Source organism: Megascapheus bottae, chromosome 2, assembly GCF_031878675.1.
Source record: "Megascapheus bottae isolate mThoBot1 chromosome 2, mThoBot2.hap1, whole genome shotgun sequence".
In the NCBI taxonomy this organism is placed as follows: Eukaryota; Metazoa; Chordata; class Mammalia; order Rodentia; family Geomyidae; genus Megascapheus; species Megascapheus bottae.
In genome coordinates this window covers 51,066,180-51,207,057 of record NC_143510.1, presented here as the reverse complement: position 1 = coordinate 51,207,057, position 140,878 = coordinate 51,066,180, and the positions used below count along the sequence as shown (strand labels likewise).

At 48.7% G+C, this 140,878-nt stretch overlaps 4 protein-coding genes, 1 non-coding gene and 2 pseudogenes across 11 annotated transcripts; 6 read left to right on the top strand and 1 right to left on the bottom strand.

Annotated features, from left to right (window-relative positions):
• The first annotated feature begins 4,795 nt into the window (after positions 1–4,795).
• Positions 4,796–8,863, top strand: LOC150066945 (E3 ubiquitin-protein ligase RNF146 pseudogene; annotated as a pseudogene).
• A 16,835-nt stretch (positions 8,864–25,698) lies between these two features.
• Positions 25,699–25,806, top strand: LOC150066944 (U6 spliceosomal RNA). The gene has a single exon (XR_016534692.1). It is a non-coding gene; the product is annotated as a U6 spliceosomal RNA (small nuclear RNA).
• Positions 25,807–33,371: 7,565 nt separating this feature from the next.
• Positions 33,372–60,252, top strand: Itga5 (integrin subunit alpha 5). The gene is made up of 30 exons (XM_090326840.1): positions 33,372–33,739; positions 40,322–40,452; positions 41,994–42,106; positions 42,214–42,334; positions 42,429–42,490; positions 42,583–42,628; positions 42,861–42,986; positions 43,738–43,782; positions 43,928–43,971; positions 47,830–47,886; positions 48,077–48,129; positions 48,442–48,650; positions 48,807–48,998; positions 50,950–50,995; positions 51,165–51,266; positions 51,434–51,489; positions 51,623–51,777; positions 52,033–52,170; positions 52,307–52,374; positions 53,139–53,289; positions 53,387–53,479; positions 53,631–53,710; positions 53,852–53,932; positions 54,014–54,119; positions 54,440–54,592; positions 55,936–56,019; positions 56,136–56,249; positions 57,314–57,415; positions 57,842–57,964; positions 59,140–60,252. Exons 1-30 carry the CDS (start codon positions 33,372–33,374, stop codon positions 59,221–59,223), a joined length of 3,303 nt encoding a protein of 1,100 aa, XP_090182966.1. The 3' UTR covers positions 59,224–60,252.
• Positions 60,253–64,641: 4,389 nt separating this feature from the next.
• Znf385a (zinc finger protein 385A) lies at positions 64,642–91,690 on the top strand. 5 transcript variants are annotated; one of them, XM_090326794.1, is made up of 8 exons: positions 64,642–64,705; positions 71,795–71,931; positions 84,085–84,195; positions 85,849–86,011; positions 88,696–88,938; positions 89,735–89,904; positions 90,091–90,186; positions 90,315–91,690. In XM_090326794.1, exons 1-8 carry the CDS (start codon positions 64,696–64,698, stop codon positions 90,543–90,545), a joined length of 1,161 nt encoding a protein of 386 aa, XP_090182920.1. In that variant the 5' UTR covers positions 64,642–64,695; the 3' UTR covers positions 90,546–91,690. The 5 variants fall into 5 exon arrangements, with proteins under 5 accessions (XP_090182920.1, XP_090182943.1, XP_090182929.1 ...); XM_090326817.1 differs by lacking the exon at positions 64,642–64,705 and adding an exon at positions 65,627–65,656; XM_090326803.1 differs by lacking the exon at positions 64,642–64,705 and adding an exon at positions 70,719–70,807.
• A 3,625-nt stretch (positions 91,691–95,315) lies between these two features.
• Gpr84 (G protein-coupled receptor 84) lies at positions 95,316–97,756 on the top strand. The gene is made up of 2 exons (XM_090356461.1): positions 95,316–95,371; positions 96,435–97,756. Exons 1-2 carry the CDS (start codon positions 95,359–95,361, stop codon positions 97,637–97,639), a joined length of 1,218 nt encoding a protein of 405 aa, XP_090212587.1. The 5' UTR covers positions 95,316–95,358; the 3' UTR covers positions 97,640–97,756.
• An 11,471-nt stretch (positions 97,757–109,227) lies between these two features.
• Positions 109,228–140,069, bottom strand: Copz1 (coat protein complex I subunit zeta 1). Of its 3 annotated transcripts, XR_016533878.1 has the most exons (11): positions 140,006–140,069; positions 124,650–124,718; positions 122,230–122,311; positions 121,491–121,582; positions 115,123–115,178; positions 112,973–113,050; positions 112,784–112,835; positions 111,170–111,208; positions 110,893–111,071; positions 110,484–110,629; positions 109,228–110,385 (listed from the first exon to the last, which is right to left on the bottom strand). XR_016533878.1 is itself a non-coding variant. In XM_090326781.1 (9 exons), exons 1-9 carry the CDS (start codon positions 140,021–140,023, stop codon positions 110,338–110,340), a joined length of 534 nt encoding a protein of 177 aa, XP_090182907.1. In that variant the 5' UTR covers positions 140,024–140,069; the 3' UTR covers positions 109,228–110,337. The 3 variants fall into 3 exon arrangements, 1 of the variants encoding a protein (XP_090182907.1); XR_016533879.1 differs by lacking the exon at positions 110,893–111,071; XM_090326781.1 differs by lacking the exons at positions 110,484–110,629; positions 110,893–111,071.
• LOC150066940 (small nucleolar RNA U13) lies at positions 119,802–119,892 on the top strand (annotated as a pseudogene).
• Positions 140,070–140,878: the final 809 nt, after the last annotated feature.

Sequence of the window (140,878 nt, the reverse complement as noted above, 5' to 3'; positions counted from 1 at the left end):
AGAAAGAATGGGAGAAGAAAGTAACCCAGAAAGCAGAGAGGCTTTTTTGCCCTCATGATATTGAATCAAACACAGCTTTCAGTACACACTGCATTTTAGGTGTTCTCTTACTTTCCAGTTTGGGATTTTGATCCATCTAGTCCCAGGAGTTAAGAGGGAAAAACATTCTTCAAAGAACCATCCGTGATTTTGATTCAGCCGGGAGGGCTCGTCACAGCCTTAAAAGCCAAGTCTGTCATAAAGAGTGCACTGAAAGCAGCCTGCAGGGTATGTGAGCTAGGCCAGAAATTAAATGGAGTTTTCCACTAGGTCCCTGCAACCACCTTTGGGCTATTTTAAGGTGCTTGCTACATTTTTTTGTGTGTGTGGCCTAATTTTTGTGTATGTGAAGAACTGTCTCTCATTCTTTTGCTTCCATGATGTAAGCTGCTTGACAGAGCACCATTTCCTGAGAAACCTTCAGATGTTTGCCAACGGTCAGTTTGCCAATGCTGTGTTTTTGTTGTTATTTTCCTCAAAATAGGAGACACCCAGGCAGCTACCGGTGCTACTGAGACTGTCATGCCCCCAGAGCTTTGTGCAGCCCTCCAATTCTTCCCTGATTTGTGATTTCGCCTCAAAGCTTGTTTATCAACTCTGGCTCAGTCTCTGACTCTCTTCCCTTCACCCCGCCCCCAGCACTGTGCATTTCAAATGGTGGAGAACATGACAGATTCTCCTCAGCCCTCACCAGTGAAAACTGCAGGATCACCAGGGCCAACATGTCAAATTACACAACCTTCACCAAACCTTTGCAGAGATGTTTCAGGTTTTTTGGTTAGGGGGGTTGGTTTGTTTGTTTAAGGCATTTAACAGCTAACACTATTTCTTCTTTTGTAAGGGTTTCTAACGGACAGGCCCAGGGCAGCTTTTTCTTACTGCAGGAAAAAAAAAAAATGACTGAATGAGAGTTTAGGGCTCAGCCAAAGATGATATAAATCCCAATGTTATATCTACAGCCACAAGAAGCCAAATTGAATGTGATGTACACATGAAGATTTGTTTTAGTTACGGCTCTACCTCCAGCCCATGTATAGTCAAAGGCAGTCTTTCTCAAAGCATAGTCCAACTAACCACCACCCACAACGGAATTATTTCACTTGCTTATTTAAAATACAGATTCCTGGGTTTTGCTCTACATTTCCTCAGTCAGAATATGTCGAAGCAACACATCTCAGAATCTGATTTGCACCTTACTCCTCATGCTAATTTGCATGAGCAACTGTTTGCAATACCACACATTACTTAATAAAGGTTTTTCCTAAATTTACAAGGCCAATCATTATACTGCCTAAGGACACAGGTCTTTAAAAAAAAAAAAAAAAAAAAACGGCTAGGTGCTGGTGGCTCACACCTATAATCTTATCTGCTCAGGAGGCTGAGATGTGAGGATCACGGTTTGAAGCCAACCAGGGCAAAAAAAAAGTCCCCAAATGGCTCTTAACTCTGATTAACCACTCAAAAACCATAAGTGTCGGGCTGGGAGTTTGGCCTAGTGGTAGAGTGCTTGCCTGGCATGCATGAAGACCCAGGTTCGATTCCTCAGTACCACATACATAGAAAAAAAAAAAACACACCAGAAAAGGTGCTGAGGCTCAAGTGGTAGAGCTCTAGCCTTGAGAAAGTCCAAGGACAGTGCTCAGGCCCTAAGCTCAAGCCCAGGACTGGCAAAAAAATAAATAAATAAATAAACCCATAAGTGGCACTGTGGCTCAGAGTGGTAGAGGGCTAACCTTGAGCAAAAGAGCTCTAGACAGTGCCCATGTCCATGCTTCATGACTGGCAATACATAGATAGATAAATAGATATCCATACAACAATTGTCTAGCATGTTCAGAGTTCTGGGTTCAATTCTTGTGGGTAGATAGAAGGTAGTTGGGTAGGCAGTGTACATATGGGAATCCACCAATTAATCATAAAACATATAGCAACCCAAGCACAGTGGTGCATACCTGTAATACCCTAAAACCCAGCATTCAGTACCTAGGCTATCCAGTGAGACACTTGGGAGAGGGAGCACAGCAGAGCTTAACATATGACAATAATAAAGGCATAGTCATTATGTCGTAAGTCCTTTAAATGTAAAATGAGACAAATGCATCAAAGTTGGAGGGGGGAGCTTGTTAGGGAAAGTGCTTGTCAGGAAGTATTAAGGATTAAATTTAGGATCTCCTGTTTGCCAAACAAGCACACTGCCACTTGAGCCACATGTAGTAGCTATAGTGTGTGTGTGTGTGTGTGTGTGTGTGTGTGTGTGTGTGTGTGTGTTGTAAACTTGAACTCAGGGCCTGGGAGCTGTCCCCAAGCTCTTTTTGCTCAAGGCTAGCTCTCAGTCACTTTGAGCCACAGCCCCACTGCTGGTATTCTAGTGGTTAATTGGAGACAAGAGTCTCATCAACTTTCCTGCTTTGGCTGGCTTTGACCACAGTCCTCAGATCTGTCTCCTGAGTAGCTAAGTTTACAGGGATGAGCCACCAGTGCCCAGAGGCTATAATTTTGTTGTTGTTCTATGTTATTTTTCAGATAGAGTCCTTTACCTACTTCAGACTGAGATATTGCTACTTTCATGTCCTGAGTAGCTAAGATTACAAATGTGAGCCACCAGACTTGGCTCAAACACTTAAGAATATTATTACCAGTAAGCACTTAAAACATTTTAAGGATGAACTGGAAACACTTAATATAGAAATACACTTAATATAGAAATTGTGTGAGTATATCTAGCATAAGATCATCCCCCGCATTGCCTTAATTCCTTCTTGATTCTTTTCTTTAAAAACAATTTATAGCCACTTAAATGAGTATACTATAAATCAAAATGCTAGGTTTTCAGAAAAAACAAATTAAATGGTTTTTTTTTTATCCCAGGTAAATCACAATGTCAGTTGGGAAAGGAGAATATTCTCTATAAGAGAACAGATCCATTAGAGGGTATATATTAACACCAACCCAAAAAGGACTATGTTCATTCACCAATAAAGAATTCATTTGAGAGCTGTCACAACTTATAAATTACCTTCATGTCTGAATACACAGTCCAGGGATTTTAGGAAATAGCTGGCCTGTGGGTTCAACATAGACCAGAATGCGTATGGTTCACCGGTTCTATCTTTGCTAATAGGCAAGAGATATGAAAAGGGTAGACGAGGGCACCCTTTGTTTCCCATCTTTGAGTCAGGTAAAGGACAGAAAGACAAGTAGAGACAATTCATTTTCTAAGATTTCCTTCTCCCTGCCCCAAAGCTAACAAGGATCCTACTTACCTCACCTGACTGGCTGTTCTCCATCTAGAGGCATGGGGTATGATATACTTGTTTTGGATTTGGGGGTTGTTTGAGGTTATGGGATTTGAACTCAGGGTGTGGGCACCGTCCCTGAGTGCTTTGTTGAGCCACAACCCCACTTCCTGTTTTCTAGTGGTTATCGGAAAAATAAAAGTCTCGTGGAGACTTTTCTGCCCAGGCTGGACTCCAACTGTGATTCTCAGATCTCAATAACTCCTGAGTAGCTAGGATTACAGGCATGAGCCACCAGCACTGGACTTGTTCTGGTTTTCATTCATAACTCTCTCCCAAGATTAGCCATAAGAACTAGAATGTCTTTTTCCTAAGACAGGTCATAGAAACTCAAATCTTCATCTGCCTTTCTGTCATGAAATAGAGCATCAAGAAATTCTCTGTCCTACCCTTGTCCTAAGACCCTTCATTCTAGAGAGGCTCTCATGTCATGGAAGGAAGAATGCCACAGAGAGACCTAGGAGATGGCTGAAGTAGAAAGGCTTTGCTGGATTTCCTCCCCCAGTCCATTAGCATGATATATTCAATGACATCTCCCCCCAGAAAATCCTTAGCAGGAAGAGGTTTCTGGAGGGTGGCCTCTAGAAAGGGCACAGAAATTACAAAAATTGTACCCAGCCCCATCCTGTGCATCTCTTCTGTATCTTTTGTGGTATCCTTTAGGATAACATAAATTGTTTCCCTGAGTTCAGTGAGCCATTCATGCACAATAAGCAAATTGCTCCATGTGTAGCAATCCAAAGCACAAACAGGACAACCCAAGCTTCCAGAAGCCTATCTGATGTGAGGGCAGTGTTGGAAACTGAGCCCTCAACCTGTAGGATCTGACACTATTTCCAGGTAGATGGTATCAGAATAGATGTCAAATAAATGATAGCCAGCCAGTGTCCTCTGAAGAAAGGATTGGTTACAAGGTAAATGAAAAAAACAACAACAACAGCAACAACAGACCAAAATGGTCTGTGTTTTGTGAATATAGTAGAAGAAACTTAGTTTGAAACCGAGAGGATTTGCGAGGGAGTTGCCCCAAAACAAAGTAGTAGAAGTTCAGAAACCTAAGCATCTGGAAGTTTAAGGGAGGGAGTTGGTTTTGGTTTGGTTTTGGTGTTGGTTTGTGCCAGTCCTAGGGCTTGAACTCAGGGCCTGAGCACTGAGGTTTTTTTGTTCAAGGATAGCCCTGGAGCCACACCTCCACTTCTGGTGTTTTGGTGGTTAAATTGAGATAAGAGTATCATTTTCCTACCTTGGCTGGCTTTGAACCACAATTCTCGGATCTCAGCCTCCTGTGTAGCTAGAATTAAAGGTGTGAGCCACCGGCACCTGCAGTTTGTTTGTTATAATAGGCAAAGAACTTCAAATAGGATAAATTGCACCCAGCTTCCTTGAAAAATTGGCCAGTCTTTTCTCAAGAGCAAAATCTGTTTCCTCAACACATTCTGGGAGGAAAACTTAGCCCTGAGATGAAAGTGGCGGGGGTCGGGGAAGTTTTAGTCTCCAAGCTAGTTCTAGAGAAAACTGCAGCAGAGCTGTGGATCCCCTTGGCAACCAGCAGGGGGAGTGACACTCTACGGCTGCCTGAGACGGAGGTCTCTCCCAGCCAGTCTTCGGAAGCCTATGGGAGAAGTAAGCAGGATGCTTTCATTGCTTCCCGGTCCACTCATCCTAACCCACACACGTCTCTTTTCTCTTCCTTTCCTTTCTTAGAAACTTTGGCCTGAGACCAAGATATGAGTCACCCAAGCTGACACAAGATCTGTCCAGCTTCCGGTTATACAATTATGCAGAAGTGACACAAAGAATTCTCCGGTGAGGGAAATCTGGGGAAGAGAAGGATTACAAACACTTGAAAGACTTTTCCTGAAGCTCAGGTCCTGGTCTGTTCAACACCAATTCTGGGTTGACAATGCCCTCTTTCCTAGGGGTCTGGAAAAGGCCAGTATCTGAGAGCTGTGAAAGAACCACCCTGCTGAAATTCACAAACACATCCAAGCCTAAAAGTGACACAAGCCAGAAACAATGTGGGCAAGACACAAGACAGGTATCCAGCTGGCTGGCTGGCACCCACAGCGATTGGGCATCAAACTAATACATGGGCGGGCACTTCACCTGCCAATGGGCACGGAGCCATGCCCATCACTTGAGCTCCATCAGCCTGGCAAGGCAGAGGGCTTCCCTGACACCGACTGAATGGAGCCAGAACTTCTTAGAGTCCTCCTGCCTAGAGAGACAAAGACTCCATTTCTCGCTGAAAGTAACAGAGGAAAGAGAGGCTAAGAAAACGGTGATGTTCTAAGCAACAGAAGCAAGGCCTTCGTTTTATCTTTGGAGACATATGGGGCCCAGAATTAGAAGTGGGAGTCAGCCAGGTGCTGGTGGCTCAGACCTGTAATCCTAGCTATTCAGGAGGCTGAGATTTGAGGATTGTGGTTGGAAGCCTGCTCAGGCAGGAAAGTCCATGAGACTCTTTATCTCCAATTAACCAGCAAAAGGCTGAAAGTGAAGGGACAACCAGTTTCTGAATCTGTCTATTCACTCCCCTTTGTGGCCATTACTGTAGCACAAATGGTAGAATACTAACCTTGAGTAGAAAAGTTCAAAAAATATTGCTTAACGGTAGCCTTGAGCTGAAGAGCTCAGGGACAGTGCCCAGACCAAGTTCAAGCCTCATGACCGCCCCCCCCCCAAAAAAGTGTTCAGGCTCTGAGTTCAAACTCAGGACTAATGTGCAAACACACACACACACACACACACACACACACATCAGAAATCCAGATCTCTTACTCTGTATACTGAAAAGACCAGAGGCAACATGAGAAAGGATATCAAGATGTGAGAAGTAATGTACCTACTATCTGGAGAATATCATTGTAACCCCTCTACACATTGCAATTAAAAAAAAAAAAAGACCAGGGGCTTTGTAACTAAAAGAATCTACTTCTTTAAGTAGATAGTGATGGTCATCTGAATAATATCCACTATAATTAATTTATAATAGTTTGCATATGGCTGAGAGTTTGGCCTAGTGGTAGAGTGCTTGCCTAGCATGCATGAAGACCCAGGTTCAGTTCCTCAGTACCACATACATAGAAAAAGCCGGAAGTGATGCTGAGGCTCAAGTGGTAGAGCTCTAGCCTTGAGAAAGTCCAAGGACAGTGCTCAGGCCCTGAGCTCAAGCCCAGGACTAGCAAAAAAAAAAAAATAGTTTGCATACAATGTAAGTCTGTCTCTGATCTCTGCTCCACCATCCTCCAGAGCCTCCCTCCCTCATAGAAGTGTTTTCTGCCCTTCCTAATCAAAGCAGGCCGACTGTTCATTCCAGTTCCCCAGTATTGTTCAACTGGTCCCTGAGAAAGAACCTGTGCCTCAGTTTATACTTCAAAAAGAAACTTCCTTTACTACTTCTCCAGGTGGCGTGTCCCTCCCTTCCTTTTGGGTGAGGAGACTGGAAACTTTCCTTCTACCAGAGCTTCCCTATGTGCCCAGGCTTAATTTATGAATATATCCTATTGAACTGTTGAGAACATAGTTTGGGGGACCAGAAGTTTGGGCTAGTGGTAGAATGCTTGCCTAGCATGCAAGAAGACCCGGGTTCTATTCCTCAGTACCACATACGTAGAAAAAGCCAGAAATGATGCTGTGGCTCAAGTGGTAGAGCTCTAGCCTTGAGAAAGCTCAAGGACAGTACTCAAGACCTGAGTTCAAGCCCCAGAACTGGCAAAAGAGAGGGGGTACAAAGGGGGAGGGCCAGAAGAGAACACCGTTTTGGGAAAATTTAACATGACAAGTAGCAAGCCTCACCTAAGTTTTGTTGTCTTCAATACCCTGGGGGGAGAAAAAAATGATCAGATTAGACAGAGTGAGTAATAACTTTCTCATCGATTACTTTACGGTGAATTTCAACATAAATGTCATGTCACCTCTCTTCTTTCACCAGATAAGCCCCATGCGTTTAATCTCAGAGGTGAGAGACAGAAGGGGAGTTGGTGTAAGAACATGAGGGAAAATAAGTGTAGGATATGAATTTACTTTCAAGGAATTTACCATGTATCCTATAGCGTTATACCTAAGTTTAGTTACTTAAAACAACAGACATTTGGCTGTGGGCTCCAAAGCTGAAGAGAAAAGACTGCGAGCTGCCTGTGGCTGTGGCTTAGAGAGCACAGAGAATGAACCAGCAGCTGAAGAAAAACCACTGCAAGTTGGCTGACTGCTGGTAAAGAAGACACTTTATTTTTGTGGCAAGCCATCTGTGGAATCTGTAATAGAAATGTGCTTGCTCTGTTGAGTTAAAAATCTTACATTTACAAAAAGAGATTTCCAAAAGCCTTTTCATAAACTATCGCAAGTAAACTGAAGATGGAGGAATGTGTTCATACGGCTAATGACAACATAAAGGGATAGCGGGTTGTGGTGAGATTGATCATTCAATGAGCATGCTTCCTACAAACAGGAAAGCAAATAAGTCGTGTTCTAATAGGACACTATCTCTACCTGTTCCTGAATGTGCCATTTGTCTGCAAACTTGTATTTACCCAGTCAGTTTGCCCTGTAAGCATGTTTTCTGCTGTGTGTAAAAGGAGCTTCATGGCTAGGTAAGAGATGTGCCCTTTGTCGATGAGAAATTTCAGAGGATTTCCTTGACATGCCAACTTTGTTGTCACCAGAAGAACTCAAGGTGGCGAGTAGAGGAAATGGTGAATACGCATGGCGTTACGAAAGAAAAAAATGGGTTGTGGCAGTATGAAGCATACTAGTAGAGAGCTGGAAAATGCTTTCTCCAAAGGTCAAAAGAACACTGAGATGTTAATTGCTGGATTTCTCTATGTTGCCAATCTTGAAAATATGGTTCAGTGTGAGAAGAATGCACCCACTACCTGATGAATGTAACTGTAACCCCTCTATACATTACCCCGAAAATAAAATACAATTAAAAAAAAGAAGAAGAAAATATGGTTCAATATAGAAGCGATGAACGTGGACGTCACAGGAAGATTAAGAGATATAATAGATATACCAGAGAAGGGTGTAGCTGGACTTAGACTGGATTGTGACACTAATACTGTAAACTTAGCAAGAGAGAGTTCTGCAGATGGAGCGGACAGCATATCAGCACAGAGTGGAGCTTCTGCTCAGCCTCCAGTGCCATCTTCTGTAAGGCCCTTAACATCAATAGATGGGCAGTTAACCAGTCCTGCAACACCCTCCCCTGAGGCAGGCACTTCTTTGGAAGACTCTTTTGCTCATTTACAACATGGTGGAGACAGTATAGTTGAAAGGAGTCATGGGGGGAAGAAGAAGATCATGAATCACCATCTTCAGGCAGGGTACCAGACACTTCCAATGAAGAAACTGAATCCGATGCCAGTAGCGAGAGTGAAGATGTTTCTGCAGTTGTTACACAACACTCTTTGACCCAACAGAGACTTTTGGTTTCTAATACAAACCTGACAGTAGCTGATTGGTCAGATAGATCAGGAGCTGATCGTTCGGTAGCAGGGAGAGGAACAGAGTGTCAGTGTCAGCTCTAGAACGCCTGATGGACTGAAGTTTAAATAAACATCTCCAGTTTCACGCTCAAGGCTGAAATGGTGATCTGGACATTTCTGCCCACATAACATTATGCTCATCCCTAATGGAGCTGGGGTTGGGAAGGGATCTAGGAAAGATAGGCCGGAAATTGAAATGTCTAACATGTCTCTGTGGAGAAATGTATTTAATGTAAGAAATTTGGGTGTTAATAGTTAAGAGCTGTTTAGTAGTAACCCAGTTTTCTTGACATGTTAACTTTAAATTTTTTAAAGGATTTCCTTAGTTCTTTTGGAGTGTGTATTTTATCTGTACATTAATGGTCCACATCTGACTCTTGCACTGTTTTATTTTTTTGCATGGGTTAACATAAAATCAATACCAAACTTTTGCACCTCTAAGATGTTTGATGTCGTTATATGCAGGGAGCTTAATTTAATGTGGAAGTGGACGTGGATCTGGAACTGTGAAGCAGATAAATGACAACTATTTTATAGTGCAATGAAATGGAAATGTAAAGACACAGCTAGTAACTTATGTTTCGCGTCTTTGGAACACTTCATGGTGTGCTGTGCTGTCGAGTCCTTGTACTTTCAGGTTTCTCTTGATCCGCGTTTTTCTTTTTTACTAAAAAGTTTATAATTTAATAAATACTAGAGTGTATCAAAAAAATAAATAAAGATATTAAACAATAGACATTCACTCTGTCTGTATCTTACGGTTCAAGAATTCACAAAAAGGGCGAGGCACTAGTGAAATACCCCTGTAATCCCACATCCTCCAGAGGCTGAGACATGGGGGGGTCATGGTTCATTCCCATGCAGAAAAGTCTGTCAAGATGCCATCTCCAATTAGCCAGCAAGATGCTGGACTGGAGGCATGACTGCTGTGGAGATGACCAAGAAAACCAAACAAGATTCACACACACACACACACACACACACACACTCAAGAGCTGCTTAGCTAGGAAGTTCTGGGTCGACATCCCTCACAAGGCTGCTGTAAGATGTCAGGCAGGGCTGCAGGTACTGCCCTGGGCTGCAATGAATCACTCGTTACAACGGACAGTTCTGGCTTCCGATGGAAGGTGCTTTTCCCCTCCTCACTGGCTCTCCATAAGGCTGTTTCAATGGGTTTGGTTCAGTTTGGGTTTTGCAGTACTGGGTTTGAACTCAGGACCTCCCCCTGGCTAGGCAGGCACCTCTTATCACTTGAGCCATTGCCACAGTCCTTGAGTATTTTCAGGATATGCTGGCAAGCTTCCCTCAGAGTCAGTGATCCAAGAGAGAGACCAAGTTAGAAACTGCTCTGTCTCTTATGAATTAGCCTGGGTAGTGAAACAGGGCATAAATAGCAAGAGATACAGGTCACTGAGCCCTCGCAGAGGCGGACTACATGATCATCTAGGGTTTCAACATTCTCAAAAATAGTAAATAACGTCAAGTTGCAGTGACACATACCTGAAATCTTAACACTGGCAAGACTGAGGGGAGCAACATCTCCAATGCAAGGCTAGCCCGGCCTGTGTGCAGAGAGCCTGTCTCAAAAACCAAAAAGAAGGAAGTGGGACTGTGGCTCAAGTGGTAGAATCATAGCCTTGAGCTGGAGAGCTCAGGAACAGAGCCCAGGCCCAGAGTTCAAGCCGCATGATTGATGAAAAGAAAGAGAGAGAGAGAGAGAGAGAGAGAGAGAGAGAGAGAGAGAGAGAGAGAGAGAGAGAAGAAAATCATGCCAAATAGAAGATCCCATGTGCTTAAAAACTGACAAAAATAATGTTGAGTGTGCTCATGCTAAAACACATTTCAATTTTTCACATGTCATTAAATAAAACAGATCCAGATGCTGGTAGCTCACACCTGTAATCCTAGCTACTGCTCATGAGGCTGAGATCTGAGGATAGCGTTTCAAAGCCAGCCTGGCCAGGAAAGTATGAACCTCTTGTCTCCAATAAAACACCAGAAAATTGGAAGCCTAAAGTGGTAGAGCACTAGCTCTGAGCAAAAGCGCTCACAGACAGCACCCAGGCCCTGAGTTCAAGTCCCATGACTGGTAAAAATAAATAATACACACACACACACACACACACACACACACACTATCGAAACTTACTTATTGGGCCTCCACCTACCGAAAAGGGGATGAGGCAACACAGTAGAAAGCTAGCAGCCCTGCACCCTGCCACAACCCCAGGACTCGGGTGACAGCATGGAAAGGCAATATTCCCAGGAGAAGGAACAGGATAAGAAGATTGGTGCTGGGTCTGTGGTCTCAGCCAAACTTAACAAAATAAAAGGGAGGGAGTGGAAGAGAATGAGTGAACAGATGACACTATGTGAAACAAAGAAAATGTACTTATTACCAAACACATGTAAAGATAACCTCACTGCGTATCTAAACTACAAAAAAAAAATAGGAAAAAATCAATTTCTGTGGGGATGGGTTGAATGATTCATCTCCAGATCTATATCAAGAACTGCATGTGACCAGGCATAAGTGGCTCACATCTTGAGCAAAAGAGCCATACGAGAGCGCAAGGCCCTGTGTTTAAGCCCCACTTCCAGCAAAAACAAAACAAACAACAACAAAACATCTGATTTTGCATTGGCCTGGCATGATGGTACATACCTATAATACAACACTCAGGAGGCTGAGGCAAGAAGCATATGAGTTTGAGTCCAGCCTGGACTACACAGGAATTGAAAACAGGATATTACCTTCCTGACTGGCTCTAGGCAAAATCACATGGAACTATTTAAACAATAGAGCAAAAAGGGCCAGAAGCTGGGTGCCGAAGGCTCACACCTGTAATCATAGCTACTCAGGAGGCTGAGATCTGAGAATAGCAGTTCAATGCCAGATCAGGCAGGAATGCCTGTGAGACTCTAACCATCAAAAAGCCCTTCACAGCCCTGGCTGAAGTGGAAGAACACTAAGCTTTGGGCAGCATCCAGGAACCAAGTTCAAACCCCAGAACCAGCACACACACACACACACACACACACACACACACACACACACACACACGGAAGAAAGAAAGAAAGAAAGAAAGGAAGGAAGGAAGAAAGAAAGAAAAGGTGGTGTGAGGGGAGAAGTGACAAAGTGGTAGAAACAGAAAGGTGCCCGGACATGCATCTATTATGTGAGGTAGGCAGAATTCAAACCCAAAATGTTCTTTCCATGATCACAGACCTGTTTCCTGTGCACAACAGGACTATTTTTCCCACAAAATATTTAGAGTTGCCTCTATCATATGGATGTCCAAATGCACTCAGTTTCCACAGGAACTTCCTAAACGCCCTGGATAATTAAGTGCTAGACTGTGTAGTCCAGACTATGAGTGCAGGACTTCAGACCAGTTGGACCTTGGTGGGGGTTAGAACAAGCTGGGGCGGCCAGGCAGGAATGAGGAGCCTCGATGCCAGGACAGTACTATGCCCTCCAGATCCAAAGCACAGGAGCAGAGCTGAAGCTAAACTGAGTGACTAGAGTAGAGGATGTGATGGAAAGAGGGGGAGCAGGGGCAGACAGCAGTGATAATTTGTATAGTTAACTGGCGTGCTTCCTTCACTTTCTAGGAACACACATATTCCAGTATTCCCACACCTCCTCACCATTCCACTTGTTCTGTCACCTTGCATAACAACAGGAACAAGTTATTATCCTACTGTAGATCTAGAGGGTTTATCAACTGACAGACACACAACACTTACTCTTACTGAAGATTTAATTCCAATGGGATTCCAGGACACAATTCAGCAAAACAGAATGAAGCCAGGTACCAGTGGCTTACATCTGTTAGCTACTCAAGAGGCTGAGAGGGCTGGGAATGTGGCTTAGTGGTAGAGTGCTTGCCTAGCATGCATGAAGCTCTGTTTTTTTGTTTGTGTGTGTGTGTGTGTGTGTGTGTGTGTGTGTGTGTGCGTGCGACGAGGCTTGAACTTGGCCTGGGTGCTGTCCCTGAGCCCTTCAGCTCAAGGCTACCACTCTACCCTTGAACCAAGCCCCACTTCCCATTTTCTAGAGGTAAATTGGAGATAAGAGTCTCAGGTTCTTTTGTGCCCGAGCTGGCTTTGAACCTTGATCCTCAGATCCCCAGCCTCCTAACTAGCTAGGACTACAGGTGAGAGCCACCATGCCCAGCCTAAACCCTGGGTTTGATTCCTCAGTACCACATAAGCAGAAAAAGCTGGAAATGATGTTCTGGTTCAAATGGTAAAGTGGTAGCCTTGAGCAAAAGAAGTTCAGTACCAGTGCCCTGAGTTCCAGCCCCAGGACTGGGAGAAAAAGGGGGAGGGCTGAGATCTGGGCTGAATAAGGTCTGGAAGATCAAAAGTTGAAGCCAACCCAAAGAGACAAATGCACAAGATTCCATCTCCAGGCTGGATGAGTGGTTCAGGTGGTAGAGCACCAACCAAAGTGTCTGAGCAAAAGTTTGAGTCCTGGTCTTGGACAAAAGAAAAAGAGGAAGAAGAAGAAGAAGAGAAGGAAAAGGAGAAAGAGAAGGAGAAGGAGAAGGAGAAGAAGAAGAAGAAGAAGAAGAAGAAGAAGAAGAAGAAGAAGAGGAGGAAGAGGAAGAGGAGGAGGAGGAGGAGGAGGAGGAGGAGGAGGAGGAGGAGGAGGAGGAGGGTGGTCCCATCTCCAATTAACTGGTTAAAAAAAAAAAAAGCTTGCCTGGACATTTGACTTAAGTGTTAGAGCACCATCAGTGAGCAACCAAGCTGAATGAGACAGCAAGGCACTGAATTCAAGCTCAGGCACACACACACACACACACACACACACACACACACACACACACCAGAATGGGACAGACTGAACAGAACCTTAAAAGATTAAATGTATCATATTTGCCCTAAAGGTCAAAGTACTTGCAACTCTACCATGAAGGGGGCCATGGTCAAGCTGTAAACTCCATAGGAGAGGAGGCTGGGCCCTGGATGGAGAAGTCCTAGGAAAAGGGGCAGTGGAGCAGAGCCTCCTCTAGAGGAATCCCAATCCTACCTCCAAATGAGCAATGCATAGAAAGCTAATCAAAGGGAGAGATAGGAGGTGCTGTTAGGGTCAGACAGATCCAGCAGCCTGAACCCATGCCAGAGGAAATGGTCATTGTCTGAGTTACTTTCTGGACTTCCTGCCCTCACATGCATACCACTCCCATCCTAGGCCTCCTCCTCTACCCCTTATCCTACCACCGTGGTAGAATGAGCAGCTCCTAAAGTGACAGAATTATCAGCCAGACCCGTCCACAGCAGGGAGGCCTTTAGACCACCAGAGAGGCTGATTCCTGGTCTTAGCAAAGATCTAAAGATCTAGCCCTAGTCATTTCTTCTTTTTTTTTCCCCCTAGTCCTGGGCCTTGAACTCAGGGCCTGAGCATTGTCCCTGAGTTTTAGCATTCTACCACTTTGAGCCACAGGGTCACTTCCAGTTTCCTGGGGGTTCATTGAAGATAGGAGTCCCAGGAACTTCCCTGCCCAGGCTAGCTTTGAACCGTAATCCTCAGATCTCAGCCTCCGGAGTAGCTAGAATTCTAGGCATGAGCCACCAGCATCCACCCAGCACTTCTACTTCTCCTCATTTAAAATCTAGAGTCTGGGGGCACGAGTGAGCCAGAGCTGGATAGGGAGAGTTATGTCTATGAGGGGTCTGTGCGCCTTGCCTGTGTCTGGGCTTGTAAGCCTGGGGGAAAAGAGAATTCAAGCATCAGAGGAGGCCTAACTAGCCCTGGCCCTGGCCCTGCTGAGCCCAGCCTCCCACTCCTCTTCCCTGTCACCCACCTCCAGCTCCCCAGCCCTCCCCAGCCCACATGATCAGGCCTCTGGCAGGATAGCTGGGCTTCTGGCTGGGAACCCAGCTCAGAGCGGAAATGGGCAGTTGGGAGGTGTGATTTATGTTTCTGACTTCACCCAGGCTGGAGCCCAAAAACACTGACCTTCCTCCAAGTGCCCTGTTGGCAAATATCCCCCACTCCCTCAAAAACCTCGGGCTCTTTGAGTTTGTGAGAGATCATCATAGCCCAACCATCTCAACCTCTCTTGCAGCCCATCAGCACCTGCCTCTCCTCCTGCCCACTACAAACGTGAAGAATATATTTGCTTTACAATCATTTGCTGAGGTCAGAGCCTCCCCAGTGCCAAACAATAGGGAAGTCCCTCTCTATGTCTAATTTCCTTCTCTGAACCAAGTGTTTGGGTGAAAACAAAAAGGAGCTAGAGCTTACTCAAAATTTGGCTTCTGGTCTCTCAAGATCTCTTTGCAAAAACAAATTTCTGAATCCACCAAGGTGTATATAGGTGTTTGAGCTCAGAAGCTTCACACTTGCTAGGCAGGTACCCTACCGTCTGATTTGTTTCTTCATCTCTCTTGGCAAATTTAGATTAATTTCCACTCCTAAAATCCTATCTGTCTCTAAAGATTTCTCAGAAGACAGTGGTAAAGGCCTATAATCCCAGTCCTTGGGAGACTAAAGCAGGAGGACTGAGGGTTCACGCTAGCTTAGGCTATATAGTAAGACCTTGTCTTTAAAAACAAACAAAAAAAACTTCTCAGAAATATTCTCAAAGATACCAGAGTTGCCTTTTTGTCACTTTAATCAATAAGATGTAATATAGAGGTATCTTTAGCTCCCATTTGTCAAGGGCTGAACAACATACCCCAATGTACCCCAACTTGGAAACCATGGGACAGGAAAAAATTAAACAGGGCCGGGAGTTTGGCCTAGTGATAGAGTATTTGCCTAGCATGCACAAAGACCCAGATTCTGCTTCCTCAGTACCACATACATAGAGAAAGTCAGAAGCGGTGCTGTGGCTCAAGTGGTGGAGCTCTAGCCTTGAGAAAGCCCAAGGACAGTGCTCAGGCCCTGAGTTCAAGCCCAGGACTGGCAAAAAAAAAATCTTTGAAGTGGTGCTGTGGCTCAAGGGGTAGGGTGGTAGCCTTGAGCAGAAGAGCTCAGGGACAGGCCCAGAATTCAAGTCCCATGATTGATTAAAAAAAATTATATATATATATATATATGCGCACATGTGTGTGTGTGTGTGTGTGTGTGTGTGTGTGTGTGTATTTGACAGTGCTAGGTTGAAATCAGGGCCTTGTCCTTGCTACCTCTATCCCTTCATCCACACCATAAACTCCAGAAAAGATCTTACAAGGATATGAGAGACCCTAACCCAAGTCCTTCCAAGGACTTCTACCTTTACCAGATAGAAAGTCCTACTGGGAATTCACCTTTGCCGGCTTTAAAAGATTCCTCATCAGCTGACATTGGTAGCGATTAAGGGGCTGAGATCCAATGATGGTGGTTCAAAGGCAGGCAGGAATATCTGTGAAACTCTTCTCCCTGATTAACCACCAGAGAACTGGAAGCTGTGACACAAGTGATAACATAGTAGCTTTGAGGGGAACACAAGCTCAAGGACGCACCCAAGTCTTGAGTTTAAGCCCCAGGACTGGCATAAAAAGAGAAGACAGAGGGGCCGGGAGTTTGGCCTAGTGGTAGAGTGCTTGCCTAGCATGCACGAAGACCCGGGTTCGATTCCTTGGTACCACATACATAGAAAAAAGCCGGAAATGGTGCTGAGGCTCAAGTGGTAGAGCTCTAACCTTGAGAAAGTTCAAGGACAGTGCCCAGGCCCTGAGCTCAAGCCCAGGAGAGCAAAATGAGAGAGAGAGAGAGAGAGAGAGAGAGAGAGAGAGAGAGAGAGAGAGAGAGAGAGAGCACGAGCAACTCACCATGCTGAGTGCCTGTAATCCTTAAGGCCAGCTCAGCAGAAAAGTTTGTGAGACCCTCTCTCAATCTATAGCTGGGTAGAGTGGCCCCACCCGTCACCCTAACTTCCTGGAAGTTTGAGATCAGTTCTTCCTGGCCAACCTACACAGAAAAGGCCATGAGAAGCCAGGTGCTGGTGGCTTGCACCTAGAATCCTAGCCACTCAGGAGGCTGAGATCTGAGGATCACAGTTCAAAGCCAGATTGGGCAGGAAAGTCCATGAGATTCTTATCTCCAATAAACTACTCAGAAAAAGCCACAAGTGGTGCTGTGGCTCAAGTGACTGAGCACTAGCCTTGAGCAAAAGAAGCTCAAGGACAGCATCCAGGCTCTGAGTTCAAGCCCCAGGACAAGCACCAAAAAGGAGGAGGAGGAGGAGGAGGAGAAGGAGGAGGAAGAAGAAAAGAAAGAAAGAAAAAGGAAAGCCCACAAGACTCCTTCTCAACAGAAACTTGGTGTGATGACACATGCCCATCATCCCAGCTACAACAGGAAGCCTAAAATAACTGAAATTGAAAGATATAAAAGCTGCTTCAGAAGATGATTTTTGAGGTTAAGTGAGGTTATACATGTAAATGCTTAGTTTCCTAACTGGTATTTGATAACTAAAATTGGCTTATATTTTCCCCCTAAAAATTCCCCTAACTACAGAAGGACCTGAAGATCTGCCCTTGCTGGGTATCTAAGAGTTCATGGTCTCATTACAGCATCCTTCAAATGACACACTCAGATTCCTAGTCTTTCTTCTCTGGAGATAGATGGTTGATGAATGAATGAATGATCACTTTCCTGGAGCCTAGCCTTGCCCAGCCAGGCTTCTGTCATACCACCTCCTACAGAGCCTTTTCCCAGAGCCCTGAGATCATCCTGGTTACCACTGATTTGTTTATTACTAACCCCCACACAAGGACTCCAGCCCCAAGCCTGGTTTTCCCCTGAGTTTCTATATAAGAATCTGAACATGCTGAAGGGAGTAAGATGGAAGCTCGAGGGTCATCTAATCCTTAGATCCTTTCCTTAAACAGCAAGACAAACTTGACAGACAAAGAAGAGCAGTCTTGCCTAAGTGGGAACTTGGAAGACAAATACCTGGATCTATTCCAGTTGGGTGTCCATCTACTTTCAGGGCTGGGAGAATTCTCATCCCTTTCTCCCTTCTCCACTTCTCCCTCCCAGGGATCACTATTTTTAACTGCCTGGAACCAAAGCAAGGACTGGAGAGGGGATGGGGAGACCATCCACGCAGTCCCTTCTCCTTCACCTAGCTTTTGTCTCTACTGCTCCCTCTTCTGTTCTCCCCTTCTCACCCCCTACCCCTAGTCACACTTATTTGGCTTCTGTGCTAATCTGCGTATCACTTGCTTGTCAGCCAACAATACATTTTTTTGTTGTTTGGTTGATTGGTTTTGTTTGTTGCTTCTTTTCTTTAAGCCAGAATTTTGCTAAGCAATCCAAGCTGGCTTCAGACTTACAATTCTCCTATCTCTGCCCAGAGTACTAGGATTACAGTTACATATCACTACACATTGCTCTATAGTGTGTGTGTGTGTGTGTGTGTGTGTGTGTGTGTGTGAGAGAGAGAGAGAGAGAGAGAGAGAGAGAGAGAGAGAGAGAGAGAGAGAGAGAGAGAGAGAGAGAGAGAGCAAGCGAACTGGGCTTGAATTTAGGGCCTTGCATTCTTGTTTGGCTTTATTTGCTCAAGGCTAATGCTCTACCACTTGAGCCACACCTCCACTTCTGTGTTTTACTGCTAAGTTTGGAGCTAAGTCTCTTGGATTTGTTTGCTGCAGCTGGCTTAGTACCTGAATCCTGAGTAACTAAGATTATAGTGGCATGGAGCTAAGGAAGAAAGGAAAAAAGAGAGGGAGGGAGGGAGGGAGGGCCCCATGGCTCTCTGATGGAGTTTTTTAATCTGAATCCATCCAAACATCCAAGGGACTGAGGTCTGAGTCCTAGCCAAGTGGAGCACGCTTGACTGGTTCTGTGAGCACCACCACGCTATAGGCCCATACAGACTCTCTATAGGCCTGCCTGCCAGTGGGGCACAAACATTCCAAAGACAATCTGAGTGGGCCAGTGTCTCCTGAAGAATAGTCCAAGTGCTTGAGTTTGAATCTCAGGTTATCACTTACTCAGGCAAGTTAACTAACCTTCATCTCATGAGGATAGGTCAGTAATACCTCCCTCATAGCCAGGCAGTGGGATAAAATTATCTCATCCATGTCAAGCTCTCTGAAAATACACTCAGTCTCATAAAGTATGAGTTCCAGAGCATCCCCATCCTCACCCCTGACAATCCCGGCCAGGTGGCCCCCATCCTCCCTCTGCTCAGGATCTCATTACCCTTCTCCTAGGCTGCACATTTGGCCACGGTCTAACAGTCTCATCCTTACCCAGCCCCTTTCTCTCCCCCTGGGCCCCAAACCTGGGTGTGGGGGAGGCAAGGAGGAAGAGAGGGGAAAACGTGGCCATTTTAGGGCAGAGGAGCTGTTGGAGGGGAGAGAGTGGGGGCAGCAGAGAAGTGGACCCAGAGTTGAGAGGCTCCTTATTGGGAAAGGCCCCTGTCTGATTCTGAGAGACAGAGGCCAGACCCGGGCACTGGGCCAAGCCCCTAGTCCTAGATAGACCTGAAGCCAGCACCGGTGAAGGGAAGGTACACAGTTATTTTGAACCCTTCTCCAGACAAGGCCCTGCTGCTCCAACTCCAATCCTGTTGATCAAACCCCCAAAGCCTTTATAGTAGCTAGAAGCAGGAGTTCAGGCTCTCTGGGTACAGGTCTGTGTTGAGGGGAAGGAAAAACTCCTGCTTCTGGGCCCTAAGATCAAGCCACTGTTCCAAAAGAGGCCTTCTTTAGGACAATGCCCACTGGCCTCTCTACCCTCCCTGCCCCCCCCACCATGGACAATGGCTGACTGGGAGCTGCTCCTGTAGGAATCCAGCCCATTCTAGGGAAACTGCCTGGTGAAGGGGGGGGAAGGGAGGAGTAAGGGTGAGTAACGGTCCCCGTGGGGTGCCCATGACTAATCAATGAGAAAGTGAGAGAGGAAACTTACATTCCTTAACTTGTAGGGCAGTCTATGGAGGTGGGAGGTGGGGCAGGGGCAGACTGAGGCAAGGACAGCCAAGTAGGGACAGCAAGAAGGGAGGCTTAAAGAACTGGGAATTGGTGGCTCACTCCTGTAATCCTAGCTACTCAGGAAGCTGAGATCTGAGGATCACAGTTCAAAGCCAACCCAGGCAGAAAGGTCTAGAAGACTCTCCAATTAACTAGTAAAATAAATAAATAAATGAATTACAGCCAGAAGTGGAGCTGTAGCTCAAGTGATAGGACACTAATTAGCCTTGAGAGGAAAAACCAAGGGAGAATTCAAGGCCCTGTGTTCAAAGCCTCAATACCTACACAATAAAAAGAGGTGGGGGTGGGTTGTCTATCCAGCTCCTCTCTCCACATCTCAGGCCTAACAAGGAGCAACACCAGGTCACCACATACCTGGGTCCCTGCTTCTCATCCCCTGATAAAAGAGCCCCTCCTCCAGTTCAGGCAAGCCAGGGTTACTGACTTGGAATGGGTTGAGGAAAGGACACCCTGACATCACACTGGCATTCCTCAGCCCCTATCCCACCCATCTAGGGGGGTCCCTTTGCCCAGAAAAGCCAGCTTAGAAAAACTTCACTGGGCAAAGTTGAAAGCCACAGTAGGGGCATAAATGGCGGAAATGAGCCAGGAGCCAAGGTGCTTAGCCAAGGAAGGAAACCAGTCTGGGCCACAAAGGAGTCAGGAAAGAGAGGGAACAAACAGCCAAGAGCTTCCTGCTATCCCCCTCCCTGCCTCCCCGACCTCCTCCAGCCGGGTCAGGGCCCTAAGAGGGAAATAAGGATGTTGGGAGCCACACCAGAGACTCTAAAGCTTCCAGCTCAGCTACCTTCAGAGCAGGGGCTGCACCTCCTCTCCCAGCAGCCCCTGCTCCCTCTGCCCAGAGGTCACCCTGCTTCAGCCAGCCCTACCCCATCTCCTCCATCTTCCACAAGAGACCCATTCCTCTGCTTCAGACATCACGCCCTGGAGGGCTCACACATTCCCCAGCTAAGTATACATATCAACACAAGCATGGCGCCAGGGGCTCCATTTATAATTTGAGCTACTCAAGGAGGCTGAGATCTGAGAATGATGGAGGTTCAAAGTCAGCCTAGGCAGAAAAGTCCTAGAGACTCATATCTCCAATTAACCACCAGCAACCCAAGAAGTGGATCTATGACTCACAGCAGAGTAGAGTGCCAGCTTTGAGCAAAAAAGCTCAGGGAAAATGCCCCAAGTCCCAAGTTCAAGCCTCATAACCAGTACACACATGAGAGAGAGAGAGAGAGAGAGAGAGAGAGAGAGAGAGAGAGAGAGAGAGAGAGAGAGAGAGAGAGAGAGGGACTCTGAATTCTCACACACACAGAGTCTCTCTCTCTCTTGGCCTGGACCACCCAGACATAGGAGGTACCCTCGCCAAGCATATATACCACACAAACATGCTCAAGAGTTCAGATCACACACACGCGCACACGCACACACACACACACACACAGAGGTATACACACAGAGGAGCTTTCCTCACATACACATTCACTTCACAGGATCCTTTGCCAGCCTGGCCAGCACAAATAGTGACCATTCATATGGAGACATGAAGAAACTTGGCCAACTTGGGCCTCACTCTCACAGCACGGGTTCTCTCCAGGCCTGTTTCTCCTTTCCTCCTTTCTCTCCAGGGACTGTCCCCTGCCCAAAGCAGCAAAAGTGGAGAGGAGACACTTAGGTACTCCAGGCCTTGGTGCGTTGTGAACTCCATCAGCTGTCTGGTTTCTGGAAGCCAGCCCCACTCCCACCCCACCCCCGAGGTGATCACATGGAAAATGTCCAGCTGTGGTTGCTTGGAGAGATGAACTCAGTCTGAGTGAGGCTGGGGGCCTGAACTCAGCGTCAGACTTTCCACCTCAGACCTTATCCCTCCTCCCACCCCCAAATATCACCCATTGGGATTCAGAAGCAGGAAAGAGGCCAAAGGGACTTCTGATGTAAGCATCTCAGCCTTGCTCTGGATGGGGGGGGAGGGGCACTGAGCAGAGTGGACCCCAGCAGGATGCTTTAGCAGCCTGCTTCCCCCAATCCCTCACTACAGGGGAACAAACCCAGAGATCAGGAAGATCCCCCCACCCACCCCCACCCCCCCTGGTCACATGGGATGAGGGAGGGAGGGAGGGAGGTGGCTTCGGAAATCTCTGCCTAAGAGGTAGGGGTGAGAAGGGCAGGGATTCATGAACCAATGATGTCAACTCTGCACAATACTTCCATAATATTAATATATATATATATTAGAAAAACTTACAAAGGCTATAGAAAACCAAGTCCTAAAGAAAAAGTAAAGGAATTTGGGGGTCAACTCTGCTCTGCCTGATCTAAAGCTGCCTTCCATCGGCCAGTGAAGGAAAGAATTGGCCTTTCCTCTTCATCCAGGCTTCCAAAGGCTGTCTGGCTCCCACAGCCATACTCGATAACTGTCTCCCCTGCCCTCACATCCCCCCATCTGTTCTTCCTTTCCCCTTCCCTTTCTCCATCTCTTCCGCCATCTTTCAGGATGGTCCCTCTTTCCTTCTTTCATGCCTTCTCTTTCATCTACTACTGCCCATCCCTGACTCACTTTTTTGTAGTTGTTAATTATAAAGGTGATATACAGAGAGGTTACAGTTACATGAATCAGGTAAAGAGTTCATTTCTTTTTGGACAGTGTCACCGCTTCCCTCACTCTCTCCCAGTTTTTCTCTCCTATCCCCCACCCACATGTTATATAATTCATTTCCAACATAATGTCTGGTTGGTGCCATTCTTGAATTTGTTTGCTCTTTGTCTCCTATTTCTCTTACTCTCCCAAAGACAGAGAACCAAACAAAGAGAGAAAAGAAAACAAAAATAGCAAGCAAAAACCTCCTTTCGTACTGCCTTTTCTCTGAGTCTGCAAAACCGTATACATACTAAGCAGTCAATGATACATCAACAGCCTCTAATCTGACTCTCACACGGTTTGAGGCCCTTTAGAACAGGCTTACTTTGTGGGGGCCAGGAGTTTGACCTAGTGGTAGAGTGCTTGCCTAGAACAGGCTTACTTTGTTCTGATTCAGAGGGTGGAGTCATGGAAGGTTCGTACGGAGAAATAACCTATCAGACACTTGGTTCAAGAGTGTTCCATGAGTAGGATTCTTGGCTTGGAAAAGGACACCCTCCTTCTCTCCTCCTCTTCTTCTCTTTCTAGATATCCCAAGCTGGCCTTGACCTGAAGATCCTACTCTATCGACCTCTAAATGTCCACCATGAGAACCTCTTTCATTTCCTCTTTGTCTATCCAAGTGTTTCTTTGTCTCTGAGTTCTTCCTCATCTTCACAGGGTTTCCTACCTGAAGATAACCTTCTGTCTCCCTTCTATAAACTGCCCCCCTCCTTCCTATGATTTTCCTTCCCTCTACCCCCTTCCTTTTCTCAATAGCTGCATCCTCCACCCCCGCCTTCCTAAAACATCTGTAAGCAATTCCCTTGGAGGAAGGAGGGCTGAGATCTCCCAGCCAGCTGTGGGGATACGGCCAGCCATGGCAGCATGGGTAGATGGCCGTGTCCTGAAGGGAGATCCAAAAGTAGAAGCATGGGGCTTCCTTCCAGTTTTTCCTTCCTCAGCCACTAGCTCTTCACCCAGCCTTTCCTCTTCCCAGATTAATCTCCTCCCACATCCCTACTTTATCTTAGAGACCCTAGTCCTGGCTTCCAGACCCAGAGTTCTGGCAAGTGAAACCTTCTGGTCAAATATTGAGCAGAAATGGGCCAAAGAGGCCTCTTAATACTTGACCTCTAAGCTTCTAGACTGATCCTGGAAAGAATCAACCAGTGAAGATCTAGAGATTCCAGGAGGAGTTTGCGAGGTCTGACATTGCTAATGAACATGCTGGGAGTGGGCAAGCTTTATGGACAGCAGAATAAATGAAATAAAGCAAAATGAAACACACAGAGAGAGAGAGAGAGAGAGAGAGAGAGAGAGAGAGAGAGAGAGAGAGAGAGAGAGAGAGAGAGAGAGAGAGAGAGATCTAAGCCAAAGAAAGGGTCATGGAACTCCTTCTCTTGGCTTCCCTTAGGAAGCTTTGAAATCCAATTGAGAGTTAAGGCTGGTAGGAATCTTTAACTCCCATTTCTTGCACTGGGAGCAGGAACTCTTTTTATTGTTCCTCTATCTCTACCCACTTTATCCTTACACTAGAATACATTATTGCTAAAAGAAACAAGAAGTAAGGCCTAGTGTAGGAAATGGGGTGCTGTAAGGGTTTAGCACATGTATACTTTGCTGCAGGTAAAGCAGGAAGCCCAAGAGATTTTACAACATCAGACCTAGAAGTAACTCACTGTAGATTACAAATTCATAATGTTACAATGTTACTTTATTATTTTTATTGTTATTATAAAGGTAATATCCAAGGGGGTTCAGTTTCAGAAGTCAGGTCATGAGGACATTTCTTTCTGGGCAATGTCACCCATACTATCTTCTTATTAGTATCTCAAGTTTGTAAGTCAGAGCCTTGGAGTCCAAGCGTTATAAATCACCTGGGGTTGAGGATATAGCTCAGTGGTAGAACACTTGCCTAGCACGCGCAAAGCCTTCAGTTCAACTCCAATACTACAAAACATTCCTCTTCTGGGCATCATAGCACATGCCTATAGTTTCAACTAGGGTAGAATGACTTGACTAGTATGTAAGAGGCTGTGGGCTCATTCCCTGGCATCAGAAAAAAAGAGATAAAGAAAATAAAGTCAATGTGTCAAAGAGACAACTGGACTCCCATGTTTGCAGCAGCACAATTCACAATAGCTGGCCAAAAATGGAATCTACCTAAGTGCTTATCAATGGTTGAAAGGATATAATATGCTATATGTTCCCAATGCAATATAGTAGTCATAAAAAGAAGAAAGGAGGAGGAGGAGGAGGAGGAGGAGGAAGCATTCACAACACGAATGAGCCTGGATGACATTATCCTAAGTAAAATAACAATAACATATCATCTCACTTATATGTGAAATCTAAGTTATTCTGATAGAGGTAAAGAATCAGCCAGGTGCCAGTGGCTCACACCTGTAATCCTAGCTACTCGGGAGGCTGAGATCTGAGGATCCTGGTTCAAAGCCAACCTGGGCAGTAAAGTTCGGAGAGTAAAGTCTAAGAGAGTAAAGACTCTTTTCTCCAGTTAACCATCAGAAAAACAGGAGTGGAGCCATGACACAAAGTGCAGAACACTAACCTTGAGCAGAAAAGCTCAGAGACAATGCTCAGGCCCTGAGTTCAAGCTCTATGACTGACAAAAAAAAAAAAAGAATCATCCTGACACACTACTCAGAAGGTTGACACCTGACAATCTTGATTCAGAGCCAGCCTGGGCCTCCAAATCCATGAAACCTTTATCTCTAATTAACCCCTAAGGGGGCAGAAGTAGAGCAGCAGTGGTGAGCTGCAAAAGTCAAGTAAAAGCACACATAGCTCTGAGTTCAAGTTCCCAATACTAGTGCAAAGGAGGAAGAGGAAGAAGAGGATGAAAGAGAAGGAGGAGGAAGAGAAGGAGAGGGAAGGGAAAGAGGAGGAGGAGGAGGAGGAGGAGGAGGAGGAGGAGGAGGAGGAGGAGGAGGAGGAGAGGGGGAAGAATAGCATGGTGTAGTAGAGGTTGGAATTGTTAGAAAAGTGTAGAGGACGGGGTAGAGGACGGAAGGTGTAGGCCAAAGTATGCCTAATTAGATTTAGTAGAGGAAATATCAAGAGATCTATTGTAACACAAGGTGATTGTAGTTACAAATGATATATCTTGATGAACATAGCAAGCAGAGCTGTTGTGTGCTTTCACCACAAAAAAAAATGGTACCTATATAATCTAATGCATTTCCTGCATTTGTTAGTTACATTTAGCCATTTTCCAGTGTATTTTTATTTTAAAATATCATATCTTACATGATGAAAACATACAATGCAATTAGTGACTCTTATTTTTAAATTTTTCTATAGAGTGCTCGCTTCGGCAGCACATATACTAAAATTGAAACGATACAGAGAAGATTAGCATGGCCCCTGTGCAAGGATGACATGCAAATGTTTCTATAGAAAGATAATCAGTCCAGGAGCATGGCCTCATAATAGAGTGCTTGCCTGGCATGCCTGGCTTCCATTCCTCAGAAAAAGCCGGAAGTGGTGCTGCAGCTCAAGTGGCAGATCCCTAGCCTTGAGAAAAAGTGCTCAAGGACAGTGCCCAGGCCTGAGTTCAAGCCCCAGGGCTGGCAAAAAAAAAAAAAAAAAGGAAAAAAGAAAGAAAAGAAGAGTAAGGGGCTGGGAGTTTGGCCTAGTGGTTAAAGTGCTTGCCTAGCATGCATGAAGACCCGGGTTCGATTCTCGGTACCACATACATAGAAAAAAAAGCCTGAAGTGGTGCTGAGGCTCAAGTGGTAGAGCTCTAGCCTTGAGAAAGTCCAAGGACAGTGTTCAGGCACTGAGCTCAAGCCCATGACTGGCAAAAAAAAGGGAAAAAAAAGAAAGAAAAAAAAAAGAAGAGTAAGAAAGAAAGAATAGATAGATAATCTTTGGTATCTGGCACTAGTGGCTCATTCTTTGTAATCCTAATTACTCAGGAGACTAAGGTCTGGGAATCATGATTTGAAGCCAGCTTGGGCAGGAAAGTCTATAAAACTCTTATCTCCAATTAACCAGCAAAAAGCCATAAGTGAACATATGGTTCAAGTGCCAGCCTTGAGCAAAAAAGCTAAGGGACAGCATTCAGACCCTGAGTTCAACCCCAGAATCAACACACACACACCCACACACACACACACACACACTAAAAAATATTTTAAAATTTAAGAAGAACTAATCTAAGACTTGCTTGTTCCTCCGCTATTGCTCTAGAAGAAAGGGAGGGCCCTCTGTTCCCCGTCATATTACACATCACTGGACTCATGAGGGTCAGTCTCTTGTCTGTCTTACACTTTTGAAATTCTGCTGGGGCCAGGCACTGGTGGCTCACACCTATAATCCTAACTATTCAAAAAGCTGGGATTTGAGCATCCTAGTTAGAATCCAGCCTAGACAGGAAAGTCTATGAGAGTATTATCTCCAGTTAGCCACCAGAAAACTGGAAGTGGTTCCAAGTGGTAAAGCACTAGCCTTGAACTTTTAGCCCAGGGTCAGCGTCCAGGTCCTGAGTTCAAGTCCCACAATCTACGAGGGGAAAAAAATGAAGAGAAGAGAAGAGAAAACAGCAATATTGCTGGGGACACCTGACACCCTTGCAGGGGTCACTGCAAACCCCATTTGCCTCCTAGTTAAGCAGTGCAACAGGTTAGTCCTCTCTGAAGAGAAGGGCAAAGAGATAGACCTTTCCTTAGCCTTGTCCATGATCCTTGGAGCACAAATGTGTTCATTGTGAGGTGATGATGGACTGGGAGGAATTTACTGCCGCTGAAGGACAGCGTGTGTTTGGAGCTAGAGAGGTGAGGAGAGCCAGAGGTCCATGGATTTCAGGAGTCAGGAAGAGAACTTGTTCATGAAAAGCCCAGGGGGGGGGGGTGCTGAGCTCTCTATGTCCTCCAATTTCAAACCATTGTGTTAAAGACAGAGGTTATTCTACACTACACACACACACACACACACACACACACACACACACACACGATTCCTATCTGATCAAAGATGTTGTCTTCCCATAGAGTCCAAAAGAGCTGAGGCAAGTGAAACAGCATGTCTGGGTTTGGGGGTGCAATCCTTGGTCCCCTTATCCTCCTCCAATGTCTGAATGTTCTGTCTGGACTGGTAATCCTTCCCAGGAGAAAGCTGGAAATGGCAGCAGACTTGGGGGAGTAGGAAGGCCCGCCTGGCTCCTCCACAGAACTTCATATCCCCCGTCGGATGTTCATAAGGAATCCTGGTGCTCCAGGTCCCTCCCTGATGGGCTCCAGATGTGCTTACATCTGGGAAGGCCATCCCAGAGAGCTGACACTCCCAACCACAGCTCCCACCCCATGGGTCTCCTCCAGTTTCTATGCCCTTCAGCTGAGAAGCTGCAGGCACCTTTTTTCCTCTCTAGAGATAAGGAGGGAAAGCCAAGCCAGGAACCAGGAAGAAAACTAATGGGGGTGGGGTAGGCAAGCAAATAAAATGAAGCCAATGATTAGGATACCCCTGAGGATCTTATTTTTTTCCTTTAATTTCCTATCTGGCATTGTTATATTTTGCAATAGATTTCTACTACCTCCAAAAAACAAAGGCTGGGGAGCCAGTGGTTCACACCTGTAATCCTAGCTATTCAGGAGACAGAGATCTGAGGATTGCAGTTCAAAGCCAACCCAGGCAAAAAAGTCTTTGAGATTTTTATCTCCAACTAACCACCAAAAGGCTGGAAGTGGAGCTGTGGCTCAAATGATAGAATGCTAGCCTTGAGCAAAAAAGTTAAAGGGCAGTGCCCTTTAACTTTCAAGTCCCAGTACACTCTCTCCTCTCTCTCTCTCTCTCTCTCTCTCTCTCTCTCTCTCTCTCTCTCTCTCTCTCTCTCTCTCACACACACACACACACACACACACACACACACACACTCACACACACACATCGGGGAAAATAGAAAAACCGAAAATAAAAAAAAAAGGAAGAGAAGACACTAACAGAAATGGAACAATTCCTTCCCATTGGTCTGCTTCTTCTTCCTTGTCCTCTCAGCCCTGTCTTTCTCCATCAATATTCTTGGTCTCCTCTCTGGCCCTCTCCAGTCTCACCTAGCCTAGAAAAACTCCCAGAGACTGCAGAGACTCTGATCACAGTTTCAATCTTTGGGTTCAAAGTCCTAGATCTCCAAGAGAACATGAGCATCTTATCTCCCAGGACTGTTGTCCTCACCCTAGCAAACATCTACCTCTGATGCCCTAAGCAAAGTAGAGGCAGGAAGGAGAGGAGAATCTGGGTTTATTTTTAAATATGAGACATGAGGAGGGGTTTCTCACAGGGCAGACGGTTTAGGAATAGTAGATGGTGACTCACAAATGATGGAGACATCAGTTCTCATAAGCAGAGACCTGAGTCAGGGCAGTGACAGAGCTCAGATTCAGAGGGCTTTCTCCTGTACTTTCCAAATTTCCTGTCAGATAATCACACACACCACACACACACACACACACACACGGAGCAATGCCTCAACCTCAACACCCAGGATCCTAATTTATTATTGTTGTTGTCGGGGTAATGTAGAGAGGGGTTAGTTACATTCACCAGGTAGTGGGTGACTTACTTCTCACACATTTATACCCCTTCTCATATTTTTGTCCCCATTTCTCTCCCCATACCCCCTCCCAATCAACTTGTTTTACCCCCTTCCCTTTCCTATTTCAAATAAATAAATGTATATACAATATACCAGGTAACAAAGTCAGATACAGTAATAATATGAGATTAACCAAAGGGCAAAAAAATAAAGAAGAGCAATAACATAGTACATTAAGAACAATAATCACACAAGATAAAGCTCTTGTTTCCATATCCTAGAGATCCTTCCATCTAGTCTCATCCTATTTGACTTTATGTACTTAGGTTTTGAGCTATTGTAATCCTCTGCTAGGAGAGTCCTAGATGTATACTAATTATTACAAATGAGGGAAAGCATTGCAGGCTCCTATTTTTGCAGCTCCCCAGCCCCTGAAGCTCCATAATCTTCAAAAAGGAGCCCCTTCCTTCCTTTCCTCTAGGAGACCTAACTCCTGCTTATGATTCTATCCAGGGGCTGAAAGAACTGAGCCCACAGCCAAATCTGGAAGTCACAAACCAGCAAGCTACCCTGCCCTTTTCTCACTCAATTCTTCAGAGTTTTGCTCTGCTGGAAACAAAGAACATTAAATTTGTACAAGCCCCCAAATAAACCAGAAGGGCTGTTCTGGCCAGAAGACTCCTAGGTCATCTGTAATCTGGGATCATTCCAGGCTTCAGAGGTTGAGTAGATCAATATGCTATCTCCACATCCATTTGTGTTTATGTCAACAACCTAGTTGTTTTTGTTTGTTTAAAACTGCGTTGCTATGTAGACCAACTAGCTCAGGTTGGGCTCAACCTCGTGATCCTCCTCCTCAGTCTCCTGAGTGCTCCGAGTATAGGTATGTACCACCACACCTGATGTAGTTGGCAAGTTTTATTCACTAATCACTTTTATAAATCTAGACTTTTTATAGATCCAATAAAGCCGAAGCCCATTTCCTGAGCTCAGAACCTCCAGGCTCAGTGCTTTCAGGAGTTCCAGGCATTTAGGAATCTGAAGAGAAGACACTAAGTCTCACCCCAGAGAAATGGCAGACATGCACAGAATCCTTCCACTTATTTTTCAGAGGATTAGTGGATTGTATATACAATCTTTCCCTTTCCCTACCCCTAAAGACAACAGATCTAGATTAAGAGCCCTCCTTGCTGGGTGTAGAAATCCAGTCCAGTTTAGAGGGCTAAAAATGGGAAGAGCCACTTCTTTAGAATCCACTGGGATGAGGCTTGGCTTCCCCTTCTGCTGAGTCTTTCTGTTGACATTGTCAGCTATTCCTCTAAACCTCAGTTTCCTGGTAATAAAATGAGGATCGCCATACTGCTGTGTGGAAAGCTAAGAAGACTAAATGAGAGATGCTGGTTAAAGGTCAAGCCTAAAAGGAAAAAAAAAAAAAAAAAACAAAGGCCAGGCCCAGAGCCTGTCCTATAGAATAGGTTAAATATTTCTTTTTTTTCTCTCTTCTTTCCTTCCTTCCTTTCTTTCTTTATTTCTGTCATGGGGCTTCAACTTAGGCCCCAGGTGCTGTCCCTGAAATTCTTTTGCTCAAGGCTAGCACTCTATGACCTGAGCCACAGTACCACTTTCAGCTTTCTCTGAGTAGTTCATTGAAGAGTCTCTTGGACTTTTCCACCCAGGTTGGCTTTGAACCATGAGCCTCAGATCTCAGACTCTAGTAATCCAGGATTACAGGTATGAACCACTGGCATGCAGCTGACTCTGGACTTTAAAAACTGTTCGTGAACTTTTCAAAAATGTCCTCTTCTGGTTGTAAAACTACAGCTTTTTAGGGCCGGCAAGGTGGTGACAGCAGGAGCCTGGTAAGTGTCCTGGCCTTATCCTTTGCCCCCTGTACCACTGCCACCATCATTAATAATCATCATCCGAGCAAATCATTCCTATTGGGCCATGAACAGTCAGAGAAGGCCAAAGAGGTTAGATCCGAGAGACAAACCAGGGACACTTGGAGGAATTTAGGCTAGGCCAGTTACAAGCTGAGAAATATACAAGACAGAGAAGAAAGAAACAAAGAACGATCAAAAGAGAGAAGACTGAGAAGTTTTGAAGTTTTGGTCTAAAGGGAAAGAGAGCATTGGGTTTGGAGTCAAAAATCCTTAGTCCAATAGCCACATACTGGTGGCTCACCCCAGTAATCCTAGCTATTCCGGTGGCTGACAGGCCAATCCAGGCCTGAAAGTCCTTGAAACTCTTATCTCCAATAAACTACTCAAAAAGCCCGAAATGGTACAATGACTCAACTGGTAGAGCACTTGAGCAAAAGAATATCAGGCCTTGAGTTCAAGCCCCAGTATTGTACACACACACACACACACACACACACTTAACTCAAACTGGCTCTCCATTTTCTAGTTCCTTTTCTCTTCTGAAGAGAATTAGATGGACCCTCTCCTAGCTGGCCTTTCTAGGGAGGGCTATGAGAAACCAACTCCAATGAAGAAGGAACTCCAAGTTCAGTCCCAACCCCAAGACAGGAAGGGAAGGCCAGGAAAAATGCAAGCATGGCAAGAGGGAAGACAGGAGGTGTTGAGGCCACTAGGAGAGGACTTATAAGGACAGAAAGAGCCAAGAGGGGAGGGATATTGAGGAGAAAAACTAGCCAAAGAATGACTAAGGGGCTCCCGGGTAAACAGGAGCTGAGAATGGACAGGAGGGGGGGCGGCTGTTTGAGTTGGCCAATGCTAGGGGGGTGTGTGTGTGAGGAGTGAGGAGGAGGCCTAGGGTAGGACATTATGTCCCCTGTCCCCCACCAAGGCTCCTGGGAGGTGCTGAGTCACAGACCTCCCTTCTGCACCCCAACCCAACCCCATCCCAAGCTCCCAAATCCTGGGAAAAACAAAAATTTAAAGAGAGCCTGGCTTAAAGAAAAGAGAAAGCTTGATTCATACACGTGGACTTTGCTGGACTCTACAGCTGTCAAGCCTCTATCTTCCATTCAGACGGAGTTCCCAGCCCCGAGGCTGGTTTCCACTAGAGGATACCTTTGGATACTGCTATTTCAGAGGCTGACCCAAAGATTCCTTAGGCTTCTCGCCTGAGAAAGGGTCAGGACCTGCAGATGTGAGCTTGGGACATGGCCAGCCTCCTCCCTCAAGTCTGCTCAGCTGGCCTCTCCCTAGGGCTTGCAGCTGGCTCTGAAGGGGGCTTTTGAACTTCTTGCAGGGTGCCAGGACAGGAAGTAGAGCACCATGAATGGAAGATTGTGGCAGGGAGAATAACATTGACCCCCCCATACACACACACACTCCCACCCCACCCCAGGGTAGACTATGGTACAGGACAGGAAGAGAACCACAGGGTTTGATTTGGAAGGAGTATTATTCTGGAAGGGGAGGAGCCGTAGAGGAAAAAGGCAGGAAAGGAACTGGAAAGGCAAAGGGGTTAGGGGAAAATTTAGGTCCCCTCCCCCAGACAAAGATAAAGACTAGAATCCTGAAAGGTGACCTCATCACACTATGTCCAGAACTTGGAGGAGGGGGAAAGGCAGGGGGTCGGGGGTCACTGCCTTCTACTTTCACCAGTGGTCTGGGGGAAACGGTGTCTTGGATTCCAGCTCCCAGATCTAACCGCTGCTGAAAGTTAGGGCCCTGTGCAGACACAGCTAGCAAAGCCATCCACTCCTCACAATTCTCCAGGCTTGTAGGTCAACTGATCAAGGTACTGAGGAGCCAATCACTGCCAGGATCCTGACCCACTGTGAGAGCCCAGCAAGGGGCTTCGACCCAGGTCTCCCTGTCCTACAGCCAAGAATTAGGTCACTCTCCGGATGAGTGACACCCTCGACCTAAACTCCTGGGCTTTCCATTCTTGCAGCTTCAAGTGGGGTGGGGGAAGGAAGGAGTAGAGTTGGGGGAAAGGAGGGAACCCCTGTAAGTCCTCTTATCAGGCTGAGAGTGACCACTCCGTACCTCGACGGCACAGCAGGAGTCCCAAACAAATCCAGCTGGCTCGAATCCAGGCACTCAGTGGCCCCCGGAAGGCAAATGGGGGGAAATCCCAATTGGCCAGAGGCCAAAGGAGTCTCTCTCTGAAGAGCCAGAGGAGAACCCCGGACAATATACACCCTCCCCCCACCCCTCCCAGCAGCCCTCCAGAGGTGATTCCTTTCCTCATTAGGAAATTCTCCGCTCCCCTTTTTCCGACTCCTTTTCCGAGCGTTTACGTTTTACATCTGGAAAGGAGGAGGAGGAGGAGAAAGAAGGGGAGGAGGGTTGGAAGAGCCCCAGCCCGCCCAGTCTGACCCAGGCCAGACTACCGGCCTCCGGCTGGGGCTGGGGCTGGGGCTGGAGAGGTGGGAGGGGGTGGGGGGGAGAAGGGGGCTGGAGAGGTGCAGGACCTTTTCGAGGTCCGGGGGCGCCCGCGATCGGCGTTCCGGGGACCCAGGAATGCCCCCCCGCCAGCCCTCTCGGCGGGCGGGGGGAGGGCCCAGCCGGGAGTTTGGCAAACTCCTCCCCGCGTTGAGTCATTCGCCTCTGGGAGGTTTAGGAAGCGGCTCCGGGTCGGTGGCCCCAGGACAGGGAAGAGCGGGCGCTATGGGGAGCAGGGCGCCGCGCTTCGCTCTCCACGCCGGGCCGCTGCGCTGGGGGCGCCGGCGCCGACCCCCGCTGCTGCCTCTGCTGCTGCTGCTGCTGCTGCCGCCCCCATCCAGGGTCGGGGGCTTCAACTTGGAGGCCGAGGCCCCTGCCGTGCTCTCCGGGCCCCCGGGCTCCTTCTTCGGCTTCTCGGTGGAGTTTTATCGGCCGGGCACAGACGGGTGAGTGGCGAGGGTTGGCGGCGGGATGGGTGTGTGCGTGTGCGTGTGCGTGCTGGGAGAGCGCCTGGAGAAGACTTGAGGAAGGGGGGCGCGCGGCTGGGGTCCGGAGGGGACCAGGGCGGAGTCTGGGAGGACGAGAGCAGGCGTTCGCAGGGGGTGGGGGTGGCCCGGCGCGGCGGGGGCCTGCAGCTTCAGCCCATCCGTGGTAGACCTGTGGGGAGAGGACACGAAGCTAAAAGCTGCAGAAGTCTGGGCAGGAGTCTCGGGGCCAAGCGAAGGGAGAGGGCGGCATGCACGCCGAGCTGAGGGTCTCCAGCGGGGCGCGGGGGGAGGCCCCAGGACGCGATCGGAGGCGGGTTGGGGGCGCGGAGGAGGTGTGGGGACTGGGAAGGGCTTTGGTGAGGGAGGGTTCCACTGGAGAACCTCAGGGGCCAGCGGGCCCATTGTGCGGGGAGGAAACGGATCGCGGCTGGAGGGGCTGTGTGTAGCTGAGAGAGGAGACAGACTGAGGGGCTAGGAAGGTTACGAGGGGGCCAGCCTCATCCTCCCCTCCCCCCTCCAGCCCGGACCGGGGACGGGGTGGGGGAAGACCTGGGTAAGAGGCAGAGGACGGCCCCCTCCTCTTTCTCCTCAGCCTCCTGCTCCGCCTTCCACCTCCAATACATTCGAACTAGCGTGTGGGGGGGGGGGTGCAAAACTTTGGGGAGAGCGCCCCAGGACTCTGGCACTGGGGGCGCGGGGGCTGAGGTGGGGGGGCGGGCTCAGGCGAGGGCGGGTACACGGATGTGTCGGGAGGGGTGTGTGTGCGCGGGGGCGAGAAGGGGGGTGGTGGGCGGTTTCCCTCTTCCTCTAACTCTTGGGAGGAAGAGAAAAGCTGATTTCCTGTAGCTTGTCGGCTGCCGCTGAGCTGAGACCCAGATCGTCACTTCTGGGGCAGGGGTGGGAAACTCGGGGGGATATACAACCTCCCTGACCCCACGAATGTCAGAATCAAGGTCTCCCAGGGCCCTGAAAGACGCAAAGGAAGGTTCTGGGTGACCTAAACTCTTGCCTGCAAAGTGGGGTGCCCACAAACCTGGAGGAGATCGGAATTAGAATGGAAGCCACACTAGAGCCGGGGTTTGGTTTAAAGGTGGGAGTGGGTGGGCAGAGAAGGTAACTTGCCTCTGCTCTGGGTGGGGGCCAAGGGCATATGGAGGATTCCTGACCCTTTCACCTTTGACTGTAGTAGTCTTTCTCCTTCACCTCTGTGCTTCCCTTTCCATCCCACCCCACCACCACCGACACTCCGCTCCACCATCTCTAGGTCTGATGGCACTTCTGTCAGATAGGAACCGGGTTTTACACCTGATACACTCACCTGATCGCTGGTGTGCGGGGAGGGGAGTTCATTTGTCTAATTTCCTCGCAGAGGAGAGGGGAAAGGTCTCTCCTTTGTCTGGGGGACCTAGAGAAAAGAAAAGAAAGAAAGAAAGATGGTTAGGCCCCAGCTGTTGGGTCTTGTGCTTTTCAAGGTCCCCACCCTACCCCCCACCCCACCCCCTGGCTTCTTGCCCAAACCCCATTTCATCACCCTGGTCTGGAGCCTCTGCCAGGCCTGGCCTCCCCCAGGCCTCCTTAAACTTCTTACCGCAACTCTGATGGAGTAGAGCAGAGTGTGGGGGGGGGGGGGGTCTCCTCCTACTTCTAGAAGTTGTCTTTTAACCTTCTCCCTTGCTCCTCCCACACACACACTCCACCCCACACAACACTGTCATTTCCCAATTAAAATACCCCAAAACATCTGGACTTTCACACACTCCTGGTTCCCTAGGCGTCCGGCCCCTGGCTTGGTCCCCTAAAGCCCACTTCTAATACAGGACCCAGTTATGCCTTTTCCCTCCCCTCTACTCATCTCCCTTCCCTCCCAAGGGAACCCAGGTGTCCTGCTCAAATTCCTCCCTCTCTGCTTTTCTCAGTGCAGAAAAGCTGGAGGAGTGTCACTCCCAACATTCTTCTTCCTCCCAGCCCAGCTGTGCCTTTCATTCTTCCCCTAGTGTGAGATAACACAACCTGAGAGGGAGGGTCTCTGGGTACCCATCTCTGCTTCCTCACCTCTCGTGGAGAATGCAGGGCAAGCACCACAGAGGTTCCATGGCAGGATGGAGTGAATCCTGAAGCCAGATAACTCAGGGTATGAGCCCTCACCACTTACCAGCAATTCTAGCTACTCAGGAGGCTGAGACCTGAGCATCTTCAGCCTGGGCAGGAAAGTCTGTGAGTCTCTCATTTCCTGTTAACCACCAGAAAGAAAGCCAGAAGTGTTAACTGAGGCTCAAAGTGGTAGAGCACTACATTTCAGTGAAAAAAGCTCAGGGACAGTACCCACACCCTGAGTTCAAGCCCCATGACTAGCAGAAAAGAAAGAAAGAATGAAAGAAAGAAAGAAAGAAAGAAAATGAGGTACTGGGACCTGGAGACAGTTACTGAGACTCTTGGAGCCTGGCCTTTCCGTGAACACCTAACTTACTCTAAAGACTGAATGAGATGATACTAATAGACGTAGATAAGCTTCTGTAACCCAGAAGCTGGTTGGTACTAGAGAGACATGAATTTTACCAAGTTGGCTGTGTACTAGTTCTAGTTTTCTCCTCCCCAGCCACCCCCTCATTCTTTGAGCCATTCCCCATAATGGGCTTGTGATCATGGTCCCTCACATTCCTTTAGCACTTTCTTGTGGATTTCTCCATAGTTACAAAACCCCTGGTGTTGAACCAAGCAAGCGTGGAAATTGAGAGTAGAAGTTAGTTGAGGGACCATTTGTGTGCAACCCATTACTTCATAGGGAGAGAATCTAAGGCTTGAAGAGGGGAAATGACTTGGTCCAGAACACTTGAAAGCTTGGAAGGTGGGCCCGTCTCCTCTCATAGACTCCCTAAGTGCTCAACAGCTGGAGGAAGGTGGCTCTCCCTTCCATGACAACCAGGCATAAACCCTTGTTTGTGCTTTTGGAGTCCAGAAGCCGGTACTACTGTGGGGCCTGCAGGTCTGGGCCCTGGTCCACTTGCTGCTATCCACCCCCGACCTTGTGGGGCCAAAGAAGTCAAACAGTAACTGAGTATTGAACGGGGTACATGGTTAATCAAAAGCCTGGGTGAGGGGAGAGGGGAGGATAAATTGGCCATGAGTAGACCAGTAGACTGGTCTAAAATCCAGGAAACCTGGCTTCTGGCTTTTTTATCTAGGGGAAGATTCTGGCTGACCATAGACATGTTTTTAAATAACTTCTCACAGACTTAGTTTTCCGACCTGCCAAATGAAGACATAGGACTAGTTTAGGGACGTCTGGAGGAATGTGGGGCTAAGCTGCCTTGTGGTCCAGACTGCCTGTGTCCTGTGCCTCTGAGGTATCTGCATCTGTTATACTAATCTGGGGTTTGAACTCAGAACCTGGGTGCTGACCCTGAGCTTTTTTACTCACAACTAGTGCCCTATCACTTGAGCTACAACTCCATTTTTGGCTTTTTGGTGGTTAATTGGAGATTGAGTCTCCCAAAGTTTCCTGCCTGGGCTAGCTTCAAACTGTGGTCCTCAGATCTCAGCCTTGTAAATAGCTAGGATTTCCAGGGGTGAGCCACCAGCATCCAGCTTCCGCATCATCTCTTAGCTAGAGTAGTAGTCTGTGCTGGCAGGGACTAATCTAGAATCTCAGAGTTCTGAGACATCAATATAATAAATTATGGTAATTATTTCTTCCTTGGGTTCTATTTCAGAAGAGTGTGTCTGCCAAACCACATTTAGGATGGAGTAATTAATTACCTTCCCATTTTTTTTTAAGAACCAAAACCTTCCACAGTTGCCAGTCCCGAGCTTCTGACCAGCATGAGATAACCAGGTTCCCCACTGGAGTTGATATCATTCCAACCCAAAGCATTAAATGCCCTGGAAGGTTTAATTAGCCCAAGCTGCCTTATCAGGTAAATACTTTAGGCTTTCTAAAATACTGAAAACAGCCCAAGGACCCCTCCTTTGTCATCTTGAACCTTTGGGAGGACTCAGGCTGAAAGAGGCGTCTTGCTGTATGAGTTGCTTGCTGTATGAGTTGCATTGGCTGGGGCTGCAGGCATTGGCAGCGGTGGGGGGTTGTGTGTCCAGATCTGTGCCCTGTGCCTACATGGGGTTATCGTAAATCTCCTGGAAGCAAAAATAGATATGCCCCATATGTCGCTGTCCCCTGTGTCTGTGGGCTTCACACGTCTTGGAAGGCCTGTCTGTCACCTCCTAATTCTGCTAAGCAGCACACTTCCTCTCCAGACTATCTCCAGGGTTCCAGGCTCCGCTTCTCGAAAGGGCTGGGGTTATTGAGAAAGGACAGGTGGGGACAGGGTCTCGTCATCTCTATGCTCCAGGGGCCTTAGAGAAAGAGAATGGGACTATGTCCTAATGACCTAGGGCTAGAGCCAGAAGGCTGGTTCTCCTGTTGTGTGTGGAGGTAGAGAGCCCTTTCTGCTTTTTTTGGGAGCCTAAAGGCAGCTTCGGAACACACCCCTCCCTCCTCTCCCTTCCCTGGGGCTACGCAACCACCCTCTCAACCAACCACACCCCAGGGATTCTAGCTTCTCGGGTCACAGGTCGTTTGGAGTGGCTGGCTCTTATCTCCTACTGGCTCCCACCCCCGACTGACTGAGTGAAAGGGGTGGAGCCCAGCGGGTGGGGGACAAATGGAGAAGTGAGAGGTTGGAAACCCTCAGGAAGCCACAGGCTGTAAACATTTCCTGTCCCCAGGGTAACAGAAGCTGGTCCCTCCCCTCTCCACCCACCCCCTCCCTTTACTCTGGAACTCTTTCTCCGTCCTCTGATTACTTAGGACCCAGCCTCCTCACCTCTCAGCCTTCTCCATCCTTACCTTTTGGCCCCCACACACCACTTTAGTGCCCTTGGGCCTGTCCTCTGCTGTTCCTAGCCCCTGCTCTATTCTCCTGAATTCCAGGCCTCCCCATTCATTATACTGAGCCTGGTCCTCTGTATGGGGGGGGGGGGGGCGGTCCTTGGACTTGGGTGCTGTTCCTAAATTATTTTTCTCAAGGCTAGCCTTCTGCTACTCTGAGCCACAGCTCCAACTTCTGGCTTTTTAGTGGTTAATTGGAGATTTATCTCACAGGCAGGGACTTTCCTGCCCGGGCTGGCTTTGAACCCTGATCCTCAAATCTCAGCCTCCTGAGTTGCTAGAATTATAGGCATGAGCCCCCAACCAGCACTAGGCCTTATACCTGGTCCTCCTGGAAGACACTTTTCATTGCTGTGCCACCTACCAACATCTCCCTCTGGGCCAGAAAAGGCGTGGTGGAGTGGGCCCTGGGAGGGTTGAAGGCTAAAAGGGGACAGAAATTAACAGAGGTGGAAAAACCTGAGTTCTGAGACTGAGAGAGAACCCATAAGCCTGAAGCCTGAACCAAGAGAGTAAGCAGTCCTGAGGGCTGACAGGGACAGATTAGGAAGCAATGCCAGAGCAGACACAAGGGAACGGAGGCCAAGGCTGGCAGGGACGCTAGTCCAATGGCTGGGGCAAATTGCCCAGGCTGCCAGATGGAATCATCACAGGAGATCCTGGAGGAAAAAATAAAAAACAAAAAAAAAGCTTGAAGGCTGTGTAGAGTGTGTAGAGGCTAAGTTGAAGGCAGGAAGGCTGTCCAGGGCCTTCACTGTGACCACCTCTGGGGAGAACTGATCCATTTGTTCAGGATGAGGACCCAGAAGAGCAGGATTTGAATTCAGTCCTCTAGAACTGATATTGAAGGGGTTCAAAGCCTTGAAGCAGAAACAAGGAGATGAGGTTCACTTGGGAACCCAGAGGTAGGGCAGGCCCAGGGAAACAGTCTGTGTGCATTGTCTTGCAGCTCCTTTCTGCACTACAGATGATTTCCAAGACTCAAATTTTCCTTCTACACACCCGGAGACTGAGCAGCAGACCGCTGGATGCCTGGGTCCCATCCCAGGGAAAAGGGTTTTGGCTTGGGAGGTGCGGGTACGGGGTAGGTGCAAAGACCGGGAAGCTACAGAGGGACAGTGTATCTAAATTATCCAATCTGAGGCCACACATTGCATTTGAGTGTGAGTGTGTGTATGTGTATGTGTGTTCTTTTATTTCTGGTGATGGGGAATCCATCCAGGGCCTTGCACATGCTGACACTCTACCACTGAGCGACACCCCAAGCTGGGCCATGTGTCTAACCTAACCAGGTATCTACGAGATGGAGAAACTGCGCTCCAGCACTCCAGGAATTGGCTCTACTTCCATCTCTCTGTTCACTGGAGTTGGAGAGAAGAGTGTGGCGGGAGGAGAAGGGTTGGGTTAGTGACAGCAGCACATGCCTGACTGCAGCCTGTGCCTCTGGCATCTGCGGCATCTTTTGAGATATAAATACAACCCATGGTGCATTTACCCCCCCCACACACACACAATGTGTGCGTGTGCACACACACACACACACACACACAGCCAGTCCTGGCCCAGGTCTGGATCCTGACCAAGAACTAGGAAGGCCCTTTTCCATACCAGCACCCCCTACCCCTAGTAAACTAACCTCTCTTCTTTCTTTACAGAGTAAGTGTGCTGGTGGGGGCCCCCAAGTCTAATACCAGCCAGCCAGGAGTGCTGCAGGGGGGTGCTGTCTACGCCTGTCCCTGGAGCACCAGGCCTGCACAGTGCACCCCCATCGAATTTGACAGCAAAGGTAGGCTGGGGTGGGGGGTAGAGTGAGGGAGGCCCAGAGGGTGGGTATGACAGTAGTCTGGGGGGTAGGAGTGGCCACAGGTGTGGCTGGCCCGGCCCTCTAACCACACACATACACACATGCACAGGCACATGTATGTGTTCAGACACACATGCACAAGCGCCACGTTCTCTCCCAGCGGCAGTTCTCACAGTAGAAGATTCCTCATGGCACTCACTCTTAAGTTCCAGCCCAGCCCAAAGAGGGCGGGCGTGATTCAGAAACATGTGGCTCTCATTTCCACTGAATCACCCACAACGCAGGAAGGCCAGGGCTGTAACACAGACGAAAAAAGCAGGGAGAGCCTCTGAGAAGAATCTGTTGCTTTAACAAGGCACTGACTAAGTGACTGCACCCGAGGCCGTGTGTGTCCTGTATTTCAGGACTGTAAGATGATTCGCTTACTGCCTTCAGGGAACACAGTTTCCCAGACGAAGAATGACAGCTCACGCTCTGAGCACTTGCTGTGAGCTCTGTTGTGAGCTCCTCACAGACATCAGTGCCTTTAATCCTTCCGACAGCTGGAGGAGATATTATTATTCCCCCTCTTATAAATGAGGAAGCAAAGATTTAGTCACTTGTTGAATGATGAGCGAGGAGATGGAACGGGGCAGTCTGTCTCCAGAGATAAGACTGGGGTGAGAGAGTGAGAAGAGGAAGGCATCAAAAGAGGGAAGCTATGGGGATGAGAACCATCAAAACAGCCCATATAGTTCATAGCTATAATCCTAGCTACTCAGGAGGCTGAGACCTGAGGATTACGGTTCAAAGCCAGCCCTGTGCAGGAAAGTCTGTGAAGCTCTTCTCCAATTAACCACCCCAAAACTGAAAGTGGAGCTGTGGCTCAAAGGGAGAGAGCACTGGCCTTGAGAAAACTCAGGGACAGCGCCCAGACCCTAAGTTGAAACCCCACCAACAGACCAAAGAGAGACAGAGAAAGAGACAGAGAAACAGAACAGAAGAAACCAGGTGGAATTATTTTAATAAGTAGGAAGAAGGGTAAAGGAAAGTGAGTTGATTGGTATACATTGTATCCCTTGTGTAATATATGAATGGAAAAAAAGTCCTGAAACTTAAAAAAAAAAAAAAAGAAAGAAAGAAAAAGAAAAAGGAAGGAAGGGGAAAGTGAAAATGGGGAAAGACTCAGGCATGGCTCAAGTGGTAGTGCACCTGCTTAGCAAGCACAAAGCTTGGTACTACCTAAAAAGGGAGGGAGAGAGGGCAAAGGAAGAAGGAAGGAAGGAAGGGGAGAAACTTGGAGTCACAGGCCCAGGCAGACAGATAATGGCCTCTTGGGAAGCATACTGGAAGCATTGTTGTCCCCTTGGGCAAGTCAGGGAGCCGGGGAGACAATGTGTGTGTGAGAGAGAGAGAGAGAGCATCTAGCCACCAAAGCAGACTGAGGATCCCCTCCTTGATCACAAGGGCTCAGGACTCAGAAGTGATGGACACCCCGGGCTGCCTAGACTGACATCTTCACCCTCTCTTCTCACCTCCCCAAGGCTCCCGGATCCTGGAGTCCTCGCTGTCCAGCACGGAGGGAGAGGAGCCTTTGGAGTATAAGTCCCTGCAGTGGTTCGGAGCGACGGTTCGGGCTCATGGCTCCTCCATCCTGGTGAGGGACATAGAAGGATGTAGTGGTTCAGGGGCTAGGAGATGGCGGCAGGTCTGACGGGGCTCTGGTGGGAGGAAATCTGAAGCCCCTTCTCCTGGGCCTCCCAGGCCTGTGCTCCACTGTACAGCTGGCGCACAGAGAAAGAGCCACTGAGAGACCCCGTGGGCACCTGCTACCTCTCCACAGACAACTTCACCCGAGTCCTCGAGTACTCGCCTTGCCGCTCAGGTAGGGCCCACGGTGGGAGGGAGAGTCCCATGCGCTCAGGGCTGGCTCTCCTCCCCCCTGCCTCCCCTCATGCTCACCCTCCTCTCCCACACAGATTTCAGCTGGGCAGCAGGGCAGGGTTACTGCCAAGGAGGCTTTAGTGCTGAGTTCACCAAGGTGAGAGGGTGAGAGAGGAAGAGGGCAGGGAGCCTAGACACGTGGGGTCCAGGATGGAATATGGATGACACTCACCTTCTTCCCCCCTGCAGACTGGCCGTGTGGTCCTGGGTGGACCAGGCAGCTACTTCTGGCAAGGTAAGTCCTTCCTCCATCCTTCTGGGAGCCACCCTCCCACCCCCCCCACACACCCAGTCTGAAATCATCAGTCCTTTCTATTTCTGCCATTTTTCCCGTGCCCCCCCCCCCGCCCTGTGCCCAGTTCTCCACCTTTCTTCGGCCTCCCTTCCTTGAATGGTGCTTCTTCTAGACACCTCCCCAGCCAGCCCCCGAAGCCCTCTACCCATCCCCTCTGCCTCCCCCTCCCCAGGCCAGATCCTGTCTGCCACTCAGGAACAGATTGCTGAGTCCTATTACCCTGAGTACCTCATCAACCTGGTTCAGGGCCAGCTGCAGACCCGCCAGGCCAGCTCCGTGTACGACGACAGCTACCTGGGTGAGGAGGAAATGGGGAATAGGGAGGAGCAGCGAGAGAATTCAGGGGTCCCCACTCACACCAGCGCTTGCTTCTCCCACAGGGACACCCCCAGCCCTGTTGCCAGTCTGTTTTGTTTGTTCGTTTGTTTTTGGTCAGCTGTGGGACTTGAACTCTGGGCCTGGGCGTTGTCCTGGAGCTCTTCTCAAGGCTACCACCCCATCCCTTGAGCCATAGCACCACTTCTGGCTTTCTGGTGGTTAATTAGAACTAAGAGTCTTATGGACTTTTTAGTGCTCAGATTGGCTTTGAACCTTGATCCTCAGATCTCAGCCTCCTGAGTAGCTAGGATTACAGGCGTGAGCCACAGCACCCAGTTGCCACACTGTTCTCTGGTTTGCAGTTTTGTTTTGTTGGGTTGGGTTGTACCAGTACTGGGGCTTGAACTCAGAGCCTGTGCTAGCTATCCTTGAGCTTTTTCGCTCAAAGCTCACTCTGCCACTTCAGCCAGAGCTCCACGTCTGAGTTTTTGTGGTTGATTGGAGAGGAGAGTTTCACAGACTTGCCTGGCTGGTCTGACTTTGAACCCCGATCCTCAGATCTCAACTTTTTGAGTAGCCAGGATTACAGGCGTGAACCACCAGCACCTGGCACCGTTGCCATACTTGTCCTGTGCAGGATGCCAATGAAGGGATGCATTAGGGTTAGGGGGAGCAAGGCAAGACGGTCTCTGAGGCCGGAATGCCCATATCCACTCACTCTGTCTCCCCAGGATATGCTGTGGCCGTGGGTGAATTCAGTGGCGATGACACAGAAGGTAAGTGTATCTGCAGTTGTACTGGGGGGAGGGGGTGGGGGGAAGGGTTGAGCTCCAGGACCTGGGGACCACAGGCAGCACTCAGACACCCTTCTGCTGCCTTGCTCCCCTCAGCCTGATCTCATGACTGCCTCTCCCTCTGCAGATTTTGTTGCTGGCGTACCCAAAGGGAACCTCACCTATGGATATGTAAGATGCAGCCCGACCACCCCCCACACCTTCCCCCCACCTCCTCCCCTTCTCCTGGGCTATACACAAAGGCCATTTGTGGCCGACTCCGAATTTAGATGAGAAGCCAGGCACCCATGGCTCATGCCTATAATCCTAGGTACTTAGCTAATCACTAGAAAACCAGACGTGGCTCAGTGGTTCAAGTGGTAGAGCAATAGCCTTGAGCTGCAAAGCTCAGGGACAGCACCCAGGCCCAGAGCTCAAATCCCATGACTGACAAAAAAAAAATATTTTTTTTTAGATGAGATATGGGTTATGGAGTCAAACCTAGGTTCAAGCTATGGTGCTCACAAGTGGATGTGTTACTGTTATTTCTTCCTAGCCTGTTTCCTGCTTGCCCTCTCTAAGCCATATTTTTCTCTATAATGGAATAATAATAGTTCTGACCTCACCAGAGAGACTGGAAAGGGTGAAATAACATAGTGTATCTGAAAGTACTTGGTGAATTGTTCGTCTGAGTACAACGGGCAGCTGTTATTATTAGGCCATGAAAAGGGCCTGTATAGATAAGCCTGTCATGCATGGCCCTTCAATTAACAACATTTATTAAGGCAAAGGAAAAGATGAGATGTAGACATTCTCCCTTCATCCCAGGAAGTAGGAGTAACCAAGCATGTGAAATAACATGTTGTACTCCAGCATCATGTGTCTATCCCTGAGTCTGAGGGAGAGAGAGATGTTGTGATTCACATTTGCACCTGAGAAAACCGGCCCATTTGTTTAAGATCAGCCAGTAACCTGGCTTTCTGGTCTGAGACCTGAGGCTCATGGTTTGAAGCTTGCCCAGGCAAGAAAGTCAGTGAAGCTCTTATCTTCCAGTGAAGCTCTATCTCAAGTGGTAGAGCACCAGCCTTGAGCAAAATAATTTATGGACAGTGCCCAGGCCCTGAGTTCAAACTCCAGGACTGGCACCAAAAAGAAAAAGGAATTACCCAGTAAGATTTAAAGCCAGGGGCTGGGTGCAGTAGCTCACACCTGTAATCCTAGCTACTCAGGAGGCTGAGATCTGAGGATTGTGGTTCAAAGCCAGCCCAGTCACTAAAGTCTATGAGTATCTCCAGTTAACCACTAAAAAGCCAGAAGTGGCACTATGGCTCCAGGGGTAGGTAGTAGCCTTGAGCTGAGGAGTTCAGGGGCAGTGGCACCCAAGCCCAGAGTTCAAGCTCCACAACCGACAAAAAAAGAAAAAAGAAAAAAAAAAACAGAACTGGCTTACTTCAAAGTGAGCATTCTGTGTGCATGATGACAAGTTTTGAAAAGTGACCAAATGGATGGCAGCAATGTTTGGGGCAGGAGAGGAATAAAGTGGGGGTCAGGGAAGGCTCTCAGTGAGCGATGAAATGAGAGGCTGTCCTGAAGAGCAGCATGAGAGGCCCAGAGGGGGGGGGGGGGAATCTCTCAGGCAGATTGGGATTGAGAAGATGCACAGCAATAGAAGGGCAGCGTCTGGGTGGTGGCTCCAGGGGCCCTTAGAAGCGTCAAGGCCAGAGGGAACGGTCCCAGGTCCACTTGGGCCAGAGCCTGGAAGCCCGGCTGGTGTGGGGAGGACTTAGAGCAGAGTCAGTTACAACAGCAACTGTGGGAAAGGAGTACAAGAACCTTAGAGGTCTGCATGGACAGGTGGCTAAGGGAGCATGGAGAGAAGACAGGAGTGCTTGTGGCCTGGAGGGGACTGGAGGATGAGGGAGGGGACTGGAGGATGAGGGAGGGGACTTAGGTTTTGAGTTTAAAACCCCTGTGTGTGGCTGGGCACTGGCGGTTCACTCTGGTAATACTGAGATCTGAGGACTCAGGTTTGCAGCCAGCCTTGAGATGCTTTTTTTTTTCTTTGCCAGTCCTGGAGCTTGAACTTAAGATCTGGGCACTGTGTCTGAGCTTCTTTTGTTCAAGGCTAGCACTCTACCACTTGAGACACAGCACCACTTCCAGCTTTTTCTGTTTATGTGGTACTGACAAATCCAACCCAAGGCTTCCTGCGTGCTAGGCAAGCACTCTACCACTAAGCCACATTCCGCCTCCAGTCTTGAGATTCTTGTCTCCAATTAAGCAGAAAAAAGCCAGAAGTAGGTAGGGATGTGACTCCTTAAGTGGTAGAATGCCAGCCTTGAGCAAAAAAAAAAGCCAAGTGAGAGACTCTGTACTGGTGTGTGTGTGTGTGTGTGTGTGTGTGTGTGTGCGCACACACACACACACACACACGCTAATATATATGTCTCTTTTTCAGTGTGCATTCAGTATATATATATATATATATATATATATATATATATATATATATATACCATCTGTCAGTGGTAGATAATTGATTTGGGGAGAAATGGGGAGGCTGGCATCCTGCGGGGTGTGGAGCGATGGGAACAGGAGGACAAAACTCAGGAGGGAGTGGGGCACACATAGTCTGTGTCTCTGAGGAATACCTACCTTCAGGTATATATATATATACGCATATACATATATTGACCTCAGGGCCTGGGCACTATCCTTGGGCTTTCTCAAGGCTAGAGTTCTACCACTTGAGCCATAGCGTGACTTTCAGCTTTTTCTGTGTATGTGGCTCCAGAGAATCGAACCCAGAGCTCATGCATGCTAGGCGAATACATCACTAAGCCATGCTCCCAGGCCTCAGCCATAATTTTTTTTAATATATTTTTTATTGTAATTAATAGAAGGGTTACCTGATATTTGCCAGATAAATGGTGCCTTAATTCCCACACATTGATACCCTTTCACATGTCATGGTCCCCATTTCCCTTCCCCCTCCCCCACCCCTCATCTTGTTTTCCCCCGTTCCCTATCCAATTTCAGATAACCAAATACAAATATATCCGATATATCAGATAACAAAGTGAGATAATGTAACAATATGAGATAACCAAGGGACAGTAGAAGTGATGAGAGATAACATAGTACCTTAAGAACAACAATCATTAATTATATGGCTTATGTTTACATCATATTTTGTTGTTGTTGTTGTTTTTTGCCAATCCTGGGCTTGAGCTCAGGGCCTGAGCACTGTCCTTGGATTTTTCTCAAGGCTAGAACTCTACCACTTGAGCTTCAGCACCACTTCTGGCTTTTTCTAAGTATGTGGTACCAAGGAATCGAACCCAGGTCTTTGTGCATGCTAGGCAAGCATTCTACCACTAGGCCAAACTCCCGGCCCTACATCATATTTGATTTATTTATTTATTTATTTATTTTTTGCCAGTCCTGGGCTTGAGCTCAGGGCCTGAGCACTGTCCTTGGACTTTCTCAAGGCTAGAGCTCTACCACTTGAGCCTCAGCACCACTTCCGGCTTTTTTCTATGTATGTGGTACTGAGGAATCGAACCCGGGTCTTCATGCATGCTAGGCAAGCACTTTAACCACTAGGCCAAACTCCCGGCCCCCCTACATCATATTTTAAATGACAAGTTTAACAAACAATTGTTCAAGGAGGAAATCTCTAATTACATTCTCTGGGACTTAGTCTTTAGAACTTAATCAAAATTAGGCTACAGCCATAATTTTTGAGTGACTACTACTTATGAAGCTCCATTTATGTTCTAAAGGACAAAACAAAGCTTTTGCCACAACTGATCTTACATTCTGGTGAACGTAGAGATGGGACAGACAGACATGGTGAAATCTGTCAGTGGTAGATAATTGATTTGGGGAGAAATGGGGAGGCTGGCATCCTGCGGGGTGTGGAGCGATGGGAACAGGAGGACAAAACTCAGGAGGGAGTGGGGCACACATAGTCTGTGTCTCTGAGGAATACCTACCTTCAGGTATTGTGAGAGGTGAGGACCAACGGGCCCCTCTCCTTATCCCCAGGTCACTATCCTTAATGGCTCAGACATCCGATCACTCTACAACTTCTCAGGGGAACAGGTGAGGAGGACCTTTCCCCCACACACACCCTTGCTTGGCTCTCTGCCCACCGAGTCCCAGCCCTGACGCAATGATGGCACGCTTCCCAGACTCCTCACAGCCTCTGGACTGCCTTACAACCCCTCTTGATCCTAATTATTGACCCTGCCTTGTTCTGAGCCAGTACCGGTCCCTCTCCCCCTCCCCGCAGATGGCCTCCTACTTCGGCTACGCCGTGGCTGCCACTGACATCAACGGAGATGGGTGAGTAGCAGGAACAGGAGCCACCATGATGGCCTTTCCAGAAGCAAGAGAGAGGATGGAGCATGGGACAAGATGGCAGCCGTGTTTCTCCAGAGCCCTTTTCTCTGGATTCTCACTGGTGCTTGCATTCCCCTTGCTCAAGGACAAGGAAGGACATTGCTGAGAGCTAAATCAGAGCCCTAGGGTCTTCTGCCTCAGGTGGGAGAGGCCAAGGGGAGCCAGGGTGCCTGGGATTTCCAGTGTTAGGTCTGGTGTGGAGAGGGAAAAGACAGAGTATCAGAATGCCTGGGTCTGCCCTCCCCCTCCCCCCAGACTGGACGACCTGCTGGTGGGGGCACCCCTGCTCATGGAACGGACAGCTGATGGGCGGCACCAGGAGGTAGGCAGGGTCTACATCTACCTGCAGCACCCAGCTGGCATCGAGCCTATGCCCACCCTCACCCTCACTGGTCACCATGAGTTTGGACGATTTGGCAGCTCCCTGACCCCTCTGGGGGACCTGGACCAGGACGGTTATAATGGTAAGTACCATGTGCTCAAGAAGCTGAAGATGATCAGGTGGGGGGGGGCAGGCGTGGCAAATTAGGAGAAATTTGGTAGTAAGTTCTACCAGTTAAGATACCAGGCTGCCCTGCCATTCGTGGCTTGCTGACCGATGTGTGTTGTATGTCTTGCAGATGTGGCCATCGGGGCTCCCTTTGGTGGGGAGACCCAGCAAGGAGTGGTGTTCATATTTTCTGGGGGCCCAAGAGTGCTTGGTTCAAAGCCTTCCCAAGTTCTTCAGCCCCTGTGGGCAGCTGGCCACACCCCAGACTTCTTTGGCTTTGCCCTTCGAGGAGGCCGAGACTTGGATGGCAATGGATATCCTGGTGAGTTGGGCCCTAGGCCCCCTTCCCTTTGGAATTCCCTGGTCTCACACTGTAAAGAATGTAAACCAATAAGCCTAGAAAACCCAACTAGAACCAGCAATTTTAAATTACTATTCTTTTCCTTTGTGGAAACCAGTTTTATAGTACTGGTTTAAACTTTTTTTTTCAATCCGGATTTTAATTCAGAGCCTCCCAACCACTCATTCTATCTAGGCAGACACTCTAAACCACTTGAGCCACACCATCATTACCATCATATAAATATATATATACACACGTATATATCATATATATACCCTCATATATATATATATATATACACCATCATATATATGCCAATTTATATATATACATTCACCGTCATATATGTATACAGAGAGAGAGGTATATGTATATACACATGCATGCCAGTCCTGGGGCTTAAATTCTGGGCCTGGGCACTGTCCCTGAAGTTTTGTTTTCCCAGGGCTAGCCCTCTATCGCTTGAGCCATAGCTCTACTTTCAGATGTTTACAGATTAGTTGAAGATTAGGATCGCATAGACTTTTCTTGCCCAGGCTAACTTTGATCCTCAGTCCTCAGAAATCAGCCTCCTGAGTAGCTAGGATTTACAAACATGAGCCACTGGTATCTAGCTACTTTTAAGAGTCTCTTATTCAAAAGTAAAATTGTCTATGCTGCTGTCAGAAAGGACGACATTGCCCCATTTATAAGGAAATGGAAAGACTTAGAAAACATATTAAGTGAAGTAAGCCAGACTCAAAGGATGCTCGATGGTTTTCCTCATTTGTCATAATCAGTAGAAACCTTGGGCTCTCCTAGCAGAGATTTACAGTAGAACAAAATCTAGATACATAAGGCCGTATCATATGACGCTAAATGTAAGGACCTCCAGGTTATAGAAACAAAAGCCATATAATGAGTGATTGTTGTCCTTAATGTACTATGTTATCTCTCATCTCTTTTCTCTTTTGCTATCCCTTGGTTATCTCATATTGTTACAATATTTCACCTTGTTATCTGATATATTTTATATATGCTTAATTGGTTATTTGAAATTGGATAGGGAAGGGGGGAAATCAAGATGGGGGGATGGGGGGAGGGGAGGGAAATGGGGACCATGACATGAGAAAGGGTATCAATGTTTGTGAAGTTATGCACCCTCTATCTGGTGAATATAATGTAACCCTTCTATTAATTACAATAAAAAATAAATGGGAAAAAAAAAGTAGGGAGTTTGGCCTAGTGGTTAAAGTGCTTGCCTAGCATGCATGGAGACCTGGGTTCGATTCCTCAGAACCACATACATAGAAAAAAGCCGGAAGTGGTGCTGAGGCTCAAGTGGTAGAGCTCTAGCCTTGAGAAAGTCCAAGGACAGTGCTCAGGCCCTGAGCTCAAGCCTAGGACTGGCAAAAAAAATAAAAAAATAAAAAAAGTAAAATTGTGTGGCCGGGCGCTGGTGGCTCATGCCTGTAATCTTAGCTGCTCAGGAGCCTGAGATCTGAGGATCAAAAGTCAGCCAGAACACAAAGTCCATGAGAATCTTATCTCTAATTAGCCATCAGAAAACTGGAAGTAGCGCTGTGGTTCAAGTGGTAGAGTGCTAGCCTTGAGCTGAAGTTTGCTCCCAGGCCCAGAGTTCGAACTCCACAATTGGTCAGGAAAAAAGAAAAGTAAAATTGTATACATATGCACCTGTACAGATGTGTCTGTTTGGGGTTAATTTTCACAGTATTTTATAAGAATTAAAAGTTTAAGCACTTAGAAAAAGAGAGAGAAATAGAATTCCCTGTCGTTGCCACCTCCCCACACTTTCACCTTTACTAAGCTCTTGGATGCAATTCTAGGATGTTGCCACCAGATGGCACAGTCCCTTCATTTCAGCCTCCTTGGGGTTGGGAAGGGTGCATCCTGATTTGGGCGTGCTGTAAAGGGCTGTTTTCTTCTGCAGATCTGATTGTGGGGTCTTTCGGAGTGGACAAGGCTGTAGTGTACAGGTATGAACTCAAAGCGGGTACTGAGACAGCCTGGGGGAAATGGGAGTTTCTCTGTACAAATTGGGAAAATAAACGTAGAAGAAACTGGCATTCAGGGCTGCAATATTAGACTTCTGTGCACAGTTTCTCATAGTCCTAACTGTATTTATCCCACATCCATGCTTGGCAGGGGTCGCCCCATCGTGTCTGCCAGTGCCTCCCTCACCATTTTCCCTGCCATGTTCAATCCAGAAGAGCGCAGCTGCAGCTTGGAGGGGAATCCTGTATCCTGGTGAGCTGGGCCAGGAGGCTTGTAGAGATCAGAGCCTGGGCACAGGCAGGGAACCGTGTCTGCTTTAGAGAGGGATGGATGCGAGATCTTCGTTGGGGGTTTATCTGGGAGGAAGGTAAACCATCAGACGGATGCTGGTCCAACTGCATTTGTTGGTCTTTCTCCAGCATCAATCTCAGCTTCTGCCTCAATGCTTCTGGAAAACATGTCCCCAACTCCATTGGTAAGAAAAACAACCTGGGTCTCTCAGGCCCTGGGGTAGAATGGAGAGGTTGGGGATGTGGGTACCTTCCCTCCCCTTGAATAGAGTAGGAAAGTGAGGCCAATTATCAGGCCTTCTGTCTCCCTGATTGCAGGTTTCACCGTGGAGCTCCAACTGGACTGGCAGAAGCAGAAGGGAGGGATACGGCGGGCACTGTTCATGGCCTCCAGACAGGCAACTTTGACCCAGACCTTGCTCATCCAGAATGGGGCTCGAGAGGAATGCAGAGAGATGAAGATCTACCTCAGGGTATGGCCCTAAGGACAGGGATGGACAGGGCAGTTGACCCCCACAGAACTAAGGGGAGGCTCCTTGGGTGTGTGAGGCTGAAGAAAGGGGGCTCTTCTGTCACCAGAGCTGGGAGTCAGGCTGCCAGGACTTCTGAAGCAATGAGGATGTGGAGAATTAGGCCCTGCACAAAGGGAAACATAAAGCTGAGCAGCAGGGCCACCGAGTCCCCCCAAAGTCCCCTGACCTTATAAAGTATCTTCCCTGGCCCCCTAGAATGAGTCAGAATTTCGAGACAAGCTCTCCCCGATTCACATCGCCCTCAACTTCTCCTTGGACCCTCAAGCTCCCCTGGATAGCCATGGCCTCCAACCAATTCTGCATTACCAGAGTAAGAATCGGATAGAAGACAAGGTGAGGATGGGGTGGGAAGAGGAGCCCTGGGAGGACTGAGGCCTGGGCACCGGGGGGCTGAGCTGTGGAAGAGAAGGAAGGGCCTGCACCCCAAGCATGGTAGAAACTCCCCTCTCATGACTGCCCCGCTCTCCAGGCTCAGATCTTGCTGGACTGTGGAGAAGATAATATTTGTGTGCCTGACCTGCAGCTACAAGTATATGGGTAAGTGGTGCTGACCTTGAGCTGGAAGCTTCAGGATACACCTGGCACCCAGAAATGTAGTCAGGACATAGGATTTAGGACCTTGGGAAGTCTCTGAAGTTCTCTGACTTCTGTTTCTTTCTGCATTAGAAGTGAGGTCATTTCTTTTCTTTGGGCTGGTCCTGAGGCTTGAACTCAGGGCCTAGGTGGTGTTATTTAGCTGCATCACTCAAGGCTGACATTGAGTAAGCTTCCTTTCACCCCCTCCCCCCAGGGCTAGTCCTCTACCACTTGAAGCACAGCTCTACTTCCTCAGATCTCTTACAGGCCTGAGCCAGTGCCTGTCTGATAGCATTTCTTTTCATTTTTGCCAGATCTGGCGCTTAAACTCAGGGCCTGAGCATTGTCCCTGAGCCTCTTTGTGCTTAAGGCTAGCGTTCTGCCATTTGAGCCACCGTGCCACTCCTGGCTTTTTCTGAGTCGTTTATTGGAGATATGAGTCTCATGGGCTTGCCTGACCAGGCTGGCTTTGAACTGTGATCTCAGATCTCAGCCTCCTGAGTAGCTAGGATTACAGGCGTGAGCCACCAGTACCTGGCAGAATATCTTTCTCTGCCTTTATGGAAGGACCAAATAAAACAGGGTGCATAAAGCATATGGGCTAGTACCCAGATTGAGAGATTGAGTTGGGACTCAGTGCTCTCTCTTCTGTACTGTTAATATTCCCCACTGTCCTTATTTGACCATTAATTCCCCCGTGTCTTTATCCTGTGTGTCCCTTGCAGGGAGCAGAAACTTGTGTACCTGGGTGACAAGAACGCAGTGAACCTGACTTTCCACGCCCAGAACATGGGTGAGGGTGGCGCCTATGAGGCTGAGCTTCGGGTCACCGCCCCTCCAGAGGCTGAGTACTCAGGACTCATCAGACACCCCGGGGTGAGAGAGAAGGGACTCTCTCCAAAATGGGGTTGAGGGGTTATCTCTCCAGAGGAGGCACCCAAGCCTAACCTATGTCCACACCCCCCCCCCCCAGAACTTCTCCAGCCTCAGCTGTGACTACTTCGCTGTGAACCAAAGCCGTCTGTTGGTGTGTGACCTGGGCAACCCCATGAAGGCTGGAGCCAGTGTAAGTCTGGGGTAGAAGGGGAGGGGGAGCTAGAGGGAGAGAGGACCTCGGGACAGAGTCCCATCAGTCCAGATGCAGCATAGGAGGGGAGGGAGGGCTGGAATTGGAGCAAGGCATGAGCTCCATCTAACAGCTCCTTTCTGACCTGTAGCTGTGGGGTGGCCTTCGGTTCACTGTGCCTCATCTCCAGGACACCAAGGAAACCATTCAGTTTGACTTTCAGATCCTCAGGTAGAGAGTGGGTAGGGCTGGGCTGTGGGCAGAAGGGAGGGCAGGGCAGGTGGGTGGGGCCAGTGGCTGAGCCTGGTACCAGGTATGGAATTCTCCTGTGCCAAGCTCTGAGTACCACCTCAGTCTTCCTCCCTCCCACAGCAAGAATCTCAACAACTCACAAAGCAATATGGTCTCCTTCCTGCTGTCTGTGGAGGCTCAAGCCCAGGTCTCTCTTAACGGGTCAGTGCCCGGGTAGAATGGGGTCTTTCTGGGAGGGGGGGGGAGGGTCCCTTCTGCCCTCTCAACCACTCTCCTCCTTAGTGTCTCCAAACCTGAGGCAGTGCTCTTCCCAGTCAGCAACTGGCATCCTCAAGACCAGCCCCAGAAGGAGGAGGACGTGGGCCCCGCCGTCCACCATGTCTATGAGGTAAGGCTGCCTGAGAGGTGGAAGCAGAGGGATGGAGAAACTGGGGGCAGAAGAAGCAGAGGGATAGAGAAGCAGAGGGGAGGAGAAGCAGAGGGGAGGGGCTGAAATGAATGACAGAAAGAGAAGGAGGAGCTAGTGGGATCAGAGGGAGGATGGTGAAGGAGAGGAAGGATGGGTGAGAGATGTGAAGAAAAAGTCCAGGAGAGACAGCCAGGTGAGGGACAGGCCAGCTGAGTGGCTTGGAAAGAGGGGAAGCCGTGTCACCAGGGAGGTAGTGGCCAGGGTCTCAGTAGAACAGCACTCCACGTTCTTCTCCTCAGCTCATCAACCTGGGCCCCAGCTCTATCAGCCAGGGTGTTCTGGAGCTCAGCTGTCCCCGAGCTCTGGAAGGCCAGCAGCTCCTCTATGTTACGAGGGTGACAGGACTCAGCAACTGCACCGCCAGCCACCTCATCAACCCACAAGGCCTGGAGGTGAGGGCTCTGATAAGCTCAGAGGACCATACTGAGGGACTGGGAGAAGTGGGTAAGAGGGGAAGGGTCAGAAGACACAGATGTTTCAGAGGCCTAGAAGGGAAAAGCAACTTTGTCCGTTTCTTTCTGCCTGAAGCAACCTTCCCTATTTCCTGGATCTGAGCCACCTCCTCCAGGAAGCCTTTTCCAGACCTATACTTCCAGCCCCAGTGCCTTTGTTATGATGTTATTCAAAAGCAGCCTTTAGTACAGTGAATGTTGAGACACCATTGAGATGTGGAAGAAAAAAAAAAAAAAAGAAAAATCTCACACCAGATCATTCTAGTAGAGGCTGATTGACAACCAAACATAAAAAGGAAAATTACAAGTATGGAAAAGTTATGAAAACACAGAGCTGAGGAGACCTTCATTTGTGTCATCGGGGAAATTCTCGGGAAGAGAATTGCAGCCTGGAGCTGGAAGCATGGCTCAAGTGGTTACAGACCTGCCTGTAGGTATATAGCCCTGAGATAAAATCTCAGTACTGGCAGGCAAGGTGTGTGTGTGGGAGCCGGGGGAAATGTAGACAGCTTGGTTCTGCTGTTTCATACTTAAAATCCTAAAGGCCAAGATTTGAAGCCAATGAGACTTTAATCTCCAATTAACCAGCAAAAGACCAGAAGTGAGATGAAGCTTAAGCAGTAGAAGAACAGCTTTGAGTAGAAAAACGCAGCCAGCATTTCAGGTCCTGAGTTCATACCCAAGAATTGGCACCAGGACTGGGTGACTATGTCTCTGTCTATAACCTTAGCTACTCAGGAGGCTGAGATCTGACAATGGCTCACATCTTCATATAAACCTGAGTTTCGCCTGTTTTCAGACTTCAGAGCTGAGCTCTCCTTAGTGTCTTCCATGTAGGAAGTGGTCAGTGGGGCAGGCCGATACAGAGGGAGATAAATAGTTGGGTGCTTGTGGCTCACCCCTGTGATCCTAACGGCACATCTTGGCTGTGATCTGAGAATTGTGGTTCAAAGCCAGCCATTTTCACAGGCAGGAAAATCTGAGACTCATAGCCAGTTAACTACCAACAAGCTGGAAATGAAACTGTAGCACAAGTAGTAGAACACTAGCCTGGAGCAAAAAAAAAACAAAAAAACCCTAAGAGACAGTGCCCTGACTGACCCTGAGTTCAAGCCCCCAATTCCTTTAGGTATACACACACACACCACACACACACACACACACACACACACACGCACACACGCACGCACGCACACAGGTTAACCCAGGGTAAACTGCTGTGGGTACTTTAGATGCTGTAATCACTTGGGACAGGTAGCTAATGGTCTCTTGTCCACTTCCAGCTGGACCCCGAGAGCTCTTCACATCACCTACAAAAACGAGAAGCCCCAGGCCGCAGTCCTGCCTCCCCTGGGGCAAAGGTCCTGGTAAGTCATTCTGAGAATTGGGTCTGGACCTAAGCATTGAGTGCAACGTGGAATCTCATCTACCTGGGAAAAAAAGGACAGAATTCCAAGTTCAGGCCTTTTTTTTTTTTTCCCAGAAATGTCCAGAAGCTGAATGTTTAAGGCTTCGCTGTGAACTGGGGCCACTACACCGGCAAGAGAGTCGAACTCTGCAGCTGCATTTTCGAATCTGGGCCAAGACCATCCTGCAGGTAAGGGAGCCTTGCCTCGGCCCTGACCCTGACCCTGACCCCTGGGCCTGCCCAGACCTACCCTGCCTTTTTTTGACTGCCCTGGGCTACTCTCCTTGAACCAAAGGACAGGGCATTACAGCATCCCTCTCTCCCTGCTGTAGACCAGAATGTCTGTCCTTAGTGCCACCTCGTGGCCTTAGTAGGAGTAACCTCTTCCTCTCCTGGCCCAATCAGAGAATGGAGAGCCAGAAGAGAGACTAAGTAAACAGGTGCAGGAATAGTAAAGAGCTATTTAATCCAGCATACATTATGAGCCAAGTTTGGTTTTAGGTGTTGACCCATAATAATGATTCACAAAGAAATTTTATTTTATTGAATATGTCGTCTGATTATACATTGCTTAGTTGTGTATTATATAAGAAACATTTTAGCTGGATGCTGGTGGCTGACACCTGTAATCCTCACTACTCAGGAGGCTGAGACCTGAGGATCCTGGTTCAAACCAAGAGGAAAGTCCTTGAGACTGTTATTTCCAATTAATCACAACTCCCTACTGCCCCCCCCCAAAAGAAATGGAGCTGTGGGTCAAGTGATAGAGCACTAACCTTGAGTAGAAAAGCTCAAGCACAGAACCTAGGTCTTAAGTTTAAGCTCTGGGCCTGGCACAAACTAAAAAGAAAAGGAACATCAAGAGAGAATGAGTCTGGCCAGGAACATGGCATAGTGCTAGAATGCTCACCTAGTATGCAAAGCCCTGGGTTCAATTCCTTGGTACCACATACACAGAAAAAGCCAGAAGTGGAGCTGTGGCTCAACTTGGCAGAGTGCTAGCCCTGAGCAAATAGTGTTTAAGGACAGTGTCCAGGCTCTGAGTTGAATGCCAGTTGAATGCCAGGACCAGAAAGGGAGGAGAGAGAGAGAGAGAGAGAGAGAGAGAGAGAGAGAGAGAGAGAGAGAGAGAGAGAGAGAGAGAGAGAGAGAGCGCATCTAAAATAAGGAAAGATCACAGCCTGAGCCCCTCAGCATGGGGAGGCCCTTCAGATCCCAAGCAAGGCATCCCTGACCCCTCTTTCCTCCCACAGCGGGAACACCAGCCACTCAGCCTGCAGTGCGAGGCTGTGTATGAAGCCGTGAAAATGCCCTACCGGATCCTGCCTCAGCAGCTGCCTCTAAAAACCCTTCAGGTAAGGCCAGAGGACCAGAGGTCTAGGTTAGGGAAGCCCGACTCCAAGTGCTGAAAGTAGGGCTGGGAATGACCACATCCGGTGGGACTGTGTCATCTGCTGTGTTGGGTAGAGATAAGGAAGAAGCAGCCTGCTCATAGTGCCTCTGCCACAGCCTAGCAGTGGCATATAGTACAGCAGTATCAGGATAGTTAGTTATAGGAAAGCCTGAACCCTGTCTTACAGAGTCAGGGAAGAAGTGATGTGCAGGCTGAGACCTGGGGGCACAAACCAGGCTAACCACTCATGAAAGGAAATAACAGGAAAGCCCAAATGTAAGAGAGAATATCATTGCACTCTCCAGGCACCGATGGCTTTAAGTGACTGGGGCCAAGTGTGGAGGAAAAGTCTGGGTTCTGAGCCATATCACTGTACTTGCTCCCCCAGGTGGCCACGGCCGTGCAGTGGAGCAAGGCCGAGGGCAGCAATGGCGTCCCGCTGTGGATCATCATCCTTGCCATCCTCTTTGGACTTCTGCTCCTGGGTCTGCTCATCTACGTCCTTTATAAGGTCAGCCATATCCTGCTCCACACTTGGCTACCCTCCCAGCAGATTCTGCCCTTGACCCAGCATAATGCCAAATATCCACCTCCAGCTCAGTTTCATGTTCTCACCTCCATCCTGCCTACATGCACCCAGGACCACCCTTCCCATGGACCCTTCCTTCAGTCTAATCTCCTAGCTTACAGCCCTCAGCGCCGGTGGCTCACACCTATCATTCTAGCTACACAAAAGGCTGAGATCTGAGGATCACGGTTCAAAGCCAGCCAGCCGGGGCACTAAAGTCCATGAGACTCTTATCTCTCCAAGTAAGCACTAGAAAACCAGAAGTGGTATGGTGGCTCAAAGTGGTAGAGTGCTAGCAAGAGTCCTCTTGTCCATATTGCAAAACCATTGTAACCCATGCATGGCAAATACATGGCAGTTTCTGCTGTCACTTCCTCTAGAAGTTCATGGCAGCTGTCCCTAGTTGATGGCCACAGTGCCACTTCCAGCTTCCTCAGTGTAGTACTGAGGAATTGAACCCAGTTGAATGCTCCTGGCCCGGGAATCTTTAAGAGGCCACTGCTGGGGAGGTAGACTCCATACTTGAAGATTTGACTCCATGGAACTTTTGTTGCCCTTCCTAGCTTAAGCAAGTGTGTGTGTGTGTGTGTGTGTGTGTGTGTGTGTCTGTGTGTCTGTGTGTGTCTGTGTGTGTCTGTGTCTGTGTGTCTGTGTGCGTCTATGTCTGTGTGTGCACACACACCCACCAGTCCTCATGTTTGTTTAAAACTCACCCTGGGCTTTGTCCTTGAGCTTTTTCATTTTTCAATGAAGGCTGGCCCTCTACCACTTGAGCTACACCTCCACATCCAGCTTTTTGGTGATTAATTGGAGAGAAGTGTCTCACACTCTTTCCTGCCAGGGCTGGCTTTGAACCACAATCCTCAGATAGCCTCCTGAGGATTTCGGGCATGAATCACCAGAGCCCCAGCTCTCTGAGATCATTTTAAAGATACTAAGTTTAAAAATAAAAAAGTCCCTAAATTGCCCTCAATTATCACCCTCCTGTGCTGCACTGGGCATCTTAGTCTGAATTCGGATTAGAAAGATTTAAAGGAACGAAAATCCTCATTTCCTCTTGGAGTCAGAGCCAGGAGGTGTGCCGGTATTTAACTGCTCCCTTCTTTCCCTCTCATCAGCTTGGCTTCTTCAAGCGTTCCCTCCCATACGGCACAGCCATGGAAAAAGCTCAGCTCAAGCCTCCAGCCACCTCTGATGCCTGAGTCCTGATCCCAGACTCCCAGTCCTGAAGAGCCAGCCCCTGCTCTCCACCTGCTAAGAGAGAGGGGCCTGGGCACTTCCTAAAGGTGCTGAGGGCCAGGGAGAACCTCCTCTTCCTGGCCTAGAGACATACTTGAAGGGCCAGAGCCAGGGGGCAGGAGAAAAGCTGGGGCTCACCCTCCCCGCCTGTGCACTGTGAAGGACCCTCGTTTACACACGCCCTCCCATGGATGGGGATACTCAGATCCAGGGACAGAGCCTCAGCTTTTCTGCAGCCTTTACATTTCAGTTTCCTGAAAACAACTTGGAATCATAACTAGGGAATCCACTTGTGGTTCTCTGGGCACCAGCCATGCCACCAGGACTTCCCATCCAGCTCCAGCCTGCAAAGATGGGTCATCACTTCTCACCAGAGATCCAAAGGAAGCCCCCCACCCCACCCCCAGCTAAGAACCTGGGACTTGAGGAGTGAGACCTGACCCGGCAGCTCTGACAGCCCTCACCCTGGAGGACTACCAAGGAACACTACCATGGATGGACCACCTCAGGACAGATTGCAGTCAAAGGTCAAGGGTCAATCCTGGCCCAGACCCAGCTCTGGAGGAGTCAGAACTCAAGTGGAGCTGGATCGTCTGGGGCCTGGAGTTGATCTAAAGCCCAGCCTCAGATGTTGATAACCTAATCTGGGCAGATCCAGGACACTATTTGGGTCTGCTCCAGACCTGGGCCTAGAGGCCCTATTTATCCCTGACTTAGAAATAGTCAGGAATTGCCTAGGACCCAAAAGAGGCCATGATGGCAACAGATCTGGAACCTCAGCCTGGCCAGGCTCAGGCTCCCTCAATCTCTGGAGAAAGGGGAGCCCCAGGCCCGCAGGACTTAGATTCTGTCGACCAGCTGCACTGATGCTGCCCTTCCCCCGCCCCTTGCCCAACCCTCCCCTCCCCTTCCCCTGGGCTCCAGACACCCTGGACTTATTTAAACTCTGTTGCAAGTGCAATAAACCTGACCCAGTGTCCCTACTGACCAGAGCTAACTGTGTCATCCCACCCTACTCTTTCCAAACTCATCCTGAAACCAGATGGCTTGGCAAGAAAGAGATGCCTGCCTCAAGGCTTTTCTCTATGGGGAACCAGGAGAATAACCCCCAGGAACCTCTGTTAGGTGACTAAGAAAAAGTGGAAAGGGCCTGGCGCAATGGCTGGTGCCTATAATCTAGCTACTCAGGAGGCTAAGATCTGAAGATCACTGTTCAAAGCCAGCCCGGATACTAAAGTCTGTGAGACTCCTGTCTCCAATTAATCGCTAGAAAACCAGAAGTGCTGTGGCTCAAGGGGTAGAGTGGTAGCCTTGAGCTGAAGAGCTCAGGGACAACGCCAAGGCTGAGTTCAAGCCCCATGACTAACAAAAAAGAAAGAAAAAAAAAAAAAGGAAGCATACAAAGTTGAAGGTAGAGGAAGATGGTGCATAAGACTCACCTGGCCTTCCCTTAGACCAGAATAATAAAAGGAGAAAATAAACCATGGAACTAAATTGGAAGAAATCTAGTTAGGTTTTGTAATGTCATCATTGCTATTGTACATTGGTGCAAGGGAAGGTATTGGATAGAATATGTACATATATATACACATATATAATATATTTTAATTTCTTTCAATCCTATGAATTAGGCTCTTCTTTTTTCTTTTTTTTTTTGTTGGTCATGGGACTTGAACTCTGGGCCTGGGTGATGTCCCTGAGCTCTTCAGCTCAAGGCTACCACTCTACCACTTGAGCCACAGAGCCACTTCTAGATTTCTGGTGTTTAATTGGAGATAAGGGTCTCACGTTCTTTTTAGTGCCCAGGCTGGCTCTGAACCACGATCCTCAGATCTAAGCCTCCTGAGTAGCTAGGATTACAGGAATAAGCCACCATGCCCTGCTTGAATTCGGTTCTCTTGACTTACTCCATCTACACAAGGAGCAACTGAGGACAGAGGTTATATAATATGCCTGCCCAAGGTCACACTATGTGGCAGAGCAAAGTCAAATTCAGCCTTATCTCACAATGATAGCCCTCATTCTTAATCAACGTGGGCTTCAGAAGAACCGCAGGCCCCAGATCTTGGAAAACAAGCCATTCATCATGCAAAAGGCCCCCACAGTTCTCTCTCTGCTCAAAGCCTGTCCTGACAGGCAGAAACAGGAAGAAGGATGTGTCCATATAGGGCTACATGGGAATTTCACCACCAGAGGGCAGCATACTCACAAATTACAGACTTGGGCTCCTCCAGGTAGACCACCTAGACCACACTCTAGTCTGTGTTAGGATTCTGTCCCTCCAGAAAGTCTTTCCAGAATCTATAAGGCAGAGGGCCAATCTAACTGGATGGTAGTCTATGGCACTGGAAACCCTCAAGGAAGGAAGTTTCATGTTTGTCAATTGTGGGCCTTGAACCCAGGGCCTGGGTACTGTCCCTGAGCTCAGGGCTAGCACTGTACCACTTACAACCACAGCTCTACTTCCTGGTTTTCTGGTGGTAAATTAGAGACAAGTGTTTCATGGACTTTCCTGCCTAGGCTAGCTTTGAACTGTGGGTCTCACATTCTTTCTAGTGTCCAGTCTGGCTCTGAACCATGATCTTGAGAGCCATGATCCAAAGTAGTTAGGATTATAGGCGTGAGCCACCAGCACCCCAGCGTTTTGTTTTGTTTTTGCCATTTTGAAGAGTTCCCCCCCTCTTATATATATATATTTATTTATTTATTGTCACTCATGGCGCTTGAACTCTGGGGCCTGGGCACTGATCCTGGGCTCTTCAGCTTAAGGTTAGAGCTCTACTACTTGAGCCACAGTGCCACTTCTAGCTTTCTGTTGGTTAGTTGGAGATAAGAGTTTCATGGACTTTCATGCCCGGGCTGATTTTGAACCTCGATCCTCAGATCTCTGCCTCCTGAGTAGCTGGGATTACAGGCATGAGCCACTGGTGCCTGATGAGTGCCCCCTCTTATGAGGGATGTAGGTGTGACAGTCAAACTTCAGGGGCCAGATCAGGAATTTCCCCCAATGTTGTAGGGAGGGAAATGAGGCAGTAGTGAGGGGCTGGTGTCATAGGTGCGTTGAATGTGTGGGTTCCTGTGCTTTGAAGATGGTGACAAAAGCTCGCCCATGGACATGCAACACAAGGAGGGAATCCCTTGGGCTTGGAGATTTCACGTGTGTCATCTAGAACCAGCTTCTGTCCCCCAGCTGTAATTCTGACCCCACTGGACTGAGTTCCCTCTCCCAAATCTTCCAACCTTGCAGAACAAGTATGCCTTCCATCTTAGAAACCTGAGGTGGGGTGGGGGTGGGGAGATAGGCTTGAGTCCTGTCCTTGTCTGTGTTGATGGAGTTGGAAAAGAAGAGGAAAAGAAGGAAACAGAGCAGCTGGGGGGGGGGGAGGGGAAAGGGGCTCAGAAGAGGCAGCTGGCAGGCAGGAAGATGATCTGGGGGTCTCAAGTTTCTTGACATCAATTAGAACAGCCGGCCTAGGCTCATTAGTAGCCCGGGGGTGCAGGGCTCATCAATAATGAATTCACCCCACACACTGCACCCCCCCCACAGCTGCCTGCAAGGTCACCCCTCCCTCCAGCCGCTGCTTCCCCACAGTACACAAAGCAACCCCTCTTCTGACACCTCCCTAACTCAGAGTCCCTGGGGCCAGTGTGGGAGAGTGGATGAGGAGGTCTTGGGGCAAAAAGGAGTCTACTACAGGTCAGCCATGCTGGCCGACGTCTGGTCTTAGCATGTACAGGACAGAGAATCCAGGAGGAGGAGGGAAGGGGCTAAGGAAAAGCAGGCTTCCTGACACTGGATGGAATCCACTTGGATTCTGGCAGGTCAGATTCAGAACAAGACAACCTCCTCATCTGACAGACCCTGAGGCCCCACATCCTCCCTCAAGGGCAAATGTGAACAGCAAGGTCGAAATCCCCGAAGATCTCTGGCTCAGAACAAAATCAAGGTACTGGCACCATAGTGCCAGTACTTCTCTTGCCCTTGAACTAAAGAAGTATCTTGGCAGGTGCAGAACAGATCTTTTCTTCAAACCAGCTCCTAGAGGGTTGAAAATTGAGATTATCCGGGCCCAGAAATAGGAACCCGAACTTCCTGCAACTTAATTGGCCACATCACCCCAACTTCCCTCCAGAACTTACAAATGCCAATCTTCCTTCCTCTTTCTAAATGGTTCCAAAATTCCAGCCGCACTACCCTTCCCAGACTTCTTCCTCCCCGACTCCATCTTCCCTAAACCCCAAACAGTTCCAGTTCCCGGGTCACACCCCTTTTCCCTCTGGCTGGGGTTGGCCTCAAGCAGGCTGCTTGGCATTCTGGGAAGTCTGCCTGCCACCCTCCCCTCTTGAGGCAGGTACTGACAGGCCCAAGCCGCAGTAGCGTCTTCCCCAGACACCTCTCAGATCTGCAGACTCCAGCCTCACGTTGAGGCCGCAGATGCCAACCTCCAGCCCAGGCGCCCTGTTGGCCTTTGTTAGGCCTTAGAAGACATCCAGGTGTCCTGGGCGCCCTCTCCCTGCCCTTCTTCCCAGCTTTGCTTTTTTTTGTCTTTTCCTCCACCTCACCAGGGCTATTCAATCCAAGCTCTTGATGGGGAAAGCTCAGGATTAGTCCCTGGATGAGTGCATACACACACACACACACACACACACACACACACACGCACAATAACCCAACCCAACCCAGGGCTTCCTGGCCCCCTGGTGTCTCCTGCTCTGTCATCTTTCAAAAGCCCTAATGATCTGTTACAAGCTTTCATTTCCACCTCTTCCGAACCACTGATTTCAAGTCTCTTCACTAACGGGCAGAGATCCACCTGACATCCCCCCTTCCACCCTCCCAATTCACCTCTGAGACGGCCCCCCTCCCCAGGCGTCCTGCCCCCAAGCCAGAAAAGCAAACTCGGAGCCCAGACATGCTCTGCTGTGCCTCCCCTCCGCCCAGCCTCCCCCCACTCCCCCCTGGCACAGCCAGCCCCTCTCTCAGAGAGGAACCCCCCCACCTGTCCCACCTACTCCCCACCCCTCACTCCAGCTTCCTCTCTGCCCAGAGTACATCAGCAGAGGCGACTTCCAGCCCCCTGACTCAGCCCCTCCCGGGGGGTCCCCGGCATCTCGGGTTTTCCAGCCTTCCCCATCACCCCGCACGGTTTTCTGGATGTGGCGTCCTCCCCCCACCCTCCTCCCCAGCCCGGGCTGCAGCGATCCAGGGCGGTGGCAATCCAGACGGTGGGAGCGGCCAGGACCCCGGAGCAGCGCCCGAAGCCCCCTTCCCGGGCTCGGGCCTTCACCTGCTGCGGGCCCCGCCCCCGGCCCGCCCCCGGCCCGCCCTGGCGCCCGCCGCTCCTCCCCCTGGCTCCACCCCCCGCACCCCCAGCCCGGCCAGAACGGCCCCCGGGACAGAGCGACGCGGAATCCCGGGCGCCTGGGTCCCCAGCATGATCCTCGGTGAGTGATCCGTGCCCCAAGAGCCCGGGCCCCCCTCTGTGGGTCACCTTCCCTCCCCCCTCCACACCTCTCCCCCACCAAAAAAAGCCCTCCCGGCACCGCGGTGACCGCAGCCGCCGGTCAGCCACCGGCTCCCCCTCCCCCTGCTTCTGCCTCCACGTCTGGGGTCCCCTCTCCCCCTCCCTCCGCCCCTCCCGCTTTCTCCAGGGAGTGGCGAAGCTGGGGGGGGAGGCGGAGTGCGACCCCCGCCCCATAATGAGGACATTGCGTATTCATGAGGCTCATGAATATTATATGACAGGCTACGAGCTGCTGGGGAAGGGGCTGCCCCTGCCTGCCCGACCTGGGGGGAGGTTCTGACCCGGCACCCCCGCACCCCCCTCCTCTGCTCTGACACCCCGACATCCTTCTGGGCCCAGGATAAGAGGGAAGGGAGGAAGTGGGGGGCGGGGGTGGAGAAGAGGATGGGGGGCAGCTTGGAGGTGAGGGGGGTGGGAGGTGGGAACTCGAGGGTTGAAGAGAAGGGGGCTGGGGAGGGTGAGGAGAAGCCAAGGGTGGGGGAGAACTGTCCACCCCGGCTCCTGCGGCGGAGAGCCGGGCTCCGCAGCCATCCTGCCCGGACACGCCGGGACCTGCCCCTCTCCTTTTCTCCAGGCTCTGGCTGCCTGTGCCCTTCCTTCTTCCCCTCCACCCTGGCCTTGGGTCCGGGGCGGGGGTGGGGGCTCCCGGAGAGGGAGGGGCGAGCATGGGGGAGGGGAAGCCCCGCTGGACTGTGACAGCCCGTCTGCCACTGCCACCCCATCCTCATGACCTACATCGGGAAGGGAGCCCCAGGGATGGGGGAGGAGAGGCCCTCGCCGGGCTCTGGACTCCGCTCTAGGCCCCTGCCCTCCTCCGCCTCCACGGAAGTGCACCAGTCTGCTCTGACCTCTACCCTCCACCCTGGCTGAGGTCAGTTCCTAGGCTGTGCTTGGGGGGTGGGGGCATCCCCCTACTAGTGGGGCTACACACCTGTGATCCCCTTGCCCCCCACACCTCACTAGGGACGCCTTGACTCCATGCTGGTGCCAGAGGGCTCAATTGACTCCTATGCCTCTTGTCCTGAGGCCTTTTGCTGCTGTTTGCCTGTCCTTTTCTCCTTTCAACTGATTGTCTATGTGGTTGACCTCGGTGACATCTTTCTTCCCTACTGCCCTTCTACCTCTGTCTTCTCCTATGTGGCCTCTGTCCCCCATCACTTTGTGTCTGGGTCCCCTCCACCTGACACTGCCTCCTAGCTATTAAATGAATGAGAGAACCGAGGCATGAATGACTGGTTGGTTGCCTGCCTCCTTTCCAGGAGTGTCTCTAGCAGAGGAAAATATTCTGTGCCTTTCTTATTCGGTACCCTCCTTACCTTATCCTTCCCCCCCACACACACACATATTGCCTCAACACAGACTGGACTCAGAACCCCAGCACGCAGGCTCCTTTTCCTCCAGCCTATGTCATTCCTGTACACTTGTCCACAACAGGCTACAGTAAGCAGTACTTGCCCTGGTCAGAAGACCCCAAAAAAGGAGAATGTCCGAGTCCAGCTGGAACCACACCAAGGTCCCAGCCACAGGAAGAATGTCCAGTTCCAAATCCTCTGAAATTGGGGACCAATTGGTTCCCACAGAATGTCCCTGGAGGCCCTGTGATGAGCTCCCTCCTGTGCCAAGCTCACGCACCTTAGCATTCATTTATGTTATATTATTTTGTGCCCATCCTGGGGCTTCAATTCAGGATTTGGGCTCTGTTCCTTAGCTTTTTCCACTCAAGGCTAGCGCTGGACCACTTAAGCCATAGCTCTGTTTCCTGTTTTCGTTGACTAATTGGTGATTTCTTCTTTAGCTGTTCTTGATCGTAACAGCTCAACCTCCTAAGTAGCTAGGGTTATAAGTGTGAGCTAACAGTGCCAGCAATTTTCCATGTATTTCTTCAGCTCTATGACTGTCCCTGCCCAGCCTGTTCAAGGTTCTAGAGTCAGGGCCCCAGCCCATACTCAGCCTGTCTGCAATTTTCTTTTCCAACTGAGTCCCTAATGCAGTGAGGCTTAGGGGATGGGGAGCCCCCTTTCTGGTCAGGTGGGCAAGACAGCTGGAAGGCCTGCCTCCAGATCTCCCTTCGCAGCCACCTTCTCCCTCTAGGCCCTGCCCCCACCCATATGTCCCCTACGGTTATTAGGGACGGGTGCTTTCAGTACTGCTTCATAATCATCCCTTGTCTCTTTCATCTTTGACTTCAAAGCTTTTCCAGCCCTCAGTCTGCCTCCTGCCCAGAAGGGGGAATTGAGGCAGAAGGGGACAGAAACACTGGACTCAGTCAGGAGGCTAAAACCCCAGAGTTCAAGACTTTCTTCACCTTTTGACATATCTGGAGAGGAACAAAACAGCATGTTTGAAGGAGGAAAAAAAAAAGTGATGATTCGAGATGAGATCTCAGTTTGTCTCTTGACCTGAGAGTTTTACTGCTATTTTAACCCGGGGCTCCATTGCCCTGCACCTCTCACCACCTTAGGCACTAACCACTGAATACTTTAACTCCAATACCTGTCTCTGATCTTAATCTCATCCTGGCTGTCTTCAGACCAACATCAACTCACGGCCCTACCCAACACCTTGCCTGGCTCCTGTGCCTACCCAGACACCACCCCTCCCCTGGCCAGCTCATAGCAGACACTCCCAGCTTCCATTCTCTCCCAGTTTTCACTGACACGGGGCTGTCTTCGCTCCACCTAAGAGGCAAGGGGCTGCTATGGACCTAACCAGGCCTTCCAGAGAAAAGAAGGGACAGACCAGCCCTCTGTGGGAAGGCGGGAGCCCCATGTGACTCAGAGAAACCTGAGCAGATTCAGGGTGCTTAGGGGGTACAGTAGGAGATGGGAATGGACAGAGGCAGAGGGGCATCCAACCAAGGGCCTGCAAGCTCACCCCTCACAATGCATTGGGTACTGCCTTCAGTACAACATGTGGGTAGTTCCCCCATGGAGCTGGGTGGGGTTCTCCACTGGAGGTGATTTACTCTAATTGGCTTTCTCTGAAACAGCCTGCCCCAGCCAGGCCTCAACTCCTCCCTGCCCTGACTAACTAACGTGGGCGCCACACACGCACATACAAGCACACTTGCACACACACTCTCCAATTTGCTCTCCTCCTCTTCCTCCAAACCTATCTTCAGGCCTCACCACACAAGATGATGAAAGCTCTGGATTTCTTACCTACTTCTCCACCCTATTTTCCTGTCTTCTCCACCCCACCTCATCCCCAGTCTGCCCAGAAAAGTGTAGTACTTAAAAGCCCCACTTCTGAGGCAGGTGCCCATAGTTCACACCATAATCCTAGCTCCTCAGGAGGCTGAGAGATGAAGGATTGTAGTTCGAGGCTATCCTAAAGAGAAAAGACCATCTCCAATTAACCAGCAAAAAAAAAATGGCTCAAGAGATAGAGCATTATCTAAACAAGCAAGCTGAGCAAGCTGAAGGCCCTGAGTTCAGATTCTCGTACTAGCCAAACAAGAAAGAAAGGGAAAAAGGGAAAAGAAAAAGCTGTCTCTGGAACTAGCCATGTTCAAATCCTCCACTAGCTGGATGACCTTGATCAAGTAACTCCTGTAGGAGCCAACTGTCATCATCTATCAGATAAGAATTCATTTATTCAACAAACATTTATTGAGCTCTCATCGTGATATGCCAGCACTTTACATGGATCCATTCAATCCTCACATCAACTTTGCGAGAGGCAGGTACTGTTGTTCTCATTTGACAGATGAGAAAGGAGACCAAGAGAACCAGTGAAACCAGCTACTCAGCCTGCTTGTACTCCACGCTACCATCCTCAGGGAAAATTATATACAAAGTGTCTGGCAAAGCTGAGCACAGTGGTGCATGCCTATTAAGCACTTGAGAAGCTAAGGCAGGAGGATCATGAGTTCAAGGTCAACCTAGGCTATAGAGTAAGCCCCCCCCCATAAACAAACAAACAATAAAGTGAAGTACCTGCAGTAGCCTAGACCCTCAAAGTAGTAACTACTATTATCCTCAGAAAAAGGAAAGAAGGGAGCCTAGAGCTTCATGATGTGGGGTTTTTGTGTGGTGATTTGGTTTATTTGCAGCACCAAGGACTAAATCTGTGGCCTCACAAATGTACAACAAGGGCTGTACCACTCAGCTACACCCTCAGCTCTCAAGAGCCCCATGCTTTTGCCCAACCAACCCTTAAGCTGCCATCTGCCTGTTCTACTTGAGACTGCAAAGTGGAGCTATCAGGAATTTGGCAAGGAGACAAGGAACTACTGGGTGCCCTCCCTGCTTTCTCTCACCTCAGGCCTCTGTGTCATTTCCTTTCTCCTGCACCCCAAGGCTCTTATCAGTGGAAAGTTGAGCTTCCGGGGCCAGCAATAGACCTGCTGCTAAATGGCTGCTACTTGGTTCCTTCACCCCTTACCCAGAGATAAAATGAGGACTCCACTCCTAGCAGATGTACAGACCTTACTCACCCCATCCTTTCTTTAAACAAGATGGAAGCCTCTGTTCAGATCTCTGTTTTAGAGTTAAATCAGAGCCCTTCAGGAGTGGTGTAGCAATGGAAGAATTTGCTACAAAGATCGTGATTGAAATCCCAGCCCTAGTTCTAGCTACTCAGGAGGCTGCAATCTGAGGATCCAGTTCAAAGCCAGCTCCAGCAGAAAAATTTGAGAAACTCTTCCTCTCCAATTGATCACCAAAAAGCCAGAAGTGAAGCTGTGTTTCAAGTGACAGAGTTTCAGCTTTGAATGGAAAGCAGCTCAAAGATCATACCTATGGCCCAGAGTTCAAGCCCAAACACTGGAACACACATATACTAAGAATCTCAGCCCTGATACTTAACAGGCTGTGTAACATCAGCTGAGTTTTTCTAACTTCTCTGAGTCCCAATTTCTTTTATATGCCAAATGACAGCAATCATGTCAGCCACTTTATAAAAACTCAGCCACCTCAGAGATTAAATGTGATAAGACTCCCAATTCATTACCTGACACTTTAGTATAGTGGATTTTTGAAATTTTTTTTAATTTAATGCCCTCTTTTTTTGTTCCTGGAAAAAAAAAAAATCCCATTTCCTCTAAGATGGGTTTCAGAGTAGGAGCCAGGGAACTAGTCGAGGAAAGCCAAGCTGCAGTCCCCAGGGCCTTGCACAGGGCAAATGCCAGCCCCAAACCAGCTGCTGGGGGTGGGTGCAGGAAGCTGGGGATGCTGGGCACACTCAGGTTTCTCTCACCATTCCTGAGGCTCGTTAGGGCTGCCCTGGCCGAATGTGCCAGGCAGTAAGGAGGGGTGGGGCACTGGGGAGAGGTTGTGAGGGGACAGGCTAGGGAGGGGAGATGGTCAAATGGTCAGTTTGTTCTCCCCCCGCCCCATGCTCTGCCTTCTCTTTATGCCCTGGTCCAGCTCTGTGTTCAGCCCTGTTTCCTTGCTTTTTATGCCTCAAGCCACCTTTCCAGCTCTCCATTGCCCTGTATTCTTTTCTCTCTTTGTGTCTCTGCCCCTTCTCCCAGCCACTGACTCTTGTGTCTGTCACTCTTTCTCATCCTCTTCTGCTCACCTCTGTCTGTTTGTCTGTCAGCTCTCCCTACCCCATCTCAATACTGAAGATATCAGAGGAAGAAGTAAAACACAGGCATACAGACCCCCAGCAGCTCAAGGCCAAAGCCAAGCATCCTAACCCTTCTCAATTAGGCCTCCCAGCAACCTGACCCCCTCTGCCTCAAGCTTTCTGGCCATGTAGTCCTGGCATAGGATGGGAGAGACAGACCCCCCTCCAGTCCTTTCTGGACCAGCTCCCTGCCCCCAGCTGTGCCTGAGCCCTCCCCACCCCCTCCCTCTCGCCTCAGATTCCCCTAATCCCTGCTCCCCCGCCCTCCCCTCTGCCCCACTTTTCCAGGTCTCTGATTGGCCGATCCTACTGACTGGGCTGGGGGAGGGGGATGGCAAAGGAGGGGGGCAGAGGGCAGAACAGAGGGAAGGGGACGCTGTCAGGCCCAGGCCCCTGGGGGGCCAGGGCCAGGCCACTGCCTAGGGGCAGCAGGCACCAGAAACTGAAGGTATGCAAAGGGCTCTGTCTTCTTCGGAGGGAACAGGAAAGGACCCTGGGGACCCCCTGCTCTTAGAAGGTCAAGAGAGGACAGAACTCGGCCTGTAGCCTCCTGGGTTTGCCTTTGTTCCTGGGAGCCTCTGTTATTGGAGGAGAAGAGGGCAGACAACTGGTGGGTAGTGGGTGGCAGAAGGAAGCATATGCCTCGTGAAGCCCAGAGGGTCCTGACTGCCACTGGGCTGCCCCCTTTGGGACCTGGTGGGGTCCCTCTCACCACTCTTGCAGAAGGCCTGGACTTTCATTTCCCCTTGGGGTCAGACCTAGGCGTTCCTCTCCCAAAGGCCTGGGCAGCTTCCTCCTGCAGAGCTGGAGCCCAGTATACTGGCGAGACAGAAGGGGCCAGGGGAGGACACTGCAGGGTAAGAGATGAGCTGGGAATCAATGCCACCCTGTCCTTTGCCTGTCCCCAGAGAGATGGACAATTAATGAAAGAATTAAGATGGGATCCAAATCATAACTCTATGGTGCCTGAAAGAGCTAAGCGACCCCTTCCACATCGAGACCTTAGTGTCCATCTCTCGGCAGACACTGAACCTTGAGATCTTTGGAAAAAAGCAGGAGCAAAATAGAAGTGGGTTTATGGAGCCCTGGGGCTCAGAGGGCCCCCTTGGCCAGCAGGCAAAGGGTTTTCCTGGGTCTCTAAAATAAGTGCCTAAAGGTCTTGGGGGAGGAGTGTTGGACAAGGGGGAAGTGAAAACCACCCCTAGGGAACCGTGAGTTGGGCTGTGCTACTACCCCCAGGTCCCCAGAAGACCTGACCCAGAAGGGGACATATGTGTCACTCATGCATGTGTATATCCCCACACTGACAAGGGAGATCGCACTTATGGGTATAGGGACCCCCAGCTAAGAAGTGGGGCTGCCAGGTATGGGCAGTGTGTCCAAACTTCAATCTTCCTACTCTGCCAGAAAGTTTTTTTTTCTTCTCCCTTTTCAGGCAGCCTGAGCCGGGCAGGGCCCCTCCCGCTGCTACGGCAGCCCCCCATCATGCAGCCCCCACTGGACCTCAAACAGATCCTGCCCTTCCCACTGGAGCCAGCCCCGACCCTGGGCCTCTTCGGAAACTACAGCACTGTGAGTACCCCACCCTACTGAGTGGACCGTTTCTAGCCCTGGGAGCTTTCTGTGCTTAACTCGCTCTTTATGACCCCATCTTCCCCACTCATGTCAAAGGCAAGGGCTGTTGGCTTTTTGTATATTGGTTAGGATCTTGCTATGGGCCAGACACTGTGCTGAACGTTTGGTGCAAATGATCATACTCAGTCCTCCAGCCACAGAAATAATGAGATCTAAGTCTGGTGGTGGTGAAGACAGGGAATCTAGAAAGAAGGATTAGTGGGAAGGCCAGCATGGCTGTCTTTCTTTTGTTGTTGTTTGTTTGTTTGTTTGTTTTGTGCCTGTCCAGGGCTTCAACTCAGGGCCTGGGCACTGTCCCTTAGATTTTTCTACTACTTGAAGCACAGCTCCACTTTTGGCTTTTCTGGTGGTTCATTGGAGATAAGAATCTCTCAGGCTTTCCTGCCTGCCTGATTTCAGACTGTGATCCTCAGATCTCAGCCTCCTGAGTGGCTAGGATGACAGGCATGAGACACCAGGCACTTGGCCCCGTGGCTCACTCTCTTGAGTAAGATTTGGATGAAGGGAGCAAAGGCTGGAGGAGGCTGTCCCAGCAACAGGCCTGGGGGAAGACAGACCCGGCCAGCACAGCAACCACGTGAGGGAGAAGACAGGAGGAGGAGTGAGGTATTTCCAGAGAAATATTGATAGCCTGTGGAGACTGCTGTCAGGAGTGGGAGAGAGAAGGGTGAGCCAAGGATGACTCCAGGTTCAGGCCCCTGTGGCTGGAGGGAAGCTGCTGCTGGTGGAGGCAGGGACTGGAGGAGGAAGTTGTTGGGGCTGAGAGCACTGGAGTCACATTAGGACTGGCTGAGAAGTGTACAGTGGGACACTGAGCCAAAAAGGCCCAGCATGTCCTTAGACTCTGAGGCCTAGGTGAAGAGTCGAGGCTAAAGGTTAGGGGAAGTCAATTTTATTCAGTTCACAGAATCCAGCATCAAACTATATTTGTCCATACACACACACACACACACACACACACACACACACACACACGCAGAGTGAAGTGGGCCCCGGGGCCTATGGCAGACGCTTCTACGTGTCATTCATCTTCTCAAGAGCTCAGCAAGTGGACTCTATTATGTTTGTTTGACAAATGGGATGACAGAAACCCAGACTCAGGAGGATACTTGAACCAGGCTGCCTAACATAGCATTAGAACCCATTCACTGGTGCTCCGCCACTTGAGTCACAGCTCTACTTCTGGCTTTTTGATGCTTAACTAAAGCTAAGAGACTCAGGAACTTTTCTGCTTATCTAGGCTGGCTTAAAACTGTGATCCTCAAATCTCAGCCTCCTGAGTAGGATGCACTAGGCATGAGCTACCGGTGTCTGGTTTACAGTTCTCTTTATAGCATAGCTTCTCCCCCCAAAACTCCTCCCAAAGACCCCAAACTAAAACTGCACTTAAAAGTTCACCCAAGGGGTGCCAGGTGAACTAGCATGCATAAGATCCCAGGTTTGATTCCTTAGTACCACATACATAGAAAAAAGCTAGAAGTGGTGCTACGGCTCAAGCGGTAGTGTTCTGGCCTTGAGAAAAGTCCAAGGACAGTGCTCAGGCCTTGAGTTCAAGCCCTAGGACTGGCAAAAAAGAAAAGGAAGGAACCCAAGGTCAGGTCTTGACTTCCTTTGTGTGTGTGTGTGTGTGTGTGTGTGTGTGTGTGTGAGAGAGAGAGAGAGAGAGAGAGAGAGAGAGAGAGAGAGAGAGAGAGAGAGAGAGAGAGAGAGAGTCTTGAGGCTTGAACTCAGGTTCTAGGTGCTTTCAATGAGCTTTGGTACTCAAGACTAGTACATTACCCTTGAGCCACAGCTCCACTTCTGATTTTCTAGGTGTTTAATTGGACATACCTGCCTGGACTGACTTCAAACCATGACCCTTAGATCCCAGCCTCCTGAGTAGCCAGGATTATAGGCATTACTGGCACCTGGCTTATGTTTTGACCTTTATATATGCGCCATTCCATGGCTAGTATCACCATCAGCTTAGAGGTGGAAAAAAAAAATGGATGCTGACTACCAGAAAAGCACTACTTTGGACACATGAGACAGGCTTGAATTCAGGGCTTAGGCCCTGTCCCTGAGCTTCTTTGTGCTCAAGGCTAGTGCTTGCCACTTGAGCCACAAAGCTACTTCTGGCTTTTTTGAGTCCTTGATTAGAGATACGAGTTTCTCAGGGACTTTTCTGCTCAGGCTGGCTTTGAACTGCCATCTTCACAATTCAGCCTCCTGAGTAGCTAGGAGTACAGATGTGAGCCATCAACACCTGGCTCTTAAAGGACTTTTAATCAGAGGAGAAAGATGGACAGCAGAACAGAAGGAAGGTTATAAATCTTGTCACAGGAATACTAATAAAGATTCAATTTAGCGGGCCAGGAGCATAGCCGAGTGGTTGAGTGCTCATCTAGCATGCACAAGGCCCTGGATTTGATTCCTTGGTACCACATGCTCAGAAAAAGCCAGAAGTGGTGTTGTGTCTCAAGTGGTAGAGCACTAGCGTTGAGCAACAAGCATCCAAGGACAGTGCTCAGGCCCTGAGTTCAAGCCCCAGGACTGGCAAAAAAAAAAAAGAAAAAGAAAAAAATTACCTTGTTTTGGACCTGGAGCATGGCCTAGTGGTAGGGTGCTCAACTCGCATGCACAAAGCCTTGGGTTCAATTCCTCAGTACCATATACATAGAAAAGCAGAAAGTGGCGTTGTGGTTCAAGTGGCAGAGCGCTAGCCTTGAACAAAAAGTATCCAAGGACAGTGTCCAAGCCCTGAGTTCAGGTCCCACGACTGGCAAAAAAAAAAAAAAGATTCAATTTCACAGCCGAAGGATTTTTTGTTTTTGTTTTTTTCCAGTCCTGGGCTTGAGCTCAGGGCCTGAGCACTGCCCTTGGGTTTTCTCAAGGCTAGAGCTCTACCACTTGAGCCTCAGCACCACTTCCGGCTTTTTTCTATGTATGTGGTACCAAGGAATCAAACCCCGGTCTTCGTGCATGCTAGGCAAGCACTTTAACCACTAGGCCAAACTCCCGGCCAGCCGAAGGTTTTTTTGAGTACTTACTGAGTGCTAGGCACTGTGGCTGATATAGGGACATGGAACATAAAGGAGTTCACGGTGGAGGAGAAATGCTAACCAGTTCACTATTCCAGTGGTAAAATACTGTGTCAGGAGTTGATTGCTTTGGGGTGGGGAACGGAAATGGGGACAAAAACATGAGAAGGGGTATCAATGTGTGAGAAATAATGCACGTACTATTGGGTGAATATAATTGTAACCCCTCTATACATTACAATAAAAAATAAATTTAAAAAAAAAAGAAGTTGATAGCTTTCATGGGAATCCAAGGGCGTGTCCCTGCAAGGAAGAACTGCAGGATATGGAGATGCCCAAAGGACAGCAGAGTTAAGCAGGAAAAAAAGGAACTAACCTAGATGGAGGAGGTGGTATATAATTTGAGGTTTTTGTTTTTGTTTTGGTGCCGGTACTGGTGCTTGAACTCAGAGCCTGTCTCTGAATTTTTTTTCTTAAAGCAAAAGCACTCTACTATTTGAATCACCGCTCCATTTCCAGCTTTTTAATGGTTAATTGGAGATAAGAATCTCACATACAGGCTGGCTTAGTGGTAGAGTGCTTGCCTAGCATGCATGAAGCCCTGGGTTCGATTCCTCAGTACCATATAAACAGAAAAAGCCAGAAGTTGTGATGTGAATCAAGTGGTAGAGTGCTAGCCTTGAGCAAAAGAAGCTCAGGGACAGTGCACCCATACTCTGAGTTCAAATCCCAGGACTGGCGAAAAGAGAGAGTGAGAGCGAGCGAGCGAGAAGAGAGAGAGAGAGAGAGAGAGAGAGAGAGAGAGAGAGAGAGAGAGAGAGAGAGAGAGAGAGAGAGAGAGAGAGAAGAATCTCACAGATTTTCCTGCCTGCATTGGCTTTGAACTTCAATTCTCAGGTCTTAGCCTCCTAAATAGCTAGGATTACAGGTGCATGCTACAGGCACCAGGTTGTAGCATTTTTATTTATTTGCTTATTTATTTATTTGATAGGCTTGAACTCTGGGCCTGAGTACTGTCTCTGAGTTCTTCAGTTCAAAGCTAGTGCTCTACCACTTGAGCCACAGTGCCACTTCTGGTTTTCTGGTGGTTAATTGGAAATAAGAGTCTTACTGCCAAGCATGGAGGCTCACATCTGTAATGCTAGCTAGTCAGGAGGCTGAGATCTGAGGATCAAGGTTCAAAACCAGCCCTGTCCAATTAACCCCTAGAAAAAAACGGGAACTGGATCTTGGCTCCAGGATAGGGTGGTAGACTTGAGCTGAAGAGCTCAAGAACAGCTCCCAGGCCGAGTTCAAGCCCTGTGAACCCACCCCCTCCCCCCCACGTACACACATACACACAAAAAGAGTCTTAGAGACTTTCCTGCTTTCCTGCCCAGGCTGGCTTTGAACTGCAATCCTCAGATCTCAGCTTCCTGAGTGGTTAGGATTATAGACGAGAGCCACCAGAGCCTACCTGTAGCATTTTATTTTGATGATATTGAGGTTTAAACTTGGAGCCTCTTGCTTGTTAGGCACTCTACAACAGATATCTGCACCTCTAGTCCAGATATTTGTTTGTTTGTTTGGCAATATTAGGGTTTGAACTCAAGCTCTCCCTTACACACAACCAGGCACAACTACCACTTGAGCCCCTCCATCAGCCTCTTTCTGCATTGATTAATTTCATGGTTAAGGCCCACTTTATGCCCAAGCCAGCCTGGATTTCAATCCTCCTATTTGTGCTTCCTTTTCTTACTGAGATCACAGGTGCATAATGTGCCCAGCCATTAGTTGAGATGGAGTCTCACAAACTTTTATGCCTGGGCTGGGCTCAAAGTATGATCACCTCATCTGCCTTCCAACTAGCTAGAATGACAAGTTTGACCTACCCTGCCTAGCTATATTAGTGGGATTTTGCAACACTGAGGTTTGAACTCATGGCCTGCATACCTGCTTGGTAGGTATACTAACACTTGAGCTATAATGCCAGCCATTTTTGCTTGTAACAGTTTTCAAATAGGCCAGCCTATTTGCCCAGGCCAGCCTGGAGTACAGTCCTATTTATGGGAGGAGGAGGGGGAAAAGAGAGACAGGTACATACTACTGTGCCCAGTGCTTTATTGATTGGGATTGAGTCTCAGACCACAGTCCTTATCTCAACCACCCCGGTAACTAGGGTTCTGGACACAGTGACCAGCTGGTTTTAGTTTGTTTGTTTTGTTCTTTGTTTTTGTTGGTTTTTGGTTGGGGATGTGGGTTGCTTATTTATTTATTTATTTTGGAGGTACTGACACTTAACCCAGGGCCTCATGCTCTTTTTTGCTCAAGGTGTGCACTTGAGCCACACCTCTTCTTCCCGCTCCTTCCTCCCTTCCTCCCTTCCTTCCTTTCCTCCGTCCCTCCTTCCATTTCCTCTCTCTTTCTTTCTCTCTCTCCTCCCCCTTGATCTCAACCTCCTGAATAGCCAGTATTACCAGCATGAGCCACCAGCAACTTGTTTGCTTGTATTGTTTATTTTTGTTTATTTATTTATTTATTTTTGCTGCTATCAAGACTTGAACTCGGGCTTCATACTCACTAGTCTTGCTTATTCATGGCTGGCACTCTACTACTTAAATAAGGCCGTCCAGGCCTTTTTTGCTGGTTAATTGGAGATGCGGTCTCTAGTGCTATGTTGTTAGGGGTGGCGGTTCTTTTTTTTCTTTTGGTGATACTAGTGTTTGAATCCAAGGCCTTAAGCTTGATAGGCAAGCACTCTACTATTTGTGCCATGCCCTCAACGCTTTTTGCTTTTAGTTCGTTATATTTTGAGTCGGATCTCAGATTTATGCCCAGGCAGGCCCAGATTGCAATCCTCCTCTTCTTCCCTCTTGCATATCAGGAATGACAGATGCATTCTACCACACTCAGATTTTTACTGGTTGTGATGTCAAGCTCACAAGATTCACATGGCTGGTACTCTTTTTTGTTGTTGTTTAGTCAGGGTCTTGATATGTAGCCTAAGTTGGCCTCAAATTCAGGATCCTCTTGACTCCGCCTCCATAATGCTGGGATTGCAGGTGTGTACCTGCAATTATTATTAGTTTCCCTACCCTCCCCCAGTGCTGGGGCTTGATCTCCGGGCCTGAGCACTGTCCCTGAACTTCTTTTGCACAAGGTCAGTGCTCTCCTACATGAACCACAATGCTACTTCCAACTTTTTCTGAGTGGTTTATTGGAGGTAAAATTCACACAGATGTCCCTGCCTAGACTGGCCTCAAACTGCCATCTTCAGATCTCAGCCTCCTGAGTAGCTAAGATTACAGGTATGAGCTACCAGTGCCTGGCTTGTTTTTGGTATGTTTTTTTTTTTTTTTTTTTTTTTTTTTTGCCAGTCCTGGGCTTGAGCTCAGGGCCTGAGCACTGTCCTTGGACTTTCTCAAGGCTAGAACTCTACCACTTGAGCCTCAGCACCACTTCCGGCTTTTTCTATATATGTGCCCAGGAAAGATAGATTCAAATCATGATCTTCAAATCCCAGCCTCTTGAGTAGCAGCTAGGATTATAGGCATGAGCCACTGGTGACCAGCTTATTAGGAGGTTTTAAAAGTGACCTTAGAAGATGTCCCAGGTTAAAGCACATCACATATACAAGACCTAGGAAAGAACATTTGAAGCTAGATGCTGGTGGCACATACTATAAATCTTAGCTACTATGGAAGCTGAGATGAGAGGATGGAGATTCAAAGCCAGTCCAAGATTCTTAACTACAAATAACCACCAAAAAGTTGGAAAGTTGGAAGTGGAGTTATTGCTCAAGTAATAGAGCACCAGCTTTGAGCTTAAAAGCTGAGGGACAGTGCCAAGGCCCCGAGTTCAAGCCCCAGTACAGGTACACACACACACACACACACATACACACACCACCACTACCACCACCACCACCACCACCAACAACAACAACAACAACAAAATGCTTGTTGTGTACATTTAGGCAAGTCATTTAACCATCCCAAACCTTCAATTTACCAGCTGTAAAATAAGAGGAGTCAGGCATAGTAGCATAACAGCTATAATTCTAGCGTTTACAAATTAGTGACAAAAAGTATTGTGAGTTTCAGACAGCCTACTCTCTATGTGGAAAGACCCTGTCCCCCCACCCCAAAAAAAACCCACCTAATTGGGCAGGTTGTAATAGAACTAACTTGGGCCAGGAGCATGACCTAGTGGTAGAGTGCTTGCCTAGCATGCAGGAAGCCCTGGGTTCAATTCCTTGGCACCACATAGACAGAAAAAGCCAGAAGTGGTGCAATGGCATAAATGGTAGGACACTAGCCTTGAGAAAGCTCAAAACTAATGCCTGGGCCTTGAGTTCAAGCCCCAGGACCGGCAGAAAAAAAGAAAGAGAAAGAACCCACAAGGTTGTGTGAATCCTATTACATAATCATAATGCCCAGTACAAAGTGGTAACTGCAATCACTGCTACATTTCTGCCATTATTTTTATTTAAGGGGAAGCAGAAAGAACAAAGTAGGATGGTCAAGGCCTGAGCCTTGGGAAATAAGCAGAATGGGACAGTGGGAACCGGAGGAGGCTTCAGCAAAGGAAATAGCGGAGCTACTGGAGGGGGTGGGGAGGAAAATAGGTTCCTGTAGAGTTGAAGAAGCCAAGGGAGAGAGTGTGGCGGGCTGCATCAATAGTGTCCAATTCTGCAGGGAATGAGGTCTGCAGAAAAGCTGCAGGCAGGCCTTCGGAAGCCCTGTGCAGCAGTTAAGTACATGGCTTTGGAGTCAAGCTGCCTGGGTTTAAATTCAAATCCCAGTTCAGCCACTTACTAGCTTATGACCTTGGGCAAACTATTTAACCTCTCTAAACCTCAGTTCCTTCATCTATAGCATACAGATAATAACAGTACTTTCTTCAAATAGTGGCTGTGATTGTTAAATTAGATAATCCATAAAGGAGTTCTGCATAGGAATGGCACATTCTGACGGTCCAGTCAACGTTAGGTGATGGTTGGTGGTAGTGATATTATTCACGGCAGAGTCTTATGTGGGGACAGCTTCTACCCTCCCTCCCTTTTGGGTCCTTCTCTCATTACTGTCTCCCTTCATTTCTCCCCCCTCTCTACTGCTTCTTCTGCCCTTGGAAGGCCCTCCCTGTCCCTTAAAGCTAGCCTGACTCATTCATCTCTGACTGCCTGGGATGAGACCTAGAGATGAGAGTGAAAACCCAGGACCTGTCCAGAGAGAATGTGATGGGGTAGTGGAGAGGGAGGTGGGCTCTTTTGCCCAGTTCACCCCCCTCCTCTCCACCCCTCCCACGCCCCCAACTCTCCCTAACTCCACCACCAGGGGGCAGCAAGCACACGAAAGCCTAGCCTGGAAAAGCGGATGCTCTGGCAGGTGGTGAATGAGAGGGGAAGGGGGGGGGAGGAGGGGGGGGTGCTGTCCGAAGTGGTTAGAGATGTTGTCCCCAAATCTGCGATAGCTCTGTTCAGTGACCCCTTCCCCCTCCCCACCCCACCCGCACCACGTCCAGAGGAATCGCTGAGATTCCCGGAGACCTGGGACTCAGTTTCTCAAGTTCCTTAGGAGGGAAAGGATTTTACAAGGGGCGGGGCTGCGGGCATTGGTGTGGAGGGGGAGGGGGGGAGAGGGGCTCTCTCCCGGGGGTTCAGGACGGGAGGAAGGACAAATGCTCCAGCTCGTCTAGAAGTCTCCCAGAGGAATTGGTGGGGACAATGAACCTAAGATGGAACCCCAGTTTGGGGAGCCTAGGTCACCAGGTCAGAGCCCCCCATACACCCACAAAGCAGGGTCTGGACACGGACGTCCATCCTTGGCCTTGGGTCTCTAATTCGCCCTAGCCCCCCTCGTCCTTTCCGGCTCCCGGTTCCCCCCCACCCCCGCCTCGGCTCCGCCTCCGGGGCGGGGCTCCGAGCTCGGGCGGCACCGCCTCCCCTTCTCCGGGGCCGGCCCGGCCTCACAGCCCCGAGCCGCCCGGGCAACGAGCTCCGCGTCCCCGGCCCGGCCCCGGCCCCGGCCCCGGCCCCGGCCAGGCTCAACTCCCCAACCTTGCACGCCGGGTGTATGGAGCCGCGGCCCCCAGGGTCCCGCAGGGTAAGCCACCCGGTCCCTCCCCGCCTCCCGCCACCCCCGGCTCTGCCGCAGCGCCCCCCCTCCGTCCCCGCCCGCCCTGCCCCTGCGGGGCCCATCCCCCCTCCACGGCGCGGCCCTCCCACCTCGAGATCCCCTGTCCTCCCCGCACCCCCCACTTCTGCAGCCTTCCTGGAGACCCCAACCTCTACGTCCCAGGTCCTTGCGGGTGGGGGGGAGGCTCCCTAGATCTTCTGCACCCACCCTCACCCCTCACGTTACCACACTGTCCAGATTCCTCCTCCCGCCTGACCCCTCCCCCCTCCGCTCCTTCCCCACCAGTTCCCTTCCACCTGCTCGTTCCTGTGTCAGTCCTGCCTGTTCTCAGGTCTTTTCCCAGCCCCACCATTCTACTCTTTTTCTTCCCTCATCGCCTGATATTGAGGGTGGGTAAGTGAGCTGGCCCCACCAGGGGCCCAGCGGATTCTATCAGATGGAAGAAGGCAGTGGAAGGAAATACAGTCATACCCCCACACCCACCCACACCCACCCCTGTTCCTGATCTGCCTCCCTTGCCCTTCTGATTCATTTTGTCCCAGCTTCAGGGAGTCATTCCCCATCGTGTCTCCCGTTGGAGGGCAGGCAGGAAGGGACTTGGCCAGACAGTGTCTAGGCCACCATCCCACAAAAAGGGGCTCTGGAGTGATGCTCTGAGAGATGCTGGCCTCCACCCCTCCCCGGGGAGCCCTCATCTAGGTCATCAGGGCCTCCTGACCTTGGCCTGGAGCCGCACTCCAGTGGCTCACATTCCACCTGCGCCAGGATTGGGCCCAGGAACCCTCACCTTCAGCCTTGTGTCTCCTCAGATCCTGGAGGAAGAAGGCGGGAGGGTCCACCTGGTTCCAGGGCTGCCCTTTCCCCCACCCCACCCACCTCACCCCCAAGTTGGTGTTTCCGGACTTTAACCTGGGAAGAAGGCTGTACAAGTTAAAGTTCTCACTCTGGACCATTCTCAAGGCCGGTGGAGGTTAGAATGGGCAGTCCATAACTCATCCTCAAGGTCCTGATTCCTCAACCCTTTTGGGGAGCAGGCTGGGGTGATGGGGTGAGCCTGGACAGAACCAGGAGGCTGCTCTCCCCTCTCCATCCTACTCTTCTGTCCCTACTGTTTTCATGCGACTTAGGTTTCCTGGCCCAGATTGGGTTTCTGTCTGGGCTGAATTCCCATTCCCCACCCTGCAGATGAGGAAGTGCAGGGGTTAGGGGAGCCCTAGGGCAGATTTAATGGGGGGGTCTCTGAATAGGAAAGACTAAAGCCTAGGGGTGGGGAGCTTGAGAGCAGCAATCTGTCTCCCCTCTCTGATTAAAGCCTGTCTCCAACCTGGTCTGTCTTTCTTTCTGCCAAACACATCAGATCCACCCAAACACACACACAGCTGAAGATTACACAACCTGGCCATCCGTAATGTCAGCAAAGCCCCCGACACAGACATGTTGATACATAAATGATTGTACACATAGTACATGACACTCATTCACACTCCACCCATGCACAGATTGATCACAGTCTGCCTGACACACACACACACACACACACAGATACACACACACACACACACTCTTCTCCTGTTGAGCTTTTCCTTGGATGTGATAGGGAGGGAGGGAGGGAGGGGGTTCCCGTGAGAAGAGAGCCACTGAGAAGGGCTGATTCCAGCCAGGCATAGGCCAAGAAAGTAACACTTGTCAGGCCAGTCACCTGATTGAACCTGGTTGTGACAAAGCAGGTGAGGCCAGCACCCAGTTCACAGGGGTTGCTGATGCTTCTTTTCTGACATAAACCCCAAATCAGGTGGTGAGACTTCTGAGTGAGGGAAGGAAAGTCAAGACAGGTAGGCTTTTCCAGACTCTGCTCCATGTGCTGTCTCTTGTCTTGTGTCCTGGGACCCCTGAAACCTGGTACAAGCTGGGCTCAACTGAGGAGCTAAGGATCCCCAAATGCCCAGCAACTATGTCTTCCTTCATTTCCTCCACCTGGAAGATAAGATTTATACCCTAATTCTTCTGAAGTCTCCAGCCACCATCCAATCCTTCAAGGCCTCAGCTGCATTCCAGCCATGTCTGTCCTGGGGTGCCTAGGGGCCCAGAGGAAGGAAGTCTGTTCAGGGAGGGTGTTGCCAGTCCTCTGGGTCCCTGGTTTTATTCCCTGATAGCAGAAGGCCCCAAAGAAAGGGTGTCCTCTCCCCTCTTCTTGTAAACTCTTGGCAGGAGCCATCCAAGACATCTGCTGACCCAGGGTGGAGGCAGAGATGCTTCCTAATCCCGCCTAGCCTCCCAGCCTTATCCCCCAAGTCCCGATGATCAGAGGGAGAGTTTAGAAGATCTCAGGGCTCTCAAACCACCCTAGCTGTCCAGGTTCCCCCTTCTCCTTCTTTATTATTCCCTAGAGCCACCTACTCTCTCTTGAGTTATTTGACTCCCTCTAGAAGCTGCTACCTTAAAGAGGTCTAGAGAGAAGCAGGCTAGGTCAAGTGGGGTTTGGAGCTGGGGGGGTAGGGGGTGGGGGTGGGAATATCAGTCTCCTGGGAGCAGAGGCTAGGCTTGGCAGACAAGCCTACCCTAGAGAGGGGCCAGTAGTGTTCAGAGGCTTTAGTGGAAGGTCCTAGGAACTACAGTACTTTAGAACTCTTGTCAGCGGGTCAGAATTAGACCTTCATGGTATGGTGGACCAAGCCAGAAGTCCAACCAGGTTTGATTTCTGGTTCTGGTGTTAATTCTTCCTGTGAATCTTGGATAAACCACTGATAATACTACTTTCTGTAAAATGGGAGCATGTTAGCCCAGGGACCATGCTCCTGTTTCCAGGGCTATGAAGAGGACTGGGCTGGCCAGCAGCTGGTCAGTGAGGCTCTGGGATCTTGGTTTCATGTAGCTCATGAAGGGTTGGGGAGGGGCAGGGAGACAGACTTGAACTTGTGCTGGGGTTCCTGGCTCACCCTAGCTTTCCTCCACAGATGGACCCTGTGCAGAAGGCTGTGCTTTCCCACACTTTCGGGGGACCCTTGCTCAAGACCAAGCGGCCGGTCATTTCCTGTAATGTCTGTCAAATCCGCTTCAATTCTCAGGTAAGAAGCCCAGCCATTCATCCACAGAGTGGGGGAGACAGGGGTCTTGAGGGAGGGGTAGAGACTGAGAGCTGTGGGTAAAGGGCAGGAATTAAGAGGGGGGCTAAGGGAAAAATGGGGGACGGGGATACTACAGAAAGGGCAAGTGCTAATGGAAGGCACGAAGAGGGACAGCCATTATGGTGCAATTTTAGCATGAAATAGATGAATCCTCCAAGGCTGACCTCTCCCTCTTTGGGGGACTGAGGCACCCCTGGCTCCAGAGGCACTGGGAGCAGAGATGTCTGAGTAAGTGGGAGGGTGTCCTTAGTTCTTCTGGTCCTTAGGTACAAGGCTGAGTTAGGTCACTGGCTCCTCCACAGATCCTGTGTTCTCTTTGGCCTCTGCTGAACCCAGGCCCATCTGATTCCCTCCCACTTCCTGGCTCCATTTTCCTCTCTACTTCATTTCTACCCTTCTACCTCCAAATTACGTACAAAGGCCAACCCTGGGGACCCTTCGTGCTTTCCCTATGCCCCAAAGCCCACCCAGACCCAGGCATCCACCATCCAAATCTCCTCTCTCTCAGGCCCTACTAGATCTTTTGTTTGGATCCAAGACTTCTATGGGTGTAGGCTCTGAGAGCTTTTGGAGAAAAACAGCAGATCTTCACTATGCTGAGTAGGGAAAAAGCATGTTTTGTTTTTCTACCCAGCACATACCACACACACACACACACACACACACACACACACACACACACACACACTCACACACTTCATACTACTGCTCTACTCCTAGGATGTCCATCTTCCTTTCCTGACACCTTTTATTTCTACCCCAGTTTAGGTGACCTTGTGTCTCCAGCATTGTCCATTCTTAGCAGGGGTGCAAATGAGAGTGGAGGGCCAAGGCTGGCAGTAGGTAGGTGGAGCCAGAACCAAGCCAGCATGAGGCCTCTTGCTTAGCTTAGACCCCAGGCATCCTATCAACCCTATCTCCACTCATTGGTGGAAGGAATAAGATTGGAGGAGCGGGGAGCCAGTAGCAGATGGCCCTCACCTTGTTAGGCCCTCCCTCTCCCCATCAAGTGGCTCTGTTTTGACAGCTGTCTCTGCTGCTGTCTCCTATCTCCAGAGCTGGGCTGAAGGCCAGGGTCCTCAGGGTGTCCGCAGAGGCATCGGGGAAAATTAGACCCTGGAAGGGTGAAGAGTAGTCAGGACAGAGTCCAGGCATCCGAGATCCTAGGACTGACTACGCAAGCAGCCAAGACACGATCTTGAGGATTGAGGGACTCTGGCAGAATGGGCCCAAGGATCTAAGAGGAGACCAGCTGGCTTCATTGTTAAATCTTCTGTCAGCTTAGCATTTTCTGATAGGAAATGTGCCCTCGACATTGAGTCCTGAGTCTAGAATCAGGCCCTGGTTGGGATAGTGAGGTACAATCCGAGCCAGGTGGGGAATCTAGATTCCCAGAGACTGAAGCTGGAGAAGCTCCTGGAAGCTCTAGGAGTAACCAGATTTATCGTCAGGGGACTCTATATCTCGGAAGTTGTAGGCAAAGACTCTCTCTGTAGTCTGCTGAGACCGCCCTGGGACCTAAAGGATCTCTACAGGGAGGCCAGGAGGATAAAAGGCAATCTCACATTCCCTTTTCTTCTCTCATCCCTCAAGAGCCAGGCTGAGGCGCACTACAAGGGTAATCGCCATGCCCGAAGAGTCAAAGGCATCGAGGCTGCCAAGACCCGAGGCAGGGAACCTGGTGTCCGGGAACCCGGAGACCCAGCTCCACCAGGGAACACCCCCCAAAATGGAGATGGGGGAGCTTCCCGTCCAGGTGTGTCTAAACCCTTCTCATCCCACCCCTCATACATTCTGTCTTCTGGGTTCTCTCCCCTGCTCCTCTCCTCCTCCCTCAGTCCCCATCCCCCACCACATCCAAGGTGAGTGCTGGAACCAGACCCAGTGATGTGAAATTTCCATCCTGTCACCTCCACCCACCCCTGCCTCAGCTTCTCTCAACAGATTCCCTACTGTGTTATCCCCAACGCCCAGTGACTCAGAGGGGCTAGGGTGAGGCCACCTGGCAACACTCCTCAAGAAAAAGGGAACCATCCAATCCAGAAAGAGTCCCCTCCATCTTGGGGAGAGAGAAATCAGGATATCTGAACCCTACTAGGCCTCCCCAGGGAAGTCTGGGTTAAAGAAGAAAAAAAAAAAAAAGGCCCTGGATATCTTCCGCAGAACTTTGGGCCTCTCTGGGCCAGAGTTTATTTTTCTGGCAAATAAGAGAATGAGATTTTAAGATCTTGGCTGTCTTTTTCCAGCTTTACAAAAGAACAGCCCTGAAATTCTTTTACCCTCATGGCTGACGGCCACCCTTAACCATACTTCCAAAAAATTGGGAAGAGGGGATATGGGGACAGGCAGATACAAGCCACCCCCATCTGGATATTGCTACATCTGATGTCAGTCCTGGCCAACTCCAGAGAGAGATCTAACATCCTCCTTGTCCCCATTTCATCCTGGCCTGCCCTTCCTGCCTTAACATAAGACCAATGAAAAGCTGAGCACTCAGGGCTTAGAATCCTAGCTACTCAGGAGGCTAAGAACTGAGGATCAAGGTTCAAAGCCAACTCAGGCAGGAAAGTCTGTGAGGCTCTTATCTCCAATTAAACCAGCAAAACTATGGTTCAAGAGAGACAATGGCAGCCCTGTGCAGAAAACAAAGCCACACAAGAGCACAGAGCCCTGAGTTCAAGCCTAAGTATTAGCACAAAAGAGAAAGAAGGAGGGAGGGAGAGACTTTGCCAGCTTGGAATCTCAAACTCCTAGGATACCTCCCAAACTTTCCCCCATACACAGGGAACCACCCTCAGAACTACAGATAAGAGTTATGCTTTGACTGTTTCCTAGCCTGATCTTTTTTTTTTTTTCTTTTGCCAGTCCTGGGTCTTGAACTCAGGGCCTGGGCACTGTCCTTGGGCTTTGTCAAGGGTAGTGCTGTACCACTTAAGAAACAGGGCCACTTCTGGCTTTTTCTGTCTATGTGGTACCAAGGCATTGAACCCAGGGCTTTGTGCATTCTAGGCAAACACTCTACCATGAGGCCACACTCCTAGCCCTAGCCTGATCATCTTAAATGAATTTTCTAACATCTGTGTAAAATTGGGGTGGACACCAGATGCCAATGGCTCACACCCATAATCCTACCTCCTCCAGAAGCTGAAATCTTAGGACTGCAGTTCAAGGCAGGAACATCCACGAGACTCTTTATCTCCAGTTCTCCACCAAAAGCCAGAAGTGGAGCAAAAAAAAAGAAGTGCATATAGGATGGCAATGGTGGTGATGGTGGCAGAGCTTCACGTTTCTTTTTTGTTTTTTTTTTTGTTTTTTTTGCCAGTCCTGGACTTGAGCCCAGGGCCTGAGCACTGTCTTTAGACTTTCTCAAGGCTAGAGCTCTACCACTTTGAGCCTCAGCACCACTTCTGGCTTTTTTCTATATGTGGTACCGAGGAATCAAACCCGGGTCTTCATGCATGCTAGGCAAGCACTTTAACCACTAGGCCAAACTCCTGGCCCAGCTTCACGTTTCTTGATGAGCTCTATTCTAGGTTCCTTATGTATATGACCTTGTTTACTTCCTATGCTGTCTCTGAAGATACAGGGTGGAATAACTGTACCAGCCCTGCTTTCATAAATCCTCAAGTGCTGTGCAGCCTGGGACAGAGACATGCTGATTGGTGGAAAATGTCAGAAATGAGTAAGAGAAGGTTCATAGGCTGGACAAAAACAAATGGATACCTACATGGGTCACAAATCCCCCCTTCTGTCAGCTCCCCAACCCACACAACCCCCTTTCTCCTCCCCCCATGACCCCGGAAACTGGATCCGTTGCTGGAGCAAGAATGGGAGTGCTAGAGTTTCCCCTGTTCAGAGGCCAGAACCCAGTTGCAGAGGCCTGAGGCCTGTGCATCTTTAATCGTGCCCATGAATTATAGAGTAGCCTGCATCCCTGTTTCTTCCCTCTCCGGTTCTGTTGTTTCTGTTTCCCTTTGCTCTGCCTTCATCTGTCTCCTCATCTTCCCTCATCCTGGTTCTACAGCTCCTTGGTGAGCTTTCGTGGCGCTGAGCAGGACTCTGGAAAGGGGCTTGCCCCAGCAAGCAGGCCATTGGTGACAGACAGGAAGGGGCGAGGGAGGAGGGTGTTTGAATCCTTGTTCCATGATCTTTCCCTGATTCAGTAGGCTGCCAGCTTCACCCTCAAAGTCAACTGTTGGGAACAGACCACCTTGACCATTCTCAGCTGATGGAGAATAAGCCAGACACTGGAGCGCCATGTTCAGCCTGTGGCAGTTGGACCACATCTGGCCCTGACCCAGGGCATGAGAGCATAAATGTTGTCACAGGGTGGGGACTTCTGGGCCTATGCCCTCCAGGAAATGGGGGTGGGTCTCCTCATGAAGAAGCTTCTCCAAGAACCATGCCGATAACCCCTCCCCATGTTTCTCCCCACAACAGTTTCCATGGAAAATGGATTGGGTCCAGCCCCAGGATCCCCAGAGAAACAGCCTGGCTCCCCCTCCCCTCCCAGTGTTCCAGAGACTGGCCGGGGTATAGCCAAGGGAGAAGGGGGGTCTACAGCCCCAGCTGCCCTGCCTGGGGGCAGCAAGGAGGAAGAGGAGAAAGCCAAGCGACTGCTCTACTGTGCACTGTGCAAGGTGGCTGTGAACTCCCTGTCTCAGCTTGAGGCCCATAACAAAGGTATGGACTCCCCTGCCCCATCCACACTTCCTGTCCTCAGTCTACCCTGTAGTGTACATTCTAGCCCCACTGAGCCCCTAGTCTATGTCCTCTCCCAGTCATCTTCTTACCCCTTAATGATTATTTATTTTGGTGCCAGTACTGAGGCTTGAACTTGAGGCCTGGGCACTGTTCCACTTTTTCACTCAAGACTGGTGCTCTGCTTCCTTGAGCCACAGTTCTACTTCTAGTTTTCCAGTAGTTTAAAGGAATAGGAATGACTGAGCTGGCTTTGAACCATGATCATCAATCTCAGCCTTCTGAGTAGCTTTAACGCTCTTAGTTCTCCTCTACTGTACTAATTTTTGTTTGTTTGTTTTGTGCAGGTACTGGGGCTTGAACTCAGGGCCTCATACTCTGACTTGGATTTTTTTTTTTTTCTCAAGGCTGGCATTGTACCACTTGAGCCACTCCTCTACTTCCAGCTTTTTGCTGGTTAACTAGAGATGAGTCTTGGATTTGTCTGCCTGGGCTGACTTTGAACTGTGATCCTCAGATCTCAGCCTCCTGAGTAGATAGGATTTCCAGGCATGAGCCACCAGCACAGAGCTCTTTCACCCTACTTGTTACCTGTGGCTTCCCTGTGGCTCTTCCCTGACCCACCTTGTGTTTGAGAGGGACACAAGGGGCGTGGAGAAAATCCTATGCCTGCCCTGACCCACTCTGGTGTTGTAACTGAGAATGGGGGCATTTGAGGCTGGATTAGCCTGGAGAATTTTCCCTCCGTCCCTCACCTCCCATCCTCTGTGGCCTTCAGGTACTAAGCACAAGACAATTCTGGAGGCCCGCAGTGGGCTGGGGCCCATTAAAGCATATCCTCGCCTGGGGCCTCCCACCCCTGGGGAACCAGAAGCTCCTGCCCAGGACCGAACCTTCCACTGTGAGATCTGCAATGTCAAGGTCAACTCGGAGGTCCAACTGAAGCAGGTGGGTCCAGAGCCTTTCCCAGGGGTCCTGGGAGCGGAGGTGCTTTCTGCAAGCTCTGACCCCTGGGACAAAGAAGGGGTGTGGTGGCCAAGGCCGGGGGCGCTCGTCATGATCTGAGCTCTGGCTTTTGCACCCCTGCCCCCCCCCCCCCCATCGTGATCGCTCTATTCTCCACGGCCCCCGCAGCACATCTCCAGCCGGCGGCACCGGGATGGCGTGGCCGGGAAACCCAACCCACTACTGAGCCGGCACAAGAAGCCGAGGGGCGCCGGGGAGCTGGCGGTGAGGGGGGCGGGAAGCCGGGAGGGGGGTGGACCGGGGCGCAGGGGGCGGGGGAGGGGGGGCGGCCCCCCCTCTTCGCAGCGCGCCTCGCGTGACCTCGCCTCCCGCCCGCCTCTCTCCCCGTGCAGGGCACGCTGACTTTCTCCAAGGAGCTGCCCAAGTCCCTGGCCGGGGGCCTGCTGCCCAGCCCGCTGGCGGTGGCCGCCGTGATGGCCGCCGCGGCCGGCTCCCCGCTGTCTCTGCGCCCCGCTCCGGCCGCACCTCTGCTGCAGGGACCGCCCATCACCCACCCCCTGCTCCACCCGGCCCCGGGGCCCATCCGAACTGCGCACGGACCCATCCTCTTCTCCCCGTACTGACCTCAGCCCCAGCCCCCCCTCCCGTCCCGTCCCTCCCCCCACACACACCTCCAGCCGGGACCCCAGGCCTCCAGGGGGGCCCCAGCCCGCCCCTCTTCCCGGCGCTCCCTGAACGATCTCTCCTTTCCCCACCCCCCACCCCGAAGGTACGGGGGTTCCAGGAAAGGGGAGGGGTAGCGGGGGAGGGGGGCTTCAGAAAGGGGGGAACACCCCAGATCTCAGGGAACCCCGCCCCCTGCCCTTCCCTCTCCCCTAGAAATGGAGGGGCCGTCTCACCCCGAGCCCCCTTTGGAGACACCCCCCCTCCCAAAAGCCATGTCCATCTAGCCCTCCCCTCCAAACCTAGCACAAATCGGGGTTCACAAGCCATGGTGAGGGGGGGGCGGGTCCCCAGGATGGGTGGGGAGGGAGGAAGTGGATTTTCTTGGCAATAAGCGGACTCTGGGACTCCGGGCCCCCCACCACCACCCATACCCCAAACTGAAGCGCTTCCGTGAGCCCCCGCCCCTCCGCAGGGGGAGGGCGGCCGGCGGGGTCCCGGGCCCCTCATCAGCACTTTGGTGTTACCGCCTGCGACCTCACTGTGCCCGCCCCGCGCCCGCCGGGCCCCAGCCCCCTCCCCGGGCCAGCCGGGGCCAGCGGCGGGGGCAGCACTTGGGGGGCATCTCTGGCACTTGGGTGGGACCAAGGAGATGCCCCCGTGGACCTTTCCCTCGCCTCCTTCCTCCCCCAGTCCGGGTTCCATTCTTCTCACCAGCACCCATCGCCCAAGGGGTACCGAGGGGGGCAAGGGGTGTCCAGTCCAAGCCCGTGCCCGCCTCGCCTTCCGCAAAACTGTGAGCAAAAAGCAATAGCCTCGCCCCCGCCCCGTCCCGCAGGAGCCTCTCCCCCCCAACCCCGTCCCTTCCCGTGACACCCCCACTGCACAACTCGGGCGGGGGCGTGACCCCCATCCCTCCTGTGACTTCCGTCTTGTCAGCCCTTCCAGCCCACCCGGGAGGGGGACGGGCCCCACCGGCCTTCCCCTCCGCATCCACTCTCTCTGCTTGACAATGTAGCAACCTCGGACCCCCACCCGACCCCTACCCCTTCTCCCTCCTCTGACAATAAAGTCTGGATTCGTTCTGCCCTCCGCTCCCCCCAGACCCAGCCTCTGTCTTTGCCCGGCTCTTTGAAGGGAGGCAGAACAAGTTAATCTGGAGAGGTGTATCTGGGCTTGGAGGGGGGGACTGGAAAATGGAGGCGGGAGGAGGCCTGGGCAAAGGGAGCAGAGACTCCCCCATCGCACCCCCAAAATCCCGCCTAGCTCAGGTGAACTTGGCGGGTCCAGGTCTGCGGAGCCTGCTGCAGTTGGTGGGAATTCCCCCACAGGCCCACCAGGCGGCGCCATTGACACAGGAAAGGAGTCTCCCCTAGGCCAGGAAGCTTCTTTCTTGGTATGTTTTGCAGTTCTGGGGAGATGGAGATAAACCGAGACAAAGAAAGCATCTAGGCTTCTGTGCCTCTGATGAGAACCCAAGGCGGACAAGAAGATGGAAGACTGACAGGGTCTGAGAACCAGAGCTCTAGACTAGGCCTGGCCTGGGCTAGTTCCTGCCCTCTCTGGACTTGTTTTTCCATCTACAAAATGACTACACTTGTTTTGTTGTCACTTAGTGCCAGTCCTGTGGCTTGAACGCAGGGCTGGGCCACTGTCCCTTAGCTGTTTTGCTCAAGACTAGCTCTCTATCACTTGAGTCATAGAACTACTTGTGGCTTTTTCTGATTAGTTTATTGGAGATAAGGGTCTCACAAACTGTTCTTCCCCGGCTGGCTTTAAACCATGATCCTCAGATCTCAGCCACGTGAGTAGCCTGAACTACCAGCATCTGACTCAGGATTCTCATTCATCCTCTCCCTCTCTCTCTTTTGCCAGTCCTGGGGCTTGAACTTTGGGCCTGGGCACTGTTCCTGAGTGTCTTTCTTTTGCTCAAGACTAGCACTTGAGCCACAGCACCACTTCCAGCTCTTTCTGTTTACGTAGGAAACAAACTTCAGGGTTCATGCATGCTAGGCAAACACTCTACCACTGAGCCACATTCCCAGCCCAACTAAACACACACACACACACACGGAAGCAAAAAGCTGCGGCTCAAGGGGTAAAGCGCCAGCCTTGAGCAAATAAAGCTCAGGGATAGTGCCTAGGCCCAGGACTGGCACAAAAAGAAAAAAAAAAGACTACAGGCATGAACTATCATTACCCAGTCAAGCTTGTGTCTTTAGGTTTGTTGAGATTTCCATGCATGCAAGACTCAAGCCCTGAGAATGTGCCATTTGCAGATATGTGGCACTATCTCAACTGGCCATTCTCAACTGGCTCTCCAGCTGGCCTGAAACAGGAGCACTTAGTTACCTGTCACCTGGTGAGTCTACTTAATCCCTGAAACTAGTTCAACTACATACTTCAAGTCTAGCCAGTAACCCTGTGACTCCCTCTGTCTAATGGAAAAACCAACCAGCTATGTGACATGTCTTCTCACTTCCTCTCCCTGCCAACTTCCCAGTCTAGTGAAAGACAGGAATGGGGAAGGGGGGACATTGACTTCAAAAGAGGAAGCAGATGGGAACAGAGGCCCCTTGGTTTGTCTACTGGGAAGTTGGGGTAGGGTTTCACTGTGAGTTCAGAAGTGGAACCAACAAAAATTTTTCTGTTTTGCTCTTTTTTTCCCCCAGGGGGAAGGGGTAATATAGCTTTAAAAAATAAATAAATGCTTGCCTAGCATGCACGAAGACCCAGGTTCAATTCCTAGGTACCACATACATAGAAAAAAGCCAGAAGTGGTGCTGAAGCTCAAGTGGTAGAGCTATAGCCTTGAGAAAGTCCAAGGACAGTGCTCAGGCCCTGAGCTCAACCCCAGGACTGGCAAAAATAAATAAATAAATAAAAGGGCAAAGACTGAGATGCAGAGGATGAAGGGCAAGAGTGGCCCCCACGGAAGAGTGGATGAAGAAAAGTAAACCTCTGGATAAGGGATTGGAACAACTGAGAAAGGAAGACACATCCCAGGCACCTCAAACTTGCTTGTTTTAACTGGATTCAATTTAAGCATGGTAGTATATGCCTGAAACCCAGCCTTAAACAGATTGAAGTACAGGTTCATGACCAGCCTAGCTACCTAGTGAGATCCTGTTTTTAGAGAGCCAGTGGTTCATGCCTTTAATTCAAGCTATGCAGAAGGCTGAGATCCGATTGGGGTTTGAAGCCAGCCTGGGGAGGAAAGTCCATGAGATTCTAATTGACAATTAACCAATAAAAAGTAGGAAGTAAGGGCCAGGAGTTTGGCCTAGTGGTAGAGTGCCTGCCTAGCATGCACGAAGACCCAGGTTCGATTCCTCAGTACCACATACATAGAAAAAGCCAGAAGTGGTGCGGTGGCTCAGTAGAGCACTAGCCTTGAGGAAAGTCCAAGGACAGTGCTCAGGCCCTGAACTCAAGCCCAGGACTAGCAAAAAAAAAAAAAAAAGTGGGACGTAAAGATGTTCAAGAAACAGAATGTCAACTTGAGCTGAAAAAGATAAGGGAGAGTGCCCAGGGCCTGAGATCAAGCTCCAGTGCTAATATATACACAACAACACACACACACACACACACCCCACAAAAACAAACTACAGGGGCCAGGAATTTGGCCTAGTGGTAGAGTGCTGGGTTCAATTCCTTGGTAATACATACACAGAAAAAGCTGGAAGTGGTGCTGTGGTTGAAGTGGTAGAGCTCTAGCCTCGAGCTGAAGAGCTCAGGAATGGGACCCAGGCCCAACCCCCACTACAGAATGGTTTTAAAAAGAAAACAAAAACTACAAGCCAAATTTTGCCTATAGCCTATCGTCTGAATTTTTCCAATCACTGCTTTAAGGCACCGTTATGCCATTTGTATGTTTACCTATCTGTGTCTCCTGTCATATATATAAGGCTTTTGTTAAACTTTCCAGTGTCCCAATGTCTAGCTTAGATGCTGGTACCTTGCTGGCACCCAATACAGATTTATGGAGTGAATAGAAGAATGAATGAATGAATGAATGAATGATCAGGGAACCTATTCCTATAAGGGAAATAAAGCCAGAATCGTGGATTACCCATTTCACACTTTTTAAAAAAATACAACTCCATTTCCCAGATGTGTCATGTCACCTAGGACTCATTAAACCCTGAAGAAAAGAAAGGCAAGGCTCCCCACAAAATACACACAGCTCCTGGGCTACCTAGAGCTGATTCTGGAACGTGGTCTCATCATCTGAGAAGTGGCTCCGTTGATTTACGGACATGAACCATTTTCAGCAGTGATCTTATAAGGTGCCAGGCTATGCAAAAAGGAGAAGGAAACAGAGTCCAGAAGGAGAGAGGAAGAGAAATATCAACACAGGAACTACAACCCAGTTGCCAGTTGTTCACACCTGTAATCCTAGCTACTTAGGAGGCTGAGATCTGAGATCTGTGCAAAGCCAGCCTGGGCAGGAAACTCCATACATTTTTTTATCTCTAACCACCAGAAACCTGGAAGGGGCCTATGGTTCAAACTGATATAGCACTATCCTTGAGCAAAAATACTCAGGGACAGCACACACACACACGCACACATTTCAACACAGAAGCCCAAAGCAAAATGAGTAGTTCCGGCTGGAAGTGAGGAAGGAAGTGGCTGAGATGAAGTAACCAGGGGGTTTCTTATTCTTTCAGTCTAGCTGAAAAAGGGACATTCTTCTTCCTGCTTGACCCCTGGAGGCCCCCTAGGAAGATCTCTTTAGGGGAGCTGTGCTTCCTCCATTAGAAAGAAGGAATGGAAGGCTCGGGTGAGTACTTGTGGTGTGGGTGAAGGGGGCTTACTTGAACATGTATAGCTGGGTCCCATCCAGGTGTGATGGAGTGAGCTTCAGGATGTGTAAGTCTAGCACATTCCTAAGATGGTACTGCCGGTCTAGGGGGATTTTGAAAGCCACTGGATGACTGAGATATCTCCATAAAGGCACTACTTCCTGTCCTATGATCTCTTCCAACAAGCTTTCCCTGTGAAAGCCGGGTACCTAACTTGACGTAGAGCTCCACTTAGTTCAACTAAGGCAGTGGGCTTGGGTGATTATAGTCCCGTGTGTGTGTGTGTGTGTGTGTGTGTGTGTGTGTGTATGTGTGCGCACGTTGCCACTCTTGGGATTTCAAACTTAAGACCTGGATACTGACCCTGAGCTTTTGTGTTCAAGACTAGCACTCTACCACTTGAGCCACAATTCTTCCACGTCTGGCTGTTTGTTGTTGTTGTATTTATGGTGGTTGTTGTTACTTAGTGAAAACAAGCGTCTCACATAAGCCAGGAGCTGGTGGCTCACACCTGTAATCTCGGTTACTCAGGAGACGGAGATCTGAGGACTGTGGTTAGAAGCCAACCCAGGCAGAAAAAGCCCTGAGACTCTTGTGTCCAATTAACCACCAGAAAACTGGAAGTGGCGCTGTGGCTGACTACAAGACCCATGGCTGACTACCCCCCCCACACACACTTCAAAAGAAAAAAGGTCTCAAAATCTTACCTACTCAGGCTGGCTTGTTCTTTTTTTTATCTGTTGTAGGACTTGAACTCAGAGCCTGGGCCATGTCCCTGAACTCTTTTGCTCAAGGCTAGTGCTGTACCACTTTGAGCCATAGCTCCACTTCCAGTTTTCTGGCAGTTAATTCTCCAATTACAACTCTCATAGACTTTCCAGCCTGGGCTGGCTTCAAACCATGATCCTCAGATCTCCACCTCCTGAGTGATCAGGATTACAGCCGTGAGCCACAGACGCTTGGCTAGCAGCTCCAATGTAGAAGGCCACGTTCTTATTCCCTCTTCTTCTTGTCTTTTTCTTCTCCTCCCCACGGTTTCAGCCTCCATCATGTGGGAAACCTCGGAAGCCAACTTTTCCTGCTACCACGAGTCTGTGCTGGGCTATCGTTACGTCGCCGTTAGCTGGGGGGTGGCGGTGGCTGTGACGGGCACCATGGGAAATATGCTCACGCTGCTGGCCTTAGCCATCCAGGCCAGGCTCCGCACCCGCTTCAACCTGCTCATCGCCAACCTCAGCCTCGCCGACCTGCTCTACTGCCTGCTCCTCCAGCCCTTCTCCGTGGACACCTACTTCCACCTGCACTGGCGTACAGGGGCCACCTTCTGCAGGGTGTTCGGATTCCTCCTTTTCCTTTCTAACTCGGTCTCCATCCTCACCCTCTGCCTCATTGCCATGGGGCGCTACCTCCTTATTGCCCACCCGAAGCTCTTTCCTCAAGTGTTCAGTGCCACGGGGATAATGCTGGCACTGGTGGGCACCTGGGTGCTGGGGGTGGCCAGCTTTGCCCCTCTCTGGTCCATTTATGTCTTGGTACCTGCAGTCTGCACCTGCAGCTTTCACCGCTCCCAAGGCCGGCCATTTACCACCATCCTCCTGGGTGTTTACTTTGTGCTTGGGCTTAGCAGCGTGGGCATCTTTTATGGCCTCATTCATCGCCAAGTGAAGCGAGCTGCCCAGGCGCTGGATAGGTACAGGCTGCAGCAGGAAAGCATCCGCTCCAACCACGCGGCTGGGACTGGTGAGGCCCTGCCTGGGCGTTTCCAGGAGCTGGGCGCCGGCAGCGGGGAGGCCTCCAAGGGATCCAATGAAGGAATTTCATCTGAACTAGTCAGTGCCACTACAAGCCAGACCCTGGAAGGGAACTCGTCAGAAGCAGGGGACCAGGGCAACAGCAAAGTCACCAAGCAGATGGCTGAGAAAAGCCTTCCAGAAGCATCTGCCAAGGCCCAGCCAACTAAAGGAGCCCGAAGAGCTCAGGACTCTCCGTCAGACTTTGGGAGAGTGACTAAGATGTGTTTCGCGGTGTTCCTCTGCTTTGTCCTGACCTACATCCCCTTCTTGCTTCTCAACATCCTGGATGCCAGGGTCCGGGCCCCCCGCGTGGTCCACATGCTTGCTGCCAACCTCACCTGGCTCAACAGTTGTATCAATCCAGTTCTCTATGCAGCCATGAACCGTCAGTTCCGCCAAGCATACGCCTCCATATTAAAACGAGGGACCCAGAGCTTCTGTAGGCTCTGTTAGAACCCCCAGGCCATTCACCAGAATTGAGGACCACCATTTCATGCCAAACCAAAGTGGGCAGCTGATAGACAAACCAATAAAAGTAAGAACTGTAGACAGCTCACCAAGCTACCCCATTCTTCCACCGTTTCAGCCCTGGAATGTCCAAGGAGCTCTATTAATTTGTGTGTGTGTGTGTGTGTGTGTGTGTGTGTGTGTGTGTGCCTTGCACTCTCTTCTAGCTTTTTCACTCAAGGCTGGTTGGTGCTCCACCAGTTGAGCCACACCTCCACTTTCAATTCTTTTGCTAGTTAAGTGGAGATAAGGGAGATAAGGGTCTTTCATAATTTTCTGCTTGGCCTGAATTTGAACTCCTGAGTAGCTAGGATTACAGACCTGAGCCACCAGCATCCAGTATTATTAAGCAATTAAAAAAGAAATTGCAGCCTGGTGTGGTAGTCCAAGCTTGTCATCCTGATTGATACTCAAGACAGGAGGATTTTGATGTTGAAATCAGTATGGGCCATATAGTAAAACCATCCTGTTTACAATAAAATAAAGTCAGACACCAATAGCTCATGCCTGTAACCCTAGCTACTCGAGAGGCTGAGATCTGAGGATCTCAGTTTGAAGCCAACCCAGGCAGAGTCCATGAGACTCTTAGCTCCAATAAAAGAAAAAGCTGGAAGTGGTGCTGTAGCTCAAATGGTAGAGAGAGCAAAAAGGAGCTCAGAGACAGTACCAGGGCCAGAGTTCAAATCCCAGGATGGAGAAATAAATAAATAAATGTAAAAGCCACGATTTGGGGGGCTGGGAGTTTGGCCTAGTGGAAGAGCGCTTGCCTAGTATGCATGAAGGCCTGGGTTCTATTCCTTGGTATCACATACACAGAAAAAGCCAAAAGTGGTGCTGTGGCTCAAGTGGTAGAGCTCTAGCCTTGAGAAAGCCAAGGGACAGCACTTAGGCCCTGAGTTCATGCCCTGGGACTGACCAAAACAAAAAAGACATAATTTTAATGCTTATACATGGGTTCCAAAGGATTTCCCTGTCTTTGCGTTTTACTTCACAGAAATGGGCCTTGTCCAACCCCCACACCCACCCCGCCGCTTCTTTTGCTCAGATTAGTGCTTTAACACTTGAGATGCCATTCCACTTCTGGTTTAGTGAGTGGCACTGTGTCTCAAGGGGTAGGGTGGTAACCTTGAGCTGAAGATCTCAGAGACAATGCCCAGACCCAGAGTTCAAGCCCCATGACTGACACAAGGAAGGAAGGAAGGAAGGAAGGAAGGAAGGAAGGAAGGAAGGAAGGAAGGAAGGAAGAAGAAAGAAAGGGAGGGAGGGAGGGAGTTTCACAGACTTTCCTGCCTTGGGCTGGCTTCAAAGGGTAAGCCTCAGATCTCAGCCCCCTGAGTAGCTAGGATTACAGGAGTGAGCCCTAGTCATGGCCTGCTGGTGATTCATCTTGAAAGCATTCCTGTAAACCCATTCCCCTCCCCACTCCTGCCTGTGGTGAAAAGGAAAAAAAGTCTAGTTAAGGATGACTCTGCTCTGGGGGATTGGACCAAGTGTCGCGGTGAAGGGATTCCAACTGCCCTCTGGAGCTAAGTCCCCTGCTCACCAGACCCCTCCCCAAAACTCTTGTTACCCTGGTTTCTGAAAGAAGAACAGAGATACTCTTTGAGAAAGCTCAGAGGCCAGTCTAGAGGGAAATCACAGGTCTTGGGCTCCAGCTGGACTGGACTGAAATCTGGCGTGCTCTCCCACAGCCTGAACTCACCCGTGGCCACCACCAGGTGGCGCTGGTTCCCTGCTTTTCCTTCCTGACTTCCCAGATGGTCGGGAAGGGCCGGCAGGACCAAAGATCCTGGCGGAAACCCAGGGGATCTGCACTGCTCCTCATCCTCAAAGCTTAGGGAAAGAGGTGAGGCACAGATCTCCGCAGAAACCCAGGAGATCTGCACTGCCCCTCATCCTCAAAGCTTAGGGACAGAGGTGAGGCACAGATCTCTATTCCCATGAACTAGTCATTGTCTCTGGAGGGTGGTGTGGGGGAGCAGGGGGAGCACTACCCTGGCACTGCAATGCAAGGCAATGTGAGAGCCATGGATACTCCAGCTGCCTGCTTGCTGTTCCTACTCCCCCCCCCCCCCCAAGACATCTGGGCTGAGAACAGAGCAAAGTGTGGAGGGAATCAAATGTGGACGGAAAGTACCACAGAGGACAGACAGATCGATACCCTCATGTTTCTAGGCCCCAAGAATCCTGCTTCCTAAACCAGCACATGTATATCTAGGTGGGCCTCTGGTGACAGAAACCATAAACTGAACCAGACTCAGACGTCTCCATGCCTGTCATCCTAGCTGCTCAGGAGGCTGAGATCTGAGGATGTCGGTTTGAATCCTATCTCTCTAATCAGTCAGAAAAACAAAAAACACCACGGGGTGGGGGTGTGGCTAAGGTGGTAGAGCCTGAGCAAAAAAAAGCTACCCAAGCGTTGGAGAGTGTGTTGAGTTCAGGCTCCATGCACAGGAGCAGCTCTTCGAAGACCACTCAGGCCTCAGGTTTCATGATGGGTTCAAAGCCAATGGGGAAGAGAGCAGGGCTCACTCGTCCCACAAAGCCTAGCCACATCCTGAAGTCTGCCACCAGAGTATTCCCATGAAGGGTCTACGACAGTATCCTCACCTGTGGGAAAACCCCGACACACAGGTTCACGTGGCCGAGGCTGGAGGCCAAGTCCAACGCCATGGCCAAGCCACGAAGGGCTACGGAGCCACCACCGGGCAGTCCTCCCTGCTCCGCCCTTCTGAGATCCGGAAAGCTGACAGCCCCGGCCGCTTGCAAAAGGGCTTCCCTTTCCATGGTCCTCGAAGGGGCGGCCATGCGGACGGAGGAAGGACTTCCGGATTGTTCGCTATGGGGGGAGCGAGGGACTCTCGGCCTCTCCCCACCCTCCCCCCACCGCGCCTTGAGTTCAATAAAGGGCTGAGTGTGAAGACAGTAAGTTCATCACCACCACCACCACCACCACCACCCACCCCCGCCTTCCCTCGCGCGGTGCGCGTGCCCGCGCTCGGCCGCGCGCGCCGCCGCACACTCTCTCTCCCCCGCCGGCCTTTGTCTCTCTCCATCTGTCCGTCTCTCCCGTAGGACGTCTCGGGCTCCGGCAGCTCAGTTATCGCGGGTTTTCCTCTCAGGCGCCCTCCCTCCCGCCCTCCCCACCCCCGCCCCCGCGGCGCCTCCTCCCTCCGGTCCCCCGCCCACGCGGGCTCTCGCTCGCTCACTCACTCTCTCTCACTTTCGCTGTCTCTCACTGGCAGATTTATGGTCAGCCCAGGGCCTTTCATTGGCCAAGAGCTGACAGGACTTGATTTAACGCCCCTTCTCATTGGTGGAGCTTGACAGGCCGATTTACGAGTCACTCTCCCATTGGCCAATCCGCCTGGGCCCTGATTTATGGCTCGGTGGCTGCGGGGGTGGAGGTGGGGGGCGCAGCTGGGAGCGAGCTGCCCCTCCCCTCGCCGCGGTCCGCCCCGCGCTCCCCGCCCCGCGCTCCCCACGATCCTAACCTCGCTCCCGCTACCTGTTCCTCGGGTCCCCCGCTCCCGCCTCTGCCGTCCGCGTATGCGGGGGCGCGGAGGGCGGGGGGATTGTGGCCCGGAGCTATGTGTGGAGTGGGCAGGCGGGGAGGAGGAGGGGAGACCCCAGAGAATGGGAACTGGGGAGCAGAAGGGACACTGTGGGGACACGAAGGTTTCAGAAAGGAAGGCAGGTGTGGGGAGCAAGTCTGGGGAAGAGGTCTAAAGATGAGGGAGGACACACCGACGGGAGGGACCTGCGTGGAAGGGCGGGTAGGCAAGCAAACGCGGGGGCAGCCGAGCCCTCCGAGGGAGTTTTCCTTCCCCATAAACGGGACGCCAAGTTCCTTCCCCAACAATGGCTGTGGAAGGGAACAACTGAAGAAGAGGCAAGGGGGAGGGAGGAGCAGCAGGGAAAAGGACAAGTCAAGACACGAGGGAGGAAGATGAGAGTGGAGGAGAAAGACCACCGCCCAGGTCCACTTTGGTTTTTCCATTTCCTTTTGCCCCCCCCCGGACCCCCATAGGGAGGCATTGAGAAAAAGATACAAGATACAGCTCCTAGCCATCCCCCCTCCATTGGCTGTCATCCTGGGCACAAGTGGGGCACCCACCCCTCCCCGCCAACGTGGTCTCCCCATTTCACAGGCCTCCTCCTCCCCCCCTGGTTCACCTCCCCAGCTAGATTTATGAGTTCAGGACTAAGCCTTCAGGAATCAGGAATATTTATGTTTCTTTGAGAGTGAGGTTCAGAAGGTGATAAATAAGGGGCACTAAGGGTGCCGCTGGGGGCTCCTATTTTGAACATGGCCACTTTCTCAAGACCCCTGCCTACCTATTCCTTCTCATCCTGAGCCAGAGAAGGAGCAGTTAGGGAAATGGGGAATGGGTTTCAGATATCAAGAAGGGACTTGAATCCTGGAGAACCCTTCTGAGACAAGGCAGAAAAGCCTTGGCAGAAAAGATTGGAGGCAGATAGGGAAGGAACTTTCCAAGCATTCCAGCATTCTTAGAACCCCTTGGGTGTCTTCACAGCTTTTCTGCAGAAGATGGGGAGAAACGTGCTTCAGCAGTCCCTGTCTTAGCTCCCTTGCTGAGGAAGAGAGAAGAGCCAGAAAATTCTGAGGCAGGCTTCCCCAACCTGTCACCTCCCTCAGAGGGAAAGGAAGATTTTAAATCTTCCACTCCCCCATCTCTAGATTACAGCCTGGATCCTGGGAAAGGAGGCCTGGAATGTGGGCCTAGGGGCATCTCCTAGGAGCTGTGGGGCCCCAACCTGTCCACCCCCAGTGCTGGCAGAGAATTAAAAACAGCTGGAGGCCTTGGGGGTGGTGGGATGAACAGAGAAAGAATATAATATTCAAGAGGTTGAGATATGAGAATTGCTTATGGTTCAAAGCTAGCCCAGGCAGGAAAGTCCATTGACTCTTATTCCCAAGAAACTACCAAAGAGCTGGAATGGAGCTGTGACTCAAGTGACTGAGCACTAACCTTAAACAGGAAAAGCTAAGGGACAGCTGGGATCTAGTGGCTCACGACTGTGATCCTAGCTACTCAGGAGGCTGAGATCTGAGTATCATGATTCAAAGCCAGCCTCGGCAGGAAACTCTCATCTTCAATTAACTCCAGGAAAGGCACTAGCCTTGACCCATAAAGAAGCACAAGGACAGTGCTCAGTTCCTGAGTTCAAACCCCAAGACAAAATAATAACAACAACAATAATAAGCTAAGGAACAATGAGCAGGCCTTGACTTCAAGCACCAGTACTGGCACAAAAATTAAATAAGTAAAGCACATTCCCTCCAAAACATTTGGTATTTGTTTGCTTTTTTTTAATCATTTTTTAATTGTAATTAATAGAGGGGTTACAGTTATATTTGCCAGATAGAAGGTGCATTACTTCTCACACATTAATACCCCTTTTCATGTTTTTGTCCCCATTTCCCTCCCCCCACCCACTTTTTTACTTCTTGACACTTCTTTGCCCTGTACTTCCAGGACAGGAAAGAGGGAATAAATATCTACCTGTAGAATCTATAACTTCATTGGGCTGTTCTTCCCAAAGCCGGAAGTCTATAACCTCCCTAGCCCAAGCAGTGAGCTTGCTTGCTCTACAGTTGGGTAGATAGTGAACTAAGATGAGTGGTCAGAGCAGGCATGGTGGCACATACTGTAATCTCAGCACTTGGAAAGGTGAGGCAGGAAGGCCAAGCCCAGCCTGGACTACATAGGGAGACCTGCCACAAACAACAAAAAAGAGAGAAGAGGAGGAGGAGGAAGGCGAATAAAAGTCTAAGGAGACAGAGAGCAATCTCGCTCCCACCATGCCCTTCGTTTATTCTGGTCTTAGTGAGCATGGGTAGTGCTCCTGTGAACACACAGCCTGCTGCCTGGACTGGGAGGAGGGGAAGAAGACAGGGTCTAGACTGGCCCTTTAAGAGCCACTTAGGGTCAGAAAGCCTGGGCTACAGAGAGGGGAAGGAGCTGATGTCAGAAGACGGATGGGCAGCGAGATGGGGATTGATGCTAATGGGGAAGTTAAAGCTAAGTACCCAGACACTCAGAGGGCAGAACTACAGATCTGTCTTCCTTATGCACACACCCCCCCCACCTCCCCAAAGCAAGGTTGTAAATCTGCCTCCTCAATTGGGGGAAGGGGGAGTAAGGAAAAAAGAGAAACTCCCTTCTCCCTTTTCCTGTTTTTTCCTTGCCCAGCTCAGTCCCCCTCCAACTGCAATTCTTTTGTTTTCTCCCAGTCTTCCACCGATCCTTTCTCAGTAAAGCTTCCAACTTTGTGATTCCCTTTTCATAAAAGTTTTTTGTTGTTGTTTGTGTGCTGCTCTTGGGACTTACACTCAGGGCCTGGGCTTGTACTCTGGGCCTGGATTTGATCTGTGAGCTTTTTGCTCAAGACTTTACTACTTGAAACATGGCTCCCTTTCCAGCTTTTGTTTGGTTTTCTGTTGTTAACTGGAAATAAGAGTCTGGGTTTTCCTTTCCAGACTGACATTGATCCTTAGATCCAAGTCTCTTGGATCCAGGTATGAGCCAGGGTCAGCTCACTTTGCCTACGAGTTTGAGAGGAGGCCATGGGTTTTCCCTCACCTTGAGCAGGAATGGGATGGTGGGATTATAAGAAGCAGCATGTTGGGTGCTGGGAGCTGGGAGGATTGAGACCCTCAGTCAGAATTCCTAGATCCTGGTGAGGGGCCACAGAACACCGAGCTAAGTCAGTTAGGAAGCTGTAGGATCCATCCATCCACTGAAGATATACACTGGTTCCTCAGAAATTCCTGGGTTGTACCATTCCCTTCCCTTATGCATGTGCTTCTGTGGTGCACACACAGGTACACACACACACACACACACACACACACACACACACACACATACACAGTCTGCCTAGAGATTTTAGGCCAATAGTGTACTACTGTGAGGCGGGGTCTGGCTGCCCCCTTTCAGGAGAGAGCTGAAGATCTTTGAGATAAAGATTTTCCCAAAGGGGTTAGAGCTAGTGACCCTTGGCTAAGGATCTCTCCTCCCCCAACTCCCAAATTTGGTGCAAGTCCTGAGGCTTGAACCCAGGGCCTAGGCACTGTCCCTGGTTGTTGTTTCTCAAAGCTAGTTAGTACTCTACTACATGAGCCACACCTTCACTGCTGATTTTTTAGTGGGTAATTGGAGATGAGTCTCTCCAACGTGTCCACCAGGGATTGGCCTTGATCTTCAGATCTCAGCCTTCTGAGTTACTAAGATTACAGGTGTGGGCTACTGGCACCTTGCAAGGATTTCTTTTTCTTCATTTTCAAAGACCCTATACCTCCTCCCTTCCCCCCTCCTGCCCCAGGCTTGAACCCAGAAACTCCTGTGCTCTTGCATGGGCTTTTCTGCTTGAGCCACAGCTCCATTTCTGGCTTTTGACTGGTTAATTGGAGATAAGAGACTCCTGTACTTTCCTGCCCAGGCTGACTTTGAACTTTGATCCTCAGATCTCAACCTCCTTAGTAGCTAAGATTACAAGTGTGAGACCTCAGGGCCCAGCTTAAAACTCTTCTTTCTGGCCCAGTTGTGGATCAGAGTCTGCCTTGTGAATCCCTCTCTCTGTTAGAGGACAGACTTCCAAATCTCATCTGCTGCTACAGTGATCTACCTGAATTCTTTCCTAGTTCTAAAAATTATTGGTGCCTCTGGCTTCTAACTCTTCCTGGGTATTCATAAGTCAATTTTCACCTGTTCCCTTCTCTCAGGTTTTCCTTCTGAGGTCAAAAAATGTCTCAGGGTTGCCTTCTTTTCTGTCCTGTGCTCTCTAGATAGAAGGAGAAAGCAGGAATGGAGTAGAAGTTGGGAGTTCTGAGGCGCCATCCTTTCAGCCCCTCGCCTAGTGTTCCCTCCCACCACTGGGAGTTCAGCCATTGCCCTGAGCCCTGGTCTCTGGCTGTTTCTCTATACTGGTGATAAATCCTGTCTTTGTCTCTCTGCTGACCCAAGCCCCTGGCAGCCTGGGGGTCAGAGGCTGGGAGAGGGATCAGAGTGGAGGAGGGGGACTTATAAGGAGAGTGGGAAGAGAAGATGGACATGACCAGCTGGTGGGCAGGCATGGGGTGGGTGGTGAGGGGAGGCGGGGGCCTCTCGGTTATTCTATGGATCCAAGACATTCCAGCAAGCTTGCATTCCAAGTGAGAAAGCCAGGATCTCTGCAATGTTGGAAGTACCTTCAGAATTGCTCTCTGGAGTACCAGGAATTCTGGGATGTGTTTGCAAGGGGGAGGGAGGGTTAAAATGGAGTGCCTCAAGGCAAGAGGCTGCTACAGGAAAATAGAGAGTAATTGTATAGAAATTCCTTTCCCCACATCAGATCCCTACCATGTGCCATGTGTAAATGCAGAAGTCTGTGCGCAGGGGCACGTACACACACACACACACACACACATACACACACACCACACAGGGGCACGTAGATACACACACACACACACACAGGATTTATGACCTGTCAGCAGGAAGGAGCCCAGGAGAGCCAGCCTTCCCCTCGCCTGGCCCCTCCTTCCCCAGCAGTCTTCTCTTGATGTGACTTTCCTGTCTGCACCTCTCCATTTCTTTCTCTCTGCTCCCAGCCTTCTGGCCTTCTTTGTTTCTCTCACCTTCCCAGCGCAGTATTCTCCTTTCTGCTAACTCTCTGTGCCTCTTAGTTTTTCTCTCTAGTTTCTCTTTCCTTCTTTTGATGTTCCTCTCTTCTCCCTTTCCTACTTCCTTAGACTGTCCATATGTCCTGCCTATAACCCCCACTTAAGTCCCACCATGAACACTGTCCTGACCGAAGGGAAACAGGAAATCAGACTTCAAGGAGAGATGGGAAAGAGAAAAAGAAACATTGTGTGGATCCTAGCTTAGAAGACTGGTCTGAGCACCTCAGTCATCTTTGCTTTAATGGAGGAAGTGGAGGCCAAGAGGAAACCAGAAAGAAAAATATAACTAAGGGAGAGAGGATGAAAGGGAGGAGATAGAAAGAAGAGACACAGAAAGATAAACATTAAAAAGAACAAAGCCAGATCAGGTGCTGGTGGCTCATGCCTATAATCCTAGCTACTCAGGAGGTTGAGATTTGAGGCTCCCAGTTCCAAGCCAGTCTGAGCAGGAAAGTCCATGAGATTCTTTATCTCCAATTAATTACCCAAGAACTGAAGTGGAGCTGTGGTTCAGGGATAGTAGAGCACTATCCCTGAGCAAAAGAACAGCTGAATTCAAGTCCCAGGATTCACACATACACACACACACACACACATGTGCACATGGAGAAAGTGGGGGTGGAGGGAGGAAGGACTAAAGCTCCGTGGGAGTATGTGGAAGAAAGGAGCAGAGGGGCATCTACATGAGACACAAATACAGAGACAAGGTCTAGAAACCCTGACAGGGAAACAAAATGGTCATGTTCACCATGATGCCACAATCCTGCACTGTATGATCCACTCAGGAACGTCTCAGAGGGCTCTCTCAACTGCAGACAGCCCTAGAGTGCTGGTTAGCCTCCTCTGCTGCACACCACTGCCTCCCTTCCTCTCCTCCTCCCCTGGTGAGAATGACATCAGCTCTGGATGCCACTGTCCTCAGCCTCCATGCTGTTGAACTCTCCCAAGGGTGCAGCTGAGGCCAATCACCATGCCCCTCCTCTAGTCTGAGAAGAAGCGGAGGCTTGGAGGCTTGCCTAGCTCAGCACCCTGTAGTGGGAGTGGGTGGAGGTGGCTTTGGACATGGTGGGAAAAGATAGGAATGGCTACTACAGGGAGGGAGAGAGAGGAGCCTGAGTGGGGGGGGGCACTTGAGGAGGAGAGGTTGAGGTAGTAAATCACCCTATGGGGGGGGGGCTTCCTTTGCCTCAGCTCAGTGGGATAGGGAAAGAAGAAACTTTTTTTTTGGGATGGGGTGTGTGCAGAGAACTGCCACATCTGGCAGGCAGGTGTCTGGCACCATCCAGGCTGTAGTCACTTTCCCAGCCAAAGAGGAAGGGGGAGAGAGGGAGGAGCAACTCCCTAGGGTCTCCTGGGGAAGAGGGAAATGCTCACAGAAAGGCAGAGGCCCACAAGCAGACAGAAAGGGACCAAGGAGGACTGGCCAGGCCTACAACACCCATGTCCCAGTCCTAATTGTGGGAAACACAATTAGAAAGAAACCAAAGCTCAGAGAATCCCACATTTGGGAACTGGAACACCACTCCACACACCATCACCAACTGTCCGTATTCCCCAGTGGCAGGACAGGTTATGAGAATCTAGTTGAGATGCTAAGGCTGGGGCTGGGACATTGGCCTAGTAGTAGAGTGCTTGCCTAGCATGCATGAAGTTCTGGGTTCAATTTCCCAGTACCACATAACACAAAAAAAGCCAGAAGTGGTGCTGTTGCTCAAACGGTAGAACACTAGCCTTGAGAAAGCCCAAGGACAATGCTGACAGTTCCCAGGCCTGTTTTTCTGCAGGTCAGGCAAAAACAGGAGATTCTAAGCCTTTTCCCACCCAAGACTTCCAACGCAAGGCTTTAGGCAAAGCCAGGGTGTTACCCACAAACATCTTTTCTGTGTGTGGTAAAGGGTCTGGGGCCCTGACATCCCCACGATTTCTGGGATTGATTTGCTAGGTTTCTCCAGGGGATCAGACAAGACTGGCCAGCCATCTCCAGATTTCACATCCTGGTGCTCTGGATGGCTCACCATTTCTGCACCTTTTTCCCCTCATCTTTTTGGATGCACTAATTCAATCTCACATGCATAATCCTAGAATTACAGACACATTTTGTGAGCAGTAGAGGTGACTGAAGAGACCCTTCAAATCGCCTTGGAGAGGAGGACTCCCTCGCCCACCCCCTTAAAATCCTGCAGAGGAAGGGGGAAAGAAAACCAAAGCATTCTCCTGTCGCCGCAGCAACCATAAAAACCCCTAGCTAAATCCATCTTGTGAGCTCACCGCCCCATTAAGATGCAGGGCCAGGCTCCGCGCCAGCCAGCTACATTCATTTGTGCGAATAAAGGTGGAGGAGGGGGAAGGGAGCTGGCTCTGGAGGGACGGGGAAATGGCGAGAAGAGGTTATTTACACCACCGTCCTGACCTTCTGGAGCAGAGCTGGCTCCGATAAATAACCCGCTCAGCGCAGTTTCAGAGCAGGAGTGGGAGGTTCAGGAAGGGAGCAGGGGCTGGAGGAGAGCCCCCACGCAGGTGCGCGTCTCCGGGTTACTAATGGCAGAGGCGGGAGCAGGCAGCTGGCTTTGGGGGTGGTGGTGGGGAGAACTCAGTTCCCTGAGACTCCCACTGAGAAAATACCATCCCCACCCCACCCCTGGCGCCAATTTCCAGGCGAGGGGACGGAGAAATGCCAAGGAGGCAAACAGCTCTGTAAATTAGGGATGGGGGTGGGGGTTGCTGGCAAGTCTCTGAGGTAGGAGGGGGGAAGTCATATTACAAGATGGGGGGGGGGAGGCTGGAGGAATAGGAGTAGCTGCCAAAAAGAGGAAGGGGAACAGAAAAAAAAATCACACAAAGGCAGTTTGGGGAAAAGAAAAAGTCCGTTTTATTCTTCTTTGCACAGAACAGTATAGGAAGGGGTAAGTCTCCCACACCGGATGCCCCTTGATATGCCCTGCTGTCTGCTCTACTTCAGAGTTGGCAGTTAGTGGGTGGAGCAGAAGTCTCAGGAAGGCTTTTCTAGGACATTTTGGTAGGGAAGGAGTTGGGGGTCAAGGGGAACAGTTGTACCTCCACCTTCCTGGTGAAATGGGGTTCCCTAGCAAAGGCACTGCCTCAATCACCTGGAGAGAAGAGCTTGGACACTCAGCTTTTACAGGAGGCTGAGGAAAAGAGCAGGTGGTGGACCCAAGGCAGAGGAGCCAATATGGCCATGGTGAAGTAAGTTACAAAGCCCAAGTCATCTAGTCCTTCCCTTCACTGGTTCTGAGTCTCTTCCCCAATCTAGAATGCATTTTAGTTCCAGGGGCTGCCAGTGCTGTAGGGCACAGTGAGAATAAGCCAGGCACTAATAAAGGCCAAGGCAAGGTACAAGTCATGGACCCACACCTAGAATGACCTCCCCCAAGCCAGTACAGTTCGGTAAGCCCTGTCTTCCACCACTTTGTCTTCCCCCTATAAGCTGTTCCCAAACTTTTCCACAGCAGAGGACAGGGCAGCAGAACTGGGAGAAGACACAGAGGCCAGTAAGTGAGCAGAGGCTAGACTGGATGCACCTCTGCCAGCCCCTACCACAGGAAAGAAACCTTCTGCCCTGTTTGGACACATGGGCTAAAAGGAGGAAACACATTCTTTCTCTATTTTGATATGTAGTACAGTCACAGCAAAGGACAGAGAAGCTGAGTGGAGAGAATGTGGGGGTAGGAGAGCATGGAACAAAATCCTATCTAAGCAGGAAAAGGGTGCTTTCCTTGTCCTGCAGTATCCAAATGGGCTGGGAAATTCACTTCCAGAGAAAAGAAGGAATGGGAAGGTGTTGGGAAGGACAACCCCAGATAGGATGAAAGTTGAAGGATCCCTGTGATCCCCGAGATGACCCTGAGAGCAGCAGTTGGTAACTGGTTGAGAAGTCACAGCAGACATGCAGATTTCTAGGGGGGAAGGGGGGAGGTGCCAGGCCCAGGGGGTGTCTTCACCGAAGGAGGGACCACTTGATCTGTTCTTTTGCTGACTGCAGCACCTGCAGAGACAAGGGCAGCACTGAGTAAGGCTTTCAAGGAGCAGGGTGGGGACTGGGGGGTAAAGGGGTGGGGGAGGGCTCTCCTTCCCTTCACTTGCCTTCCCTCTCCTTAGAAGAACAGGGAATAGAAAATCCCCATAGGTAGTAGAATAGGAAGAAGCTCTCTAAAGCCCTAGGATTGTCAGTTTGGAAAATTCCCCCCAAATTCAAATCCACTGGGGGGATGAAGAGAGAGGAGGTATACCTGAGAGGAAAGAAAAAAAAAAGCAACTGGGAGTTACTGGATATATGTTGAAGAGAGGGGGTTATACATCCAGATGCTCTTCTTGGTGAGAATTCTAAGCCATTTAAAACCAGAACCCCTCCTTGGCTCCCCACATCAGGTAGACAGTCTATCTGCAACAGAGGCAGCAGGATGGATCTGCAAAACCTTCATATGCTAGAATATGCATTTTCAGCTTAGCCCTCATTTGAATAATAAGAGAAAGAGAGAGAGAGAGAGCTCACATGCACACAGACCATCTGCTTAAGGCAAGCCTCTGCTGGGGAATAAATCACTGAAGGAGACATCAGGCAGGGAGGGTTTGAAGGGTACAGAAGAAAGCTGACAGCCATGGCTCACAGGAAGCTGAGAGAGGACTGAGGAGTGGGGAGTGGGGGCACCAGGCTTTATGAGTTCCACTTCCCTGAAATAAGAAGGAGCCGAGGAGGACAAGTCAGTCCATCGGTGGCCTCTTTCAGACTTGGTGGATTGGGGTGAACTATTCTAGGGAGAAAGTCATACCTGAGACACAGTCTGCTCCGTAAGAGGGACATCTTCACCCTGTACAACAGATTGCAAACACTTACACTGCCGTCTAGAAGTAGGGAAGAAAGGGTTGACCCTCTAAACTGAAGCAAACTTTCAGGGACTGAGCCTTAGTTTTACTGAGCCAGAGGGACTTAAGAACACACAAAAGGGTCATTTCATTCATCCTCTATATTTTAAGGCACGAGGACTTCTTAAAAGATTTATTCCATTCCCAGTAATCAGCAGGTTATCTGATCCTCAACTCCCTCAATTTGGGGTGTGGGGGGGAACATGATTCCCTAGTCAGAGAAGACCTCGCCTGAATATCAATATCACTGGGGAAAGGATGAGGGGGAGCCAGGGGTAGTTTAATGGATCCCGCAAGGCCTGATGGGTAACGACAGAATGTTAATTTGAAGAAATAAACTGCTGCAACAGCAGCCCAAGAAGGGATGGGGGGGAGCTCGTGGGGGGGACCCTCTCTCTTGCCACATAGAGACATATGTTAGAGGAGAAGATTAAACTATGCAAATGCAGCCCACGGCAGTTAAGGGAAAAGATTTCCCATTATCAGGCACTGTAAGCCTTTACTCTTATGGAGGTCAGAGCCAGGACATTCTGTGACTGGGGAGATCTGCTTTGCTCACACATCTCTGCACCCCACAATTTGCAGGTGGCCCCCCTTTTTGCATTCACTATGATCTTCCAGCAGACCTGGAGCCTTCTATAGTTAATTCAAAGGCTCCTTTCTGGTTTATCACTAGCACAGGAATACTGAGGTACTGGCATGTAAGTATTTCCTGATGGATTACATAAGACTTTGTGGCTTACACCTGTAATTCTAGCTATTTAGCTGTCTTTGATCTAGGGATCATGGTTTGAAGCCAACCAAGACTGAAAAATCTGGGAAAAGGATGGAAGTGGAGGTGTGGATCAAGTGGTAAGAGTATCAGCCTGGAGTAAAAAGCCAAATGAGGCTGCAAGGCACTGAGCTCAAGCCCTACTAGCACAAAAAGAAAAAGGAAAATCATCCTCAAAGAGTGAAAAACAAAATAATCTCAGGTTTCTTAAGAGTTTCAGAACTCTGAATATTTTTAAAATTTTATTTCATTATGCATTTAATACATACACACTCAGTGTCCATTTTGTGCATATTGTAATTTTTTTTTCCTTGTCAGTCATGGGGCTTGAACTCAGGGACTAGGCAATCCTGAGCTTTTTTTGCTCAAGGCTAGTGCTCTACCATTTTAAGCCACAGTTCCACTTTTGGTTTTCTGGTGTTAACTGGAGATAAGAGTCTCAGGGACTTTCTTGCCCAGGCTGGCTTTGAACCATGATCACCTCCTGAGGAGTAGGTAGGATTACAGATATGAGCCACCAGTGTGCCCGGCTTACGTTAGGACCATCTGTACTGTATTAGGGGAAGAAATAAAGGGCCTTCTTCGAGACACTAAGATGGAAAGGGTGGAGAAGGCTATGTGTATGTGAGAGAGAGGAGAAGGTAGTGTGTACCCTATCAGCCCTGATGCTTAGACCTATCAGCAGGTCTAGCTCTGGAGGACGCTTGAGGATTTAGATGGGGAGACAGGGAGGTGCATTCCCACTTACCCTTAGAGCCACTCGATGTACCACTTGCTGGGGATCATTCTCTAGGATGACCCTACAAAAGACAAACAAGGGATCCCTGTTCACTCTATCTTGGAGATCAACTTACGGTAGGGGCAGGCTCTCTGACCACTCGTGCCACTTGGGCAGCAACTCCACCTTCCCACTCCAGATCCAGGACAGAGAACTTACCCTCCATCTACGATTTCATCCACAGCCAAGAAGAGCCCCTCCATGTTCTCCAGCAGAGCTCGCTTTTCTACATTCTTCCTGCCCCCAAGAAGAGAAAAATCACTGTCTGAACAGGGGACTCTAAATTAGGCAATAAATGTCTCCATCCTGACTAATGCAGAGAAGTTTTTAGCTAATCTACTTGAAACCTTTTCCCATCCTTGTTTGCTGAGTAAGGATTAGGAATGCCAGGAAAAGAGGTCAGTGGTAAAGTGCTTGCCTAGCATGCCCAAGTTCAATCCCCAATACAAAAAAAAAAAAAAGGTGTGGGGGGATGTCAGTTAAGAGATTCAAAACACAATTTCTGACTAATCACAGATTTGACTATCCAGAGCTATTGCTTCTTTCCTACCTGCTATGATGCTGTTCTTGACATTGCTTACACTCACAGACATCAGTGGGTAGAATAAAGAAAACAGAGCTAAAATTCAATCTGAAGGTGGTAGATTGCTGGAAAGGGTTACAAATAAACTAAGGCTCTGACCATCCTCCAGCCTCTGTAACCCTTCCCCCACATCCTCTTCCCTCACCAGTGCTGTTCAGGCCTGGAAAAGAGGCCCAACAAGGGGTCTAAAAACAGTCAGGGTCCCCATCTTCCAGCCACTAGTTGGTGCATGTGGCCTGTCACATCCATTAGTTTGACTCTTTCACTGGATTACCTGAAATTAAGTCTACTCATTCACCTGGCTAAGAAATAAATCATCCCCCTTCCTGAAGAAACCTGAGCCTTCACCCTGCTGATTTTGTGAGGCTGAGAACGCCCGCTGTTCTGCTCCTCTGCTCCTCTGCTCCAGATGGCTGTCTGAACTAGGTTCACTTGGGGAGCTGCTGTGGGGAGATGAAGTTCACAGCCTTAGGTGTTTTCAGGAAAAGTATCTTATGTCTCTTTTCTTGCCCCATGTACATGGGAATAGAGGAAAATGAAAAAAGTGAAGGAAAGCAAATGGCACATTCTTCCTTTTCTGTAGAGGGGAAAACTAACAGCCAAAAGAGGAACACTGAAGGTGTTACCTCCAATGCCAAGGTACATACTTCATCTGGGATTCTTCCTTGTATCTTGTCCTCTCCCTATTTCTAATACAAGGAATGAAGCCAGAAAGCACAGAGAGGAGACTTAAAAGTCTAACAAGCTAAGGATGGCAACGGGAGACATAGAGGGCTGCTGTTCCTCATAGGGAATCTTCTTCCTAAATAGAATCTCCTTCTAGTTCTCCCTTTCAGTATGAATTCCTCTGAAATAGAATCCCCCCCCCCACCTTTTTTTCCTTTGCTGGGTCCTGGGGCTTAACTTAGGGTCTGGGCTTTGTATCTGAGCTTTTGTACTCAAGGCTAGTACTCTAACACTTGAGTCATAACTCCACTTCTAGCCTTTTTGTTCTCCTGGTGTTTAAGTAACAGTCTCACAGAAGCCAGGCTCTGTTGGCTCACTCCTGTAATCCTAGCCACTTAGGAGGTTGAGATCCAAGGATCATGGTTAGAAGCCCAGGCAGGAAAGTCAAGTCTGTGAGTTTCTTTTTTTCTTTTCTTTTTCTTTTTTTTTTTTTTTTTTGTGGGTCATGGGGCTTGAACTCTGGGCCTGGGTGCTCTCCCTGAGTCCATCAGCTCAAGGCTACCCCCCTACCCCTGGAGCCACAGCCCCACTTCACATTTTCTAGTGATTAATTGGAGATAAAGTCTCATGGCTTTGGACTGGCTTTGAACCATGATCCTCAGATCTCAGCCTCCCGAGTAGCTAGGATTACAGGGGTGAGCTACTGCCGCATGTGAAACTCTTACCTCTAATAAACCACTCAAAAAAGTGGGAAAGTGACATTGTGATTCAGTAATGGAGTACCTGCCTTGAGCAAAAGAAGCTCAAGGACAGCACCCAGGCCCAGAGTTCAAGCCCCAGGACTGGTGGGGGTGGGTGGAGAAATCTCATGGACGTTCCTGCTTGGGCTGGTTTAAAACTGTGATTCTCAGATTTCAGCCTCCAGAGTAGCTGGCATTACAGGTGTGAGCCACCAACTTATGGTCGGGGCTCCAACTTCTTAACTAAATCAATACTGTGGATCCTCTGCCAATCCCCTATAAATCCCTGGACTAAACAAACATCAACAATGGCTGCTTACCTCAGCATCTGACTCAGGGAGTCAAACAGGCAGTTCAAAACAGCCATAAGCATCAGCTGTTGGGAGGCAAAAAAAAGACAAAACCAGAAGGGTCAAGTCCTTGAAAACCACTATACAAAAACAAACTCCTATAAGTCAGTAAGCATCAAAACACACAGGCTTTTACAAAGGATAAAAAATACAGTGTGGAAGAGAGCATTTGGGGAAGAGAACCTGTGGTTTCTCACTGGTCACACGTGGTGGTGCTGATCTGTAATCCCAGCTACTTGGGAGATGGGGTAGGATGATTGCAGGTTTGAGGCCAGCCCAGGCAAAAACTTAGTAAGACCTTATTTCAGAAACAAACTATGACACAAAATAGCTGAGAGTGTGGTTCACGTGGTACAGCACTTGCCTACAGAAAAGAGCTCATGTATGGCGGCTGAGAGTTTGGCCTAGTGGTAGAGTGATTGCCTAGCATGCACAAAGACCCAGGTTACACTCCTCGGTACCACATACATAGAAAAAGCTGGAAGTGGTGTAGTGGCTCAAGTGGTAGAGTGCTAGCCTTGAGAAAGCCCAAGGACAATGCTCAGGCCCTGAGTTCAGTCCCCAGGACTGGCAAAAAAAAAGAAAGAAAAGAAAAGAGCTCATGGGAAGAACTATGTTTACTCTCTAGTAATGAAAAAAAAAAAAAAAAGAAGGCAAATGAGGCCCTAATTTGAGGTCTTTTTTTTTCATATTTAAAAATTTTATTTTTTTTGCATTTTTTATTGTAATTAGTAAAAGGGTTATATGATATTTGCCAGATAGAAGGTGCATTAATTCACGTACATTGATACCCTTTCACATGTCTTGTTACCCATTTCCCTCCCCCCCCACACCCCTCAACCATCTTGATTTTCCCCCTTCCCTATCAAATTTCAAATAACCAAATACAAATAAATTCAATATATCAGATAACAAAGTGAGATACTATAACAATATGAGATAACCAAGGGACAGCAAAGGAGATGAGAGACAACATAGTACATTAAGGACAACAATCATTCGTTATATGGCTTTTGTTTCAATATCCTGGAGGTCCTTTCAATTAGCTTCTTGAGGTCTTTTTTAGCCAGAAGGCCAAAGAGCAATTTGCTGTCGTAACCATCCACATATCAGATAGAGAAATCATTAACCAAACAAGTAAGGTCAGAGGAAGGCAGCAGAATTATTGGAAAGAGTATGGGATTTGTTTGGTTTTTCCTTTGGGTGGCACTGAGGATCAAACATAGGACCTTAAACATGCTCTGACACTGAACTACACCTAAGCTGGGCATCTGACTTTCCAGTCAGATGGATCTGGACTTCAATCTCGGCTGAGCCATTTTCCTGGTGTATGACTCAGAGTTATTAAGCCGACCCCATGAAACTGCCACTTTGGTAGTTTGACAAAGGTCAAGCACAACCAATTTCATACAGTTCTTATTTGGTTTCCTCATTGGTAACACAAAGACACTACTGCCTGTATGTCACAGAAGTGCTGCAAAAATGTACTTTACTAAGTACTTAAAGCAGCAATGAGTGTTCAGCAGGAGGCAGGGCTCCCAAACTTTTACTCTGGAAGACTATTATTGAAGGGTTTATTTTTCTTTGTTTATTTGTTTATTTATTTTTATTTTGCTAGTCCTGGGGCTTGAATTCAGGGCCTGAGCACCATCTTTGGGCTTTTACCTCAAGGCTAGTGCTCTACCACTTGAGCTACAGCACCACTTCTGGCTTTTCTTTTTGTTCTATTTTGTTTTGTGAGGCTTGGGGCTTGAACTCTCAGCCTGGGCACAGTTCCTGAGCAATTCAGCTCAAGGCTATTGCCCCCCTACCCCGTTTTCTAGTGGTTAATTGGAGATATGAATCTCACGTTCTTTAGTATTCTTTAGTGCCCAGGCTGGCTTTGAACCGAGATCCTCAGATCTCAGCCTCCTGAGTACTAGGATTAAAGGCATGAACCACCAACGCCCAGCTAACTTCTGGCTTTTGTATGTATACCAAGGAATCAAACCCAGGTCTTCATGCATGCCAGGCAAGCACTTTACCCTTAGACCAAACTCCCAGCCCTGAAGGGTTAATTTTTTACCAATTCACTCTCACTCAGAGAAATTGCTTTCATCTGAGGCAAGTAATCCTTCCTGCATAAAGGAAGTAGGTTTGAACTATACCTATAGTCCCATTCACTCTGTTGACTTGGTCAGGTAAACTTTCAGCTTCAACATGACCCAAAGAATCTACTAATTGCCCTGAATTCATCAGTGAAGCCAGTATTTCCCCACAACCTTGACCACACATCAGAAATCCACCTTAAAAAATACGCAGCCAGGGGCCAAGAGTTTGGCCTAGTGGTTAAAGTGCTTGCCTAGCATGCACAAAGACCTGGGTTCAATTCCTCGGTACCACATACATACAAAAAAAAGCCGGAAGGGGTGCTGAGGCTCAAGTGGTAGAGCTCTAGCCTTGAGAAAGTCCAAGGACAGTGCTCAGGCCCTGAGCTCAAGCCCAGGACTGGCAAAAAAAAAAAAAAAAAAAAAAAAAAAACGCAGCCAAAAAAGCATTTGACAAGCTCTAATACCCCTTCATGACAAAAGCTCTTGAGAAGCTAGGAATCCATGGAGCATTTTTCAATATAATAAAAGCTGTATATCACAAGTCTACTTTATACTTAATAGTGTTACTTTATACTTAATGGTGAAAAGTTAAAAACATTTCCTCAAATCCAATCAGGAACAGGACAAGGATGTCTGATCTTTCCACTCCTCTTCAATGTAATACTGGAATTCTTAGCTAGAGCAGTCTTTGCAGATGACATAATCTTGTATTTAAAGAACCCTATAGATGTCTCTCCTAAGTTACCTGAGCTGGTCTAAAACTTTGACAAAGCAGCAGGGTATAAAATTAACCCACAAAAATCAATAGCTTGGGCTGGGAGTTTGGCCTAGTAGTAGAGTGCTTGCCTAGCATGCACGAATACCTGGGTTTGATTCCTTGGTACCACATACATAGAAAACGCTGGAAGTGGTGCTCAGGCTCAAGTGGTAGAGCACTAGCCTTGAGAAAGCCCAAGGACAGTGTTCAGGCCCTGAGCTCAAGCCCAGGACTGGCAAAAAAAAAAGAAAAAAAAATCAATAGCTTTTCTGTATACCAACAACGAGAAGAGCAAGGCTGAAATCAGGAAAGCAATTCCTTGTAATAGCCTCAAAAAAATAAAACAAAACAAAAAAACCTAGGAATTAACTGGAATTAACTAAAGATGTGAAATATCTCTAGGATGAAAAGTTTTAAAACCTTTTCTGAAAAAGGAAATTAAAGCAGACATAAGGAACTATAGAAGCCTCCCATGCACCTGGAGTGCTGGCTCACACCTGTAATCGTAGCTACTCAGGAGGCTGAGATCTGAGAATCTTGGTTCAAAGCCAGCCTGGGCACAAAAAGGTGAAACTCTTGTCTCCAATTAACCTGCCAGAAAACCAGGGTGGCACTGTGGCTCAAGTGGTAGAGTGCTAGCCTTGAGCTGAGTTCAACCCCCATGACTGATCAAAAAAATAGAGAAAGAAAAGCCTCCCATACTCCTGGATTGGGAAGATTAATATCGTGAAAATGACAATACTGCCCAAAGCTATCTACAAATTCAATGGGATACCCATCATAATCCCAACAACATTTTTCAACGATATGGAAAAAGCAGTCCAAAAATTCATATGGAATAAGAGAAGAACCCAAATAGCAAAAACCATCCTTTATGCTGGAAGAATATCAATACCAAACTTCAAACTCTGTTACAATGCTGTAGTTATAAAAACAGCTTGGTATTGGCACAAGAACAGCCCTGAAGATTAATGTAACAGAAGTGAAAACCCAGAAATGAACCCACAGACCACTGGCTACCTAATCTTTAATAAGGGAGCCAGAAACACAGTATGGAAGAAAGACAACCTCTTCAACAAATAGTGCTGGCAAAACTGGCTATCTATGTGTAAAGAACTGAAGTTAGCTCCTTATATATCACCCTGCACCAAAATCAATTCCAAATGGATCAAAGACCTCAATGTAAGATCAGATACCCTGAAATATTACGAGAAAGGATAAGGGAAACACTAGAGCTCCTTGGCACAGAAACACAACAAATCAAAGAAAGGCTGGATAAATGTGATTGTACTATACTGAAGAGTTTCTACATGGCAAAGGACATAGCAGGCAGATAAAAGGAAGCCCATAGATTAGGAGATCTTTACTAGCTACACATCAGACAAGGACCTCATATCTAAAATATACTTAAGAGCCCAAAAAAATTACCCCCCCAAGAAAAAAAATTCTCAAAGAAACAACAACACCATCAATAAGTGGACTAAAGACTTAGACACTTGTTCAAAGCAGAAATAAGAATGGCCAATAAAAAGCAGGGTGTGGTGGCTCACACCTGCAATCCTAGCTACACAGGAGGCTGAGATCTGAGGATCTCAGTTCAAAGCCAGCCCAGGCACTAAAGACCATAAGACTCCAATTAACCACTAGAAAATGGGAAGTAGGGTATGATTCAAGGGGTAAGGCTAAAGTAGCCTTGAGCTGAAGAGCTCAGAGACAGTGCCCAGGTTCAGAGTTCAAGCCCCATGACCCCCCAAAAAAGAATGGCAAATAAAAGAAAAGCAAATCAAAACCACAGTATCAAGATTCTTTTCAGGTTCATAAGCATGATGACTAAGTTTTCACTCATGTAATCCTCTAAGCCTGTTACAACATTGGCACATTACCCATCTGATGTTTTAAAAAATATGTATCAAGAAACTAATAATAGGCCAGGAGTTTGGCCTAGTGGTAGAGTACTTGCCTAGTATGCATGAAGAACTGGGTTCAATTCCTCAGTACTGCATGCAAAGAAAAGCCAGAAGTGGTGCAGTGCTCAAGTGGTAAAGCGCTGGCCTTGAGAAAAGCCAAAGGACAGTTCAAGCCCCAGGACAGGCAAAAAATAAATAAATAAATAAAAGAACAAAGAAGAGAAAGAAAAAGAAAGAAACTAGTAATAATAGATAATGGCAGGGATGTGGCCAGAAGGGAATATTACTACACTGTTGGTGGGTGGGAATATAAACTTGTCCAACCACTTTGGAAAGCAATATGGAGGTTCCGCAAAGGACTAAACAGAGTTTCCCTATGACCCAACAATCACATTCCTGGACATGGATCCAAATGACCACAAACAAGGCCACACTAAAGCCACCAACACAAGCATGTTCACTATAGCATCATTTACCATAACCAAGGTATGGAATCAATCCAAATTCCCCTCAATGGACAAATGGATCAAGAAAATGGAATGGAAAATGGTACACAATGGAATTCTATGCTTTCTGATGCAATGTCATCAGAAAGAATGACATTGCCCTATTTGTAAGGAAATGGAAAGATTAGACATGTTTAGAATAAACTTTACAACTTGGGGGGTAGGAAGTTAGAGAAAATGAGGGAGAGGGAGTAACACTTCAAAAAGAAATGTATTCCTTACCTTATGTAATTGTAATAGCTCTGTACATTACCTTTACAATAAAATTTAAAATTAAAAAAATCCTGTAAAAAAAAATACTGCAGCCAGGGCTTGATGGCTCACACTTACAATCCTAGCTACTCAGGAGACTGAGAACTGAGGATCGCAGTTCAAAGACAGTCCGAGTAGAAAACTGAAAACTCTGTGAAACTCTTATCTCTAATGAACTACTCAGAAAAATCCAGAAGTGGCACTGTGGCTCAAGTGATACAGCACTAGCTTTGAGCACAAGGAGGTTCAGGGAGAGCATCCAAACCCTGAGTTCAAGCTCAAGCCCCAGGACTGCTTCCCCCACATCCTACCCCCCACTCCCTGCCCAAATACTGTGCAGCCAGGTGCTGGTGGCTCACATCTGTAATTATAACTGCTTAGGAGGCTGAGATCTGAGGATCACAGTTCAAAACCAGCTGAGGTTTTGAAACCTGTATCTCCAATTAGCCCTCAAAAAGTTGGAAGTGGAGCTGTGGCTCAAAGGGTAAGCACACCAGCCTTAAGGAAAAGAACTAAAGGACAGTGCTCAGGGCTTGAGTTTAAGCCTTTGCACCAACACGAAGAAAAACCCTACTATGCAGATAAAGGTGTTAAAAATATGTGTCTCCTCTATAGGGATAAGAAATAGACCTGAGAAAAATCTCCTATCTAGGCTAACTCATTTGCTGGGCCCCATTTGTGAGGCTGGTGGGGATCTCCTACTACTTTATTAACCCTCTCTGAAGCCAATGGATGTGGCTCTCTGAAACCCAAACCCAGTCACTATGTTCTGCCTGTGGTTTAGGAAATGGGATCAAAGAAAGCAAATAGGGATGGGGAATCTCACCTCATTTTCATAGGAGCTGCCAATCACATAGAAATAGAGATCGATACTGCTTTTATAGACCACTGTTAGGCCTTCCAAGAGGGCGATTTCACCTGGGAGGAAGATGGAAATGGTGAGGAGCAGCCCAAAAAGAGGAAGTAGAGACACAGAAGGTACCATGACCTCTTGCTGTCCAGCTCTTTGGGACTGAGGTGAAGCAAGCTGTGATAACCTATAATGAATGACATGGACCTATTCATTTTGGCTCTCACCAGAAAAGGAAAGAACAAACTTGATGTGTGTGGGGGGGAAGGTGGGTCCTAAATGTATCTTTTCCTCTACCTTTCCCTCCCCTACTCCCACCCAATTCACATTTCCTTCCTTGTATGGAGACAGGATACTAGTCGATCCTTCGGAGGTGAAAATGCAGAGCGGTCACCTTTACAGACTTCCATTTACCTGCCCTAATGGATGCGGTACAATAAGCAGAGCTGCAGTTAAATTTGTCAAGTGAGGCTCATAAATCCAGGGACTAGACAGGTAGCTAACAGCCAACCTTCCAGCGCGGTATTCCCGCGTGAGGTACACTAACCTCCCCATTACATTTCTGTAGAGTTTATTATATGAGGGGAGGAGGAAGAAAAGAAAAAGGAGGCAGAGTCATTATGTCTTTTTCTGCAGTCACGCAATCACCCCCTTTCCTCCATAGTTTCCTCCAGCACGGGTGGGTAGGGGTGGAAGTGAAAGGAAAATGACCTACTGTCAGTCCGATGGGTCTTGTTGAAGATGTTCTTCTCAAAGGCCTTTTGCTCCTTGACACTGGGGTAGGTGTCGTCATAGTACTGGTCAGAGAGAAAGGAGACAGGGTTGTGTCATTACAGCTGGGAGCCCAGCATGATTAGTTGCTTTGTTGTGCCCTAATCTTGGATTTCTCTTTCAAGACATGGGACAAGGGAGAAATATTGACCTGGAGAAGGAGGGACTGCAGAGGCTGGAATGAGCAGTGAGTCATCGAATATTAAAAAAAAAAAAAAGAATGGTGTTACCTCTTTCTTTCTCCTTCCTTCCTTCCTTCCCTCCTTTCTCTTTCCCTCCCTCCCTTCCTTCCTTCTTCTCACTCACACCTCCCCTCCTTTCTTTCTTTCTGCTGGTACTGGGACCTGGATGCTGTCCCTTAGCTTTCTCACTCAAGGCTAGCACTCCACCACTAGAGCCATAGCTTCACTTTCAGCTTTTTGCTAGTTAACTGGAGATAAATGTCAGACTTTTCTGCCCCATGCTGGCTTTGAACTGTGATTCTTAGACCTCAGCCTTCTGAATAGTTAGAATTACAGGTGTGAGCCACTGGTTTCCGGCTTCCACCTCTCATTTCTAAGACTATCTGAGCATAGAAACCTCAGCCCTCTGAGGAGGATCTGCTCCTGTCTGCATTCTGGGATAGCTCCTCTAAGATTGAGGACTTCCCCAGGCCAGGGAAGTGCCAAGGAAAACAAGAAATAACCTGCAGTACACAACACTTGCTCAGACCCATTCCTTACTCACTGAGTCTCTTCAAAAGCAAGGTAAATTTTGCCCTGGAGTCTCTATGACCCAAGCTTTCTTTTTTGCAAACTGAAAGAAGCAGGGGCTGGGCCCGGTGGCTCACGCTTATAATCCTAACTACTTAGGAGGCTGAGATCTGAGGATTGTGATTCAATGCCAGCCCTGGCACTAAAGATCATGAGACTCTTATCTCCAATTAACCACTAGAAAACCAGATGTGGGGCTGTGGCTCTAAGGGTAGGGCAGTAGCCTTGAGCTGAGCTCAGAGACTGCACCCAGGCCCACAGTCCAAGCCCCATGACTCACAAAAAAAAAAAAAAAAAGAAAAGAAAAGAAAAAGAAGAAGCAGGGGGTGGTCTTGCACGGTGCTGAGCCCACTTTCCAAATGCTCCCTTGCAAGGGGGTGGAGATGTGGGCTGCTAAATCGTTCTGCTCTTTAGGGGCTAATCCGTCGCAGTCAGCTGAAGACCTATGACAGGTCTGGCATTTAGTAACTGGATAACTGTTTCAAAAGGTGTCCTGCATAGTTACATCCAATTACAGGGAGGAACAGCTGGTGAATTCTAAACTAATCTCTACCTGCTGATTGATTTATGCTACACTTGCCCGGAGTTAATACACCAGGGACAGAAGAAATTTCTATTGGGGGGGGGGACGACTATAGAGGGAGGAGAGAGGTGTCCTTCCTACTCCCTTTCAATGGATTCAGTGCAGCATTTCTGCATCACACTAGGGAAGTCAGGAGGTAAGACGCTTGGTGAGGTCAGTAAACTTCAGACTGGGCCCTTAGAACTGCATGAGAATTCTCTAGGCAAACTCAGACAGAGACAAGGTCAGAAAGAGTAATAGACCCAGCAGGCTTCTAGCATCTACATACTGCTTTGTTCAGGAGCCAAGGTTCTCAAGCTTTGCCCTGCTTTGAAGAAAATAACAAAGGTCAAAGTTTGATGACAAGCAGGGAAACATTACAACTAAGGAACAGAAGGAAGTTTAGGTTTACTAAAAGAATTCTCAAGATTATACTGTCAAATAACATAGGTTAAGCCAGGCACTGATGGCTCATGCCTAGCTACTCAGGAGACTGAGATCTGAGGACATGGAGTCTGTGAGACTCTTATCTCCAGTTAATCACAGAAAAAGCCAGAAGTGGCACTGTGGTTCAAGTGGTAGAGTGCTAGCCTTAAGCAAAAGGAGCTCAGGGACAGTGCCTAGGCCTAAGACTGGCAGAAGAAAAGCAAACCAACAAAAAAAACCTAGAAGTGGAGCTGTGGCTCAAGTGGTAGACCACTAGCCTTGAGCACAAAAACTAAAAGACAGTGCTCAGGCCCTAAGAATCAGCACAAAAACAAACAAAACAGGGCCAAGAGTTTGGCCGAGTGGTAAGAGTGCTTGTCTAGCATGCATGAAGACTTGGGTTCGATTCCTTGGTACCACATGTACAGAAAAAGCTGGAAGTGGTGCTGTGGCTCAAGTCGTAAGAGCGCTAGCCTTAAGAGTGCTCAGGCTCTGAGTTCAAGCCCCAAGACTGGCCAAAACAAAACAAAACCCTATGCTATCTAGGTTAATAGAGTCAACTGCAGACTGAAATCTAAGAATGTTTTTGTCCTGCTTCTAAATTCATTTGAAATGGAATCTCACCTTAGCAAAAAGTCGATCTCCATCATTGTCCAGAATCAGGATGGCTTTGATGGTGTACAGGGAAGGTTCCTGAAGAGATATGAACATATTTCAGTCTTGAAGGGTCCCCCTACCACTGGCATGCTGAACACCTTCCTTTAGCCCTACTGGGGTTGTGAGGGATTACAGAGATGCTTCTGTATGTCCCACATCCCAACATAGCTAGATTTCCCCTGCCCCCCAAATCCTGGGCTTAAACCCAGGGCCTGAGAACAGTCCTTGGGCTTTCTCAAGGCTAGAGCTCTACCACTTGAGCCCACTGTACCATTTCTGGCTTTTTCTATGTATGAGGAATCGAACCCAGGGCTTCATACATGCTAGGCAAGCACTCTACCACTAGGCCAAACTCCCATGGCTGGGGATGAACTGGACTGAGGGAGGAAGACTTCACTGCCAGGATTCAGAAGCATCATCAAAATATCAGCATCTCTCATCGAAAGAACTTAAACAAGGTAGCTTGTGCTATGATTCCCAAATACCAAGGTACAGTTATTTTCTTTTTTTGTCAGTCCTGCGCTTGAGCTCAGGGCTTAAGCACTGTCCTTGAACTTTTCTCAAGGCTAGGGCTCTACCACTTGAGCATCAGCACCACTTCCAGCATTTTTCTATGTATGTGGTTACCGAGGAATCGAACCCGGGTCTTCATGCATGCTAGGCAAGCACTCTACCACTAGGCCGAACTCCCGGCCCCCGGTACAGTCATTTTCTAAGATGCCCTCCCTCCCTAGTCTCCCATGCACAAGTGGATATGGATTGCAACCACAGTAATTAATAGGCACTGTACGAGGTCATTTGAAAACAGCGCTAAATGCCTTAGTATACTTGGAAGTTTCTGCAGTCCCAATGCAGTAGCAATGCTGAGGCCTAAAGCAAGACTTAACCACTCACACAATAAGAATAAGTGTTTGCATGGCTGGATATGGACATGGATACACACACACACACACACACACGCACTTCATATTATACTACAGTCCAAAGAGATAAGATACCATTCAAAAACTCTCCTGCAAAATCTAATTTCTCTACAATTTCTCTACTATATCCTAACCACTATCATTTAACTTGATAAAACAAAAATCAATCTGAATTTTGAGGGTAGTAAGCAGGGAAAAAAAAAACAATTAAAAAAAAAAAAAAGCACAACTGAGAAACATCCTAGGGCCTGGAGGCAGCAAGCAAAAAGGGAGTTGTCTTTTATTACCAAGAATCAAACTGAGGGGCTGGGGGTATAGCTCAGTGGTAAAGCACGTGCTCAGCATGCATAAGACCCTGGGTTTCACCCCTAGTGCGCGCACGCGCACACACACAGAACACAGAACTGAAATGAAGATATCAGCTCTCATAAAGGAAGCACGGCTTCCACCTTAATGGTTGCACTTAATTCCTTTCTTCAACTGCAAACATATGACTATGGAAGCTACAGTGGCCTGGTGTTCTCTCTCCTCTACTGGCAACTAGGGAATCAGCTAACTAGGATAGGGGAAAAAGGAGGGCAGAAGGTGGTGTGTCTATAGAAGGGCTGCTCATTGCACATTCCTTGACTTCCTAATTAATGATGTTTTCCACTGCTACCTCTTATACTATGAGACAAGGCAGCTGCTTTGTCCCTGTTTTCTTCCCTACCTTAGAAAACCCACAGTCATCAAAGAGGCCAAACAGTGTAACAAGGAGCCAAATGTGTGTAACAAAGACCCAAGAGGAAACTATTGGCCCTGTACAGGTAAACTGCATCATCAGGCTTCAGGATACACATGGTTCCGTGTAAGAGGGATATGGAAATTGAAAATGGGAGCAAGCCAGGGGCCAGTGGCTCACACCTGTAACCCTAGCTACTCAGGAGGCTAAGATCTGGAGGACACTGATTTCAAGCTGGTCCAGGCAGAAAAGTCCTCGAGATTCCAGCTCCAAAATAACCAGCAAAAATCTAGCTGAAGTTGTGACTCAAGTGATAGAGCCTCAGGTGAGCACAAGTAATCCAAGCAACTTCAAAGCCCTGAGTTCAGGAGAGGGAAGGAAGGTAGGAATGTAAGAAGAGAGTAAGGGAGGGAGGATAAATGGAAGGCTGATTGGAAAGATGGTAGTTGAAGGTCAGCCCTGGCACAAAAGCCCCCAAGACCCCTCTCAACCAAGAAATGGGTATGGTGTTGAGGCACGTATTAGTCTATTATGATGGTAAGTCTATAATTGGATGCCCAGGTATGCACTAAGGTAGGAAGTAAAACTCTTATCTCAAAAATAACTGGTGCAAGCTGGGTGCAGGTGGTTTAGACATGTATGTAATCCTAGCTACTAAGAGGCTGAGATCTGATGATCAGAGTTCAAAGCCAATCTGGGCAGCAAAGTCCCCAATGAGACTCATCTCAAATTAACCACTCAAACTGGAAATGGTGCTGTGGCTCAAGTGATAGAGCATAAGTTTGGCGCACAAAGAGGTTCAGGGACAGAGCCCAGGCCCTGAGTTCAAGCCCCACAACTGGAAAAAAAAAAAAAAAGAGGTTAGGGACTGCAGCCAGGAACTGAGTTTAAGCTCCACGGCCAACAATGCTGGTGGCTCACACCTAGCTACTCAAGAGACTGAGATCTGAGAATCAAGGTTCAAAGCCAGCCTAGGCATAAAAGTCCCCATGAGACCCTTATTTCCAATAAACTACTCAGAAAAAGCTGGAGGTGGCACTTTGGCTCAGATGGTAGAACACCAGCCTAGAGCACAAGAAGTTTCAAGACAATACCTGGGCCCTGATTTCAAGCCTCAGGACTGGGGAGGGTGGGGGGGAAGTTGATGGTTTCATGGACTTTCCTGCCCGGGACTCTCCTTGAGCCATTATCTTCAGATCACAGCTTCCTGAATAGCATTACAGGCATGAACCACTGGTGCCTGGCTTAAGAAGTCATTTTTCAGCAACTTTTCTTTTGGAAATCCAAGTCTTTGTCTATCACATTCATAGTAATCTTAGCTTCCCCGTACCTGAAACTGGACCTTAATCTGGCATAAGTGACTGCTTCTTGCAGTTGTAGAGTCTGGCATCCTAGAAGGCATGGGAGCCCCCCAAATACACCCCAAACAAGAAAAGCCCTAATGGCCCCTAACCAACTGAGAGAGCCAGACAATGTTCTTGTGGCCAACCATGGGATAAGTGCACAAACAGCTGTGTTGGCAGAGAAGGAAACATATCCCTGGGTTCTGCTCCTGGCTCTTTGCACTGGCTTCCTAGAAGAAATGATCAAAGAAAACCCCAAAACAGAAACACTGAGTCTTCTTATGCAAGATAAAAGACAGGCAAAAGCAGGAAAAGACAAAGATCAGATTTGAGGCTTTAGAACACTGGAAGACAAAGGAAGGCTTTATAAAAAAGGCTGGCTATTTAAAACTTAGAAAAAAGAACCACACTTTAAAAAGCTGAGAATTTAGGCAAGAGCATAAAAGCGGCTTGATTGCTCTCTGCCTCAGAAAGAGCCTGCAGTGTCTCCTTTACTTCTCCTGCCATCTCCTGACTGCAGCTGGTTCCACTTCAGCCCGAGCCTTACCTCCCAGGAGTGGGGAGGGCCAGCCATTCCCCTCATGCCATAAAACCAGTGAGCTTAAAGGCCCCAAAAGCCCTTATTGATAATGTAATTTCAAGTTTTTGCAAAGGGCAACTTTATAAATAACTCCCTGCTACTAAGAAATGAGCTTCCTGCACAATGAGCCCTGCTTTGACCTTGTAACATATTAAATGCTGATTGTTTTTTTTTTAAATACAAATAAAAGGCCCTACAAGTGGAGGGCCATATTCAAAGGATTTTAAGGATCTATTCTTCCCTCCTACACCCAGAATGGGTAGCTGCGAGAAAGCTTTCGAGACAAAGTTCTGTAATGCACTGACTTTCACAGAGCCACAGCCTGAGTGTATAACAGAACTTCACCTCAAATGCTAATGGTGCCTGGAAATGATATATAGAGAGAGGCAGATTGGTTTGTGGGAGGAGTGGATAGATTTCATGTCATTTTATTATGAAGAAAACTAGAATGCTGTGCTCAGGATAGCTTAAATACCATCAAACAAGCACCCAGGCTGCTGTATATGGGTGTTTGATCTCAATCAGATGTTTCTAACCCTGCTGAAAACATCATTTCCAAGAACTCCCCTCCCCTTGCACACAGAGGGCTAGAAGGGGAGAGTCATGCCTAGTGCTGCCCCCTGTGGGCCATCTAGGTGACCCGTAGCTCCCTCGGGACTATAGTCAGTAAAAATATGAAAAAAGCAGTTCTGCCTTTTGGATACCAGTCATTTGGGCTGGGTGTACAGCTCAGTGGTAGAATGGCTGCCTAGCAGATGCAAAACTCTTGTTCCATTCCCTACACTTGGGGGAAAAAAATGCTATCTTGTGCCTTTTCAAGTGAATTAAGTCTGTATGCACATACAATATGTAGCTACTCTGCGCCTGAAGCTACTCTGGGCCAAGATATGCCACCAAAAGATTGGAGAAATGGGATTTTTGGATCAGGTAGATAGCACATTTTAAAACTATGACTAATTACATGATTCATTTAGGGGAACAAAAAGAAAGAAAGAAAACGTCATAGTATTAAGATTTTATCCACAGATGAAAAGCAAAAGAAAGAATCTGGTTAAGATTCCTAGAAACTTTCCCATTCACTACTTAAAAAGAAATCCTAAAACTGGGCACTGGTGGCTCACACAAATGACCCTAACTACTCAGGAGGCTGAGATTTAACAGTTGTTGTTCAAAGTTAGTCTGGGTAGGAAAGTCCATGAGACTTTTATTCCAACAACCTCCCCAGCCCTTCCCAAAAGAGAAAGCCAGAAGCGGAGCCATGACAGCTAAAGGACAGCACCCAGGCCTAAGTTCAAGACTCTGCATTTTGTACCTATGACAGAAAGAAATCCTACAGTCACATCAAAAAGGAGTATCCTGGCTTAATTTGACTAATTAAAAACTTAATAATTAGATGTTCTTCCTTCAAGACTATTTTTTAATTTATTTTGTGGGTCATGGGGTTTGTACTCTGGGTCTGGCTGTTGTCCCTGAGCTCTTCAGCTCAAGGCTACAGCCCTACCCCTGGAGCCACAGCCCCACTTCCCATCCCCTAGTGGTTACTTGGAGATAAGATTGCCCAGGATGGCTTTGAACTGAGATCCTCAGATCTTAGCCTCCTGAGTAGCTACGATTACAGGCGTGAGCCACTGAGCCTGGCTTCTCAATACTATTTATAAAACCAAATTAGTAAAAACTAGGAGCACAGACTTGTATGTACATATTTATTCTCAGCACTGGGAAGGCCGAGCTGAAGGTTATCCATCCTTGCTATAGAGTAAATTCCAGGCCAACCTGAGCTACAAAGTGAAACCCTATTCAAAAAGAATCCTAGGAAAAATTACTAGCTACCTCCCAGCTCCATGTGGCTAAACAATTCTATTTTTAAATAGACTCTGCTATTTTTAAATTTAAAAGCTCCTCTTTGTCTGGGTATCAATGGGCTCACCCCTGTAATTCTAGTTTCTCAGAAGGCTGAGATCTGAGTATCATAGTTCAAAGCCAGCATGCTGGCTTAGATCTCCAGCACCACAGAACATTACTTCAGCTAATGGGAAACCAAATCTAGTCATGGCTAACTGAACACATGCTGCAAGAGACCAAATCTGATCATAAAAATTTACTGGACACAAACCTTAGAAGAACTAATGGCAGAAGGAAGACACCTAGCCAGAATCTTCCTAGCCAAGTAGACACAAAATATAGAAAGCAGTTCTGACATCATGGGAGAAAATGTCTCTAGACTCCTACGACATTTGTATTATATTCTGGATCAGCCATTAAGTCAAGGTGTCCCTTTCTATGAGACATAGATTCCTCATGGGAGAAAAGGAAAGCCTGGTCTAGACTGCTTAAAGTTACAGCAGATCTCTCTGCTGAGCAGACAAAATCTATGGACTTTGTTCCTAGCCCACACACATTCACAACCTTATGACTTCCAGTTCAGAGACTCAGAATTTAGAATTGAATGAGTTTGTCTCTGAAGATAATAAAGTGGAGAATGAGAGGAAAAAATAAGGAAATGATGAATACTTTTATAAATAACTCTCTCTTTCCTGTTTCACACTCAATTAATGACTTCAATAAGTGTTTGTGGCCTCTATAAATTAACAGGTAAAACTGAGAACACTAACACAGCCAGCAGGGGGAGTAAAGGTCAACACCACACCCTGACAGCTTTCAATGGCTGAATTTGGTGAGGAAAACAGGAAGGGTAAGAATGATCAAGGCTCAAGCTATACAGTCGCTGGTCCTTGCTTAAAACTCAAAAAGCCTGTCTGAGGGAGAATTTTTTGTTCAGCAGTTACACAGTTCCTAACTCTTCAATTGTCACAGAAGTGAAAGATTCCCAGAAATGCAATAATACAGCACTACAGGGAAAAGAAACCAAACTAGAATTCCATACCAAGGCAGACCCCCCACACCGCACCCCATTCCCTGGCAGCACTAAATCTTCCTGCCACACCAGTCTGGTAATTCAGACCTTTGAGTATCACCTAAGGAAAACCTCAAATGAGGCCAGATTCATTTCTTTTGCTCTGAGTGCTTTGCTTTGAGACAGGGACTTGTACAGACCACCAAGTTAGTCTCCAGCTTTTCACCCCTCCCCCACCTCAGCTCCCACCAGAGTACTAGGATTACAGGCATCTACTGCAATACTCTGCAGACTCTAAAGTTTAAACTGTGTGTGTGTGTGTGTGTGTGAGTGCTTTGCTTAGCCTGCTGACTCAACTCTAATCCAGCTTCTTGATGGTTATTCTGGAGATGGAATCTCAAGGACTTTTTTTTGCCTAGGCTGGCTTCAAACTGCTATTCTCTTGATTTCAGCCTCCTGAACAGTCTAGGATTATAGGCATAAGCCACCATATCTACAAGATTAAAACTTGTAGATTAAAAGTGTGAATTTCACTTTTTTTTCTTTCTTTCTTTTTTTTTTTTTTTTTTTGAGACAGAATCTTATTATGTTGTCTAGTTGGTCTCAAACTCTTTATGTTCAAGCAATCTTCCTACCTTATTCTCTCCCAGGCCAAGAGCTGGTGAGTGACACATTCCTGTCATCTCAAGCTACTGGGAAATGTGAGAACAGGAGGATCACAGTGCCAAGCCAGACAGGGCAGAAAAGTCTGCAAGGCTCCATTGCTATGCAAGGTAAGGTTGATCCCAGTGACAGTCCAAAATAGGTGACTGAAGTTTAGCATGTACCTGGGTGGGAAGTAAGTCTCTATCTCAAAAATAATCAGTGAAGCCAGGCATTGGTGGCTAACACCTGTAATCATAGCTACTCAGGGGGTGAAATCTGAAGAAGACCACAGTTCAAAGCCAGACCAGACAGGAAAGTCTGTGAGACTTCTATCTCCAATTAACCACCCTGAAAACTAGAAGTGGATTTGTGGCTAAAAGTAATAGAGCACTGGCCTTGAGCAAAAGAGCTCAGAGACATGACCCAGGCTCTGAGTTCAAGCCCAGTGACTGACAAAAAAAGAATCAGTGAAAAACAGGACTGGAAGCATAGTACAAGTAGTAAAGTGCTAACCTACTAATCCAGAGTTCACTTCAGTATTTAAAAAATATGTATGTTTAAAGAACCACAGGGAACAGGAGTTTGGCCTAGTGGTAGAGTGCTTGCCTAGCATGCACAAAGATTCCTTGGTACCACATACATAGAAAAGGCCAGAAGTGGTGCTGTGGCTCAAGTGGTAGGGCCCTAACCTTGAGAAAGCCCAAGGACAGTGCCAGGCCCTGAGTTCAAGCCCCAGGACTGGGGGGAAAAAAAAAAAAGAACCACAAACAGCTTAGATACACTTCTGATGCATCCTTGGTCATAATTTACATCATGATTTATCCCTCTATTCCCTTCCCATCTGCTCCTGAAGACAAAAAGCTTGCCTCTAGAACACTGAATTGATCTCCTTTCTGTCTTCAGTTTCCCTCTAAAAAGTACATAGCATGTAATTCTAGCTATTGAGGAGGCTGAGGTCAGAGGATTGTAGTTCAAAGCCAGCTTGGGAAGAAAAATCTGTGAGTCTTATCTCCAATTAACCACTAAAAAGCCAGAAGTGGAGGTATGCCTCAATGGGTAGAGTGCTGGCCTTGGGGGGAAAAACAAACTCAGGGTCAGTGCCTAGGCCCTGAGTTCAAGCCCCAGGACTGGCAAAAAAAAAAAAGGGAGCAGGAGTATAATCTAGAGGTAGAGTGTTCACCTAGCATGCATGAAGCCCTGGGTTCAATTCCTAGGTTCCACACACAGAAAAAGCTGGAAGTGGTGTTGTGGCTCATGTGACAGAGCACTAGCCTTGAGCAAAAAGTGTCCAAGGACAGTGCACAGGCCCTGAATTCAAACCCCAGGATGGGCCAACAAACAAACAAACAAACAAAAAACAGTGCAGAACTCTGAGTTCAGGTGGGGTACAGTAGCTCACATCTGTAATCCTAGCTACTCAGAAGGCTGAGATCTGAGGATCATGGTTCAAAAAACTAGTTAGGTACAAAAGACTAATGCAGGTACAAAGACTATGAGACTTTTATCTCCAATAATCACTAGAAAACGGTAAGTAGAGCTGTGACTCCAGAGGTAGGGTGGTAGCCTTGAGCTGAAGAGCTCAGGGACAACACCCAGGCCCAGAGTTCAAGCTCCATGACCACACACATACAAAAAAAAAAAAATCCCCTGAGTTCAAGCCCCAGTGCTAGCACAGAAAGGGGATGGGGGTCAGGAGGGGAAGGGAGTTAGTGCTATAAAGACCAGTTGGCTGTAGATAGAATTATGCGCTTTTTTTTTGTGAGGAGTAGAAGGGAAAATAAGGAGACAGGATTTTGTTTGCAGACTAACAGGAAGGATTTCCTAAAGATATGAAGGTTCTCAGACTTAAGCAGAGGTGACAGGCTGGGGAATCTAAGGACAGGAGAGAAAGCCATTCTGCCCAGCAACAGGAAAGGTAAATTGTGAAAAGGCTATGCACAGACTCAACCTGAACCTTCCCTGCCTTATAGATATTCTACCTTCCCTGCTCTAAGTAAAGTTAGATGGACAGGAGGAGGAGGAAGAGAAGGAGGAGGAGGAGGAGGAGGAGGAGGAGGAAGAGGAGGAAAAGGAGGAGGAGGAGGAGGGAGAGGAGGAGGAGGAGGAGGAAGAAGCAGCAGCAGCAGCAGGAGCAAGTACCTAAATGAGAAAGATCTTAAACCTGTCACTTGATTCCCTCCAATATCTGGATAATTGCATTCATCTTCTGCCTCCAAAGGAGGACGGGGTTTCTCCAGTCTGCTTTTATTCACATGGAGGCCTCTTCCTCCCTTTTCGACCATGTGACAGCTCTCCTAGACTTTTGATGTAATTTATACCTTGCCAGGGACCAACTCTTTCCCACCACTGTGAAGGAGAGGGAAAATATATATATATAAATACGTCGGAAATCTATAACGAGGTCTTCTTGGAGGGCAAGACATGGGGAGAGTTAGAAGCAGCGTCAATTGCTCTTTGGGGGTTTTAGTTCAAGCCAAGGTCTGCTTCCAGCAATCAACCATTAAAACAAGCCGGCCAGAGTAACAGCACAGTTTATTCTGATCATTTAATTTGAAGTGTCAATAAATTAAACTTCAATCAATTAAACTAGGTGTGCAATAACCCAGATGGACACCCCGACACCAACATAATCACAATAAAAATTTTTATGGCTGCCAGAGACCTCACCGGGGGCAGTGCTGGCACTGTTCTCGCCCTAGCTGAGAAATATATCTCCACCGTGCAGAAACGAGGAGATTGCTTCTCCTAACGAAATGGAGGGGCCAGGCACCAGCAAGGACGCAGCTGGGAGAGGGGCACAGGGGACTGCCAGGAACGAGATGGGAGTGCTTTGGGGGCTTAATGTAATTGATACTTTTGCCCAAAGCAGGGGGAGGGGGCATTTAGGCCAAGTACCTCTACTGTTAGTGCCAAAGGAATTTAACAAAAGCCCCATTAAGATGATTCAGGGAGCAAAGGCCATGGAGCACCAGCAACCTTTAAGAGTCATTTCTGTACTCTACATAGCTCCCTCCTCCATATATCTGCACATCCTCGTGCACTTTGGATGGCCTGATTTTTGAATGAGGCATGGAAATTGAGATTTTGACATTGTTTTAGGATACAGTACTATGAAGGGTAGAGAAGGATAAATTAAGAAGTTTTGTCTGTAAAGCTCTAGAAAAGGATTCTGAAGGTGAATCTAAATAGCAGAAGGAAAAACTGAAATCTAAGTACAAAGACTTTAAGAATCTAAACTGCTAGAGTCACTCAGCTTTGAAGAGGGAAAAAAAAAAAATTGGGGGCCAGGCGTGTGGCCTAGTGGTAGAGTGCTTGCCTTAGCTTGCATGAAGCTCTGGGTTTGATTCCTTGGTACCACATACACAGAAAAAAATTGAAAATGGTGCTGTGGTTCAAGTGGTAAAGTATTAGCCTTGAGCAAAAGAAGTTCAAGGACAGTGCCCAGAGCCTGAGTTCAAGCCCCAGGACTGGCAAAATTAAATTAAAGAAGGAAGGCAAGGGTATACCATTATCTTTAAGATTATGCAGATTAATGGAGAAATGCATAGATTCCTCTCCACCCACAGCTAAAATAGTTCCACACAGCAGATAGCAGGAGAGGAAAAGCTGAGTCCAAAGATGCTGACTAAGTGCATTATCACTAAGCAAGGAAGCTGAAGGAGATGAAAGCGTCTCTCAGAGAATACAAGGAGACTTCAGAAATATTAGACAAATCTACTTGAAAGCTAGGGCTGGATTATTTAATTCAAGAGAGAAATATGGCTCACTATAAAATACTTTAATGAACAGGATCTACTGTTATTTAGAAATTCCCATTAGCAGAGCAAATGCTGACCCATGTTCTGTTGTGTTTTGTTTTCCAGTCCTGGGGTTTGAACTCAGGGCTTGAGCACTGTCCTTGAACATTCCTCAAGACTAGCACTCTACCACTTGAGCCATGGCACCACTTCTAGCTTTTTCTACATACGTGGTACCAAGGAATGGAACCCCGGTCTTCGTGCATGCTAGACAAGCACTCTAGCACTAGGCCACGCCACCCCCACCCCTGTCCTTGCCATGTTTCTTCTTGAGCCCCTCTATCATACTCTTCCCCTTCTCAGCATATGTAGCTGTTAGCTTCTAGAGGTAAGGATGGGAGAAAATGCTTTGGTCAGGTTTCCCAAGAAGTCCAGCCAACCCAGCATGTGAGAAGAGGGACCAAAGGGAACTTCAAGAGTCTGCTCTAAGGAACAGCCTGCTAAACACCACCGGGGTAGTAAACTCTGGCTTAGAAGAAATGTAAAGTGACATCTAGGGAGTCTTTGTGCTTTTCATAATGAAGATGAAGACCTAAGAAACAAGAAATGCTGCTAAGTAGACAGATAAAGGGATGGAAGACAAAAGTATGGAGGTAAGGAAAGGTGATTCTAAATCATAGGGCACTGAATTTTGTGGTCTAGGCTGAAAATGCTAAGAAATAGAGATTAAGACAATATCCCTTAATTCTCAACTAAGGTTCGTAAGCCACTGAATATTGAAGATTATTTCAGTAACCATTTTCTCACTTCTCCCAAGGATAGTTCAAAACTAGTGCCACGGTAGATACACAGAAATTGACTGCAGCACACCATGAGGACCATAGGGCAGTAGGATCTAATTCTGTCATAGAACTCCAGTTGCCAAAGGCTGCAACTGTAAGAAAGAAAAATATATACATTCTTTTTTTTGGTCAGTCCTGGGGCTTGAACTCTGGGCCTGGGCATTGTCCCTGAGCTCTTCAGGCAAAGGCTACCATGCTACCCCTTGAGCCACAGCCCCGCTTCCAATTTTCTAGTGGTTAACTGAAGATAAGAATCTCAAGGTCGGGGCCGGAGTTTGGCCTAGTGGTTAAAGTGCTTGCCTAGCATGCATGAAGACCCGGGTTCAATTCCTCGGTACCCCACATACATAGCAAAAAGCCGGAAGTGGTGCTGAGGCTCAAGTGGTAGAGCTCTAGCCTTGAGAAAGTCCAAGGACAGTGCTCAGGCCCTGAGCTCAAGCCCAGGACTGGCAAAAAAAAAAGAATCTCAAGGTCTTTATTGCCCTGGCTGGCTTTGAACCTCAATCCTCAGGTCTCAGCCTCCTGAGTAGCTAGAATTAAAAGTGGGAGTCACCGTACCCAGCTTGTACTTCCTTTTAACAAGACCTTTCCTTACACCTTGGTTTTCTCTAGCATAGGCTCCTTGAGAAAAATCCAAGGACAGTGCTCAGGCCCTGAGCTTAAGCCCAGGGGAGGAAAAAAAAAAAAAAAAGAGTAAGGGGATACTTGGCATAGTTAGCAAGGATCTGTTAGTACAATATCTAAGACAAAGACTAAAGTGGAAGAATTAATGAAGAAGCAGGCAGAAATAAGACTACACTAAGGAAGCGGGGCCAGAGAACTAGGATAAGCCTGTGATAGAGAGACACCTCTACACAGACTCACCATTCCTTAATTTTTGCAGTGTTGGAGATCAACTCGGGCCTTTAGAATGCTAGGCAAGTGCTCTATTACTAAGTAACAAACTCAGTCCAAAAGATCCATTGATAAAAAGAGTTCTTGCTGGCTATGGCACAGGCCTCTATTCCCAGTACTTAGGAAAATCAGAGCAGGAAGCCAGTCTGGGCTTGACTCAAATAAAAAAGGAGAGGGGTGGTGTATCCAAGTAGTATCTTTCTTGTTCTTTCAAACTTGATCTCTTTAAAATACATGCAATGACTAGGAGTTTGGCCTAGTGGTAAGAGTGCTTGCCTAGCATGCACTAAGTTCGATTCCTTGGTATACCACAAATGTAGAAAAAGCCAGAAGTGGTGCTGTGGCTCAAGTGGTAGAGTGTCAATCTTAGGAAAGTCCAAGGACAATGCTCAGGCCCTGAGTTCAAGCCCCAGGACTGGCAAAAACAAAACAACAACAAAACAAAACAAAAAAACATGTAAGGAGGCTGGATTTGGTATACTTATAATTCTAGCTACCCCTGGAGCATAGACCAAAGGATCTCAGTCCAGGAAGGCCCAAAGGAAAAATCACAAGGCCCTTTCTCAAAAACAAAGTGTTCAAGTGTTACCAGTATTAGCTTGCAAGCTTGAGGCAAACTTACAAATTCAAACCCATCACCTGAATACCAATGAATGAATAAATGAGTGGAACAATCTAGAAATCAATTCCCTATAATCTAATGTTCCCTGGTTAAGAAAACTTGTTAACAGGGCTGGGAATTTGACCTAGTGGTAGAGTGCTTGCCTAGCATGAACGAAGGCCTGGGTTTGATTCCTCAGTACCACATACACAGAAAAAGCCAGAAGTAGTGTTGTGGCTCAAGTGGTAGAGATTTAGCCTTGAGAAAGCCCAAGGACAATATTCAGGCTCTGAGTTAAAGCCCCAGGAATGGGGAGGGGGGGAAGAAAAAAAAAAAGAAAACTTGTTAACAGAAAGTATTTAAAACTGGGACCGGGAGTTTGGCCTAGTGGTTAAAGTGCTTGCCTTAGCATGCATGAAGACCCGGGTTCGATTCCTCGGTACCACATATAGAAAAAAGCCGGAAGTGGTGCTGAGGCTCAAGTGGTAGAACTCTAGCCTTGAGAAAGTCCAAGGACAGTGCTCAGGCCCTGAGCTCAAGACCCAGGACTGGCAAAAAAAAAAAAAAAAATTAAAACTACTCAGATTTTAAGCTTTTTAGTTATCCAGACTTGAAGAGCCCATATAATAAAAAGAAATTCTTGCCAGGTGCTGGTGGCTCACACCTGTAATTCTAGCTACTCAGGAGGCTGAGACCTGAAGATCGTGGTTCAAAGCCAGCCAGGCACAAAAGTCCATGAGACTCATCTCCAAGTAACCACCATAAAACCAGAAGTGGCACTGTGGCTCTAGAGGTAGAGCTCTAGCCTTGAGCTGAAGAGCTCAAGGACAGTGCCCAGACCCAGAGTTCAAGCCCCATGACTGAAAAAAAAAAATTTTTGGCCGTGAGTTTGGCCTAGTGGTAGAGTGCTTGCCCTAGCATGCATGAAGACCCCGGTTCAAGTGCTCAGTACTACATACATAGAAAAAGCTGGACAGTGTCCAGGCCCTGAGTTCAAGCTCCAGGACTGGCAAAAAAAAAAAAAGAAAGAATGAAGAAAGGAAATTTTCCCTAGTATTTTGAAAGAAGGAAAGTAAAACCTACTATTCACATTTACTGATAAAAATCTGGATGTAGAAATAGTCCTAGAGTTCCACTGAAGGAAGCAAGCTAGTGTGCATGTACACACGTATGTACACACCTCCAAATGCTAAACAAGGCACTTTTGAAAGAAAAATATTCTGGTTCATTTCTAAAGAAGTGAGGGGCCAGGAGCCTAATCTAGTGGTAGAGTGCTCACTTAGCATGCACAAAGCCCTAGGTTCGATTCCTGGATACCACATACTCAGAAAAAGCAAGAAGTGGTGCTGTGGCTCAAGTGGCAGAGCACTAGCCTTCAGCAAAAAGTGTCCAAGTACAGTGCCCAGGCCCTGAGTTCAGGCCCCAGGACCGGCAAAATAATAATAATAATAATATTATTAAATAATAATAATAATATTTGTTTCACTTTAATAAGCAAAAAGGATCATACAGACCACAATACACTCCTTTAGTTGCCAGGAGGGGGCAATAAGTGCTCTAGAATCCCTAAAGTCTAAATGGGGAGAGGGAAAATATTAGGACACAATAAGGAGTCTAGAAAAAAATATGCCACAAGCCATGATAATTCTATCAGGTATTCCAGAACTTTGGTGGAATGACAATTCTTTATCATGACAGAACTACAAAATAGGGATAAAAAGGAAATTGAAGCGAAGTAGCTGGGGATTCTCCATGGAGACACAAAACTCTACAATCGCCAGGAGGAGCTTATAATAATGACAACACACTTATAATTCTATTTTCACAATCTGGGGGCCAGTATAGTCGTTTGGGGAAATTCAAGTCAAATTTTCATCCACAACGCAATGCTGAGAATGAGGAGGCATCTTAAGGACCGCCCCTCCATCCAGTACACTTATAACAGATGCCATGCGCCCCCCAACTTTCTCCCACGAACGGCCCCGTCTCCCCAGCAGGGCTCCTGCTCTAAGCCGAGGCTTTAGGTCCTGCACCAGGCCATATCATTCATTCCACGAGCCACTGGAACTTTGGTCCCCTAAGAGTACCTGAAACTCCCCTTCCTCCCCTCTCCCCGTTGTCTGACTCCTAACTCCTGAACCCACGGAGCCCCACAACTGCTCCTCCGCCCCTCCGACTCCTACCAAAATCAGCGCCTCCATCTTGCCCTGCAGCTGGTGCCGACGTGGAGTCGCAAAAGCAACGCCACTGATGATTGGCTCAGAGTGCTCATCAGACCCCGCCCAGCGTAAGGATCATTGGATGAGAACAAGTTCTGTTAACCAATCAGCGTATCCTCTTACCTAGCGGAAGCAAGCGATCCAACCAGAAGGAAGGAGATATATGGTTGTCAGCTCGAACACCCAATCAGAAAAGCAAATTCTCACCCCTGAGGGGGCGGGAGGGTCAGGGGGAAGGGGTTGTTTCCATGGGGAGCGGAGGAAGCGATTGTTCTTTTGAACCGCAGACGTGTGATGTCCGCCGGCCTGCTTCAGTCGCGTTAATCCTCATCCCTGTGGGGGGCGCTGTGTCCCCTTCAGGCTCCACACTGGCCTTTCCGCACGGATCCCACCCCAGTCCCCGCGTCTTGCGCCCCCATTAGGTTCTCCTATGAATCCACAGGTTGGCAAGCAGGGAGCAAGTGGCCCCGCTCCCTCCCACGAGTTACCGTCAGGCCAGGCCGGATACTGTAGCTTAACTAGAAGAAGCTCCAGGGCCAGTAAACCGCCTGAGAAACCATCTCCCCCAGCGGGAGACTCAGCTTTGCCGGACCCAGGGATGGATCGCACACCAGAACGTTTCTAAAAATCAGATTTTCTCGGGTTCAGCGTGAAATAGGATGTCAGAGCTTTGGAAAGAGGCCAGAAGAGGAGGAACCATGGTTCGGAGTTGGGTATATGCTGAGGGGACGGGGAGTAGGGTCTGCGGTTTTCCAGTAGGGACAAGCCATTGCAAAATGAAAAAAAAGAAGTTTACTGAATGCTGGGATTGCACAACAAAGAAGGGTTTGGGGTGAA

Coding starts and splice junctions, on each gene's coding strand:
- Copz1 (XM_090326781.1), bottom strand. Junction 113,051..115,122: donor TCCCTGAGTCAGATGCTGAG/GTAAGCAGCCAT, acceptor TCTTGGGGGCAG/GAAGAATGTAGAAAAGCGAG. Junction 110,386..111,169: donor CGGAGCAGACTGTGTCTCAG/GTATGACTTTCT, acceptor TTGTCTCTGCAG/GTGCTGCAGTCAGCAAAAGA.
- Znf385a (XM_090326794.1), top strand. Junction 84,196..85,848: donor AAATCCGCTTCAATTCTCAG/GTAAGAAGCCCA, acceptor TCATCCCTCAAG/AGCCAGGCTGAGGCGCACTA. Junction 89,905..90,090: donor CGGAGGTCCAACTGAAGCAG/GTGGGTCCAGAG, acceptor CGGCCCCCGCAG/CACATCTCCAGCCGGCGGCA.
- Itga5 (XM_090326840.1), top strand. CDS start 33,372: ATGCCCCCCCGCCAGCCCTCTCGGCGGGCGGGGGGAGGGCCCAGCCGG. Junction 33,740..40,321: donor TATCGGCCGGGCACAGACGG/GTGAGTGGCGAG, acceptor CTTTCTTTACAG/AGTAAGTGTGCTGGTGGGGG. Junction 51,267..51,433: donor GAGGGGAATCCTGTATCCTG/GTGAGCTGGGCC, acceptor GTCTTTCTCCAG/CATCAATCTCAGCTTCTGCC.